The sequence below is a fragment of the Phocoena sinus genome, chromosome 12 (genome assembly GCF_008692025.1).
Source record: "Phocoena sinus isolate mPhoSin1 chromosome 12, mPhoSin1.pri, whole genome shotgun sequence".
Classification (NCBI taxonomy): Eukaryota; Metazoa; Chordata; class Mammalia; order Artiodactyla; family Phocoenidae; genus Phocoena; species Phocoena sinus.
Window position 1 is genome coordinate 26,653,446 of NC_045774.1, and position 144,179 is coordinate 26,797,624.

Consider the following 144,179-nt stretch of genomic DNA (forward strand, 5'->3'; position numbering starts at 1 on the left):
CTTTTCAAGGACTCATCGGAGAACTGAGGTCACAGGGCAAACTGCCACCCCTAAATCTGGATAGACAGATGAATCCAGGAAGTTACAGCAGAGACCTCCTTACCTGAAGCAGAAGCCATTGGAGCTATAAACTGGTAGAAACACTTCAATGGTAAATTTTATAAATTTCTGGAGGCTGAATGTGGACTACCACGTGAGAAACTCCTGGAGGAGTCTTAGGGGAGCCACTACATTTTCATGGGTTTGACTTCTCCGAAACCTTGGCCCTCTGGCAGAGGGAGGGAAAGAGTTACCATTTTGAAATATGCCCAGAGGGTTCTTCACAACAGAGGCCTACTCTCCAGCGGCAGGGACTTACCAGACTTTCCCACCCTGGGGAAAGGGCATTTTTCCCACTGGAAGCCCCTCTGGTCTTCCTGTATCATCTAAGTGGAGAAAAAAGAAAAGGCTAAGAAACACCTGTGAAGGTCACAACCCAGGGACACAGGCCACTAACAGACTGAGATGTAATAATAAGATTGTAGAACATGTCCCCGCCCCTACACTTTACCAGCACACCGACAAGGCTCCAATCTAATAAGAGTGGATTACAGCTGTAAGAGCTGAGGTGTGTCAAACTCTATTTAAGGAGGAGTTCTTAGAGAAGCCCAAAGACAACAGTTGCAGCAAACATTAAACAAAGTCAATATTACCATGAAATCTCACACTAGAAGCATATTTACCCCAGTTTCTATGATCCCATACATCACCTAGCTTTCAATAACAACAACAAAGTTATAAGGCATGTTAAGCAACAAGGATGAAACATGTCTGAATAAGACAAAGCAAGCATCAGGACCAGACTCAGATTTGACACAGGTTCTGGAATTACCAGACAGGGAATTTAAAATAACTATAATTAATATGCTAATGGATCTAATGGAATAAGTAGACAACATGCTAGAGCAGATGGGCAATGTAAGCAGGGAGATGGAAACTCTAAGAAAGAATTCAAAGGAAATGCTAGAAGTTTTTTAAAAAAACCAAAACACTGACAGAAATGAAGAATGACCTTCATGGGCTCATCAACAGACTGGGCATGGCCAAAACAGAATCAGTGAGCTTGAAGATAGGTCAATAGAAACTTCTCAAACTAAAAGGCAAAAAAAAAAAAAAAAAAAAAAATCTTCAGTCAGGTAAGGACTTGTGAGTTTCACCCAGCTTTGTCTTGGTGAACTATTGCTATTAATCATACAGACTAGTAGGCCCTCTGACACCACTTTTCAGGATGGCTAGTCTCATAGAAGTGTAGGTCACTGCTTCAGCTCTGTTCAGCAACCCGCAGTAGCATGTACACACCCTCTCACCTGCACAGTTCTGGGAAATCTTTTACCCCAGAGCTTCTGATTGATCTATGATTCAATTAACAATAGAGGGCTAGACAGAATCTGGGTGGGGGTCCAGCTCAGGACCCTGGGGTCCTTCTCAGCATTGAGAATGCCTGACATCATGCTGTGTTCCACAGACAGATTCCAGCTGAGAAGTGAGTGTGAGGCAGGGCCTCCATCCTGAAGAACTGATAGAGGAACAGACTGTCAGTTGGGACCAGACACCAAAAGGCGTACAAGGTGGGGGCATATTCTCAGAAAAAGGGAGAATCCAAGTTGTCAGAAATGGGCACAAAGACTGGGTCACTCACGCGACAGTTGTGACTTCCAGCTGAGTCCCTCCCATGGTGATACTCTGGAGAATGTCAGAAGCCTCCTTCGTGCCTGACTCAATGCCTTGACAGAGCCCAAAGGTCAGGGTGGACCTGAGTCTGTGGATGGACTCAAGTGCTACAGACCGTGGAGGAAGGATTTGCAAACCAGGCCATGGCTGCCACCTAATCGTGCCCTCCTGTGGCTGAGCTCCAGCACTAACTCCTATTCTGCCCTGCCCTGTGACTTGCTTGCTCCACGGAGAGACTCCCAAGCTTTGCCCAAACCAATACATGTGACGCTTTTGATCTTCCTGGGTGTTTTCTATCCTATCATACCCCCCCTCCTACCATAGGTGTCTGTGATGGTTACTTTTCTATGACAACTGTCTAGGCTGTGGTGCCCAGTTGTTTGGTCCAATAGTAGTCTAAATGTTGCTGTGGAGACACTTTAAAGATATAGCTGGTATTTATACTCAGTAAACTTTGAGTAAAGGAGATTACCCTCCATAATGTGGGTGGGCCTCATCCAATCAGTTGAATGCCTTAAGAGCAAAGACTGAGGTTTGCAGAAGAAGGAATTTTGCCTCAAGACTGCAACATAAAAGCCCCACCTGAGTTTCCCACTTGCTGGCCTGTCTTACAGATTTTAGATTTGCCAACTCCCACAGTGGCCAATTCCTTAAAGTAGACAGATAGATAGATCTTCTAGGTTCAGTATGCACACACATACACACACACACACACACACCTTCTTGGTTCTGTTTCTCTGGAGAATTCTAACTGATACAGTGTCTCCAAAAGTTTATTGACAGCAAAGAGTTAATCTTTTTGTAATAAATGCAAACCAACAGTTTTAACCAAAAGGAATTCTTTTTTCAGTGAAAAACAATCATTTTATCTATTTGCCTGAGAGTGGACTTAACAAAAATATATATACTTCATTCAACTTCGCTGCTTTTCACTAATCCTCAGCTTCACAGAGTTGCAGCAGGAGGTTGGCTTCTGGCATGCCGGCATTACAACTAAGGCTTATTTTGAAAGAAGCCAGTATAACTCTAGCCAACCATTCCTAACTGCAGCCAAGTGAGAGCTCCTACATCTTAAATGGCTTGTAGACGTACCTATGGAAACAATCAACTGCCGTGAGAACAAGTCAACCAGACCCAGTCACAAACCATTACAAACCATTACAATGTCACTTAACCAGCTTGTGGAGACAAACCGACGCCTCTGCTTTTTGCTCTGTTTTGATTTTTGGAAAAATAAAGAAAAATAAAGGAGGCCACCATCTGAGACTCTCAGAAATATGCTGGCAAATAATGAGTGTCTTCACCCTCCAAGTACCTCTCCAGGAGAGGGCTGCCCGCTACTATTATGTCTCAAACTCTATGTTAACTGAAGTCGGCTGTGGATGGCTTTCATACTACAGCATGAGGCAGGACTTATTTTTACTTTACTTTTCCTTGACTGGAAAATGAGAGTGTTTTGATGCTGTTGTTGTTTGAAACCAAACTGCCATGCTAATTTAGGAAGTTCCTGATGGGATGGGCCCTGCATCCCAGATACTAAAACACCACCATGGAAGGCAAACACGCGCCACACAACAGCAAGAGGACACAGATGTGTCTAGAACAAATTTCTAACATTATCCCTTTTAGCAGAGAGACTCATACTTTATTTTGACAAATTTAAGATAGAAAAATATCATAAAGTGAATATAGCAGTTGCTCTTTTTGTAACACGGTTTGGATGTGCAGAGCAACTTGAAAGGCCTAGCTTAACAGAACGGTCTCATTTCTGTTTGGGTTCCAGTTAATAGTGAATTATACGTCAGCCGTTGCATTTACTTGAGAGAATACTGGACACGGTAAAACTGTTTTTTAAAAAGGTTATGGCATTCAGTAATAAATATTATAAAGCAATGAACCAAAACAACCTCTCCAATTGTTTTTACAATTACTAAAAGCCAACTTTAAACTTCATGATTAAAGCTAAGGATTCATAGTTTCAAAATAGCTTTAACATTTTCTACCAATGTATAATAGAATAGTAGAGCACTTATATATTTTTTAAAAGTGAGGAAATATTAGAGGAAACATATTTCAGATGACTATAAACAGTAAACATCAGTGTATTTAAAAATGTCATTTCAATAATATACTCTTCCCAGCTGGCCGTAAAAACCATAGATCTAACTATCTCCAAAAAGGTGCCCCTGCATGTAACCTTTGAGTTTACTAAGCGCTGCTATCATTTCTACACTCCGTCTTTGTAGGGGGTGGTTGAAGGACTCTCGGTACATGCAGATATGTGGTTATGGTCATAATGACAAAAAATGTGCCGGGAGTCTGCAGCCGGAAACCCTGCCTTAATTTTAGTCACCGTCACATTCTTTCCTCTCTGTGGTGCCTCGGCTAAACTCCCGCTAAATTATTCACACGCCGTTGTTAATTTTGTTGCTGTCAGGCGTTTCAGCTTCTTTCTTTGCTTCCCTTCCCCACTCCTCAAAGCAAAATATTGGGCGGCTCCTCATTAAAATATGTCATCTCTAACATAGAAAATAAGTGTATGTACATATATACATACATGCATTTCCTTTTCAAGGACTGGGTAACTCTTCATTTTCTATCAAATAATCCTTCTTCACGTACTTGGTTCCCCTAACTAACCTCCACACTTCCAGGTAAGTATCCTTTAATGACCTCTTGCTCACTTCTTCAGGGCTGTCTGAGAGCTGCGAGCTCCCAGCCACCAGCGGGACTCCTCTGGGGCTGCCCCTCGCCTCTTGCCCACCCTGCTGAGTGGCGCCACCTGCTGCCTTCCCACCTTCTGACCCGCCACTTCCACCCTCCGCGGGCAGCTCCTCCAAGCCGAACGGCAGCTGGCCTCCACTTGGCTGCTCCTCCTGTCCCCCGGGCTGCGTCTCCAAGTCCTCGTAATTGCTTTGCTTTCTGGTTTCCAAAAATTTGGCCACGCAGTAAATGACGGAGCCCAGGGTGTTCACCACGACTCCGGCAATGAATAGAGAGGTGGGCTCCACATCGCTGAAGGCCACCATACCCACCGTGATGGTAGCGATGCTCTTCACCACCCCCACGAAGCTGGTGGTCACCGCTGAGTTGATGTAGGTGCAGTGCAGCGTAGTGAAGTTCATGGCACAGCCGATCAGGATGCAGGCCACGAAGATGCACACCATGGCCGGGTCCTTCCAGCCGGGGAAGGTCCAGGCGTGGATAGAGTCGCTGCTGGCGAAGGAGAAGATGACCAGCAGCGGGGTGGCGGAGACAGCGATGACGTACTGCGCGGTGAGCGGCCCGTGCTCCGTGTCGGCGCTCGCCTTCTGGATGAGCACCAGGTAGGCGGCGTGCACCAGCACCGCCAGCACGCCCGTCACGTACCCGAGGGGGTCGCCGGTCAGGTCGCCGGCTCCTGGAGCGCATCAAGAGGCCGGAGGAGCCAGGGCAGGAAGGAAAAAGAGGAGACACCGGGTTGGCAAGGGTGGGTACCCACTGGGGCAACGGCGTCTGTTGGAAAGTAGACAGGGTTCGCGCCCCAGCTCTACCCACGCTTATCAAAAGGAAGAGCCAAGTTCAGTCAACGCCCAGTTCGAGGCAGGAGAGGCGCGCCTTCCCTTCCTTATCCCCGGGGGTATCTCGTCTACCTCTATCCAAGACAGAGGCCCAGGACAGCGCAGATGCCCTCGGGGTAGGCGCTGTGGCTTCCCGAGCTGGCACGGATGTCACCCAGGCGCGTGGTACGCCTGTCGCCTCCGTGGGGCACCGGAGGAGCGAGCGGGCCCCGGCTAGTGGCTTCTAACCGCCGGCGGGCTGGGAACCGGGCGAAGAACGCCCTCCCCTCGACCCTCGAATGAAGGCATCCCGCTTCGCCAGCTCCCATCTCGCTCAGTCCTCCAAGCCCGGCCCGCACGGGTCTCAATCCAGTTGCCTCTGCCTCGCGCCCGCAGCCCCCCGCGCGGCGCCGGAGATCCCAAACTAGCCCCGGGGCTCCAGCTTGGCTCCCGTCGTCCCTCCCTACTCCGGCCCCGCGTGACCCAGGGAAGTTCACGGCCCCCTCCATCCGTCTTGGTCTGGGGACTCTAGCTCCCAGGCTCAGGAGGCTCTCCCACCCCTCCCGGAGGAAGGAACGAATAAAGGGGGAAGACGGAAGGGGGAGGGCGAGAACGGAAGGGCGATACGGAGTGAGACGGGCGGGGGTCGGAAGCCAGGACGGGGGGCGGGGGAGGGGTCTCTGAAAGGGGGAGGCCGGAACCCTGGGGAAGGCTCTGCTGGGTCTCAGAAGTACCGTTTTCGAGCCGAGCGACCACGTTCAAAGCTTTCCGCCTCTCTCTGCCTCAGTCTCCCCATCTGGAAGTGAGGGCTTTGCCCTAAGTGATCTCCGCGGTCTCTGACTGGTGGGGTGGGGTGTACCGGGGGTCCGCGCGGGTCCCGCTCACCTGCCAGCGCCGCGCCGCAAGTGGTGATGAGCACGGCCGCGAGCACCCCCGGCGAGGGCGCGCCGTTCTTGAGCACCAGGACGCCGATGAGCATGGTGACCAGGGGCAGGCAGCGCTTGAAGACCACGTACATAGGCAGGCTGAGGCCGCGCAGCGACCAGAGCGTGAGGCTGGACTGCAGCGTGGAGAGCACGGTGACCCCCGCGAAGGAGCGAGCCAGGCTCAGGCCAAACGGGGGCACAGCGATGAACCCGAGGCGCCGCAGCAGCTCCAGGCTCAGCGCCGCCGTGGAGCTGGTCAGGCACTGCACCAGGGTCAGGAAGGTGAACTGGTAGCGGCTGATGAGGAACTTGAGCAGGATGTTGAGGGAGCCCGAGAAGACCCCGTGCGCGATGGCCACCGAGATGCCCAGCACGCGGCCCCGGCACAGCTGCCGCATCGCGCCTGCCCCGCCGCACCCGGCGGTGGTGGAGCTACGAGACCTGCGGAAGGAGAGCGGGGAAGAGAGCCGGGAGGAGCGGAGCGAGGGCGGCAGGGGAGCCCGCCCAACACCACGGCGAAGGGCAGGGGGCGCCGGCTCGGCTGCAAAGGGCAGCTCCAGCCGGGCGTCCTCGCGGCTCTGCGGCTCCGCGTCCGACTGCCCCGCAGCTCCGGGGAGGCAGTGACGGGGGCGGGGGACTCCGAAAAGTGGCAGGGGTGGGGGGCTGGTCTGAGAGGAGTGGCGGGAATCCTAGCGACAGCGATTTGTAAGTAGGTGACGAGCTGCGTTGGGTTGTGTCCCGTGCGGTTTCCCCGTCAGGGAGGACGCTCTGCGGTCGGAAGCCCCGGCAGCGGCCGCAAGCGGGACCGGACCTGCGCCCCTCGGGCACCTAGCACCCAGCCAGGCGGGCTCTCGGGGCGCGGTCCTCTCTTCTCCCGCATGGCCAGCTGCTCCCGCTTGCCCTTGCTTCCCGGCTCCGAGCTGAGGGGCGCAGGCTGGGGGATCGCGGGCACAGCTAAAGATTTTAGAAACAGTTGCGGTCCACGGTCGGGCACCGTTCATTAGCCGCAACAAGTGACAGCTCCCTCAGCCCCCTTCCCGCTGAGCTGCAGCGGCTTTTCCACCCACGGTTCCTCCCGGCGCAGCCGCGGGACCCTGTTCAGCTGCCGGCCAGGGAAGGGGAAAAAGTCGGTGCCAGGGAGCTGCGGGGCTCCCGGATTCTCGGGCGCCAACGCCCCAACATCGAAGGAGCCCAGGGCCCCGGGCCGCCGCCGGGACGTGCTTTATTTAGAGCGGGAAGCTGGTCCCTCCCAGTCCCGGGCGACGCGCTTTTCTGCCTGTGCGCCTTCCGAGGAGGGACCTGGAATTACGCTCGCGGCTAGGGGCGGGGGGAGGTTCCCGGGGGCGCCGTGGCCTCGCTGGGCAGCTGAGCCTGGGGCCGGGGGCAGGGACACCTATTCCAAGTGAGTCAAAGATGTGAAATAGGCAAAAGAGCAGAAACTAAGTCCAAGTGGCCTCTACTAGTTCCGGAGGATCGCCGGGGCAACGGTTCCCAGGGGTGAGCGGGGAGAAACTGGCCGCTCTGGGGAATGGGGTGTGGGTGGAAGCAGGGGAGGGAGGGCGTGGTCCCAGGGGCGGAACGCGGACGTAGAGCCGAGACTGGGTGCAGCTTTCTCTGGATGCCCTGGAACCGACCGCCACCTGCGGAACCGTCACGGGCCGCTTTGGGAAGGACAACCCCTACCTCCTACCTCCCCGGCCCAGGGCATGTCTGTCTCCCACAGGACTTGTGAACTGTTTACTTCTTACTTGGCTAAGAGTAAAAAGAATGAAATTCTTATTTTCTGCAGGTGCAAGACTTCTGTGTCCCTACGATCTGAATTTCGTTCCCTGGAAAGTAATGTCCGGACCGTAAACTCGGTAGCAACAGCGGGTTCGCTCAGCAGAGGTCACCACTAAGAGTCAGCACAGTTTAGTTTTCGCGCTGCTTAAAAATTACCGGCTTGGCCAGGGTTCCGGAGCGAGGAAGAGCGCGCGAGATCGCGGCGCCCTACCTCTCTTTTACTTCACTTCTATTACCCACCCACCCGCACTGGGATCCCAGCCTTCTAACCACCACATTGCCCTAATACACACGGCACATTTCCCTACTAATTCTTTTGTTTTCTCCTCCATATTTCCACTTCTGTGCTAAACGCAACGCTTCCAGCCCAGATGTTGAAGCCGCGATTATCATTGCCGCAGCAGCAGAACAACAGTTTACATCAGGGACTGGTAGCATCACTGCAGTCCTTCATCTGCGTCAGCTTTGTGTGTGCTGGGAGCTCCCTTTGGTGGGAGAGAGCTTGGTCTCGACCAGTCCTCCTGCTGGTATGCCCAGGGCCTAGTAGGCCCCCAGAAGTGGGCACTCAAGAAAATGCTTGCGGAATGGCCCCCTGTGGCAACCGGAAAGCATTATACTGAAAACTGTGCTTCCGGTTCCCTGGCGAATTCTTGGGTTTTGTAGCTACAAGCTATGGTTACACACTATTGGCTATTTCAGAGACTCTGTTTTTCAAGTGTTGATGTTCTTCCTTTAGAAAATAATGAGGTTTGAAGCAACAGTTGAAATTTATGTTTATATGTGTGGTGGTATAAGCATATATTCATAGTACACTCAGATAAAAACTTTGAAAATTAATTTTTTAAAGACAGCATCAGCAAATAACACATTTCTACTTCTGGGGACTATTCCAATTAAAGGATGGTTGTTTTAAGCCATATTAAGTGAATATAAAGAATTGTCTGCACAGACCTAGTTTTGGAATGATTCATTTCTGCCAGCAATTATAATTGCTTCCATTTGTGATACTAACATTAGGTAAAAGATTTGGGGCTGATTCAGCTCTCTTACCCTTCTCATTTAGGCAAGAATATTTAGCGTAATGTTTGAAACCTACATTGGCATGAAACAGTACATTTTCTCCATTTTACTGCATATAATTTTTTCCATTAGGGCTTTCATTTTAAAAAAAATTTAATACCATCTCCCACACCAGTTACTAATCTCCTAAAGGAAAAATGGGAACTCTTCTAAGGAAAAATGGGAAAAGTAAGAATACTATGTGTGTAAAAAAAAAAAAAAAACCAACTCTAAATGGCTTAAAAATATTAAAAAAAAAAGTATTCATTGTCCACTACAAGCTTGTATTTGGGAGAAAATGAGGAGAGGGTTCCATTCAGTAACTATTTTCTTTAATTTCATGGGACTATGACAGTTTTTCAGGGCTTCAAAATATATAAGCATATATAAATAGATATCAGATTACATTAACCAAACAATTGATAACAAATCTGATATAGAGAACCAAATATAACAAAAAGAAAAAAGAAAGGATATTATGTTTAGCAAGGTTAATTGAACATGAATGTAGATCTGAAGGTCAAAAAGCTATTTGACCTACTGGTATCAAGGGTCAAGACTCAACCTCCCATTACCTTTGGAGCTACACAATAAATTCTGATGGCATTAAATAAATCCTTTAGCTCATTCATTCAACAAACATATACAGAGCTAGTATTTTGTACCAGGCAGTCTGTTAGCCACAGAGGATTCAAAGATGAGCACTCATCTTAGTCCATAGGGATACACAGAGGGAGGTGAGGCGACACAATGACACTCATGCAACAGTTGGGGGCCTGTGGCAGAAACAGGAGAGTGCTGAGGAGGTCAATAGCATCACCTCGAGAAGTGTGTCCTAGAAGGCTTCCTGGAGAAGGAAATACGGTCTTACTTCATTATTTTAATTGTAAAAGTAATACATGCTCATTATAGTACATAAAAGGAAAACAAACTTTGTAAGTAATAAGTGAACATGCTGTCTTCAATATTCCCCACCCCCAGCCCCACTACACGGGGCTGGCTACTGTTGAGAGTTTGGCGTGAACCTTTCAGTTTTTCTTGTGCATATATGTATACATACATAATTCTCCCTTTAAAAAAAAATAAAATTAGGATATCATACACATTTGTCTATAAAAGCATATTGTGGTAACCAGCCTCCAAGAGAGGCCCCAGAGATGGCTGGCTTCCTCATATTTACACTCCTGTTAACCCCGCCCACGTTGTACAACAGTCGGTCTGAGTGACCAGTAGAATGCAGCAGAGGTGATGGCGTTACTCCTGAGATTAGTGTGCAGAAGACCGAGGCTTCCATCTTGAATTTTCTCTTTCTCTTGTATCATTCAGTCTGGAGGAAAGCCAGATGCCATGTCGTAGGGACACTCAGCCAGCCAGTGCAGGGTTCTACGGTGAGCATCTGAGGCCAGCTAACAATCACGTAAGTGACTTTGGAAGCTGACCCTTCAGCCCCAGTCGAGCTTCAGATGTCTGCAGACCTAGGTGACGGCTTAACTGCAATGTCATGAGAAAACCTAAGCCTAAGCCAAAACAATGCAGCTAAACTACTCCTGGATTCCAAACCTCTAGAAACCGTCAGATAAATAAATTTTGTTGCTCTAAGCTGCTAAGTTTTGGGGTGATTTGTTACACAGAAATAGATAATACACATATCAATAACAATCTGTTTTTCCATGTCAGCACACACAGTTCTACCTTATTCTTTTAAATGACTGTTCTATCATATAATCTTTCTTCTCCAGACAGGCGTCTAGGTTTTACCAAACACTGATGGAATGATTACCCTTGGAAATTTGTTCTTAGACACTTCTGTAAGGATTTGGTGGGTACAGGCAGGGAATCCTAGGCCTGAAACTGCTGGGTCAATGGCTAATTTAAAACCTTTGTTGCCAAACTGCCTTCCAAAAAGGTGTATAATGGTACTTTTGCTTTAACCAATATTGGATATTGTCAATATTTTAAATATCTGCCAAACTAATAAGCAAAAAAAGTCTTTGTCATCAATGAGACCAAGTTCAACTAAGTATCCTTTTGCAGTATATTAAACATTTGTTTTCCTATTGATATCCTTTGTTGCTTTTATGTTTGGTTGTCTTCTTAGTGATTTTTAAGAGCTCTTTATAAATTCTGGATATTACATCATTTGTTACATATGTCGCAAATATATCCTTCCAATATGTCTTCTTTTAGCTTTGCTAAGAGTGTGTTTTGCTATTTTAATTTTTGTGTGTTGTCAAACTTTTTCTTTAGTCATTTCACATGACTTTCAAATAAATGATGGGTAAGAATTTGCCAAGCCAAGAGCAGGGTAATCCACGCACCCGGACTACCTTAAGCTAAGATAGAAATGAAAACCTGCATTATTTACACAGGGAGTTAGTGAGCACACTGGTGCTGCTGGAGCACAAAGTTCGCGACAATGTGGAGAGAAGCCATGCTGCAGAGAGTGGCAAGGGCTAGCCCCAGAGGACTTTGGCTGCCTGGTTAGTAAGCTTGAACTTTTTCCCGTAGACAGTCCTATGAGCAGAGGAAAGGTTTACACTGAAATTGATGTAGTCAGATTGCATTTCAGATCAGCCTCCGGCAGCTGTGTTGAAGAGGATGACTCCAAGGGTACAGAACTTGAAACACACACCATTTAGGAAGCTGTTGTGATCATCCAGAGAAAAGCTAATGACGGCTTGAACTAGGGCAGTGGTGTTTGGATTGAGGGGAAGAGACAGAATGGAGAAGTATTTAGGGTGTGAGAGGGATAGGACTTAGTGACCTATTTGATGTGCCTTGGACTGGAGAGGTGGGAATAAGGAAAGGAACAAGGATGGCACTTAGGTCTTTAGCTTGAGAGCCTGGGTGGACAGTATTGACAACAAATGAAAAAAGCATGTGCAGGAGGAGCCCATTTGGTGAGCAAGATGAATTTGGTTGAAAGAAAGTGAGTGCAAAGGCTGAGGGAGACCCAAGTGGGGAAGGCAGGAGATTTGGTAGTAGTCAGTATGGAAGTCAAAAACAAGTAAGTGGATTATCTCTTTCAAGAAGAGGCCAGTTAAATAAGAAATTAATGAGTTCATTGCTGGAAGAGTCAAATTATAGCTAAGATATGCAGAGAACGCTCACTGCCAAAGGCCGAAGGGATGGGTGGCTCTCATCCTGTGTATTACATCATATCACCCCCAGGGAGCCTGGGTCTCCCTGGGGGTGATATACTTTAGGGTCACCCCAGACCCAGGGTCAGCTTCTTAGCGCTTTAGACTTGGAAACACAATTTTGCCAGTTTTCTCAGGAACGATCAGGATCTAGTCACCAGAGTGTCCCACAGCTTTACTATTTCTCAGTGGGCCAATTTCTGTTATTCCTAGGAAAAGGTGGCCACACGGCAGGACCAGATCCAGTCATAGCAGATTTCAAATTCCAGCTCCACATTTCCTGGCTGCTGTGACTCCCGAGAGCCTTCGTTTCCTTGTCTGGAAAATGGGAGGGCTTTCTTGCAGGGACGTTATAAAGATTAAAGGGGATTAGATACAGAAAGCATCTCATGTAATGCCCAGATCACAGAAGATGCTCAGTGACCTGAGTTCCCCTTTCCTGCATCCACTCCTCAGTGCTGTGCTGTCACTGCAGGTGCAGGAGGAACTTGGGGAGGCAGGCAGGATGAAACCCAAGAACTCAGTTGCCAGGAGACAAATTCTAATTTTCCCAACTAGAAGTATGACTGGTTGTCCTCTAAAATCCAGAGGCTGCTCGGCCTGTGAGTTACCAAGAATTCAAAAATCATGTGCATTCCCTTTCAGGACACAATCCAGCTCCTTTTCCTCTAGTTTGCCAATCCTAGCTCAGGGAACTCGCTGAAGAAATGTTGACCCACCCTCCTTCAGATTGAGAGACTCCAAGCACCTGAGTTAAGTATTATGAAGTTAGGGTTCTAAACATCTCTAACATCCCTGAAATAGAGGGGAAATAAATCAAGAGAGATATTAGTTTTTAAATCACAAGTATTTGTTTCAAATGATACATGGTAGATTATTTTAATAAAATCTCTTGCATTCTAAAAGAAAAATAAGTAATTTCATTTCACTGTAAATATGATCTGGGTTAGGTATTTAAAAAGGTCTATTATAAATTCTGCCCATACAGAGAACATTCACTGTGAACCCACTTTTATTGAACTGCATGCAACACAGAGCAGCTCTATGCACCAACCTAATCATCGTGACCCATCGAAGGATGTGTTTGAGCACCTTGTACCTTACAAGACATTCATGTGAAGCAGTGTCCTCTCTATGGGGGCCTCTCAAAAACAATTAGCACTGATTGGTCTAAGAACTGAAAAGAGTTATACTTTCTGTGAGACCATTCATTCATTTGACAAATACGCATTGAGCACTTTCTATGTGCCAGGCACGGTGCTAGGGCCAAGCCAGGGACTAGGACGAAGTCCTTGCCCTCAGGCCTTGGACAGCATTGTGTACTTGACCAGACTTCCCATTGATGCTGCCAGTAGCAACTTTCTAGGACTTTAAGGCATATATTTTCAAGCCCACTCCTGGCTCCACTTTATGTCTCCTTTTGTTCCTGTGGGCTTGTTTTTGTGTTTTGTAAGCTGTCTTAATTTTTTTTCTGTAACAAGTAAACAGGGAAATATGTAAATTAGACAATATACATACATTTACATTTATTTTTGTTCCGATTACTACAAGTATATTTTGCTCTTTAAAAAAATCTCAAAAACTTGTTAAAAATTTAATGACAATTTTTGCCATTTATAACGTTTTATTTTAACATTATATAAAAACATAAGTGTTATGCAAAGTTGTCTATTCTACTAATTTTTCCCTTTTAACCTAATTTTTTATAGGTCATCACACCTAAAGGTTTTTCAAGACTTAGGGAGGTAGTAAGGAGGGTTTACAGCATTACTTAGGGCTTTCATTACTTAGTTTCAAGGGTAATTGCTTGCAACCTTGGTGGGACCTAACACTTTTTGCCCAGTGAGCAGATTTTTAAAAATTTGATTGTAGAGAAATAGGAAGAGAGACATAGGGTCATGGGTATAATATCTAAAAATATTTTAATAAATGTAAAATACATGTAAGCTCTTAACTCTCTGCATCCATGTTCTTAAAGCATGACAGACAACCAGTCCTTGAAAGAATCTCATTCATTCCGTGTATCAAGCACACAGTAGATGCTCAATAAATAACTGCTGAATAAATCAGTGATTATTAGAGCCCTGTTACTGAACCATAGGTATATCTATATTATATAGTGTTATATACTATATTAGAAAAAGTAACCTTGTTGGGGGTGTCATAAAATCATAAATGATCAAGGGATGCAGTTTATTGTGATTTTTATCAACGGCAGTGATATTTTCATCAAAAATGGCAAATTAAAAATGAAATATATCACTATCAATATAATCTATAGATCTCTCATATTTTAATCCATTCTATACTAGAAAGGTTATATTTTAATAGATACTATAAGATATATCATAACTTCAATATTCCTTAGGATTTTAAGAAATATGGCTCATGTACCAGAGGCTTAAATAGTGAGCCAAAGTCTTTATCAGCTTCCTCAAAACTGATTCCAGAATACATTTTTCAATTTTGAAATCTGAATAGTATATAAAAACATAAACTCTATGTTATCAATCATTTATCTCCTGCTAAGCAGTTCTTCAGTCATATCCTTTGTTTCTGAGTAGTTTATCTCAAGCAGGCATGGTAAGACAAATAGGATCATATATCTTTATTGTTTCATCCCAAGCACAGTCAGCCACCTGAAAACAAAAAGGAAACATAATCTACAAATGTTCAAAACTGGCAGAAAAGCCTAAGTCTTTTAGAGTGTAAGTAGATCATCCACCAGGGAACATCTCTTTAAATAGGAAGTACACAGGGACACGTTTTTGAAAAAAGGTCTATTTTCCCTTTTTAAGATACACTTTGGGGACTGGTTCCAAATGACTGAAGTTGCCTGTAAGGATTTCCTGCCAGAGCTACATAATTCCCTATAGGTCCTGAGATAAATGTTGAAAAGATACATTCCTAAACTGTGAACCACGGCATCATACTAGCTATTGTGGGGATAAAAAAGGAGGTAAAGTATAGCTCTTGCCTTCAAAGAATGGCTCATTCAAAACCAAAAGTGGAAAGTGCTCTAATAGAGAGTCTCAGGGGAGGAACTCTTTGAATCCAACTGGGGCAGTGTCAGAAGATTTCACAAATGCCGTGGCATTCACACTGGCCCTCTTTAGGGGCAGACATGGGAGATATGGACATTCGAGTCCAAAAAGTCACATAAAAACATGAAGGGAAGATAGTTCATGGTGCTCAGGAACTGTGTGTTAAAAATTTGGTAAGTGTAGCAATGTCTCAGGGTATAAGATTACTATATAAAATCAATCATATTTCTGTATACTAGCAAGAAAAAAATTTTAAATTACAATCAAAAAATTAATTTACAATAGCATCAAATAACAAAATACTTAGCAACACATTTAACAACAGATATGCAAAATGTCCACACTAAAACACAGCTGAGAGAAATTAAAGAAGGCCCAAATAAATGGAAAATATACCATGTTCATGGGTTCAGTATTTAAGAAGTTAATTCTCCCCCCAACTAATTTATAAATAATTCATAATCCCAGTAGGCTTTTTAATAGAAATGGAGAAAGTGACTTTTAAAGTTGAAGTAGAAAGGCAGAGGACCTAAAATAACCACAAAAATCTTGACAAAGAACAACAAAGTTATACTACTTACACTGTCTGACTCAAGACTTATCATAAAACTACAGTAATCAAGACAATGCAATACTGGAATAAGGATATACAAATAGGTCAAAGGAACAGAACATACTCAGGAATAGACCCCACACTTGGACAGCTGCTTTTCAACAATTGTACCAAAACAATCCAACAGGGAAATAAAAGTCTTTTCAACAAATGATGCTAGAACTGGATGTCCATATGGAAAAAAATGAATTCAACCACAACTTCACACCATAAACAAAAGTTCATTTGAGATGGATGGCCCACAGACTGAAATATAAAAGCTAATGGTATTAAGCTTTTAGAAGAAAACACAGGAGAATATAGTCTCAATCTGAAGGTAAGTTAAGATTTCTTAAACAGGAAGCAATAACCATAAAAATTAGATAACTTAGACTCAATCAAAAATAAAACTTTTGCTCATCAAAAGACACTGCTAAGAAACCGAATAAGCAAAACACAGAGTGGGAGAAAATGTTCACAAAACATATATCTGGCAAAGAACTTGTATCCACAATATATAAAGAACAACTATAACTCAATAATAAAAAGACAAATAAAAAAAAATTTTATTAACAGATAAAAAAAGATATATGAATGACCAATAAGCACATAAAAATATTCACCATCATTAGGCATCAAGGAAATGCAAATAAAAACCACCATGAGATACCACTACTTACTCATGAGAATGGCTAAAATTTTAATTTTAGATAGACAATATCATACGTTAGCAGGGATGTAGAGCAGCTCTAACTCTCATACCTTGCCGGTATAACCACTCTTTGGAAAACTGCCCATTCCTTATAAAGTTAAACATATACCTAGTGATTCCATTCCTAGAGGGGTTTCCAACAGAAATGAAAACATCTTCACAAAGCAATGTATGCAAGGACGTACACAGCAACTCCATTCACAATACCACATAACTGGAAACAACCAAAAGACAGACAAAAGAATGGGTAACAAATTGTAGTAAATTCGTGCAACAGAATGTTGCTAAGCAACACAATGGAGAGAACGTGGATGAATCCCACGGATAATAAGTGGAGTGAAAGAAGCCAGAAACAAAAGAGTACATTCAGGAGATTCCGTCATATAAGTTCTAAAACAGGTAAAACTAATCTAAGATGAAAAAAAAAATTAGGGCTTTGGTTTGTTTTGTCTTTTCAGCTGGAGGGAGGGATGGGGCTAGGGAAAGTCTGGAAAGGGGTACAAGGGAAATTTGGAGGAAGATGCAAATGTTTTGTATTGAGATGGGATGTAGATTACACAGTGTATCTGTCAAAAACCTATATCTAAGATTTGTACATTTCACTGTATGTAGATGATACCTAAAAATAGTAAGAATAATAATGACAACAACAATAATAGCAATAATAATAATAATGAATGAGGCGTGGGACATGAGTAGAGGAATAAACAAAACAAGAATGTTGATAATTGTTGAAGCTGGATAATGGAAGTGCATTATCCTATCGTTTGCTTTTTATACATTTGAAATTTTCCACAATAAAATAAGAAGAAGAAATGAAAAAATGTAGATAGTAACATGAAGGATGAAGTAGCAGGAGAGGGAATTGACCAAAGTTATTTGCACTGTATTTCCCGTCCTTTAATGGTTGCAAAGGCTGAAAGTTATATAAGGGAACTCACAGTCCTGGTCAATCTAATTACCTGGCTGTCACTATAGAATACAGGAACTGCTCAGATTAATCAGAACATATTAACTCCTTATCATTCATTAACAATATCTCAGATCAGAATCCAAGCTAGAGAAAGCATTAGAGACCTTTCAGTCACACTTTTTTAATTTAAGCATTAAAAACCAGACTCTTCAAGATTTGGTTGCTACCCACTTCTTTTATTCCCACTGCACCAGGCTCACACACTCAAATCCTGGCATCTTGTTCATGCCTCTGTGCTCTTATCCTCTCACTGATCCCCTCCCCTGAATAACCTCTTTCTCCTTCCCTTTCCCTCTGCCCCTCACCTTGTTTTGCCTGGAGATGACACCTCTTTGGGGAAGAATCCGTTTAAGCATTACCTCCTCTGTGAAGTCATTTGCTGTACCTATAATAGTCAGCTGTGCTTATTTATTGACACATGAGTCTTCAGCTCTTTTGAGGGCATGGACCATGTCATGTTCCATGTCATAACAATGACACAATGAAGATTAGCTCAAAGAATGTACTTTATAGATTAAGATCGCAGAGATTAATTTTTTCTCATAACCACACTAGAGCAGCAGAGTTGGAACCAGAACCTAAATCTGTTGAGTCTGTCCACTGAAAATAGTGCCTCACAGAAGGCCAACTGACACTCATCATCTGCCTAATCCTGCAACTGTAAATTTTTATACCACGGGATACAAAGATCATTATACAAATTTATCCGTCTCACCTATGTACATTTTTTTCCAAGTGCTGGGCCTTTCTGTATGTTAAGTGTCAACTATTATGGAGAAAAGAATCAGAGAAATGAGACTTAAGCTTCTAATATAAGGTATCAGTAAATTACCTTTCTGAATCCCTATTTAGCACCCTTCAATCCAGCTTCTTAATTACTCAGAACTTATAACTAACAGATGTCAAGGCCACTGAATCAGCAAATGTTCGTAATTCTGTACTACGTTAATTGGTAATATGAGAAAGACCTAAAACTGCAATGATACAGAATTATGAACAGATTGACTCAAATTAATGCAAACACTATTTCTCCATTAACTAATTAATTAAACCCCATCTAGTGCTATAAGTTTTAAAAAGCTAACAATTAAAAAAATAATAAGGTAAGAAGCACTTTAGTAAACTAACAATGCAGCTCCAGATTCTCTAAGGAAGGCACTGTAGAGACTTCCTGGTAAAGAAAGGTGACGGTGTGGTCGCTGTGGGTCTCGGGTTAGGGGGCACTCATTAATTACCATCACCACCCCAATGGCCTTAAAGGCATTCTATAACTTAGGGTAAACATGGGGCTTTTTCTTTTTAAATTTTATTTATTTATTTTTGGCTGTGTTGGGTCTTCGTTTCTGTGCGTGGGCTTTCTCTAGTTGTGGCGAGCAGGGGCCACTCTTCATCGCGGTGAACAGGCCTCTCACTGTCGCGGCCTCTCTTGTTGCAGAGCACAAGCTCCAGACACGCAGGCTCAGTAGCTGTGCCTCACGGGCCCAGCCGCTCCGCGGCATGTGGGATCTTCCCGGACCAGGGCTCGAACCCGTGTCCCCTGCATTGGCAGGCAGATTCTCAACCACTGCGCCACCAGGGAAGCCCCTGGGGCTTTTTCTTAATTTCCCATACTACCTATCTGAGGCCAGCCTAAAAGACATTAAAAAAAAAAAAAAGACTGCTAAAAATAAGAGTTAACAAAAAGACCAAAAAATAAACAAACAGATGACATGATAATAAAAAATCTGCTTTACTGGATGAGATCCACTCATTGCTTTAGCTTGTCAAACACAGCAAGGAATCTTTCCCAGGTCTCATCCTGCTTCTCCACAACAAGCCGTCTTTCCCTCCCATCCCCGGGAATGCACTCCTGCCATGAAGACTCCTTCAAGGCCAGAGTCAGCATAGAGAATGAGAAGACGATAACAGGATATCTCCTTCCTCATCTACCGAAGATCCTCTTTCTCCGTTTCAGTCTCCTATATGAGGACTCATTTCTTTGCTCCTTACCTTGCTGTCAGGAAAAACTGTGAAAGATTGCAATCAGCAAAAAGATTGCTAGGTGTTCTTTCAGCAGAATGCTGGCATTGTCCTAGAGCCCCACAGGGTTACCTGATTCTATAGGGGTCTATGCCTTCCAATGTCTTTGACTGGATTATTTTACATCTCTAAAGTTATAGAAAACTGATAGTAATCAAATGATTCTCAGCCATTAAAATTGCAAATGAAGGTTGCCCTGTGGAGATGCAACTGATGCCTCATCCTGTCTCCCAAGAGATGATTCTAATCATTAAATGTTACTGCCTTATAGATACTGACTGGTTCTGCACCTATTAGTAAATTCATTTTCACATTCAGCAATTGCCTATATGTGTTTTTTCTTCGGCTCCTTTGAGCTAGTTGTAAAATCCTTCACAAGTTACATAAGGTCTTTGACACATGTTCATGCTATATTTGTATGAGAGCCATGACTGCCATTTTGAAAATTATCCTTTAACATGGCCACAGAAAAGCCATTTCATTAAAAGAACACACATGAAATGGGGATAAGGGGCCGATAATTATACTAGGAAAAAGAGGCTAAGAATAACTGCTAAAATGGGGTATGAAATTGAGCTCTATCTCCACCTTCTGACAGCAGAGCTGACAAATGCAAACAGTAATGTAAGATAAGCAAACAGCATAATAAATTTACCAGTTTATCAGGGGAGATGAAGTTTTTTCTAGAACTTGACTATAAGAGAAATATATAATAATATACCTCCACTACAAAAAGCATTCAATACCAAAAGAGTGGATTTACAAGAGATACAAGTCATTCTTCACATGGCTGTTTTTAAAATAAACATCTCAACCCTCAATTGAGACAAAAGCATACTATTAAACTGTAGTTTCCTAGAGGCATTTCTATTGGGCAGTAGTTCTCAAGCTTTGGCATGCATTAGAATCACCTGGAGGGCTTGGTAAGACAGATGACTGCCATCCTCATAGCACTGGTCCTCAAGGTGTGGTCCTGGGAGCAGCTTCATTGGTATCATCTAGGGCTGATCTACAGCTGAGGGTCTTTTTTTTTTTTTTTTTTTTTTTTTGCGGTACGTGGGCCTCTCACTGTTGTGGCCTCTCCCGTTGCAGAGCACAGGCTCCGGACGCGCAGGCTTAGTGGCCATGGCTCACGGGCCCAGCCGCTCCGCGGCATGTGGGATCTTCCCGGACCGGGGCACGAACCCGTGTCCCCTGCATCGGCAGGCGGACTCTCAACCACTGCGCCACCAGGGAAGCCCCAGCTGGGGGTCTTTAAACCAAGGTCCACAGATGGGCTTCAGAAAGTCCACAATGCAATATTTTGTGGGTATATACATTTTGAGGGGAGGGGAGAGAAAATCAATCATTTCCTTCAGAGTCTCAACCCCTGGCCCCCCAAAAGTTAATCCAGAGCATTCACCAGCTGAGTATTATAAATACATAGGGAAGAGTCTAATATGCAGCCAGAAATGAGAACCTCTAATATAGAACCCCTGATATACAATCCTCCCTTAGTATCTGTAGGGGACTGGTTCCAGGACCCCAACACACACCAAAATCCATGGATGCTATAGCCCCTTATATAAAATGCTGTAGTATTTGCATGTAACCCATATACATTCTTCCATATACTTTTAAATCACCTCTAGACTACTTATAATGTCTAATACAATGTAAATGCCATGTATATAGTTGTAAATACAATGTAAATGCTACAGAAATAGTCGACAGTGTGTGGCAAATCAAGTTTTGTTCTTTGGAACTTTCTGGAATTTGTTTCCCCTAATATTCAATCCGCAGTTGGTTAAATGTGTGGATGGGGAACCCGTGGGTACAGAAGGCTGACTGTATATCAATTAACAGGACTTCTGTCCTGTGCACTAACCTGGACTTCTTTGGGAGTACTTTATGTGCAGGAATTTTTTGTTGTTGACTAAAAAGAAATTTAGCATTATTCAAGTAATCTTCTAAAGGAAAATTTCTCTTCCTTTCTTGAGGAGAAAGAAGAGGTTAATTTGCCACTAATACAATGGAAAACACCTTGTGCCGTATTTTCACATTTTTATTTAGAATCTAAGCTTCAAATCTGGTAGGTTGATATGTGGTAGGAAGACCGTGAATTGGGAGGAGGACTAAGAAAGAAGAAACATGACTGAACTATCTTTAAAGAAAAACACTAGTCCTACCTGAAGCGTTCTTAACCAAAAGTTTACATAGCTTCCCGATCTTATTCTATTGATACGTAAGCAAGTATCCAGAATTTCTACTCAAACGCAGTAGAAAATTTTATTACCCATTTAAACTATGGTTAATAACAACATTTTTATTTTACTCATTTTATTTGAGATTTGTACCCTAGTGAGTTCTAAATGGGCTAAAACCCACAGGGCCAAATTAAGGAAATACAGATTTTTTAAAAATCTGTTCTAAAGGGAACAAATGGAGCAAAATCTTTCAGGCATCAGAGCTGAGCACATTACCACACTTGCACAATAAATTAGGCTCTATGCTTTATGACAACTAAGAAGAAAGTGACAGTACTCTGGGCAATATAGCTTCTGTTTTCTAACAACATTCACATATGGATGTAAACACTTTTGTACAACTAAACCTAAACAGGATCTTTTTAGAGTCAGTGATTACATGTCTTGAGCAAATCTGTATTCCTTGTGTTTTGTATATAATAAACCTTTAATAAATGCTTGTTGAATAAATGAATGAATGAATCCATGTATGCGCAGTGATTTTCCTCCTCCAAAGATTTTCTTGAGTAGAGCCTCAAACGTGGTAACGAGCACCTAATCAGGTGTGAGGTCAGAGATCTGGGTAAAGGCAAAAAGTTTTATAGGATTTGGGGGATAAATGGAATTTCTGAGCACCATGAATACAGGTATACCTGGTCTTATCGTGATTTGCTTTATTGTACTTTGAAGATACTGTGTTTTTTTATAAATTGAAGGTGGCAACCCTGCATCAAGCAAGTCTACTGACACCATTTTTCTAACATTTGCTCACTTTGTGTCTGTGTCACATTTTGGTAATTCTTGCAATATTTCAAGTGTTTTCATTATTACTATATTTGTCATGGTCATCTGTGATCAGTGATCTTTCACATTCCTATTGTAATTGTTTTGGGGTGCCACGGCTGTGCCTATACGAGAAAACAAACTTCATCAATAAACGTTGTTTGTGCTCTGACTGCTCCACCAACTGGCCATCTGCCCCATCTCGCTCCCTTCTCCTCAGGCCTCTCTACTCCCCAGGACAGGTCAATTAACAACCCTACAATGGCCTCTAAGTGTCCAAGTGAAAGGAAAAGTCGCATGTCTCTAACTTTAAACCAAAAGCTAGAAATGATTAAGCTTAGTGAGGAAGACGTGTCAAAAGCCAAGACAGGGCTTCCCTGGTGGTGCAGTGGTTGAGAGTCCGCCTGCCGATGCAGGGGACACGGGTTCGTGCCCCGGTCCGGGAAGATCCCACATGCCGCGGAGCAGCTGGGCCCGTGAGCCATGGCCGCTGAGCCTGCGCGTTCGGAGCCTGTGCTCCGCAATGGGAGAGGCCACAGCAGTGAGAGGCCCACGTACCACAAAAAAAAACCAAAACAAACAAACAAAAAAACCAAGACAGGCCCAAAACCAGGCCTCTTTCACCGTTAGCCAAGCTTTGAATGCAAAAAAAAGAGTTCTTGAAGGAAATTAAAAGTGCTACTCCAGTCAGCACACGAATGATAAGGAAGTGAAACAGCTTTATTGCTGACATGGAGAAAGTTTTAGTGGTCTGGATAGAAGATCAAACCAGTCACAACATTCCCTTAAGCCAAAGCCTAATCCAGAGCAAGGCCCTAACTCTCTTCAGTTCTATGAAGAAATGAAAGAGGTGAGGAAGTTGCAGAAGAAAAATTTGGAGGAGCAAAGCTCGGTTTATGAGGTTTAGGGAAAGAAGCCCTCTCCATAACATAAAAGTTGAAGCAGAGGGTGCTGATACAGAAGCTACAGCAAGTTAATCCAGAAGATCAAACTAAGATAATGAGCTGGCTACACTAAACAACAGACTCCCAATGTTTAGACTACTAAACAGGCTACTTTTGGAAGAAGACGCCATCTTGGACTTTTATAGCTCAAGAAGAGAAGTCAATACCTGGCTTCAAAGCTTCAAAGGACAGACTGACTCTCTCATCAGGGGCTAATGTAGCTGGTGACTCTAAGTTGAAGCCAATGTTCACTTACCATACTGAAAATCCTAGGGCCCTTAAGAATTATGTTAAATTGACTCTGCCTGTTCTCCAGAAATGGAACAACGAAGCCTGGATGACAGCACCTCTGCTTACAAAATGGTTTGCTGAATATTTTAAGCCCACTGTTGAAAACTACTACTCAGAAAAAAGATTCCTTTCAAAATATTACTGCTCATTGGCAATGCACTTTGGCCACCCAAGAGCTTTGATGGAGATGTACAATTAGATTAATGTTGTTTTCATGCCTACTAACACAACATCCATTCTGCAGCTCATGGACCAAAGAGTAATTTCGACTTCTAAGTCTTATTATTTAAGAAAAACATTTCATAAGGTTACCATAGATAGTGACTCTTCTGATAGATCTGGGCAAAGTCAACTGAAAACATTCTGGAAAGGATTCACCATTCCAGATGCCATTAAGAACATCCATGACTCGTGGGGAAAGGTCAAACTATCAACAAGAACAGGAATGTGGAAGAAGCTGATTCCAGCCTTCATGGATGACTTTGAGGAGTTGAAGACTTCAGTGGAGGAAGTAACTGCAGATGCTGTGGAAACAGCAAGAGAGCTGGAATTAGAAGTGGAGCCTGATTGAATTGTGATTCAATTGAATGAACTGCTGCAATTTCATGATAAAACTTTAACAGATGAGGAGTTGCTTCTTATGGATAAGCAAAGAAAGTGATTTCTTGAGATGTAATCTATTCCTGGTTGAAGATGCTGTGAAGACTGTTGAAATGACAACAAAGGATTTAGAATATTATATAAACTTAGTTGACAAAGCAGCAGCAAGGTTTAAAAGGACTGACTCCAATTTTGAAAGAAGTTCTACTGTGGGTAAAAATGCTATCCAACAGCATTACATAGTATAAGAAGTTGTTTGTAAAAGGAAGTCAATCAATACGGCAAATTTCACTGCTATCTTATTTACGAAATTGTCACGGCCACCCCAGCCTTCAGCAGCCGTCACCATTGAGATAAGACTGTCCACCAGCAAAAAGATTACAACTCACTGAAGGCACAGATGATGGTTAGCGTGTTTTAGCAATACAGTATTTTTAAAATTAACGTATGTACTTTTTTTTAGACCTAATGCTATTGCACACTTAACAGACTACAATAGAGGGTAAACATAACTTTTATATGCACCAGGAAACCAAAAAATTTGTGTGATTCACTTTATTGAGATATTCGCTTTATTGTGGTGGTCTGGAACCGTACCTGCAATATCTCCGAGGTCTGCCTGTATTAATTAGAGGTTTCATAGGGAGCTTTCTTTTATGTCCCAGGAGCTGTTAGTAAAATACTCCTCTGCACTACGAAGCTATCTAAAATATAATACACATATACATATATACTTATATTCATCCATTTATTCAACAAATATTTGCTGAGCACCTCTTCTGTGTCAGAAGTATGCTGGAGATATTACAGTAAACAAGATGGTCCTCGTCTCCGTCTCCACAGATCTGGAGTCCAGCAGAGAGATTAATAAGTAAATAGATACCTACAGCGCAGAGTGATGTGAACCATGATAGAGGAATGACAGGGTCTAGTAGAAATAGGAAAAGGGTCACTATAACCAAATGTGAGGAAAGTGGATGCTTTCAGGAGGACATATTATCTAAGCTGTGGCTTAAAGAAGTATGGCTGGGCTTCCCTGGTGGCGTGGTGTTTGAGAGTCCGCCTGCCGATGCAGGGGACACGGGTTCATGCCCCGGTTCCGGAAGATCCCACATGCCACGGAGCGGCAGGGCCCGTGAGCCATGGCCGCTGAGCCTGCGTGTCCAGAGCCTGTGCTCCGCAACGGGAGAGGCCACAGCAGTGAGAGGCCCGCATACCGCAAAAAAAAAAAAAAAAAAAAAAGAAGTATGGCTAAGCCAGAGAGCCTTTGTTTGTGGAGCAGGGATACAATGGAGAGAAGGAAAGTGTTCTAGGCAGTGGAATAAATAAGAATAAATGAAGACCAGAGAAAGAAAATACCATAGGATACCACTTACATGTGGAAACTAAAAAATACTACAAATGGGTATACATGCAAAATAGAAACAGACTCACAGATATAGAAAACAAACTTATGGTTACCAAAGGGAAGAAGGAAGAGAGGAGGGACAAATTTGGAGTATGGGATTAACAGATACAAGCTACTACGTATCAAATGGATAAACAACAAGGACATACTGTACAGCACAGGGAATTATACCCATTATCTTATAATAACCTGTAATGGAATATAATCTGCCAAACTACTGAACCACTATGCTATACACCTGAAACTAACACAATATTGTAAATCAACTATACTTCAACAACAAAAAAAGAATAAATGAAAAACGGAAAGTTCTAGCTTAAAGGTAACTAAATTGCATTATAAGTCCTCTGATGAAACTCTTAATCTTTTGAGAGAGGCTTTTTTCTGGCTCCTGTCTGACTCCCGTCTAGGGTTTCTTGAAGGCTGGCTGCCAAGGCCTATCTTGTGTGACCCTCTCCCCTTGCGGTGACTGTGCATGTGGACACCACAGGGTAGGAGCCTCCAGTCTCTACATCTTCTGCAAGGATATTCAAGTAGAAAACTTATTTCTTAACCTGCAAGCCCCCACTGCAGTACATTTCATCCCTATCTCCCCTAAGTTTCCTTTAATCTGAGATCAAAACACAAACCTTTTCAATAAAACTCAAAATGAAAATTACAGGAAAAATGGTTTGTCAAAAAGTTTTATACTTCTTTGTTTAGTGTAAAGTTTGAAGACAGGATCAGCCTTTTTCATTATTATTTTTAAAAGCTGCTATTTCCTAGGGTAGTGGAAAATAATGAATAGGGTAAGAGTCCATATAACTTCTATTTTTAGTTATTTCAGTTTTACTTTGAACAGCACAATAGATATTGCTAAGTTTTAAGAATAAGCGCACTAATTAGAAATATGAATTTCTTGCTATACCCTAATATGTCAATTTCTTCAACACATATAATGAAGCATTCTTGAAAAACTGAATAGAAATTTATTATCTATCACTATAGCCCATTAATTTCTGAATACAGCTATAGCGTATACATCATGACATTGTTATACGTGGAATGCTTGAGAGCAACTGTATTAAACAAATATTTTACCATTTCCTATGTGCAAAGTATTGGGCTAAGTTCTACAGTAGACCCAAGGGTATTAAAGAAACAAATCCAGTCAATAAGGAGTTTATAATAAAAATTTAATCACTGGTGGATCAAAGAAGACTTGTCATAAAACATCCTCAATAATAATGATCCTATAAATGCAAATTTTGGAAAAGGAAACATTATAATGAAAATATCAGACTTTAAATACATGTATAATTTAGAAAATGAATTTATATTCCTTAATTTATCAATTTTCTCCATTTTATTAAAATGTTTACACGTGCCACTGATAAGGTAACACTTCAAATGATTTAATATGGCTGTTAATATAACAAAGAAGCCCTACAGACCCATGAAGAGATTTACTTTATTGACAAGTTTTCCATTTCCTATTTATCATTATACTCCTTTCTCTCAATTTTGTGGACAATTGCTTTTGCCCTTGGGAAACTTGTTCAAACTACTATAATTATCTGTATGACATATGACCTCTTTAGCAAAAATGAACAAGAAAAATAAGCAGAGAGATGTAAAGAGAATGAAAGAAATCACAGTCAACTCTAAATTTTGAAAAAGCAGCCCAGACATTATGTTGCAATGTATTAAATAACAGGCTAAAGAAAATACGTCTTATTTACTCAACCAGCTTCCGGAAGGAGGTGACTACAGAGAAGAACGTGGTTTATTATGTTAATCAGTATGGAGTTTAAGTAAAAGTAAGGAAAGTGTTGACTAATATACTAAAAAAAGGTCTTTTCATTCATTCATTCATTCAACATTTATTTAGTACATACATATCAGGGAGTTTGCATAAATTCACTATGTAACTCCTGACAGATGGCTGGCACTCGAATACGTACTGAAGAAAAAAAAGAGAAAGGAGAGAAGGAATAGAAGACCTTGTCCAGGACTTGGAAAGGGAAAAATACTTTGCCCAGGCAGAAGTGGAGGACAGTGAGGGAAAAAGTGGCAAACACATGGAGATCACAAATAATGAAATATAATTGGTATGAAATAGGGAGATTACATAGGATGGTTGAGAAATAAAATTAGAAAGCAACATAGATAATATTGAGTCTTGAAAGTAAGATTAACAGTTCAGACTCTACTATGGAGGTAATAAGCTGCCTCTTGAAAGTTTTCTGAGAGGACATGATGAGGATGACAATTTATCTATGTTGATTTGTAAATTAAAACTGGTATATAACTAGTATGGCAGAAAGTTAATGGTCAGATTAGTCAAAGAGCAATCACAGGAGTGACTGACCACGCGTTCCAAAAAGACAAAGGCCTGTTAGGAGGCAAACGTAATATCTTTATAAGATGAAAAAGGCCTAAAATAATGACAGCCGTAAGAAAAAACAAACGTGTTCTGTTGCAAGAACATGATATGTCTGTTCATTTATTCTAGTCTTTTTAAAAAGTCCCTTAGTGAAGGTATATAATTTTATTTATCTAGAGTCCTGCACATTTAAAAATTTTTATTCTTCTATGTATCATACATACACACACATAGTTTTTGCCATGTAAAAGTAATTTTTGCCATTTTATTTTCTAACTGATGATTACTGGTATCCACATGGTATTCATTTTTGTATATCTTTATTGACCTTATTGAACACTTATTATTTTTAATAGGCTTAAAGTTGATGTTCTTGGATTATAACATTTGACAATAGTATGAAGTACAAATAATGATAAAATTTTCTACCTTTTAAAAATATTTATATTCCATTTTGTTTTCTCCTATTACTAATTGGCTACAATTTTTAGAACCATGTTGATTAACAGTAATAAGGGTGGCAAACCTCATCTTGTTGCTGCCTTTAATGGGGCCATTGATATATTTCAGGTCAAGGACTAACAAAATCAGACTTGCATTATGGAGAGCTCTCCCCATAAGCAGTGCTGAGAAATCAGTGGAATGATGGAAAGAGCTTAGAGACCAGTTAGGAGATTACTGCAGTCATCCATGGCAGAGATACTAATAAATGCTTATCTAAGGCAGTGGAGCTAGAATAGTATGGTCCACATTTCAGAGATATTGGTGAGGAAAAATTCATAAGCTTGATGCCCATTTGAATTTAGGGATGCAAAGAGAAACAAGAAAACTAGGATGCTTTCTCAGGTCTCTAGTCTGGCCCCATAATGCAATCAATTGACCACATTAGGAATACTGAAGGATAAGTATATAATAACATCTAGTGAGATTACACAGTAAAGGCAATTGGATAAATGGGTCAAGCATCACTAACATATAATTAAACGCCAACTGCAAGAAGAAGATGCATAAAAGTTAGAGGACTAAGACTTGTATATTGGAGAATATCTGCTTTTGGAAGGATGGTAAGGAAGAAACTGGCCTAAGAGATGGAGATATTTAGCAAACAGGCAAGGAAAACTGCTTAGCATGGTTAGCATTAAAGCAATAGGAGGGGAAGATTTTTCTTTTAAAAAAATTAACATTATATAGCTAAAAAAAGTCTGAGAAAAGGCTAACTTGGTTTTCAGGAGCTTTTACTAGTGACCTTTTGGGGCTTAATTGAATGATGAAAGGAAGACAGATGCAGGGGCTTAAAAGCGAGTGTTGACTTTGAGAAACTAAAAGCAACAGGTAAACTACTAATTCTTGATGTCTAATAATAGATGAGAAACTGAATATACTGGTAGGGAGGTAAGACAGTGGGATCAAGTGAGTTTTGAAAATAGAGAAAAGAACTGACTGATGGTCTAAAAACAAAACAAAACAAAACAAAAACCAGTGGATTATTGACCTGGACGAAGAAGCCAATGAGAAAATTAGGAACCTAATGGAAAGGGGAAAAAGAGAGATGAAACATAAATATTTTGAGGTGATAGATCTGGAAGAAGATATTCATTCTTGTCTATTTTAACAATAAGATAGGAGGTAAGGACAAATGTCCGGAGTGCTAATGATACTGCAGAAGGTTGAGGAACGATATTGTGGAGAATGGGTTACAAAATCAAAAAGGCTTCAGAGGTAGGCTGAGTAGGACCAAGAGCCCAAATGAAGTTTTTTTGAAAAGTAACTTGTTGTGTGTCAAGTCTGCTGTTTTTTAAGAAGCAATGCTCTATAGTCTAGAGAAAGAAAAATGAATAAGAGAGTAAATGACTGATTCAGGAATGGGAGCCCAGAGGCAGCAGAGGCTAAGGCGTCAAAAATTTCCGGAAGCTCTTACTGCAAGGGCAGCTCATGCAGTGCAGGGGGCAGTAGACACAGGGTTACACCAAGATCCTATGGAGCTGGGCCTGGGGAAGGTTTTATGGCTGGGGGAAAACAATCATTTGTTATACAGTTTTAAGCTAAAAATTACACAATTATGAAAGCATCAAAGAGGAAACAACAGAGACTAATGCCTGAGGACACTGGGTGCTTCTGGCACGTGTTCTTTTCAACTCTAAAGCTAGTCTGCGACAGATGCAGAAAATATCACCTCAGATTAAAGGTGAACAGGACACATATATCTTAACTACCAGTAACGCTAGCCATCTTCAAAATCTGATTTTCCAACCTCATACTGAGAATTTTAAAATATTTTATCCACTGTCAACCTGTAAACCTGATATCTAAGATTGTGGGAATAGGGATTTGAATCAAAACATAAGCTGAATTTTTAAATGATACCCTAATATTTTTTCTGTTGTTTCTTTATTATTTTATTTTAATTGAGATAGAACTGCCATATTGTATCAGTTCCAGGTATACAGCATAATGATTCTATGTGTGTGTGTGTGTATATATATACACACACACACACATATTGCTAATATTTTTTACTAAAACATCAATAAGGTCAAATATGCTTTTAAAAACACACCTACAGGGCTTCCCTGGTGGCGCAGTGGTTGAGAGTCCTCCTGCCGATGCAGGGGACACGGGTTCGTGCCCTGGTCCGGGAGGATCCCACATGCCGCGGAGCGGCTGGGCCCGTGAGCCATGGCCACTGAGCCTGCGCGTCCAGAGCCTGTGCTCCACAACGGGAGAGGCCACAACAGTGAGAGGCCCACATACCACAAAAACAAAAAACAAAAAACAAAAAACCACACCTACAGAACTAGTTTAAATCAGAACCAAATCTAAGCATCTTCCACTGAAACAAAATGAAAAGGAGAGTACTTATCTTTGGGAAGGAGAAAGGGGTATAAGATTTGGGAGGAAACATGAGTGGGCTTTTTGGGATGCTGGTAGTGTGTTCCATACTTAACCTAAATGGTAGTTACTCAGGTATAGTTACTTCTTGATAACTGAGTTGCACACTTAAAATATGTGCCTTTTCCAATACGGGTGTTACACTTCAAATAAAAATTCCTAAAAAAGGGCTGAAAAGAAACAAGTTAATATGGTATAATAGAGATTGTTTCTAGAGTGGCAAAACCATGGGTAATCTTTTTTCTTTCTTCTAAACACAATTTCCCAATTTCATCATGGGGAAAAAAGATAAATTTATTAAACACATAGATGATATGTCTTGGAATGAACTAATAATGCCTAGTTTAAAGGGGATTTAAAAGAGAAATAACTATATTCCAAAAGGAATGTGTAATGATATATAAACCTGTACCCAGCTTATAAATACTAAACTAAATATCCATGAACATTTAAAAGAGCAGAGTTGATACTGCAGAGCACAAAGTCAGGGATTCTAAAAATACATTAATACAGAAAATCCCAATTATACAAATGGACATATTACAGGTCTAGAATCATAAGCCTAAAAACAGAAAAAAAGGTTTCCAATGCAGAGATAATGATAAGAAAGAAAAGAGAAAATGCCAGGACTATACAAATCAAGATCAGAGGGAAAAAATTCAAAGAAAATTTTTCTGAAGTGAAAGATGATTTCAGCCTGGTTAACAAGAGGGCACAGAGTATTTCTCAGCAATTACCCTTAAAGAATGACCCCAGACACTTATTTGTCAAGTTTTAAACCTTTAAAGACAAGATCTTACACTCTGTCAAAAAGAAAGAAGGTTATAATACAAGAATGTCTTTGGATCTCATTTTTCAGATCTCTAAGAATAGAGAAGCTAAAAAGAAAAATATAAAATTATAAATACAAGAAAAATCTCTTTTAAGACAGGGAATATATTAAGACATGGGAGCCCAAAAGTAACATCAGCAAAGTCTCACAGCTGTTAAGATCACCACAGAGGTGACACGTTTTTGAAAGCAGATGGAAAGGTACTTTCTAAGAGAATAAACTATGAACAAAGAGTGAAATTAAATTAACATGCAACAAGTAAACTTGAATACATATTTGTGAGAATAAAGGATAAATATTATATGTCAAAAATAACTTAAACTACCAACTATACCAACAAAAGGTTAATGTGGCAGATTTTAAATGGCTACAAATTCTTTGCAGCTACTCCCAACAAGAGGTGGAGTCTCTCTGTCACTCTCTGAATCTGAGCTGGCCTTGTAACTTGCTTTGCCACAGAAGGAATGTTGTGTGACTTCAAAGTCTAGTCCTGAAGACACCTTGCAGCTTTTGCTCTCGTCCTCCTGGAAAGCTACAATGCTAGGTGAAGAAACCTGAACTTTTCTAGAGACACATGGATCAGAAGACAACCAGTGCTACACCCTACACATCTATGTGAGGCCATCTTAGACCACCCAGTCCTGGTTAAGCCACCAGATGACCAGAGCCACATGAGACACCAACAGAGGAACTGCTTGGCTGAGCTCAGCCCAAATTGTTGACTCACAGAACTGTGAGCAAAGAAAATTGTTGTTTAAGCCAATAAATTGTGGGGGAGTTTGTTATATAGCAATAGATAACTGAGATAAAATAAGTGAGAAAAAAATAGGGAGATGCACTAAGAACCTGATTCTTACTTCCCCTAGAAAGGAGTTTAATGTTACTTGGTAAAACTATACATTGATAATAAAAATAAATGTTTGGGTTAAAATGTGTTAATGTTAGATATGTTTTTTTAAAAAAACATACCGGTTGGGATCATGATCTTAGTTTGAAAGGAAAGTTTAAAGCCCAAGACACAGTATAAATAAAATGGAGAAGAACAGGATAAACTAATCACTGAAAATGTTATATAGAAAGTAACCAAATCCTAGAACTTGGAGTCAGAAAACCTCTTCTTCAAACCCCAAATCTGATAGGTCACTAAATCTTGACCTAGTCTTCTCAAAGTCCCTCACATATCTATCACTTTTAATGTCTTTTAATTTCAGTGTTTAGACCATTTACATTTAATATAATTGTTGAAATGGCTGGATTCAAAGGTTTCCACATATAAGATCATGTTATCTGAGAACAGATATAATTTTACTTCTTTCTTTCCAATTTAGACGCCTTTTATTTCTTTTCCTTGATTAATTGCTTTGGCTAGGACTTCCAATATTATGTTGAATAGAAGTGGTAGAAGTGAACATCCTTGTCTTATCCCTGATCTTAAAGAAAACGCTTTCAGTCTTTCACCAATGAGTATGATGTTGGCTAAGTGTGATTTTTCTATGTGGCTTTTATTATGGTGAAGTAATTGATTTTTAAAATAATCATCTCCACCATTGGCTTATTAATGATAGCTCTTTTAAAAAAATTTCTTAGAGGGCTTCCCCGGTGGTGCAGTGGTTCAGAGTCCACCTGCCGATGCAGGGGACATGGGTTCATGTCCCGGTCTGGGAACATCCCACATGCCGTGGAGCGGCTGGGCCCATGAGCCATGGCCCCTGAGTCTGCGCATCTGGAGCCTGTGCTCTGCAACGGGAGAGGCCACAACAGTGAGAGGCCCGCGTACCGCAAAAAAAAAAAAAAAAAAAATTTCTTAGAGGTTACCATAGGGTTTACAATATACATCTTGAATTTATCACAATCTACCTTCAAATCGTATTATAGCACTTCACATGTAGTAATGCCTTTACAACAATATACTTCTAACTCCTCCCTCTCTTCCCTTGTTCTATTATTGTCCTACATTTTACTTTTGCATATATTAAAAACCTTACAATATATTGTACACAAATGTATTGAATACAATACTACTTTTGCTTTAGGCAGTTAATTATTTTTCAGAGTGATAAAATTAACTTAAACAGTGTCTTGTATATTTACTTCATTTTTGCCATTTCCAGAGTTTTTTTTCCTCTCTCCTTCTTTCCCTCCCTTCCTTCCCTTTCTTTCTTCTTCTTCCCTTTCTCTCCTTCCTTCCCTCCCTTCCCTCCTCCCTTCCTTCCTCCCTCCCTCCCTTCCTCCTTTCCTTCCTTCCTTCCTCCCTCCCTCCCTCCCTCCTTTTCTCTCTTTCCATAGTTTCATGTTTTGGTCTGGGCTTATTTCTTTGCACAGAACTTCCTTTAACATTTCTTACAGCAGAGATGTGCTCTCAGCTTTCCTTTGTCTGAAAATTTCCTTATTTTCTCTTTATATTCAAATGGTACTTTCACTGGGTATAGCATTATGGGTTCACAGTTTTTTCATTCAGTACTTTAAAAAGACATTTCATCATCTTCTGGTCTATATGATTTATGACAAGAAGTCTGCTGTAATTCTTATCTTTAGTCTTCTGGATATGTTTCTTTTTTCCTCTGTCTGCCTTTAAAATTTTCTCCTTATCTTTGTTTTTTAGCAGTTTGAATATGGGTATGCCTTGATGTTTTGATTCTTTGTTTAAATCCTGCTTGGGTTTCTCTGGACTTCTTGGATCTGTGGTTTGACAACTTCTACTATTTTGGAAAATTTTCTTTTTTCTTTTTTTTGGCCATGCCATGCAGCTTGTGGGATCTTCCCCAACGAGGGATTGAACCCAGGTCACAGTAGTGAAATCACTGAGTCCTAACCACTGGACCACCAGGGAATTCCCTGGAAATTTTTCTTTAAATGCTTCTTCCCTATTCTCTCCTTCCTTCTGGACTCCAATCTGACATTGTCCCATAGTTCCTGGATGTTCTATTCTCTTTTACTTCCCTCATTCTTGTTTTCTCCTATTGTTTCAGCTTGGGTAGTTTCTAGTGACCTATCTCTAAATTTACTGATGAGTATACTGAAGGACTGTATCCCTTGTACTGTACTTCTAAATTTTTTCCTATTTTCATTTGACTCTTTCCTATATTTTCATCTCTCTGCTGAAATCCCTCATTTGTTCACACATGTTGTTCACTTTTTCCACTATATCCCTTTTGTATAGCAGCTGTGTCTTCTTCCTGTGCTTTGTCACAGGTAAAATAGTCCTAGTGTCCCACCTCTCCTTAGAGGAAGGGGTCTGTCTCTCTTTGGATTTCAGGCTTCTTTTCTCCCTGCCACCTCAGCTCTCTGATGGGTTCACAAAGTTCCGATTTTATAGTTTATCTGCCTTTTTTCTTATTTTTACAGTGAAAAGATTTTCATCTTTTTACATCTTAGGAAAAATCAGAACTTCTTCCATTCTATCTCTCTTTTTTTTAAACAGCTTCACCAAGGTATTGAGCTGGCCAAAAAGTTCATTCAGGTATTTTAGAAACATCTTATGGAAAAACCCAAATGAACTTTTTGGCCAACCCACTATAAATTAAATACCATAAAATTCACCCATTTTAAGTGTACAATTCAATGATTTTTAGTATCATTACACAGCTGTATAACTATTACCACAATCCAGTTTTAGAACATTTCCATCACGCCCTAAAGACCCTTTGTGTTCATCTGCAGATAATTCCCATTCTCAGCTCCTTCCCCAAGTAACCACTAATCTCCTTTCTATCTTTATAGATTTGCATTTTCTGGACATTTTATATAAACAAAATTATACAATACGTAGTCTTTTGTATCTGGCTTCTTTCACTTAGCATAATACTTTGGAGATTCATCCATGTTGTAGCATTGGTATACCACGTTTCGGTTATTCATTCACCAAGCTGATGGACATTTGGATTACTTCTACTTTCTGGCTACGAACATTCACATACAAGTCTTTATGTGGACATATATTTTCATTTCTTTTGAGTATATATCTAAGAGTGTAATTGCTGAGGTGTATGGTACATTTACATTTAACTTTTTAAGAAACTGTCAAACTTTTCCAAAGTGATGGCAACGTTTTATATTCCCACCAGCAGCATGTGTGATTTTCTCCTCCTTGAACTACTATTTTCTTTGAACTTCAAAGATACCATACTTTTATAGTTTTTCTTCTACCTCACTAGTCATTCCTTCTCAATCCCCTTTGCTGGAATTCTCTTCTTTCAGGCTTCTAGTTTTTTCTGAGCCTTCTCTTCCACATATTCTCTCCAGATAATTTCACTCTGCCCCCAAACTTTTGAAGCCATTTATATGCTAAAAATTCCCATATTTGTGTCTCTAGCCCTAAACTCTTCCCTGAGGTGGACAGCCTCTATCAAACTGACTATCTCCATTTGAATGTCTAACAGAAGACATCTGAAACACAACTCTTGATTGTTCCTATTTGAATTTCCTTCCTCCTCCCCTATCTCACCTTGTTTTCCAGATCCAAATCCAAATTGGTTCTTCTGCTTTGCTCATAGCCTACTTCCAATCAAGCAGCAAATCCTACAATCACTATCTCCAAACTATTAAGTTGAACCATACGAAACATCCAGCAGTTTATTCTGAATCTTTCCATCTCTACATCTCTTAGATTTTAAGTCACCATTGCCTTTTCCCTGATTACTCCAAGATACTCCAATATGACCCCGCTTCCAATCATACGTATGGTCTATTTTCCCACAACAGCCAGAATGATCTTTAAAAACACAAATCACTGGACAGCCACGTGCAAAAGAATGAAACTGGACCACTATCTTACACCATACACAAAACTTAACTCTAGGACTTCCCTGGTGGCACAGTGGTTAAGAATCCGCCTGCCAATGCAGGGTACTCGGGTTCGATTCGATCCCTGGTCAGGGAAGATTCCACATGCCACGGAGCAACTAAGCCCACGCGCCACAACTATTGAGCTTGTACTCTAGAGCCCACGGGTCACAACTATTGAGCCCATGTGGCACAACTACTGAAGCCTGCATGCTCTAGGGCCTGCGTGCCGCAATACTGAAGGCTGTGTGCCTAGAGCCCATGCTCCGCAACAAGAGAAGCCACTGCAAAAAGAAGCCCATGCACCACAACAAAGTGTAGCCCCCATTCACCCCAACTGGAGAAAGCCCGGCCACAGCAACGAAGACCCAATGCAGCCAAATAATAATTATAAGCGTTGGTGAGGATGTGGAGAAAAGGGAACCTTTATACACTGTTGGTGGGAATGCAAATTGATGTAGCCACTATGGAAAAAAATATTGGAGATTCCTCAGAAAATTAAAAATAGAACTACTATGTGATCCAGGAATTACACTTCGACGTACTTAACTGAAGAAAGTGAAAACACTAATTCGACATTTGGCTCTCTCCAAGACCTGGGTGAGGAACTGCCATGTGTCACAGAGGCACATGTGCTGCCTCAGGCCACAGTCTGGGGATCATAGAGATGGGTTAACAGAAATATACAAGAAGGAAGATATCTATTTAGGGTCATTTTTTGGGTATTACTGTATTTCAATAGGTACGTTACAACTTTTTTAAACTGGGCTAGCAAACAGGTATAATTATTTTATTAAAAAGTCATCTATAATAAATGTTTTTTTTCAGAAAAAGAACTAGTACATTTAAAGCACATTGTATACACATTAAAGATAATGCCATTTCACCCCTCACTATTTCAATTTGTTCTCTTCTTAGATGCTGTTAAGTCATTTTCAAACAATTATTCTAATGTTAATGAGAATATTCTAATGTCTAATGAAAACATTTTAAACTCAGAATTGTCTTGAACTCCTAAAACAAAAAGAAACCCATGGGCTTCCCTGGTGGTGCAGTGGTTGAGAATCTGCCTGCCAATGCAGGGGACACGGGTTCGAGCCCTGGTCTGGGAAGATCCCACATGCCGCGGAGCAACTAGCCCCATGAGCCACAATTACTGAGCCTGCACGTCTGGAGCCTGTGCTCCGCAACAAGAGAGGCCACGATAGTGAGAGGCCCGCGCACCGCGATGAGGAGTGGCCCCCACTTGCCACAACTAGAGAAAGCCCACACACAGAAACGAAGACCCAACACAGCAAAAATAAATAAATTAATTAAAAAAAAAAAAAGAAACCCATGTATTCACTTAAACTTAAGAATACAGTATTGAGAAATGTAATTTGCTTTTTGTCTAACTTCTAAAATTTATCATAAATGCATAACTTCTTAGTCATATTGTAGAATTTTCACGTATTACTTTGTTCCATTGATATGTTGTTTTCACATAGTCTGTATTATAAAGCATCTTATCACTCAACACAGTCCAGTGTTTCTGACCTGAGTTTACAATTTTCAAAACGGAAACTGCTTTTTTAAAATACCTGAAGAATATTTAAAATCTAAAATATTGACTCTGAAGTTCTCAAGAGAAAAAAAGGGGGGAAATATGAACTTTAGTAATTAAAACAGCTGCCACGGGGCTTCCCTGGTGGCGCAGTGGTTGAGAGTCCGCCTGCCGATGCAGGGGACGCGGGTTCGTGCCCCGGTCTGGGAGGATCCCACATGCCGCGGAGCGGCTGGGCCCGTGAGCCGTGGCCGCTGAGCCTGCGCATCCGGAGCCTGTGCTTCGCAGCGGAAGAGGCCACAACGGTGAGAGGCCCGCGTACCCAAAAAAAAAAAAAAAAAAAAAACAAACAAAAAAAAAAAAAAACAGCTGCCACTCTCCTCTACTTTGTTCTTCATGTAAAGCCTCTCTTCCAACGTGGGGTGTGGAGATAAGGGTGACAGTCCTGACAGGGAAATGACCTGCCCATCATCTCAAATGCTTAGCAGGACAGCTGAATCCAGGACCACACACTCTTGACTCCCACCAACCTCTGGGGACAATCCTTCCTCATTCTATTCTCTTGTTACCCATTGGAAGAGGTCTACAATGTTAAGCACAATACTTTTGGGGAAGTTTCCTTTTCCTCTCAGACAAGTCAATCTCTCAAAAGGAGAGAGGTATGCCAAGTTTCTGGATACCTCTTCTTCCCTAGTATTTCAAATGCTCAAGTTTATACAGCAAAAAAGATCAGGTTTATTAAGTAAATGTACTTTGCCCTGCCCTAAAGGCAAGACTCTTGTTCATAAAAGCAACACATGCCACACGTAGAGCTATTTGTAAACTGTATGGGTAGAAAAAACATGCGGAGATTGATCCATTACCTGAGTAGGACTCTGAAGACTTAAATCTAAACCGCAAGTAAATTCTGTATGATGTTCCACTGTTTCAAGAAGAGGGTCAGGTTTTGAAAAGTTCCAGAATCTGTGACCATAAAGAAAAAGAAATAATTTAAATATTAAAACTACAAAAAATTTTATCTAAGAAAAAATAGATATTTAACATAGCAGATTTCATCAAAACAGGTTCAACCAATACATAAATGCAGAGCCCCACTACTAATGTACATTTAAAAATCTAATAAGGAAAAAAATGTGCTCTTTTCTACTGTATATAAAAAGACAAAAACCAAATGGAATTATTACTCAATCTACCCTTGCAAAAGTTTATTATATTCCCATTAACATACTCTGTAGGATGGAAGCTTAACACATTTTGTTTGTTTTTTTAAATAGTACGAGGACATTTGAGATGAGAGACACTAGAGTTTTTTAGCAATTTCTAAAAGCATTCATGGCTATAAAATAAGGATATTGGATTACATGAACTCTAACATTTTGTGTTTTTAAATACTACTTCATTTCTCAACAACTGACATGAAAAGATTGCAGGTTTAATTTACATTTCAACAGCAATTCAAAGTCTTTAAAAAGAATCTGTTCTCTTATGAAAATCTCTGCAATTTTGAAACTACCTTTTTTCTGAGGCACGACCTTTCTTATAGAGTCCACGTCAATGTAATTTCTAGCATAAAGAAAAACTGAAATATGTTTTCCTGGGCCAATATTAAGTATTCTATTTATCCTCTATAGACTGGGAGTGGTAATAGTTATCATAATATATCTCTGATTTCTACTGTACAGAGAAGAATTTGGCCCTATTTTCAATGCACAAAATAGTACTTTATGTCTAAAGCTTTATTTGCTCATCATCTTTATTATTTGACTCTAAACACACCACAAAAATGGCATATTCAGAATCATAGAGTCATATCCAATTCAGCTTCCCTAATGATCTACGACATGGAACACACTGAAGGTTTAGCAGATCTCTTTGAAAGAGAGTAAATACACAGAACCAACAGTCAGTTTGTTTAACCTGGTGGTAGTATTTCCCTAATAAATACAGAGTCGGTCTCATTAAGTTTGAAAAGGATTGTTGCTATGGATAATCCACTGTTGGGTACCAGAGAGACAATGAATAAATAGCTCATTTATCAGATTACTGAAATCTACACAATATTTAAAGAGAGTGATTTTACTTTTGAAAATTTTCCTGTCCAAACAAATGAGGGAACAGGCTGCAGTCTCTCTCAGAAATCATAATAGTGGTATCCACTGTCTATGCATATTTGTTCCTTTGGGTCTAGAGACAGAAATTGTACTGAAATCTAATGTTCCAGATTTTGAATAACCAAAAGTAAATATGTAATTGTGTAATTTCATTCCTGAAACATGGTTATTCACTGATTTGCATTATTTGAAACAATAATCAAATGATTTTGTATATACCCACTTTGTTCCAAAAAATATTCAGAATGGTTTTAAAATATGCATCTAATATGGCAAAAATATATAAGTTAAATGAAAAGTAAGGATAGTAAAGTAAATTCAAACCTGCAATGAGACTGGTAAACAAAAATATATTCATGAAGTTGTATATACTTGACAGGGAGGACCTTGAGACGCTAAGCTTTCCATCAGCCAAAGAAGAAAGGGAGACATGATCAGGCCCTGAATTCATAGTGTCTACATCCAAATTGCTCTTGGAAATCTCAGAAGGGAATTCATCCTTGGGAGTTCACAGAGAAGAAACCCTATGCTTAGGTAATGAAGAGCATCCTCAACATCTCTTAAGGAAACACAGAGATGTTGTTTCATGGGCTGTTACTCATGAGTCAATGGCATCACCCCAAAGGGTAGTTTAGCAGTCCCTTCTATGGGAAAGTCAATTTAATCCAGGTATCAGCTCTCTGACTTCATTTGGGATTTAGATTTTATTTCAGTAGAATGGGTTACTCTTTAGACAAACCATAAAGATTGGTTTCTTTTAGAATTTTTTAGGGATAATAAAAAGCAACAAGGATTCATTTATACCCTCCTGACAAGTTCCTAGAAAACAGTTTTTATTGGTATTTTAAGCCAGTTAAAGGATAAGGCTGCACTGAGGACAGGAGAGGTGGGCCTTATGAAAATTAGGTTACCTAATAAGGACATGTGTGAAACCATCCAACTTTAGCTTGAATAAGTGTGACAGGGAAAGTCACACACGCAGGAGGGCTGAAATTCTACTCAAAAAGTCAATTTGAATTTGTGCTAATATATAACTTGATGGGCAGTCACAGCCCCACCCAGTTCCACACCACAGATTCATACCACCCTAATTTTAACATAGGAAAAACTATCAAGTATTTATCTGCATTTTGCAAAAAGAATTCATCAAACAAAACGCATGCTAAAACTCTAAGGTTAGTATTTGGTGAAGGGAGGGCTAGTCTAGTGAATGCCATAAAGGCGCCATTGGTTATGATACCACTTCATAGCTCTGATAGAAACTATGTAATATACAAAGTGTACATTATGCTGCAAAAATGACGGGAGGTTCAGTCCCAGCAGAATAGCTGGCTAGGTGCCTAGACCAGCACTCTTACTGAAAAACACCAAAATCCTACATAATACAGAAAAGCAAACACCACAAAAACTTCACAAAAGCATCAGTGAGGAACACTCAGGTAAAAACTATGGAAACACTGAAACCCAGAGGAGGACGTGGAACTGGAACCCAGCTTTTGCCTTAGAGGGTGTGTGAAATAGGGAGAACCTGAGCTTCAATTTTCTTAACCTCAAAGGGAGGAGCCAGGAAAACCAGAAAAAGCAATATTAATATGAATAATTTTCAGTAAATTAAAATGTCTTATCAAAAAATATCAAGTTGGGCTTCCCTGGTGGCGCAGTGGTTGAGAGTCTGCCTGCCGATGCAGGGGACACGGGTTCGTGCCCCGGTCTGGGAGGATCCCACATGCCGCGGAGCGGCTGGGCCCGTGAGCCATGGCCGCTGGGCCTGCGCGTCCGGAGCCTGTCCTCCGCAACGGGAGGGGCCACAGCAGTGAGAGGCCCGCGTAACGCATAAAAAAAAAAAAAAAAAAAAAAAAAAAAACAAAAAAAAAAAAAAAAAAAATATCAAGTTGAATACAGTAAATTGCATAAGCTAAACAAGCTGAGAAAACCAAAAGCTGAGCACTATGACTATAAACTGTAACTTGTTTTTTCATCATAAATGGCCTTTTCAATAAATAACAGAAGAAATGTATGTCTTTCCTTCCTCATTCCCACCCTCCAAGGGCAACCACTGTTAACAGTTTGACATGTACACTGCCAGAATTTTTCTATCTATCTCCGTTCAAGTGCCAACAGGAAGGGGTGAACTGTAAGGAGGAGGCGAGCTTTTCTCCAGGTTTTCTCACAACTGCAATTAAGGGAGTGGGCAAGGTCTCTCCGTGCAATCTTCCCCTGGACTCCAGGGCCCCAAAAGTTCTATATATCCGAGAGCCTTCATGCACCTATCACAAGTAAAATGGGCTCCTTTTAATATGGGAGAAGTCAGGCTACATATATCATTAAGTGGTCAAATAAGGCACATTATTTTTAAGTGAAATGTTTGTTTTGGTCCAGCACATATACTACTTGGTGCCTTTTTGTCTCTTTGCTGATGAAATCACTGACTATTTAAGCTCTCTCATGGGAAGTAAATATACTGGACAGGCCTCCAATGATTAAAAATATTACAGAACTGTAGGGACATTTTTCATTTAAATTGGAGATGGAAAGAGAGAAAAATTCATCACAGTACAATGTCTTGGTTGAGTTCCTTTTTGCCTTCTGAATGCACAATTCTTGAACAAAGCAAGCATGTAGCACTGCGTCAAATAAAACACCAAAATTATTTCAAAAATTAAGCTGAAATTACTTTTTACTTGATTAAAATGTAATTTGAAATCTCTATACCAATGCTTTTGAAATTAAGCCTACAGGTGAATTCAGCAGAGGGTTTAAAATATTTTTCAGGGGGGACCTTGAAGATGGCGGAAGAGTAAGACGCGGAGATCGCCTTCCTCCCCACGGATATACCAGAAATACATCCACACGTGGAACAACTCCTACAGAACTCCTACTGAAGGCTGGCAGAAGACCTCAGACCTCCCAAAAGGCAAGAAACTCCCCACGTAACTGGGTAGGGCAAAAGAAAAAACAGAGACAAAAGAATAAGGACGGCACCTGCACCACTGGGAGGGAGCTGTGAAGGAGGAAAAGTTTCCACACACTAGGAAGCCCCTCCGCGGGCGGAGACTGCGGGAGGCAGAGGGGGTTGTTTCGGGACCGCGGAGTAGTGCACAGCGACGGGTGCGGAGGGCAAAGCGGGGAGATTCCTGCACAGACGATCGGTGCCGACCGGCACTCACCAGCCCGAGTGGCTTGTCTGCTCACCCGCCGGGGCGGGCGGGGCTGCGAGCTGAGGCTCGGGTTTTGGTTTTGGACGGAGCTCAGGGAGAGTACTGGGGTTGGCGGCTTGAACATAGCCTGAAGGGGTTAGTGCACCACGACTAGCCGGGAGGGAGTTCGGGGAAAAGCCTGCACCGGCCGAAGAGGCAAGAGACTTTTTCTTCCCTCTTTGTTTCCTGGTGCGCGAGGAGAGGGGTTTAAGAGCGCTGCTTAAAGGAACTCCAGAGACGGGCGCGAGCCGCGGCTAAAAGCGCGAACCCCAGAGACGGGCGCGAGCCGCGGCTGAGGGCGCGAGCCCCCGAGACGGGCGCGAGCCGCGGCTGAAAGCGCAAACCCCAGAGACGGGCGCGAGCCGCGGCTAAAACCGCGGACCCCAGAGACGGGCGGGAGACGCTAAGGCTGCTGCTGCCGCCACCAAGGGGCCTGTGTGCGAGCACAGGTCACTCTCCACACCCCTCTTCCGCGGAGCCTGTGCAGCCCGCCACTGCCAGGTTCCCGGGATCCAGGGACAACTTCCCCGGGAGTACGCACGGCGGGTCTCAGGCTGGTGCAACATCACGCCGGCCTCTGCCGCAACGTCACGCCGCCTCTGCCGCCGCAGGCCCGCCCCGCACGCAGTGCCCCTCCTTCCCCCATCCCCCAACCCCCGGCCTGAGTGAGCCGGAGACCCCGAATCAGCGGCTCCTTTAACCCCGTCCTGTCTGAGCGAAAAAACAGACGCCCTCCAGCGACCTACACGCAGAGGCAGGGCCAAATCCAAAGCTGAGCTCCTGTGAGCTGTGAGAACAAAGAAGAGAAAGGGAAATCTCTCCCAGCAGCCACAGAAGCAGCGGATTAAAGCTCCACAATCAACTTGATATACCCTGCATCTGTGGAATACCTGAATAGACAAGGAATGATCCCAAATTGAAGAGGTGGAATTTAGGAGCGAGATCTATGATTTTTTTCCCTTTTCCTCTTTTTGTGAATGTGTACGTGTATGCTTCTGTGTGAGATCCTGTCTGTATACTCTTGCTTCCACCATTTGTCCTAGGGCTCTATCCGTCCATGACTTTTTTTTTAAAAATTCTTTTTCTTAATAATTAAGTTTAATTGTAATAACTTTATTGTACTTTACCTTCGTTCTTTCTTTCTTTCCTTCCTTCCTTCCCTCCTTTAGACAACGAATCACCCCAAATTGAGGAGGTGGTCTCAGGGAGCAGGATTTATGATTTTTCCCTTTACCTCTTTTTGTGATGGTGTATGTGTATGCTTCTGTGTAAGATTTTCTCTGTATAGCTTTGCTTCCAACATTTGTCCTAAGGTTCTATCCGTCCCTTTTTTTTTTTTTTCTAAATATTTTTTAATTCAATAACTATATTATACTTTATTTTATTTTTACTGTATCATCTTTCTTTCTGTCTTTTTTCCTTCTTTCCCTCCTTCCTTCCTTCCTCCCTCCCTCCCTCCCTCCCTCCTTTCTTTCCTTCTTTGCTTCTTTCTTCCTTCCTTCCTTTCCTCCTTTCCTTCTTTCTTTACTCATACTTCTACTAATTCTCCCTACTTTTTCTCCCTTTTATTCTGAGCTGTGTGGATGAAAGGCTCTTGGTGCTCCAGCCAGGAGTCAGGGCTCTGCCTCTGAGGTAGGAGAGCCAACTTCAGGACACTGGTCAACAAGAGACCTCCCAGCTCCACATAATATTAAACGGTGGAAATATCCCAGAGACCTCCATCTTAACACCAGCACCCAGCTTCACTCAACGACCAGCAAGCCACAGTGCTGGACAACCTATGCCAAACAACTAGCAAAACAGGAACACAACCCCACCCATTAGCAGAGAGGCTGCCTAAAATCATAATAAGGCCACAGACACCCCAAAACACACCACCAGACGTGAACCTGCCCACTAGAGAGACAAGATCCAGCCTCATCCAGCACAACACAGGCACTAGTCCCCTCCACCAGGAAGCCTACACAACCCACTGAAACAACCTTAGCCACTGGAGACAGACATCAAAAACAACGGGAACTACGAACCTGCAGCCTGCAAAAAGGAGACCCCAAACACAGTAAGATAAGCAAAATGAGAAGACAGAAAAACACACAGCAGATGAAGGAGCAAGATAAAAACCCACCAGACCTAACAAATGAAGAGGAAATAGGCAATCTACCTGAAAAAGAATTCAGAATAATGATAGTAAGGATGATCCGAAATCTTGGAAGTAGAATGGACAAAATGCAAGAAACAGTTAACAAGGACCTACAAGAACTAAAGATGAAACAAGCAACGATGAACAATGCAATAAATGAAATTAAAATCACTCTAGATAGGATCAATAGCAGAATAACTGAGGCAGAAGAACGGATAAGTGACCTGGAAGATAAAGTAGTGGAAATAACTACTGCAGAGCAGAATAAAGAAAAAAGAATGAAAAGAACTGAGGACAGTCTCAGAGACCTCTGGGACAACATGAAACGCACCAACATTCGAATTATAGGGGTTCCAGAAGAAGAAGAAAGAAAGAAAGGGACTGAGAAAATATTTGAAGAGATTATAGTTGAAAACTTCCCTAATATGGGAAAGGAAATAGTTAATCAAGTCCAGGAAGCACAGAGGGTCCCATACAGGATAAATACAAGGAGAAACACGCCAAGACACATATTAATCAAACTGTCAAAAATTAAATACAAAGAAAGCATATTAAAAGCAGCAAGGGAAAAACAACAAATAACACACAAGGGAATCCCCATAAGGTTAACAGCTGATCTCTCAGCAGAAACCCTACAAGCCAGAAGGGAGTGGCAGGACATACTGAAAGTGATGAAGGAGAATAGCCTGCAACCAAGACTACTCTACCCAGCAAGGATCTCATTCACATTTGATGGAGAAATTAAAACCTTTACAGACAAGCAAAAGCTGAGAGAGTTCAGCACCACCAAACCAGCTTTACAACAAATGCTAAAGGAACTTCTCTAGACACGAAACACAAGAGAAGGAAATGACCTATAGTAGCGAACCCAAAACAATATATAAAATGGAAATAGGAACATACATATCGATAATTACCTTAAATGTAAATGGACTAAATGCTCCCACCAAAAGACACAGATTGGCTGAATGGATACAAAAACAAGACCCTTATATATGCTGTCTACAAGAGACCCACTTCAGAACTAGAGACACATACAGACTGAAAGTAAGGGGATGGAAAAAGATATTCCATGCAAATGGAAACCAAAAGAAAGCTGGAGTAGCAATTCTCATATCAGACAAAATAGACTTTAAAATAAGGACTATTAAAAGGGACAAAGAAGGACACTACATAATGATCAAGGGATCGATCCAAGAAGAAGATATAACAATTGTAAATATTTATGCACCCAACATAGGAGCACCTCAATACATAAGGCAAATACTAACAACCATAAAAGGGGAGATCAACAGTAACACATTCATAGTAGGGGACTTTAACACCCCACTTTCACCCATGGACAGATCATCCAAAATGAAAATAAATAAGGAAACACAAGCTTTAAATGATACATTAAACAAGATGGACTTAATTGATATTTATAGGACACTCCATCCAAAAACAACAGAATACACATTTTTCTCAAGTGCTCATGGAACATTCTCCAGGATAGATCATATCTTGGGTCACAAATCAAGCCTTGGTAAATTTAAGAAAACTGAAATTGTATCAAGTATCTTTTCCGACCACAACGCCATGAGACTAGATATCAATTACAGGAAAAGATCTTTAAAAAATACAAACACATGGAGGCTAAACAATACACTACTTAATAATGAAGTGATCACTGAAGAAATCAAAGAGGAAATAAAAAAATACCTAGAAACAAATGACAATGGAGACACAACGACCCAAAACCTATGGGATGCAGCAAAAGTAGTTCTAAGGGGGAAGTTTATAGCAATACAAGCCCACCTTAAGAAGCAGGAAACATCTCGAATAAACAACCTAACCTTGCACCTCAAGCAATTAGAGAAAGAAGAACAAAAAAACCCCAAAGCTAGCAGAAGGAAAGAAATCATAAAAATCAGATCAGAAATAAATGAAAAAGAAATGAAGGAAACAATAGCAAAGATCAATAAAACTAAAAGCTGGTTCTTTGAGAAGATAAACAAAATAGATAAACCACTAGCCAGACTCATCAAGAAAAAAAGGGAGAAGACTCAAATCAATAGAATTAGAAATGAAAAAGGAGAAGTAACAACTGACACTGCAGAAATAAAAAAAATCATGAGAGATTACTACAAGCAACTCTATGCCAATAAAATGGACAATCTGGAAGAAATGGACAAATTCTTAGAAATGCACAACCTGCCAAGACTGAATCAGGAAGAAATAGAAAATATGAACAGACCAATCACAAGCACTGAAATTGAAACTGTGATTAAAAACCTTCCAACAAACAAAAGCCCAGGACCAGATGGCTTCACAGGTGAATTCTATCAAACGTTTAGAGAAGAGCTAACACCTATCCTTCTCAAACTCTTCCAAAATATAGCAGAGGGAGGAACACTCCCAAATTCCTTCTACGAAGCCACCATCACCTTGATACCAAAACCAGACAAGGATGTCACAAAGAAAGAAAACTACAGGCCAATATCACTGATGAACATAGATGCAAAAATCCTCAACAAAATACTAGCAAACAGAATCCAACAGCACATTAAAAGGATCATACACCATGATCAAGTGGGGTTTATTCCAGGAATGCAAGGATTCTTCAATATACGCAAATCTATCAATGTGATAAACCATATTAACAAATTGAAGGAGAAAAACCATATGATCATCTCAATAGATGCAGAGAAAGCTTTCGACAAAATTCAACACCCATTTATGATAAAAACCCTCCAGAAAGTAGGCATAGAGGGAACTTTCCTAAACATAATAAAAGCCATATATGACAAGCCCACAGCAAACATCATCCTCAATGGTGAAAAACTGAAAGCATTTCCACTAAGATCAGGAACAAGACAAGGTTGCCCACTCTCACCACTCTTATTCAACATAGTTTTGGAAGTTTTAGCCACAGCAATCAGAGAAGAAAAGGAAATAAAAGGAATCCAAATCGGAAAAGAAGAAGTAAAGCTGTCACTGTTTGCAGATGACATGATACTATACATAGAGAATCCTAAAGATGCTACCAGAAAACTACTAGAGCTAATCAATGAATTTGGTAAAGTAGCAGGATACAAAATTAATGCACAGAAATCTCTGGCATTCCTATATACTAATGATGAAAAATCTGAAAGTGAAATCAAGAAAACACTCCCATTTACCATTGCAACAAAAAGAATAAAATATCTAGGAATAAACCTACCTAAGGATACGAAAGACCTGTATGCAGAAAATTATAAGACACTGATGAAAGAAATTAAAGATGATACAAATAGATGGAGAGATATACCATGTTCTTGGATGGGAAGAATCAACATTGTGAAAATGACTCTACTACCCAAAGCAATCTACAGATTCAATGCAATCCCTATCAAACTACCACTGGCATTTTTCACAGAACTAGAACAAAAAATTTCGCAATTTGTATGGAAACACAAAAGACCCCGAATAGCCAAAGCAATCTTGAGAACGAAAAAAGGAGCTGGAGGAATAAGGCTCCCTGACTTCAGACTATATTACAAAGCAACAGTAATCAAGACAGTATGGTACTGGCACAAAAACAGAAAGATAGATCAGTGGAACAGGATAGAAAGCCCAGAGATAAACCCACGCACATATGGACACCTTATCTTTGATAAAGGAGGCAGGAATGTACAGTGGAGAAAGGACAGCCTCTTCAATAAATGGTGCTGGGAAAACTGGACAGGTACATGTAAAAGTATGAGATTAGATCACTCCCTAACACCATACACAAAAATAAGCTCAAAATGGATTAAAGACCTAAATGTAAGGCCAGAAACTATCAAACTCTTAGAGGGAAACATAGGAAGAACACTCTATGACATAAATCACAGCAAGATCCTTTCTGACCCACCTCCTAGAGTAATGGAAATAAAAACAAAAATAAACAAATGGGACCTAATGAAACTTCAAAGCTTTTGCACAGCAAAGGAAACCATAACCAAGACCAAAAGACAACCCTCAGAATGGGAGAAAACATTTGCAAATGAATCAACTGACAAAGGATTAATCTCCAAAATTTACAAGCAGCTCATGCAGCTCAATAACAAAAGAACAAACAACCCCATCCAAAAATGGGCAGAAGACCTAAATAGACATTTCTCCAAAGAAGATATACAGAATGCCAACAAACACATGAAAGAATGCTCAACATCATTAATCATTAGAGAAATGCAAATCAAAACTACAATGAGATATCATCTCACACCAGTCAGAATGGCCATCATCAAAAAATCTAGAAACAATAAATGCTGGAGAGGGTGTGGAGAAAAGGGGACACTCTTGCACTGCTGGTGGGAATGTGAATTGGTTCAGCCACTGTGGAGAACAGTATGGAGGTTCCTTAAAAAACTACAAATAGAATTACCATATGACTCAGCAATCCCACTACTTGGCATATACCCTGAGAAAACCAAAATTCAAAAAGAGTCATGTACCAAAATGTTCATTGCAGCTCTATTTACAATAGCCAGGACATGGAAACAACCTAAGCGCCCATCATCGGATGAATGGATAAAGAAGATGTGGCACATATACACAATGGAATATTACTCAGCCTTAAAAAGAAATGAAATTGAGCTATTTGTAATGAGATGGATAGACCTAGAGTCTGTCATACAGAGTGAAGTAAGTCAGAAAGAAAAAGACAAATACCGTATGCTAACACATATATATGGAATTTAAGGGAAAAAAATGTCATGAAGAACCTAGGGGTAAGATAGGAATAAAGACGCAGACCTACTGGAGAACGGACTTGAGGGTATGGGGAGGGGGAGGGGTGAGTTTTGACAGGGCGAGAGAGAGTCATGGACATATACACACTAACAAACGTAGTAAGGTAGATAGCTGGGGGGAAGCAGCCGCAAGGCACAGGGATATTAGCTCGGTGCTTTGTGACAGCCTGGAAGGGTGGGATGGGGAGAGTGGGAGGGAGGGAGACGCAAGAGGGAAGACATATGGGAACATATGTATATGTATAGCTGATTCACTTTGTTATAAAGCAGAAACTAACACACCATTGTAAAGCAATTATACCCCAATAAAGATGTTTAAAAAAATATATATATATATATTTTTCAAAGTTCTTCCTTTTTCTTTCCTGTTTTCAACTTGAGTTAGTTATTAACTCTTTGTGAGTCTTTCCTAACTACAAGAAATTGATGGGGAAATGTTTTGGCAACTTTTCAATGCCTTGCATGTACATTAATTTAAATTAGTTATTAATTAGTAATCAGATAGTAATTGTGAGGTTTTTGTTTTCACACTGCTCATAATTTAATTTTTCAGGGACCAGAAGGCATTTTAGGTCCTTTATTAGTAACTCATAGTCATCTAGGGCTTTTGAAATTTTAAGCAAATTGCACCATTGTAATTCCCTCTGTTTGTACTATTTGGGTCCAGCACTCTCTAGAGTGATGAGCAAAAATGTAACAATTTCTTTTCTCATTATTTAATTACTTATTCATTCAACAATTTATAAGCCCTAGGATGTGTGAGGTATAAGCACCAAAAGCAAGAGAGACCTGGCCTCAGCCCTTCCACAGCTCACAGTCCAGTGGAGTAGACTGACACTTTTTTTTTAATCACAAAAACACAAATGTAATTGCAATTGACAAATGCCCCAAAAGACAATGCAGAGGGATGTAAGAATGAACTCCCAAGGAAGTGACACTGAGCTGAAATCTGAAGGTTGAGGAGTTAGCCAGGTGGAAAGCAGAGAAAGCAGCTTGGATTTAAGGCGGTAACAGTGAAGATTAAGAAAGGTTCATGGACTGGAGATAAATTTAGGCAGAAGAATTAATAGGACAGAAGAAATCAAGAATGATTCCCATGTTTCTGTCTTCTATCATAATACTTACAATGCTTCCATGCATTTATTTATTTATAGATCTATTTTCCTCTAATAGGCACCAAGCTCCTTGAATTCAAGGACAGTATCCTATTTGTATCTCTTACATGTATAAAAGTATCTGTCTGACACATGGACACCCAAAGAATATTTCATGAAAGGATGAATAAAAAAATTAAGTGAGGATATTAAGGACAAGATAGATAACTAAGGCCAACCTCACAATAAGGTAACTTTTAAATCACCTTTTGATGTGGTTCCCAAATGATGGACCAAAAACTCCTTATACCAGACATTCAGAAAATACACATTCCCCAGCCTTGCTGAGGAATTTTTTCCTGAAAATTCCAGTTGACTGGGTCTGAAAGGAATCCAGAAAGCTTTTCACAGGAAATGTTGATGCTCAACCAGCTAGGTTTGGGAATCACCATCCAAAGCAGTACTTCTCAAACTTAAATTATTTCAAGATGCAGATCTGATAAATTCCCATCAGAAACAGTAGTGATTTCAGGCAGAAGGTGAGGCCAATAGGGCAGTGGTTCTCAACCTTGACTATACTGGAATCAACCGAGAAACTTTAAAAAAATACTGACCTTGAGCACTATTCCTAGAAATCCTGATTTAATTGGCCTGGGGTACTCTGGGAGGTGCAAACATTCTCCAGGTGATCGTAATGTGCAGCCCAGGTTGAGAGTCTGACCCCCGTGGGGCTGGGGCGCATTACCCATTAATTGGGAATCACTGATCTCAAACTTAAGTTTGGCTCTCAAACTTAAGTTTGCATTAGAGTCACCTGGAGGGCTTGTTAAAACCAGATTCAGAAGTTCTGGAGTGTGGCTTGAGAATTTGCTTCAGAAACAAGTTCCCAGGTGAAGCTGATATTGCTGGTCTTAAGCCCACACTTTGAGAATCACTGATTACTGGTGGTAACAAATTACTGGGAAGAATTTATTAATAACCTGTCAGTGTATTAACAGCTGTTAGTTCCAGCTTACCAATAATAAAGAACAAAGACGATCCAAAACTGACTCCTTCACTTTACCCAATCCATCCTCAGCAACAGACTGACAGTTTACACAGTGCTTTCTCATTCTCTTGTACTGCTTTTGATCAGCACAAAAACTTATCAAGGTAGATATACAGGGTATAATTATTCTCACTTCAGACATGAGGAGAATATGGTCAAAGAAATTAAGCAATTCATGGTGACACAGCTAATTAACGACAGCCCCAAGGCACGAGACACTACTGGCTTCAAGTCCAGTACATTCTACTGAAAGATGCTCCCATTCCCTTTTTCTCTAGGCCTGGGCCATGCCAGGGAATCTGGAATACAGCTGGGAAGGATCTGGGACTCTTCAGGTGGTTTTGATTAACATCCTGAAAATTCAAATGAACTGGACCAAGTCAGGCTTCCCCCAAACTCCTCAAACTCCATAGAAAATTTCATAAACCAAAGCCCACACCAAAACTCCATTAGCCTGCCAATTTACATTCAAAACCAATACCCCAAGGAATTCATGAATTAGAATAAACCTGCATTCCCATGGCAAGAAGCATAGGAATTTTCCTTTCTCTCTTCTAATATTTTTGTATGTGCACTTACTGCATCCTCTCGTCTACCTTGCTGTCTCTTCCTAACCTGGGTATCACTCAGCTGATCAGCTCTTTTTGTAACCTCAGAGATTCCCGTCCTTTTGAAGTCACAAGCCCCTGAGTAGAACACATGAAATCATGGCCTTATTATTTTATCATCTGTATCACTTTTGGAGGGGATTAAAAAAATAGAAATTGTAGACTATCGAAACAATTTTTTAAAGAGGTAAACTTTCATTAATTAATTCAAAAATGCTTATTGAGTGCTAATGCTCATTTAAATGATTAGACTGGAGAGTTATTTGTGGGTTTTTTTGTTTTTGGAACTGGTAATAACAAAAATAAAGTTTAAAACAGAAAAATATTAATTGCCTGCTAAATGAAGAATATATGATTACTTTTGAAGAATTACTTAACAATTTTCACAGATGACTTTTAGAACACTGAATTACAGATATCCGGAAACCATACCATATTTACAAACTTTCAGGGTTAAATATGATAAAATTCTAGACTTAAGCTTCTTTCTCTAAATGAATTAATAATAATATTTCAATTAAAATTTTAATTAGATCAGTATTTCAGATGGGCTGACTCTACTTCATCACAATAAACATTAAGCCCAGGAACCATACGCCACAAGGCCTAGAGTACTTTGACAAATTAAAGAAAACCATTAAAGGAAGGCTTGTTCTGAAAGTATTTATGGCTGCAATCCATAGGGATGCAGATGACTTTCTGAAGAATGCCACACCTCAACAAGAGGAGATAAAGGAAAAAAGAAAAACTCACACTGGGTTTGTTTACTGCTTACTGGTACAAATTGAAGAACCATGAAATAATTTCGCAGTAAAGTTCCAAACAAATATCTGACTAAAAAAGAAACTAAAACAGAAATGGTAACAACGCTATCTACTCATGAAGTAGTTATCAGTATCTCAGGGATAAGAATAGTCTATGTACATCTCAACTGTAACTGGTGCCAACATGTGAGCACCTGGAGCAGAAGAGCAGTTCACAGAAGTACAGACGATACCGTGATTAACACGATCAGATGAGGCTGCAGTGGAACCTCACTCCACACCTCAGTGCTGAAGAACATTAAACTCACAGCAGCCGCCTGCCTGTGCTCTGGTCATTGATTAGCTCTATAACCATGAAATACTTAATGTCTTCACCTCAGCAGCTAAGCATTTGTGAATAAACCCACTCGGGTTTATCAGGCCGTGAAATGTCTGCACAGATTACAAGGATCTCCTTTGTCGAACAAATCTCTCCTCAGAGGGGGATGGATACAGTGAAGGGGGTGAGGGGAAGAAGACAGACATGAATAAGGGTGGGACAGAGAAAAACAGAGACAGAGCAGACCAAGTAATTCTGTTTCTTTTCCGGTGATTGGACATGAAAGCTTAAGGGAAAAAAAGAGGAATGATGAAGCAGGCATTTGGAGTAAAGCAGTTTCAGTAGTTTCCTTAGGTTCTGCTACACTCCTAGCCTTGGACTCTGAGGGATCCCATATGTTGAGAAATATTCCCCTTTTCTATTGAAGCTAGTTCAAGATGGTTACTGTTTTACACACACATGCACGCACACACACACACACACACACACGATCTAATAGTGAAGAAAGAAAAGGGACGATGCTGAATTTTGTTTAAGATGAAAACAGATTAATAATTGTTTTTTATTCTCCGTATAGTTCATTCTATTAGGTCAAATCTCTAAGAATTCAGTTTTAGAACGTTTAGTATTCCCACATTCTACACTGGGGTTTCAGGACAGCCCTCAAGGATGAATTATTTATCCCTGAGTTCTCAGGGGACAGAGTAAACGACTAAGAGCTGACAGGTAGTACCCCACTGATCTAAATAAAGAGACTGACTATGCATGCAAGTCACTAGGAGAGGAAAACAGTGAGGTTCCCTGCTCTATAACTTTTTTCTTAAAAACCATAATTGCACAGATTAGAGTCCATTACTTCTACAAGGTTCATGACAAAGAGCAGTTCACCTCAAAGGCAATCACTTTCAATTCGTTCAGCTGTTTCTTCTGATATTTTAGTCCATATTTTCTAAATAATACACACACAGAATTCACTGATTATTTTCATTTTCAGATTTTATCTTCTGACTTCCTACTATGGAAGATGAGGCAAAGCAACACTTACATTAGATGTTGTACAAATATATACAACAAAATCTACTCAGTTGCCTTTTGAAACTGCACAACACACTTTTAAAATTATAATGCAAATTAACTGACAAAATCCATAAAATTTCTGTTGGAACTAATCAGCACAATTCAGAGTTCAAAGCGGTGACTCCTACTGCATTAAGCTAAGGCTTAACATTCCTCACTCCTTTATTTATTTACTTATTTATTTTTTTATTTATACAGTATCCCAGAGTGGCCTTTTTTTTTTTTAAACATCTTTATTGGAGTATAATTGCTTTACAATGTTGTGTTAGTTTCTGCTGTATAACAAAGTGAATCTGCTATATGTATACATATATCCCCATATACCCTCCCCCTTGCATCTCCCTCCCACCCTCCCTATCCCACCCCTCTAAATGGTCACACAGCACCGAGCTGATCTCCCTGTGCTATGCGGCTGCTTCCCACTGTCTATCTATTTTACATTTGGTAGTGTATATATGTCGGTGCTACTCTCTCCCTTCGTCCCAGCTTACCCTTCCCCCTCCCCGTGTCCTCAAGTCCATTCTCTACAACTGCATCTTTATTCCTGTCCTGCCCCTAGGTTCTTCAGAACCATTTTTTTTTTTTTAGATTCCATATATGTGTGTTAGCATACGGTATTTGTTTTTCTCTTTTTGGCTTACTTCACTCTGTATGACAGACTCTAGGTCCATCCACCTCACTACAAATAACTCAAATTCATTTCTTTTTATGGCTGAGTACTATTCCATTGTATATATGTGCCACATCTTCTTTATCCATTCATCTGTCGATGGACACTTAGGTTGCTTCCATGTCCTGACTATTGTAAATAGTGCTGCAATAAACATTGTGGTACATGACTCTTTTTGAATCATGGTTTTCTCAGGGTATATGCCCAGTAGTGGGACTCCTGGGTCATATGGTAGTTCTGTTTTCAATTTTTTAAGGAACCTCCATACTGTTCTCCATAGTGGCTATATCAATTTACATTCCCACTAACAGTGCAAGAGGGTTCCCTTTTCTCCACACCCTCTCCAGCATTTATTGTTTGTAGATTCTTTGATGATGGCCATTCTGACCAGCGTCCTCACTCCTTTTAGATCTATTTCTTCATGTGCTTGCATTAGGTTTTGAATTAGACATGGATTTGATGTGATTCTTAAAGAAAAATGTTAGTACTAAATAATTCTGAAAAACATTCTGCAGTTATCAATCAAAGTATTTAAAATCCAAAGTCTTACACATTTTTTCTAATTAATGTGTATTGTTTCATTTTATAGGAAATTATTTTCATTTTTCACCTGGCATTTAACTAGCAAAGTTAAGTTTCACTTCATCAAAAGATATTTCCAGTATGAGAATAATTACCTTAAGAATTTTCTAATTTAAACAAGTCAAATGGAAAAAATCTTTGGGGACATATCAACGGACTTGGGAGTTACTGGTTCATACCTACAAATATCTTAAGCATTACGAATATAAAGCTTAAAGAGATTTAACAGTAAAGTACATATTACAATTGACTGTAGAAAAAAATAAAACATCTTTCTGTAACTTTAGTTAACAATCAGGATACCAATAAAAGATTCCAAGTTTTGTTCAACAGTAAAATTTTGCAATCTAGCCATTACTGAGTTAAATACAAGAGAACAGCAAGTTTTCTCCTTGAAAAATATCATTTTCTTATCTCAATAGGACTTTCTGTTTTAAATTTGGTTTTATTACTTACTACTTCAAACATAAAGTGAAAACCTCATTTAAATACAATCTTTTGCAGGCTTTTAAGATCAGAGTGACCAAAGGATATCATATATTTTCATATAATTTAAATTCACTTATATTTATAAACAATTATTTAGTGCATCCATGCCCCGGATGCCAGGGACAAAACAAGGAAACAGATAAGTCCTACCCTGTAATCAGGCAACATGCTTTATTAACATAAAATATATTTGGTACTAAAATATCCTTGCAAGAATTAAACAAAGGTGTGAATGCAAATATTCACACTATTAAAAAGGAAACCAAAGACAACTACATTAAGATGCTTTCTTAATATCAGTGATGAAGTTTAGTGAACCTTTGCTACAAAGCAAAAAATGTGATAGAGTTACAAAGACATTTGTATCTAAGATGTCTGAAAGGTATGGAACATTAAACAACTCTTGGATCATTTTAAGAATACAGTCGTAGTTCCTACAAATATTAACAGTTAGTATCATATCATTAGCCACACAATTTCTTGTGGTTTGAAGAACAAATGTAGAGGAATTAAAAGCAACTATCTTAAAAGATGAAGTAAAATGATCATTTGAAGCCTGCACAGGAGCTCACATTCAGCCACATTTCTTAACTATTTACTTTAACTGACCTTTTTTTGTGAGTAAGGGGGACTAGGTAAAGTTGAAATGAAAGGTTTGTGAGACAGAGTACATATTCAGCTATACTATCTGTTTACTTTGGCTGACCTTTTTTTATGGATAAGGGGAAGAAAAAGAAGTATCTGCTAGTGGAAATCTCTGTGCTAATAATCATAAGGATCAAAAAAAGCCCATCATGCACACCAAAGTAAAGACACTTACTGTATAAAGGCAAATCCCACGAGAGTAAATGTGACAAAGATAAAAGGTATTTCTTTGTCTGCTGCTTTGTTAGGCTTCTAAATTTACCACAATCCACCTAAAGGCCATTTTCACACTTATGCAACATAATAAAGCTATTTATCTTATTTTACAATTAAAGATTATAATTAAATATCACATTTAATAATTAACTTAAAGGTATTGATAGTAAGAAACATTTTCAGCATCTTATTTTACATGAGCAAATACAGCTTATTTTTCTCTCAAATGTTTTTATTTTGAATTACCAACACACAGAAAAATTCAAAGAGTAATATACTGAACATCCATATACCCTTCATCTAGATTTACCAGTTGTTAAAATTTTGCCACATTTGCTTTATCTTTCTCTCTCTACACATACGTATATAAAATACTATCTGCTGAGCTATCTAAAAATAAACTACAGACAACATGACTTGAGTCTTTTAGTGATTCTGCTTGTTTTCAGCAATTTCGATCAGAAATATGAGCCCTAGGCTTACAAGATGTTTTCAGGTATCAAGTAACATAAAAAGACTGGAAATAGAAGATCTAGGTTCAAGTTGACTCTATGTGACATCAGCCAGTCTTTCTCTCTCTCTGAGTCAACTGTCCTCTGGATAAAACGAGCACACGCCCCACAGCAGTGTTGTGTGAAAATATAAGTTAGACCCAGATAACCAAAACTAAGAAGTTAAATGTAAGAACAGATATTGATGTGGAAGGATTTTCAGCATAATAAAGACTCATCTTCTCTTGGCCCTATCCCACTCAGTGTTCCGACTGCCTGAAATCCAATCCAATCGGGGCACTTCTGACACTGGAGGAAGGGGAGCCAATTCCTAACTGTAGGGACTATCATTGCCATTGCAGGACCTTATGCCTGGTCCCTGCCCACCAAATACCAGTATTGTCTTCCACCATTGCCACAAAATCAAATATGTCCCCACTAAGAATTACTGAAGGTGTAACTTAAAGTGTAAGTGTAACTAGGAAAACATACACGTTAAGCCGTAAGCCCTTTTACCTCCATATAAATAAATGGGTAAGAATGTTCTTCTAGAAGCCCATGGAGACAATGTGAAAGTTCTAGAAATCTAAGATGCCCTGAAGAGAAAAAACATTCTGCCAAGGGGGCAGAAAGCCCCTGAAAGGAGAGGAGATAGAGAATGCTTAAGTAAAGTTTACGTGGTGTATACCTTTCCTTTCTAGACATTTTTCAATGAAAATGTAGATATATGCACATATAATTACAGAAGTTTTAAAAAAATCAATAATTATTAAGATAGCAATGGGCTTCCCTGGTGGCGCAGTGGTTGAGAGTCTGCCTGCCGATGCAGGGGACACATGTTCATGCCCTGGTCTGGGAAGATCCCACATGCCGCGGAGCAGCTGGGCCCGTAAGCCATGGCCACTAAGCCTGTGCATCCGGAGCCTGTGCTCCGCAACGGGAGGGGCCACAAGAGTGAGAGGCCTGCGTACTGCAAAAAAAAAAAAAAAAAAAAAAGATAGCAAGCATCTAGGTCTAGGGCCAGTCCCAGCAGAGTGCTGGAGCCAGCTCATACTGGCTTGTGAGAGCTGGATGCACACATCTCTTCCCGACCCCATGCTTACTGACATCATATCACACAGGTAGCTTGATACTGCCCTGGTGGGGGTACTGACACCACTGAACTCCTATCTCAAACACTACACATCAGGCTCCCCCCACCCACCTAAAGAGCTGGTTGTTAAATATCTATCAGCACACCACTGGTCAGCCCTCACTGTGTTTTATGTTGATTAATAAACAACATAATAAATTGTTAGTAAATTGTTAGTAAACTCAAAAGGTGTCATTATCAGGTCTACACACAAGAGAAGCATTGATAAAATACTCTTACCTTGTATTTATATTTTTAGAACTCAGAGCTAGAACTATGAATGTAAAAGTTATGTATTGGAGAACATGTTGACAAAAAGTTTCACACTGTCACTAAGAAACTGAACTCCAAGGAGGCAGGGGCCAACAAAAGGCCAGGTTGAGGCTGCCTGTTTTGTTGTCGTAAAATAAAAATTATCTTACCCTTGAAGACTAGAGCTGAAATGGGCCTCAACCCCAGAGATGCTCTTCTGTCACCATCCATTCTGGCGATAATAATAATGACTATAGTAGCAAACACTTGTATAGCATTTACAATGTGCCAGAATTTGTGTATATTAACTCACCTAATCCTCACAGTAATCTTAATGCAGTAGGTACTATTGCTATCTCCATTTTGCAGATGAGGACATTGAGCCACACAGTTTTAAAATAACTTGTTCAAGCTTATACAGAGAGTTAAAGGCAGTCTGGCTTCATAGTCTGTGGCCCTAACTCCTGTTACCCGGGAATGTGCCAACCCAGAGTTAGTCCCTTCAACATGTATCTCTCATTACCCCACATCTATTTTTGTGACTACATATCTCCCACTACGTCAACACAACTGACATGCTCGGGGTTCCTTTGTGTGCTTCTATTTCTCTTTAAGCCTTTGCTTTTATCATTTCCTCAGCAAGATATTCCAAACTGTCTACCACAATGGCTGACAGATAACAGCCATTCTGTAAAATATGCCTGAATTTTAAAGCAGAGTACAGCTGTATCATTTTAGATCCAAAAAAGGAGCTTAACAGTTGAGTTGGAAACATTAAAATTGCTGGTATGGGCAAAGAGTTTCAAATCATACAAACTGTAGATGAGTACAGTTTGAAAACACTGGAATTAAAATTCACTTCATATTTTTCTTGCCAAAAAAAATCTGTAAGTCTAAAAAAAAAAGCCTGCTATTTGGTTTATTATTACCAAAGACCACTGATTTTAAAATGTTTTAAAGGTTAGAATATTTATAAAAGTATCATGAAACAGAAGAGTGTTACTCTGTTTGAGGCTAAACTAATCGTTTTAGCTTTAGCAATTTATGAAAGCTATATCTTTATCTGAGAAATATTTGCTACAACACGGAAGAGACAAAATGTTCTTCCTAATGAAGAAACATAATTATAGCTTTTATTTTTGTTTGGCTGTCATATATACCTGGTTTGTTGATTTCTGCCTGTGTTTATGAAATGATCTACTCGGTACAAAATCAAACACTAGCATTTAGAACTCAAACCATACTTAGGTGTGGCTGGTACAGCAAACACGGCTTGATAGAAGAAGCAGTAACCTAATGGAAAGTACATCGGAAGAAAGATAATGTGCTAAAATCTATGATGATAACATTCATAAAAGAATGGAAATAATCCACTCTGAAATATTTTAAATTTAGTACTATCTTCAGTGAAGTTTAGAAAGAACCAATGTGTATTTTTACAGAATATATTGCCCATCAACTGAAGAGAGTTCTGGTATTTTTTTCCAAAAGGTTGGAATTTTTATTGAACCTAAACCATACAAAATAATTTCAAATATGTTGTATACATTACTTTCTAGATCTTTATTACTTACTTGATGAAGCAGAATGAACTACTATACAGCTAAAGGACTTAAAGATTTTCCCTATTAGATATGATAATAGATCCATGTAAAAAAATATGGAACTTGCAATTTATAAAACTAAAATATCCATCATAGTGTCGGTTTTGATATAATGCCCACCATATAAACTATTTTAAAAGCTTAAAAAAATAAACAAAATATAAATTAGCAAGTAAATGAAAACTTATATTTGAAGAGTTTACGTTACAAAAACTAGCCATACAGAATCTAGAGTGATAGCTGTATAATTATCAGTGCTAAAAATTAAACAGGTTACTGTTGGTCTTATGTCTCAAATCATTTTTGTTTTAAAATAATTTTTCTGCCACTAAAAATATCATCAATCCACTGAGATTTAAAATTCTTCAGAGGATAAATTTAACTCATATCACATGGTGTAAAAATCTACCCAAAATGCACCTTTTCTGACCTTTCTAATGAGTGGTCACCACACAAAAGTAATGAGAGACTAAACTCACACAAGGCATTAGTACAATTAAAAGTCATATTTTCAACATGTGATGAGAGGTACAAATATGCATACATACACACATACATTCAAAAATTAAAGTTTTTCAAATCATTTTGCTTTCTTTTCTCTATTCATTTCCCTTTGCATAAGAAAGTCTTTGATAATACTACATTGGAATATATGATTAGTAGCCCCAGTTACATTTAGTATGAAGGTGGAACAGTAATAGTAGCTATAAAGTATGTTAAAATTAAAATCCTATTTCTGGAAGTAAAATGATGTCGCTTCTATATACTGCCAGTGAAGCAATTTGGTTTAAGTTTTCTTACTCCACTTCATATTGGGAAAATGTTTACCAATTTTGTAGGAGAAAAGGAGAACAGGTTTCAGACTTGACTAGAGATACTGTTCTCATTAACTGAGACAAATAACGTAGATAAATAAGCAAGCCTTGCAGAGGGAAGGAAGGGAAGAAATAAAGAGCTCAGAGTGAGATGCTTGTTTGGACACTAGGTACCTGAATCCAGCATAGAGCTGAATAACTGCACCTGAAGCTCTCAGCAGAGGCCAGAGCTGGAAAAGAGGGGTGGGCATTATCACTTAGAATGGACAAGTAAAAAAGTACTAAGCCAGAGTCTGCCAAGTTTAAGGGGGAGAGAAAGATTCCATGATGAAGTACAAAAAGGAAGGGTCAGGGAGGATGAGAAAAAAGAAGAAGAACATGGAATCCCTGGGATAAGGAGTTTCAAGAAGGAAGGTGTGATCAACAATTTGAAATACAGCAGCGAGGTCCAGTATGACAGGTCCTGACAAGTGGACTGGATGTGGTATTACTGAGGTCAATGATGGCTTTTGCCAGAACAATTTCAGTAAAGAAGTGTGGCCAAAGCCAGCTGTGGGCTTAGGAGTAAATGGACATATGGCCATAAGTGCCTAGGACTATATGCTTTCAAGGGTCCACAAAAATGTCTAAGAGCTGAAAATTAAAATCAATTTTTAATTAAGTGTATATAAATTAATATTATTAACTGCTAAGTTTTATATTAAACATTTCATTCCATTTGAAGACAATTTTTAAGTTAGAGTTTTTCACTTCACAAAAATTCCTAAGTAAGCATAATAATTGCCAAGAAATCATAATCAATCATAAGTGAGCCACTCACTGCCAAATGACTTCAAAAGCCAAAGTCTAAAAATCTTTTCAAGATAATTAGCCCTGTTTAATCAGTGATGTGGATCCGTTTTACAGATTCAAATGATATAGGGTAAGACCTCCAAGCAGAGCACCCTAGGACTGCAGAGCTTTTATGGCCTTGGTGAATGGAGCTTAAGGCGACACTAAAAGCTTGGCTAAGAAGGAAAGAAAACTTAAAGGAAAATACAGGATAAAGGAAGAAGTTACAGGCTGAGGAGAAAGTCAGTAGAGAGTTGGAGACTGAGGATATAACAGAGAGAATAGGTAATTTAATGGAACAAAGTGCTGAAGGACACAGAAGTGTATGGGGTTAAGAGCACTCGTGCAAGACTTCTAAATAGCAGAGGAGGAACGGATAGGTAGAGATTTAAATAAGTTTACAGGCTTGCAGTGAAAATAGATAATCTGTGCTTGCATCCTACAGTAATTTTTTTAAAGAGAGATATGGTTGTTTGTTGAAAGTGCAGGGAATAGGGTTGGTGGGGGGTGGCCTGAGAAGAGAAGCAAAGGTTGGAAACCGAGATAAAGAATTAGCACAGTATTTTCAAGTATGTTCTCTTATGCAGTTCTTATAATCACCTTGCAAGCTTATGAGGATATTACTAATTCCATTTTACATAGTAAAGAAACCTGAACTCTAAGTTATATAGAAAAATTGCCTATTTGAAGTCTTTTTCAACTATGTTTAAGATCTCATATTACCTAATTATCATCTCAATTTTTCCAAATGCTTACAAATCTAGCTGTAATGGTTTTGATCTTGTAGTATGTCACAGAACCATGACCTAAGCCATCTCTCTCTCCCCAGAAGCACTAAACATCTATCCCCCAATCTCCAGTCTTGCTCAGAATTCAGGAAAGAATCAAAGCCTAATTTTTAAAAGTGGAGAGAAAAAAAATCTATAAAAATACTGAATCACTATGTTGTACACCTGAAACTAATATAATATTATAAATCAACTATACTTCAATAAAAAGTGGAGGGAATATTAAGACGCTGAGCCAAAAACTGTAATGATTTCTGAGCATAGTTAGGTACCTACAAGATTTTAGAGTACTGCAGTTTGCATTCAAAAGCCCAGTTTTAACATATTCCCGAGTTAAACCTACATCAACAAAGGTAAGGCATTTCCCAGCTGGGTGTTTTAGGATACTTAAGTATATAGATAAAACAGGGAGTGGTCAGTAGGATTAAGATCATAATGACAATCCTGAAAAGAAAGAATAAGTAGTCACTAGGTTTTCCCCTTTAATTAGAAACAGAACAGTGAAATGGATTTAAAATGTCAAAAGGTTAATGCTCCCACCTCAGTTGTCAAGACTTTTGCAATCAGCTTTAAACACCAGAAAAGACTTTGAAATCCGAGAACTACATTCTATACTCGGAAATCCCTTTTGAGCCCACAGGTGACACTATGTAAGAGAGAAGATTACAAGTTCACTCTTGGGGCTTCCCTGGTGGCACAGTGGTTGAGAGTCCTCCTGCCGATGCAGGGGACAAGGGTTCGTAGCTCCGGTCCGGGAAGATCCCACGTGCCGCAGAGCGGCTGGGCCCGTGAACCATGGCCGCTGAGCCTGCGCGACCGGAGCCACAACAGTGAGAGGCCCGCGTACAGAAAAAAAAAAAAAAAAAAAGTTACAAGTTCACTCTTCATCTTGCTCAGCCTACCTGGAGGGTCTCACATTACTGGCCATCCACATCTGGTTGATATCCTCGCCAGCAGTTTCTCTGACATACTGCATGTTCTGGGATCTCCTCCTGTTTTGGGTGGGCTGTTCCCTTCTTCCTTCCAACATTAATTCCCTCCTGAAGACAGTTTTTTTGTATTGTTTTGTTTTTGTTTTTTTGCTTTTCTTTCTCTAAACTTATCGCTCTTTGATTGATGCATTCCTATGGACCAAACCACCAGTAAGTTAATGGTCTTCAAAGCCATATTTACAGCCCTAACCTCCAGCCAATGATCTAGCTCCAGAGATGCACTTTGGAAAAGATTGGGGTGGGTGGTGAACAACTGATAAGTTTTCTTCCTGTCTGCCAGGTTGCCATTTTTTGGCTCCCATGCTAAAAATTCTATAACCACTCCATACTATTTTATACAGACTATTAAAGAATAAAACTTGTTATGGTACCCTTTTAATTGAGAGCTGGAAGACAGTGTGATTATACTTCCCAGTTTGTCTGCCTGCTTGTATTGGATCAGTCAAAAAAACCAAGTTAGAGCATGTAATTTCTCCCAAGGCATTGTTGTAATTTATTGTTATTCTACACTAACAAAGTTACATAGCTTCTGCCATATCAAATACTGACTCAGAAGTAAAGGGGAGAGGAATTCTGGGTACTTCGAAGCAATGAGGTCATGTACATCCAAACCTCTTAGTGTATCCTCACAAAAACCAATGCAGAACAGCAAAAAGAACAAATAAAACTACATAAAACTCAGGCTTCAACATATCCAAACTTGTAATTACACGTAAAAAAACAAAACAAAACAAAAAAATCCCCCAGAATCCCAATGTGCATTCTCCCATGTTCCAGATCCAAGCTTTATTGGACAGCAAGGGCAATTTAGGAAAAACTGAATAGAACAGAGAAGAGCTAGGATAAGGTTTAAAACTGATTTAGAGCCACCACCATCCTATGAGTGAAAATAGTGAAAAAAGCCTAGCATAGAGTAGAGTACAGATTTTAAAGTATATAGGACACAAGGAGTTATTTTAGGAAGTTAATAGTTTAAAGGGAAAAGAGGATTAAAAGGAAGGAAACGTACCAATCCCAAACCATCAATCCTGTACATGGATATGCAGAAACACATAAAGTCTTAATCTATTTTTAAAAAAACATAAAAATAAAATGGATACCATAAACTCAAACATTTCACCTGACAAAAGACCACCTCAAAAAAATAAATAGCAAAGTGTAAGAAAAACTGTAATATAACATTCTAAACGGAATTAATATCTCTAAACAAGCATCTGGGGACAGGAAGGAAAAATAATTGACCTAGATCAGTATGGTATAATAAGAAATATATTTGATCTTGGTCCGCAGTTCCTGGCACAGAGCTCCTAAAACCCCTGGAAGTTCCTGAATGATAGGAATGTCTTCTGTTATTCATAAGGAGTCCCTCTGGAACACACCTGAGTTTATGCTAATGAGGTGACTTAGGATGGAGTCCTTACATAGTCTCATGTGTTTAGAGGGCTGGAATTTTCAGCTCCATCCACTGAACTCCCAGAGAAGAGGGAGGGCTGGAAATTGAGCTCTATAAAAACTCTTGAACAAGGTTTGATGAGCTTCAAGGTTGGTGAACTTACCCATGTGCTGGCAGGGTGGGGCACTCCAATTCCATACAGACAGAAGCTCCTGCACTCAGGGCTCTTCCAGACCTCACCCTCTGTACCTCTTCATCTGGCTGTTCACTTTTATCCTTTACAATATCTTTTACAATAAACTAGTACACATAGTGAACGTTTCCCTGAGCTTTGTGAGCTATTCTAGCAAATTACAAAACCTGAGGAGGGGGTCTTGGGAATCCCAATTTACAGCTAGTCAGTCAGAAGTACAGGTGACAATCTAGGCTTGCAATTTGCATCTGAAGTAAGGGCAGTCTAGTGGAACTGAGTTCTGAATCTGTGGGATCTGATGTTATCTCCAGGTAGATAGAATTAGAATTGAGTTAACTTTGTAGGACACACCATTGGTGTCTGCTGAGAATTAGAGAATTTCTTGGTGTGGGAAAACTCCACATACATCTGGTGTCGGAAGTATAGAGCTTTCCCCTTACAATCAAGAATTCAAAAACAAAGAAAAGAAGTGGACAAAAAGAGGAAAAAGTGAAATAGAGCTAACTGGACACAAGAAAGAAATAGAAGAAAAAAGGCAAATTCATATCAGAAATGAAGACAAAATTACATGGTGCTCAAAGAATAAATTTACACAAAAATATAAGGACATCAAAGACAGGAGAAAAATAACTAAGGAATGAAAATGAGACTAAAAACGTATCAGAGAGAAAGCATCTGATATAGAAGACAAGTAAGAGAGATTCAATTTATGTTTAATTGGAGTCCCTATAGGAAAGAAATGTAAATCAAGGAGTTCATGTTCAGCTAAGCTATCCTTCAAGCATCGAGACTACAGAGAAATAATTTTAAATATGCGAGAGCTCCTGAGAAGTCTGTACACACGAGCCCTTCTTGAGGAATTTACTAGAATATAAACTTCATCAAACTAAAACATGATGAGGAAATTTTAGCAAAAAGATTGATGATGAGCATTTAATATATTTAGTTATGTACCTAAGATGAAAACAAAATTGGAAACAAGAGTGGAAGAATAATATATAACATGGTAGGTATTACATGTTATATGTGGTATGTTCTAACAAAATATAAATAAAACAACTCAAAATTTGATGCAAAAGGGAGGGTAAAAAAAAGGAAGGTAAAATAAGTTCATCGGTTATTGTACATGCAGTAAGTAGGAGTTAAAATAAATACCATTAAAAACTCACAAACCAGATAATAAATGGTTAAATTTTTTGAAAAACAAGGGACTAATGATAAGGATAGCATTAAATCTGTATATTGCTTTGGGTTGTATGGACAATTTAACAATAGTAATTCTTCCAATCCATGAGCACAGAATATCTCTCCATTTCTTTGTGTCTTCTTTAAATTCTTTCATTAATTTCTTGTAGTTTTCAATAAACAGGTACTTTACCTCCTATATTAAATTTACTCCTAAGTATTTAATTCTTTTTGATGTAATTGTAAGTGGGGTTATTTTCTTAATTTCTCTTTCTGATAGTTCATTATTAGTATATGGAAGTACAACAGATTTTTGTGTACTGATTTTGTATCCTGCAACTTTACTGAATTTATTAGTTCTAACATTCTTTATGGAGTCTTTAGGGTTTTCTGGATACAATATCATGTCATCTGCAAATAATGACAATTTTACTTCTTCCTTTCCAATCTGGGTGCCTTTTTATTTCTTTTTCTTGTTTAATAGCTCTGACTAGGACTTCCAATATTATGTTGAATAAAAGTGGCAAGAGTGGGCACCTTTGTCTTGTTCCTGATTTTAGAGGAAAAACTTTTAGCTTTTTTACTATTGAGTTTGATGGCCATTCCAATGGCATTTTTCACAGAATAAAACAAACAATCCTAAAATTTGTATGGAACCACAAAAGACCCTGAATAGCCAAAGTAATCTTGAGAAAGAACAAAACTGGAGGCATCATGCTCCCTGATTTCAAACTATATTACAAAGCTATGGTAATTAAAACAGTATGGTACTGGTATTGTAAAAAGAAACAGGTAGGACTACACCAAACTGAAAAGCTTCGGCACAGTAAAGGAAACCATCAACAAAATGAAAAGGTGACCTACTGAATGGGAGGAAATATTTAAAAATCATATATCTGATGAAGGGCTAATATTCAAAATATATAAAGAATTCACACAACTCAATAGCAAAAAACCAAACTATCCAATTTTAATAATGGACAGAAGATCAGAACAGACATTTTTCCAAAGGAGACATAGAGACGGCCAACAGGTACATGAAAAGTTGCTCAACATCATTAATCTAGGGAAATGCAAATCAAAACTACAATGGCTGTTATCAAAATGATAAAAAAAAATGACAAGAAATAGTAAGTGTTGGAGAAGATGTGGAGAAAAAGGGAACCCTTGTGCACTGTTGGTGGGAATGCAAATTGGTGAGGCCACTATGAAAAACAGTACAGAAGTTCCTCAAAAATCTTAAAATAGAATACCATATGACCCAACAATTCCACTTCTGGGTATTTATCTGAAGAAAACATTAACACAAAAAGATATATGTATCCCCATGTTCCTTGCAGCACTATTTACAATGGTCAAAATATGGAAACAAAGTGTCCATCAACAGACGAATGGATAAAGAAATTGTGGCATATGTATACAATGGAATATTATTCAGTCATAACGAAAGAATGAAATTGTGTCATTTGCAACAACATGGATGGAAAAAAACAAAAACAAAACAAAACAGAAAACAAGTTCACAGATAGAACAGAAGATTGGTGGTTGCCAGAGGCAGCAGATGGGGAGAAGGAGAAGTGAGTGAACTGTTTGGGGTGGTTTTTTTTTAAGTTTAAATAAAACAAAGGGAATAAAAGCATTACAAAATTTATAAGACCAAAGGAAACCACTGAAACAAAGAAAAAAACTTACCTAAATATAAATTTTTTGATAAAAGATCAAAAAAAACCCCCAAAGCACAACAAAAAAATACACCACACAAACAATGAACAGAACATAATACACATAATAATAACATAAAATAATATGACAGACTTGCTATCAAACATATTTTTATCAAGAAATATGAATAGGTTAAACTTGCATATTATAATAAAAAGATTTTTTGATTTAGCTTGCCAAGCAAAACGCAAATATATGCTCCGTATGAAAGACATACCAGAAACAACATGGTTCAAAAAAACTAAAAGTATGGAAAAAGGTATACCTGGAAGATGGGAATAGTATGAAAGCAGAGGCAATGATACTAATAAGAGATAAAGCATAATTAAAACTAAAAAGCAATTAGCTGTGTCAAAGAAAGAGTCTCTTTGATGCTAAAAGTCTCAGTTCACTAATGTATGTTGAAAATATCTATGCACCAAATAATACAGCATATGGCTTTATGAACTCAAAACTAGAAGAGATTCAGGGAGACATAGATAGAAACCCACTGATAATAGGAGATTTTAACATTCCATTCTCAGTACAAAATGGATTAAGTGGACCAAAAATAAGAAAGGATACAGAAGATCCAAATAACATAATCAATTAGTAGGGCTTATGGTTATATATTTAACTTTACAATGTGATAATAGACAATATACTTTCTTCTCAATTGCATATGTAACATTCACAAAAATTGATCATTTATTAGGTTCTCCTCCACAAAAAAATCAACATATTCCATAAAACAGAATGACTAATAACAGTGTTCTCTGATCACAATAAAAGTAGAAATTATCAACAAATTTTCAAAAATTAAAAGGCACTTTCATATGGAAATTAAATAACTTCCTACTAAACAACTTTTGGGAGAAAGATGAAATACAAATAGAAGTTACACATTTTTTTAATGATAATGAAAAAAATTATATATCAGAATTTAAGAGTTACAATTGAAATGAAAACTAGAAGAAAATTCATAGCCTTAAACACTTTATTAACAAAATGAAACAATAAAAATAAGTAAATTCCCAGATCAAAAGTTGGAAAAAGAAAGTAAGCCAAAAGAAAGTATCAAGAAGGAAATAAAGATAAAAGCAGTAATTAATGAGGTACTGAATAGAAAAACAGTGGTTCTCATTCATAAATCAAAATCTTGTATGCTGAAGAAAAAATAACAAAATAAACATGCCATTAGATAACTTAAAGTAGGAATCACATATATACAAAATCAGAAATGACAATAGTGAAATTACCATTGAATCAGAAGAAATTAAAAAGTCATGACTCTACAGACATCCGTATAAATAAATGTGAAAACCTATAAGCAAAGGATAATTTCCTAAACTCCCGTTAGAGACAGAAAGTTTAAACAGACAAATTTCCATAGAAGAAATAAAGAAAGTTATCAAGAAGTACTCCACAAAAAGAGCCATGCCCGGATGGTTTCACGGGGAAAATCTACCAATGCTTCAAAAACCCAATACCCTCCGTGTTGCACAAACTGTTCCAGAGCTTAGAAAATGTAGAAAAACTTCTTAATTCTTTTTTATGAAGCAATTAAAACATTGATACACAAACCAAAAATTTAAAAAAAGAAACAGAAAAAAACCCCTATATGAACCCTGTGTGGTGTGGGATCAGAATGAGGGGTATGATTAGAGGTACACATACACATATAGGTCAATATCACCTTCAAATATTGATGTAAAAGCTCTAAATAAAATATTAGCAGACAAAATCCAACACCACAGTAAGATAACGATACACAAAGAACAAGAGGGATTTAGTCTAAGAATGCAAGGTTTGTTCAATCCATTAATATAATACATTATATTAATAGCTCAAAAAAAAAATCATGATCATCTCCATAGATGCTGAAAAAGCCTTCAACAAAACTTAAGATCAATTCCTGACTCCAAAAAAAAAAAAAAAACTCAAGAAAACTGGAGTTGATGCATACTTTCTTAGCATGATAAATAAATATATACACTTTGTCTTAAAGTCAGTATCTTACTTTTAACAAGGAAACACTAGAGGCATTTTTACTAATACAAGAATTAAGACATCCTCTATAACACTATTTAACACTGTAATATAGGTATCTGTCAATGCAATTAGATAAATCAATTAGGGGCATCAGAATTGGAATTGAAGATGTAAAACTATATTTATAGATGATATGATCACAAACTTGGAAACCCCTAAAGAATCAATGATCTTGGGGCTTCTCTGGTGGCACAATGGTTAAGAATCTGCCTGACAATGCAGGGGTCACGGCTTTGAGCCCTGCTTTGGGAAGATCCCACATGCCGCAGAGCAACTAAGCCCGTGCGCCACAACTACTGAGCCTGAGCTCTAGAGCCCACATGCCACAACTACTGAAGTCTGCGTGGCAAAAGCCCGTGCTCCGCAACAAGAGAAGCCACCACAATGAGAAGCCCATGCACCACAACGAAGAGTAGCCCCCGCTTGCCACAACTAAAAGAAAGCCCACGCGCAGCAACGAAGACCCAACACAGCCAAACATAAAATTAATTAATTAATTAATTAATTAAAAAAAAAGAATCAACGATCTTTAGATGGTAGAGAAACAGGGAGTCTCAAACACTGCTGCTTGGAATGGAAACTGGTATATTCCTTATGGACGGGAATTTGGTAATATCTAACAAAACTATATATATGTATATGTTTAGCTTTTAATCCAGCAATCGCACATCTGGGAATATATTCTGAAGCTAATTTTCTAGTGATGTGAATGTATGTACTTACAAGGTTATTATTCATTGTGGCACTGTTTATTTATAAAATATTTGTAACGACCTAAATGCCCATATGTAGGAGACTAGTTGAATAAACTATAGTACGTCTACATAATGAAGTATTACACAGAGTGAAAAAGATCTCTATGAACTGATATACAGTGATTTCTAAACTACTTTCTGAGAATTCTAGGGTAGCAAATAGGTAAATAAATTGTGAATAATAAGAATCAGGAGTTTTAAATCTGGAAAAGGAGAAAAAGTAGAATGAACCCTGTGTGGTGTGGGATCAGAACTGGGGGTATGATTAGAGATACACATACACATATTAATACATAGATACACATGTGCATACACATACATACACAGTCATATATATATATTCACAAACATACATACACTCATGCTGATTTTTTTCATATATAACAATCTTAGCCTTAAGATTCACATAATTAGACTGAAGAAATAAAACTTCGTAATTTTTAAAATTTTAATTTAAAAGATACTGGCTAGGGCTTCCCTGGTGGCGCAGTGGTTGAGAGTCCGCCTGCCAATGCAGGGGACGCGGGTTCGTGCCCCGGTCCGGGAAGATCCCACATGCCGCGGAGCGGCTGGGCCCGTGAGCCATGGCCGCTGGGCCTGCGCGTCCGGAGCCTGTGCTCCGCGGCGGGAGAGGCCACAGCATTGAGAGGCCCGCGTAACGCAAAAAAAAAAAAAAAAAAAAAAAAAAAGATACTGGCTATTCAATTTATAGCATAGGAAGATATTACGAGGAACAACTGTCAGGAAAAAAGGCTTTTAAACAGAGCAATCAAGCTAACCTTTAATTACTAAAGAATTTACTCATATATGTGGCCAGACCATAAAAACAGAAAAAAATAATATTAATCTCAGTGGCAAATATTCTTATGTGCTCAGCTCAGATTATTTTTATATTAGTAAGATAACTTATTACCCTTCAGAAAAGCTGCAATGAGGCAAATGGTACTTCGTATTTCACAATGAAACATATCAAAAGCCACTGTACCTTACAGTAAAATCATAGGAGCAAGAGGCCAACACGGAAGCATGAAATGGTGAAAACTACAAAAAAAACACAAAAAACCCTTTTTGAGGTTAACTGTAATTATAACATGCTACTTCATAAGGTCATTCCCATGAAATTTATAATAAAGTTCATCTAACTTAACCAATTTTGTGAATATATATTATGATTGCTATTAGCACAAGTATCAAATAAACATTTAAATGTTAAAAGTTTTAAAATAATTTTTATGTTCTTTGTATATCACATCTAATGAAAATGATATCAAGGTCAAAAACTGCAAATTTAAAGACAAGTAGTATTTAGTAATAAACATGTTTTACCAGGCTGCCCATTGCAATTTTATTTCTTCCATGTTTTTCTTACCAGTACTTTAATAGTTATATACACATAATATAATTACATTTGAATGTTCTTCATAGTTTGCAAAATACTTTCACTACATTACCCTATTTCATTCTCAGAAGCACTGTGAAATATATATAGAAAATGTTTTTTAACTACTAAAACCTGTGTGCCATAAAAAAAATCAGGGCACTGTGTCTCATATGTTGAGTTGTAACCAGTAAAATTTAAAATATTAACTACAATTTAGAATTTTTAAAATAGGAATAACATAATTATCTTAATGAAAAGATCAAAAAGGTACCTTTTTATCCTTAATGTAAAAAAACAAAGAATGAAATTGGGAAATGTCCTTTAATAAGATGTTTTCCACAGTGACTTAGCAAAATTTACCTAAATAAAAGCTGGGAAACTAACTTAAGTCACCTTATACCTGACAAATTTGAGGGGATCAGCAGAAAAAAGTTACCTCATCCTCTGCTGTTTAGAAAGTGGAAAACTGTATCTACCCTAAACTTCTGAGAACATTCATATATACAATCGTGTTAGGGAAAATAAAGAATTAACTCTCTCTGTGTGCAAGTTTCAACAAAATAAAGAAATCTTCCCACTGAATGAAAAATTGTAAAGAATATAATACTAAAAGTAAATTACTATAGTTAAAAAATATTAAAAGGAATAGTAGAACGGGAATGACAGAATGAGAAAAACATTTTTATTTAATCCTAAGTACTGCTTGACTACATTATTACAATTCATTCAATAATTATTCCAGTATTTTACCCAATTTTAGTTTTCAATATTCATTATCATTCATTGGATAACAAAAACATGCATAAAAAAAGAATCAATAACCCAGCCCCTAAACACCTTTTGTATATACTTCATTAAATATATTTATATTTTTGTTCTATGTATAAAAAGAAAAGATAAAAACTTACTTTCACTCTCCTAATAGCATAGGTGTGACCAAGAAGTTCAAATACTGGCTGTCGTACATTCCTCAAGTCCCAGCCTCTCAAACTACAATCAACTGCCCCTGTCACCAGCAAATTCTGAAAACAATTCAGAGAAAAGTAAAGTGTGACATCTTTGCAATTAAGCAGTACCCAAGCTTTCCTACTAGAAACAGTGTCTATTTTCTGGTATTTATTTAATCTGATCCCAGGAGTCATTCTTGAAAAGTTATATAACATTATAGAAAGGAGTCAAAATATACATCAAAAAGCAAAAATTAGTAGGACTTGAGAGAAAAGGAACTCAATATGCTTTAGGCATATGATGGAACACTATACACAACAGAAAAAGGCATAGTCTCAAACAGCATTGTAGATTTCCCAATCTACTTTTAGGAATATTAATAAGAACATAAGATTTTTAAAATTATACCTGACAAACGAGCCCACCCTTCTTTTCAGCATCCTCTGAGGTTTCTACCAAGCATTAAAAGGCAAGAGGCCTGCTAATTTACAAATATTTGAAAGTGCAAAGTATAAATTAAATTTTTATGTTTTTCTAATTCTAAATCAATCACTGCTCTCAACTCTCATGGGCCATGTCTTAATATAATATGTAACACTATCTGAGAATTTATGCAGAAAGTGGTAAGTCTCCTATCTAGTCAGGTTTTATAAATTCTGCTACCTAGAACCCTAGGTGAACCCAGAGTTCATGGCTCAAGAGGCCAAGAGCTGCGTCCACACTCAGCCCCATTCCACATCAACCAGGGCAGTAATCCATTGTCTGAACATTTTCGGCTTCAATATAAGCTCATCTGAAAAAAAGCTGCAATGATTTAAAAAAAAATTTTTTAACTACTCTCAAGTATATATCAGCAACTTTTTTAGAATTCCTAAAAGTATAACACACAGTCCACAATTTCATTTTCCTATTTGGAAAATTCACAAGAGAGATTTGAACTGTAGTCATCAGCACTGAAAATTTTATTAAAATCAAGTATTATTTTGAATATGTTCTATATTTTTTAAATCTATTTTATTTCTTTCTATTTAAAGAACTCAGCTGATACAATGTTCTCTTAACCTTCACTGATTACTTTAAAAGTGGGAAAAATAAGGCATATGTTATACTTATTTGTCATAGTCAACAGACTACTTCAGGTACATAAACATATTTAAACAGCATATCAACACATATTTAATCCATTTCTATTTCTAATTCATATGCTCATATAGTTAGCTGAAGCTCTGCAAAAAGTTACAAATGGACACTGCTATCTTACAGAAACATGAAGCTTGGTTAGGCTTATAAGGGAAGAGAAAACAGAAAATTCTAAAAACTGATGGACTGTCAAATTAAAAATCAAGTTACAAGTAGTTCAGCAGCCTCACTAGCAAAATGAACAAGAAATGAAAGCAAAAGATGATACAAACTGGCAGGGTTAAGAGCAATAAAGTAAAAAATTACGTAAGTTGTAAAGCAGTTTCCCAAATAAACAAGTAAGGCTGCACTATTGAACTTTTGAGAATTTCTGTTTCTTATTCAGCCTGTTTTATGTGCACTTAAATCCAATTAATGCTAATGCAGGTCACTCACAATCATCAATTAGAAACGAAAGGGACTGAATTTAACTTAATGGTCCATAAACACTATCAAAGTCCACATAAACAAAGATAAAATAAAATCTAAAACATTTCAACATTAGGAAGGGCTCAGCAGCTCAGGATAGAACCAGACAAAGGTACCTCATTGTATTTACACCAGTCACAACTCAGAATTTCTGCCTGATGTGCTGGAACCACAGTTCTGACTCCTGTTGTCTTCACATCCCAAATTCTCAAAGTCTGATCACCTGGTGAAAGAGGAAGACTTGATCACTTTCCATCACACCACTTGGATACTCGGTAGCCATGACAACATGTCAGGGGAAAACACACCACTTTCACTATCAGGATACTGCCACCTATATATCATATACACATATACATTGTTTTTGTTCTATAATAATGCATAAGACCTACTAAAAGTGATGAACTACAAAAAAAAAAGGCACCATGATAATGTTTTTAGATCTACTCAAAGCAGGAAAATCTAAATCTCACACTAAGACAAACATAGCAGTGACTAAACACACACCCAATGCATTTTTCTTCAGGATAGGAAAAGGCCCTGAAAATCTTTGTTTCTTGTAAATAAAGTTAGCACCCTATACCAGCATATTCTCTAAGAAACAAAATGGTAATAGTTTTACTGTTAAACGTGTGCAAAATCTACCAAGTTGAAATGGATAATTTTCAAATCTTAGCTTTTACATTTGTTATATTTTAAAGGGCCATCCAAAGGTATATTTTTCACCTTGGAAAAAACAAGTTGAGAAAATTTGTCATTATACTCTGAATTACTACAAAAATGATTATACTTTGAATTATTATACTCTGAATTACTCTGATTACTACAGATAATACTCTGAATTACTACAAAAATGATTTATATCACATAGCTGAACAAAGTCAACCCTGATTAAATGTTTTACATGCTGTTTGCCTTCAATTTTGTAAACTATGAGGAAATAACAATGACCAGATGAAAAACCTTGAATATACGTATATCTACATCAAAATTAAATTACAAACAATAACTGATCATGTGAGAAAGCTAGTTCAGCTTAATAAAAAAAAAAAAACACAATGTGACGGCAGGCATAGTCTTGATTCCATTTAGTAGTTGTTTGACCCTGCAGAAGTTATATAATATCTCTGAGACTGATTCCTCATTTCTAAAAAAGAAACAGAATGACTACATGCAGAATGGTATAAGAATTTAGTGTAACAAAGTTTCTGTAAATCGTTAGCATGGTCTCTAGAATATAGTAGATACGCTAATATGTGGTATATAAAAATGCTAAATTTTAAAAATTTCCTTTGGTTACCTACATACAATTTCCTATCATCCCAATTCTAAATCATTTACCTAAGTTCAAGAGTTTTAGACCATTTTTTCTGATTTCTTTGCAAGTTGTTTAAGAAAGATAAGAATGAAATTGCTGGTGGTAATGAAATGTAGAAGTTAAGCATGGGGGCTTTGGAGCTCCAGAGCTTGGTTCTAATCCAGCTCAATCATTTGGTAGCTGTTGACGTTTAGTCAAGTTACTTAACATCCTGGATTCTTACCTTCCTCACCTATGATAAAATATCTGTCTTATACAGACCCACAGATGTGAAGGACAAATGAGTGGTTACCAGTGGGGTGAGAGAAGGGCAGAGGGGCAATATAGGGGTAGGGGATTAAGAGGTACAAGCTATTAGGCATAAAATAAGCTACAAGGATATACTATACAACACAGGGAATATAGCCAATATTTTATAATAATTATAAATGGTGTATAACCTTTAAAAATCGTGAATCACTATATTGTACACCTGCAACTTATATAACATTGTACCTCAACTATACTTCACAAAAACCCAACAAAAACAAATCTTATAAAGTTGAAATGAGATGAAGTTTTAAAAATAAAATAACAAAACATAACCATGATTAGAAGTCATTCCTGTCCCTATTAATAACATGAATAAATAATAACTAATATTTATTGAGTGCTTACTATATGCCAAATGCTGGTCAGCATTTTACATGTACAGTCAGTCCTCCATACTCGTGGGTTCCAAATCTGTGAATTCAACCAACCATGGGCCAAAACTATTCAGGAAAAAAAAATTCCAGAAAGTTCCAAAAAGCAAAACTTGAATTTGCTGTGCTGGCAACTATTTACACAGCATTTACATTGTATTAGGTATTTTAAATAATTTGGGGATGATTTAAAGTATACAGGAGGATATGCATAGATTATATGCAAATATGATGACAATTTATACAAGGGACTTGAGCATCTAGGGATTTTGATATCCTGGGAGGGTCCTGGAGCCAATCGCCAACAGATACCAAGAGATGAACATATTAACTTTAAAAACATCACAGCAAGTGAGGTAAAAATTTTGATAACATAAAAAGTAATTTTTGTAGTAATTTACAAATGAGGAAACTGAAGCACATGGAGCTGAAGTAAGTCAGCAGACAGGAAACAATGGAATCAGGGCCTAGAATGCCTGGCTTCCTAACCTGTGTGAACTATAACTACACAACGTTGCCCCCTAATGTTGTCGGAGGAGAAGTGCCACGTGATCAATGTTGGCGAAACCTGGAGCAATTATTCTTTTAATTTATACGTTAATTATTTTATAAATTGGGGAAAATTTTAATAGACACACACACACATAACATTCTATCATATTTGCCCCACAATTATTTTAGAAGTAAAAGTAACAAAACACAACAGACAGTGTTGAAACCTCTACTGTATTTCCAACCCCATTCCCCATCCTCCTTGCCCAAGCCTACCACAATCCTGAATTCGGTGTGCATCCCTGTAGTTTGTGTTTTGGTAATACTTCTACATTTTTATGTATTCATAAATATGTACTATTGTTTGTGTGTGAGATTAAATTTTTTTTTTATATTTAAAAAGCATCATCCTCCTACTTTACAAAAGGTTGAAAACCACTCTGATAGAAGAGAGTGACTTGGGCTTCCCTGGTGGCGCAGTGGTTGGGAGTCCGCCTGCCGATGCAGGGGACGTGGGTTCGTGCCCCGGTCCGGGAGGATCCCACATGCCGCGGAGCGGCTGGGCCCGTGGGCCATGGCCGCTGAGCCTGCGCGTCCGGAGCCTGTGCTCCGCAGCGGGAGGGGCCACAGCAGTGAGAGGCCCGCGTACAGCATAAAAAGGAAAAAAAAAAAAAAGAGAAGAGAGTGACTAACGTTTTTGAATCTAGCTAACTTAGACAGTGGGGATGAGACGGAACGATGAGTTTGAAAGTACCAAACGGAAATGGTTCAGAATTGGTATAGACTAGAGCTCCCAAAATTTCAGGGGTCCTAATTATAATCACTGTCTGTGGTCTAGCCACCAGTCAGTAGAATTTCTTTCAGAAGTCTAAGTAGCTTTGATTAAATGATCTTTCATGACTTTCCCTAACCTTCAGAGTTTACAGCAGGGTGGTGTAGATGTCCAGATTTGGTCTGCCCAGCAACACCCTTCCAGGAACAGCACCCTCTTTTCACCATGTGATTCTAGGAAGACCTATGGCTCAACACAATCGACTGGCCAAGGACAGGTCTAAGCAAGACCAGTCATACTATCTCATTTTCTGCCCCTGCCACAGCTGACAGGTCAAAAGTATCTACTTGGGATTTTTCTGAAGTATAACTGAAAAAATAATGTCAGTCCCTCTCTCACAGTAGAATTTACAGGTTATAAAATTGAGAAGCCGCTGGTGGCCCTGTGTTTCACTGTATGGAGAAATCTGGCCTTCAGAGTCAAGTCAACAAGCAGAGAAAAGTCCAGGTTAGAGACAGAGAATGTGTCCGGGGGTCATTTAAGCATCCCTTCCCCTTTTGGAGTTGCTTTTCAATAAATTCTACAAAGACCTAAGATTGCTCAAGTTCTATCACCTATAGGCAAGGCGAGTCCTTATCATCATGGAAGCAGTGAATGGAATTCACCTGAAGCTTCAAACTGTATAAAGCCTAGCCCCAGAGAAAAAGATTCAATTTGGCACAAGCCTTCCACTAAAACATAGGAAATGCCTACATGATGTATACTAGCTTTCAAAAATTTCTATGCAATATCAGGTCTGACTAAGCTTTGTTTAAAGTTCAATGAGCTTGTGTTCATCCTAATAATTACATTCCTAATAATTATATTTTATGGGTATATGTGAATGCTTTAAAGTACCAAAATATTACAATAAACGTGGACTAGGAAATTAAGAAACAACTAGTAATTCTAGCAACAATATGGATGAATCTCACAAAACATGATGTTGAGCAAAAGAAACTAGACATGAAAACATAAAAACAGGTAACATTAATCTATGCTATTACAAGGCAGTTCAGTAGTCACCCTCGAGTCGGGGGGGTCGGGTAATGACTGGAAGGATGTGAGGGAGGCCTCTGGGATGCTCTGTTTCTTGATCTGGGTGCTGGTACACAGATGTGTTCATTGTGAAAATTCATCACATGCTTAAGATTATGCACTGTTCTGTATGTGTGTTACACAATGTCTTGTTATATTATGTATATTATATACATTATATATGTGTATTTCAAATTACTCTGGGACAATATTTTGGTTCTTCACCATCATATTCAAGCAATGCTTTTTAAAAACGCCATGGCTTAGGTTGTCCCCTCTTGCCCTTAATTTAAAGGGCACCAAAAAGTGAGAACTGCTCTGAATGAGCTGAGAATTCCACTTCTGCTGCACACATTCGTCACTTCCTCCTCACCACTCTGCTTTCCAGGTAGGAGAGGGACCTTCTGGCCCACTGGTACCAGGACTCATTCAACTCTTTTAGCCACCAGGACATCTATATTTACATATTTTTCAAATTACATTTTCCAGACAACTGGCTTTTCATTGTCAGCCAGATGTGATAGTGCCATAGAACCACCTGAATTACCAGCTTCTCTTGTCAGTTGCAGACTTGCCACTGGCAGCAGAACCAGTGAATTTCAGTGCAGAATATGGTATAGGATGGGCTGGCCACTATTATGTCTAATTCAAGTTGCAGCGTTAAAGAAATTGGGTAAGGAGAATAAGTGTAAACAGTGAATCTGAAACTGTGAAGTGAAATGAGTAGAAAAAGGATGCATATTGGGCCCAAATAATTTATTTGAAATGCCAGATGCCTATCAGATGTAATATGACTTTTTTCTTAGAGTAGAATGATTTTTTTTTTTAACTACTGGACTCCACATATTCAGGCATGGCTATGATTTATGCAATTATATGGAGTCTGTAATAGCAGTAATTTAGTTTTCATTGTTCAAAAGAAAGTTTACTTCATATTAATCCTCTTTATGTAAAGAGCTCAAATATTCTTCCCTTTCATCTCATATAATTTAGAAATATGAATTCTGTACTAATACAACTTTCATGAACTAAACAAAACCAATGTCCTTAGAGAACTCTGCTAAGGAAGATCTAAATCTCTACATACTCCTCCCTTTTGGTCTCTCTTAACTTAGCTAATGATATATTTAGGTCTAGATTTGCAAATACCATACAACTTTGAAGGTGACCAGATTCTTGGAAAAACTCAAATGCTATATTCGCATATACTACCTTAAACTATAAACTGTTATAAGCAGTTGAAAGACATAATTAGCTATACATGTGCCACAGGATTCAACATAAAACTATGTCTCGACTGCCTATCATATAAGCTTCTACCATTTGTAATATTTGTGAAGACAAATATTTTACAATACTGGGTTTCTCAACCATGAATTCTGCAGTTGAAACTATTTTTATGCAAAGATTACAGTATGTTTTATAGCAAGCTCTTGTCTGTAAGCAAGAAGACAAAGTAAGAGAATTAATTGATAAAGACCATAATATAACTCAAACTATAACTGACAAAACTGAGGAAAAAAACTAAAGAGTTCTCAATCTAAGGAAACCACTTCCTCTCTGAATTCAGCACTGAAACCATTCCGTCGAGTTTTTTTTTAAAGAGATGAGTATATTTCTATTAAAACAAACATGCAATTTCCATCACATCAACAGAAATAAGCTATTTATTTAGGGATCTTAACAGTGACACCACAGACTAGTACAGTGCTTTCCAAATTAGGCTGATCACTAGACTCAGCTGGGGTGATTAAAAAATATACTTCTGGGGCTTCCCTGGTGGTGCAGTGGTTAAGAATCCACCTGCCAATGCAGGGGACACGGGTTCGAGCCCCGGTCCGGGAAGAGCCCACATGCTGTGGAGCAACTAAGCCCGTGCGCCACAACTACTGAGTCTGCGAGCCACAACTACTGAAGCCCACGCACCTAGAGCCCGTGCTCTGCAACAAGAGAAGCCACCGCAATGAGAAGCCTGCGCACCACAATGAAGAGCAGCCCCTGCTCGCTGCAACTGAAGAAAGCCCGCGCACAGCGAGGAAGACCCAACGCAGCCAAAAATAAATAAATACATACATACATACACTTCTCAGAGGTATCTGATTCAGTAGGACTAAGATGAAGGCTAGAATTCTGTTGTTTTTTCAAGCTTCCCAATGACTCTGTTGGTGGGCCAGGTTTCAGGATCACTGGACTAGTATGTTATTACACAAGCATGCATTCCAGATTCCACCTGGAGCAAGTTACTCTAAAACTCCGTTCTCAGAGTTTTAGTTTCTAGGTAAGCAGACTCTTAATCCTTACAGCACATACGTATACAAAGGCCATTCAGATCTTCCTCAAATATGCCCTGCTCTCTCCACATCCCCTCCCTCTGCTTCCCGCTTCTCATCTCCTAACTCTTACTTGTTCATAAGGTAGCAGTTTAAACACTATTTCCTCAGAGAAGCTTCTCTGACCAGCCAACTTTGACAAGCTCAAGAATCCTTTGTTACGTTTCCACTGAATTCTGAGCACACAGGTTAATCACAGGAGTCACCACTCAGAGAGCCCTTACTCTGTGCCAGGCACTGTCCTAAGCCTTTTGCTCATACGAATTCACTTAATCCTCATCAAAACTCCATGACATGGGTATTATTATCACCCTTATTTTTTAAATGAGGACTGAAGAGACAGAAGTAGCATGACCAAAGTCACGTAACAGTGGTGAAAGCGGAATCTGACCACAGGGAGGCTGGCTGCAGAGTCCATGTCCCTAACCAATGTGCGGTACCCTCGTCCTCAAAGAGTTTCATGCTCCTTACCGTTATTGTTGCTAGGCTTTTTCTTAGCATCTCTCTTTCCCACTGGACTATACACTCACTGTATCTTCAGTGCCCAGACACAGGTGGACATTCACTAAATATCTGACTGACTCACTGACAATGTCCCTGTCAACAATCAAATTTAACCTTAAGTATGTTTTAAAAATTCTGGTAAGATGGTTATTCCCATATATTATATAATAATAATCAAAAATCTTTAGTGTTTGCTTGTGTAAGGTGCTCAGCTATGTCAAAGAATATACATGCCCTATAGGAAATATACAAACACAAGTCAAGCAAAGAAAACATGCAAAGAAGTGCACTGCACACAGCTTGGTAAGCAAATTTTCTTCTCTCTCTTGAAATGGCAAAGGCACAATGAGAGCTTTAGAGCTTACCCCAACTTTTACTATGCCACAAACCCTCCTTTTGTAGAGTGGTAGAAAAACTTTAAGTCTTTTCAACTTTATTGAGTAGGCAAATATTGGAAAAATCATCATGAAGAAATATTTCAGGGAAATGTCAAATGGTTGATAAATAAACCTTCCAATGAGTTTCCAAAATCATAAAATCTGGCAGAAAAACGGCTTTACTGTATTCAGTTTTTTTTAAGGAACATAGGTTACAGCTCACAGGTCCAGTGCTAGGTTTTTGTCAAATCCCTTCTGATTTATTCCAAGCCTTGGATGTGCAGACAATTTAGTTCATATTGACCCCTTATCCATCTTCTTCACCTAACCAGGATTCACTCTTGCCATTCTCAGTGTATGTAGCTCGGTACCACCTCTCTCCCATTTCCCATTCTCAACTGCAGGAGCTGAGCCAGGCCCAAGCCAATCAACACATTACAGCCTCCTCTCCCAGGCACAGTGATTAGTTTAGGAACATCCACACGGGCTCAGAGCCCATGAGAGAAAATGAAACATTTTTAGATGTCTGAAAAGGAATCTCCCACTTTCTCCTACTGGACAGAAACAAGAAAGGATGCAGGGGTTAGAGCTACTGCCATCTTGCTATCATGTGGTACCAGATACTGAAACCAACTTAACAGAACACAGAACAAAAGAGATAGCAAGAACAGTCTTTGAGCCCTACATCCAGCTGTGTGTACACAGCCAGGTGTAATTCTGGACATTTCAACTATGTGAGCAAACAAATTACCTTCTACTTTAAGGCGGTTTGGGTCAGAATTTCTTTCACTTTCAACCAAAGACGTGCTGGCTGGTATGACCACAATTTACATTCATTTCTAATATAACACATGAAGGTAATGTCATTAAACTGTCTCTTTTTTCTGTTAAAGCGAATGGACATTCTGTTGATAAAAGACTCTTTTTATATACTATTTACAAAGTAGAGATACTTAAGTTTTGTAATTATACTGCTAACACTCTACACACAGTCTTTTTCTGCTACTCAGTCTCACACACTGAATACTCTCTATATAACATCCAGAGTCAATATTATGTATAACATGCTACACAAAAGGCCAATGTAATACAAAGAAGTGTGTGTGACTCAGCCTGAATAAAGGGCTAATATATACAATTCTGCCTGACTTATTTATTTTTAACGTCTTTATTGGGGTATAATTGCTTTACAACGTTGTGTTACTTTCTGCTGTGTAACAAAGTGAATCAGCTATATGTATATATATATATCGCCATATCCTCTCCCTCTTGTGTCTCCCCCCCACCCTACCTAGCCCACCCCTCTAGCTAGTAACACAGCACCGAGCTGATCTCCCTGTGTGATGCAGCTGCTTCCCATTAGCTATTTTACATTTGGTAGTGTATACATGTCAGTGCCACTCTCTCACTTCATCCCAGCTTACCCATCCCCCTCCCCATGTCCATAAGTCCATTCTCTATGTCTTTACTCCTGTCCTGCCCCTAGGTTCATCAGAACCTTTTTTTTTTTTTTTTAGATTCCATATATATGTGTTAGCATACAGTATTTTTCTTTCTGACTTACTTCACTCTGTATGACAGACTCTAGGTCCATCCATCTCACTACAAATAACTCAATTTCGTTTCTTTTTATGGCTGAGTGATATTCCATTGTATATATGTGCCACAGCTTCTTTATCCATTCATCTGTCGATGGACACTTCGGTTGCTTCCATGTCCTGGCTATTGTAAATAGTGCGGCAATGAACATTGCGGTACATGACTCTTTTTGAATTATGGTTTTCTCAGGGTATATGCCCAGTAGTGGGACTGCTGGGTCTTATGGTAGTTCCGTTTTCAATTTTTTAAGGAACCTCCATACTGTTCTAAATAGTGGCTGTATCACTTTACATTCCCACCAACAGTACAAGAGGGTTCCCTTTTCTCCACACCCTCTCCAGCATTTATTGCTTGTAGATTTTTTGATGATGGCCATTCTGCCTGGTGTGAGGTGATACCTCATTGTAGTTTTGAGTTGCATTTCTCTAATAATTAGTGATGCTGCGCATCCTTTCATGTGTTTGCTGGCAATCTGTATATCTCCTTTGGACAAATGTCTATTTAGGTATTCTGCCCATTTTTGGATTGGGTTGTTTGTTTTTGTGATATTAAGCTGCATGAGCTGCTTGTATGTTTTGCAGATTAATCCTTTGTCAGTTGCTTCATTTGCAAATATTTTCTCCCATTCTGAGGGCTGTCTTTTTGCCTTATTTATGGTTTCCTTTGCTGTGCAAAAGCTTTTAAGTTTCATTAAGTCCCATTTTTTTACTTTTGTTTTTATTTCCATTTCTCTAGGAGATGGGTCAAAAAGGATCTTGCTGTGATTTATGTCATAGTGTTCTGCCTATGTTCTCCTCTAAGTTTTACAGTGTCTGGCCTTACATTTAGGTCTTTAATCCATTTTGAGTTTATTTTTGTATATGGTGCTAGGGAGTGTACTAATTTTATTCTTTGACATGTGGCTGTTCAGTTTTCCCAGCACCTCTTATTGAAGAGGCTGTCTTTTCCCTACTGTATATTTGTGCCTCCTTTAACAAAGATACGGTGACCATATGTGTGTGGGTTTATCTCTGGTATTTCTATCCTGTTCCATTGATCTATATTTCTGTTTTTGTGCCAGTACCATACTGTCTTGATTACTGTAGCTTTGTAGTATAGTCTGAAGTCAGGGAGCCTGATTCCTCTAGCTCTGTTTTTCTTTCTCAAGACGACTTTGGCTGTTCGCGGTCTTTTGTGTTTCCATACAAACTGTGAAATTTTTTGTTCTAGTTCTGTGAAAAATGCCATTAGTAGTTTGATAGGGATTGCATTGAAACTGTAGATTGCTTTGGGTAGTATAGTCATTTTCACGATGTTGATTCTTCCAATCCAAGAACATGATATATCTCTCCATCCGTTTGTATCACCTTTAGTTTCCTTCATCAGTGTCTTATAGTTTTATGCATACAGATATTTTGTCTCCTTAGGAAGGTTTATTGCTAGGTGTTTTATTCTTTTTGTTGCAATGGTAAATGGGAGTGTTTCCTTAATTTCTCTTTCAGATTTTGCATCATCAGTGTATAGGAATGCAAGAGATTTCTGTGCATTAATTTTGTATCCTGCTACTTTACCAAATTCATTGATTAGCTCTAGTAGTTTTCTGGTAGCATCTTCAGGATTCTCTATGTATAGTATCATGTCATCTGCAGTGAGAGTTTTACTTCTTTTCCAATTCGGTTCTTTTTATTTCTATTTCTTCTCTGATTGCTGTGGCTAAAACTTCCAAAACTGTGTTGAATAATAGTGGTGACAGTGGGCAACTTTGTCTTGTTCCTGATCTTAGAGGAAATGGTTTCAGTTTTTCACCATTGAGAATGATGTTGGCTGTGGGTCTGTCATATATGGGCTCTATTATGTTGAGGTAGGTTCCCTCTATGCCTACTTTCCGGAGAGTTTTTATCATAAATTGGTGTTGAATTTTGTCAAAAGTTTCTTCTGCATCTATTGAGATGATCACATGGTTTTTATCTTTCAATTTGTTAATATGGTGTATCAAATTGATTGATTTGCGTATATTGAAGAATCCTTGCATTCCTGGGATAAACCCCACTTGATCATGGTGTATGATCCTTTTAATGTGCTGTTGGATTCTGTTTGCTAGTATTTTGTTGAGGATTTTTGCATCTACGTTCATCAGTGATACTGGCCTGTGGTTTTCTTTTTTTGTGACATCTTTGTCTGGATTTGGCATCAGTGTGATGGTGGCCTTGTAGAATGAGTTTGGGAGTGTTCCTCCCTCTGCTATATTTTGGAAAAGTTTGAGAAGGATAGGTGTCAGCACTTCTCTAAATGTTTGATAGAATTCACCTCTGAAGCCATCTGTTCCTGGGCTTTTGTTTGTTGGAAGATTTTTAATCACAGTTTCAATTTCAGTGTTTGTGATTGGTCTGTTTATATTTTCTAGTTCTTCCTTTTTCAGCCTCGGAAGGTTGTGCTTTTCTAAGAATTTGTCCATTTCTTCCAGGTTGTCCACTTTATTAGCATATAGTTGCTTATAGTAATGTCTCAAGACCCTTTGTATTTCTGCAGTGTCAGTTGTTACTTCTCCTTTTACATTTCTAATTCTGTTGATCTGAGTCTTCTCCCTTTTTTTCTGGATGAGTCTGGCTAATGGTTTATCAATTTTGTTTATCTTCTCAAAGAATCAGCTTTTAGTTTTATTGATCTTCGCAACTGTTCCCTTCATTCCTTTTTCATTTATTTCTACTCTGATCTTTATGATTTCTTTCGTTCTGCTAATTTTGGGGTTTTTTTGCTCTCCTTTCTCTAATTGCTTTTGGTGTAACGTTAGGTTGTTTATTTGAGATTTTTCTTGTTTCTTGAGGTAGGATTGCATTGCTATAAACTTCCCTCTTAGAACAGCTTTTGCTGCATCCCATAGGTTTGGGTCATTGTGTTTTCATTGTCATTTGTTTCTAGGTATTTTTTGATTTCCTCTGTTTTCTTCAGTGATCTCTTGGTTATTTAGTAGCATATTGTTTCACCTCCATGTGTTTGTATTTTTTACAGTTTCTTTCTGTAATTGGTATCTAGTCTTATAGTGTTGTGGTTGGAAAATATACTTGATACGATTTCAATTTTCTTAAATTTTCCAAGGCTTGATTTGTAACCCAAGATACGATCTATCCTGGAGAATGTTCCATGAGCACTTGAGAAAAATGTGTATTCTGTTGTTTCCTGATAAATAAATATCAATTAAGTCCATCTTATTTAATGTTTGTGTTTCCTTATTTATTTTCATTTTGGATGATCTGTCCATTGGTGAAAGTGGGGTGTTAAACTCCCCTACTTTTATTGTGTTACTGTCAGTTTCCCCTTTTATGGATGTTAGTATTTGCCTTATGTGTTGAGGTGCTCCTATGCTGGGTGCATAAATATTTACAATTGTTATCTCTTCTTCTTGGATTGATCCCTTGATCACTATGTAGTGTCTTTCTTTGTCTCTTGTAACAGTCTTTATTTTAAAGTCTATTTTGTCTGATATGAGAATTGCTATTCCAGCTTTCTTTTGATTTCCATTTGCATGGAATATCTTTTTCCATCCCCTCACTTTCAGTCTGTCTGTGTCCCTAGGTCTGAAGTGGATCTCTTGTAGACAGCATATATATGGTTCTTGTTTGTGTATCCATTCAGCCAGCCTATGTCTTTTAGTTGGAGCATTTAATCCATTTACATTTAAGGTAATTATCAATATATATGTCCCTATGACAATTTTCTTAATTGTTTTGGGTTTGTTTTTGTAGATCTTTCCTTCTCATGTGTTTCCTGCCTAGAGAAGTTCCTTTAGCATTTGTTGTAAAGCTTGTTTGGTGGTGCTGAATTCTCTTAGCTTTTGCTTGTCTGTAAAGGTTTTAATTTCTCCGTTGAATCTGAATGAGATCCTCGCTGGGTAGAATAATCTTGATTGTAGGTTTTTCCCTTTCACCACTTTAAATATGTCCTGCCACTCCCTTCTGGCTTGCAGAGTTTCTGCTGAAAGATCAGCTGTTAAGCTTATGGGGATTCCCTTGTATGTTATTTGTTGCTTTTCCTTTGCTGCTTTTAATATTTTTTCTTTGTATTTATTTTTTGATACTTTGGTTAATATGTGTCATGGCATGTTTCTCCTTGGATTTATCCTGTATGGGACTCTCTGTGCTTGCTGGACTTGATTGAATATTTCCTTTCTCATATTAGGGAAGTTTTCAACTATAATCTCTTCTAATATTTTCTCAGTTCCTTTCTTTTTCTCTTATTCTTCTGGGACCCCTATAATTCAAATGTTGATGCACTTAATGTTGTCCCAGAAGTCTCTGACACTGTCGTCAATTCTTTTCATTCCTTTTTCTTTATTCTGCTCTACAGTAGTTATTTCCACTATTTTACCTTCCAGGTCACTTATCCGTTCTTGTGCCTCAGTTATTCTGCTATTGATTCCTTCTAGAGAATATTTAATTTTGTTTTTTGTGTTGTTCATCATTGTTTGTTTGCTCTTTTGTTCTTCTAGGTCCTTGTTAAAAGTTTCCTGTATTTTCTCCATTCTATTTCTAAGATTTTGGATCATCTTTACTCTCATTACTCTGAATTCTTTTTCAGGTAGACTGCCTATTTCCTCTTCATTTGTTTGGTCTGGTGGGTTTTTACCTTGCTCCTTCATCTGCTGCATATTTCTCTGTCTTCTCATTTTGTTTAACTTACTGTGTCTGTGGTCTCCTTTTCGCAGGTTGCAGGTTCACACAATGAGAAGTTCATGCACTGCAACGAACAGTAGCCCCTGCTCACCTCAACTAGAGAAGGCCTGCGTGCAGCAACGAAGACTCAATAATGAAGACCCAATGCAGCCAAAAATAAATAAATATTTTTTAAAAAGAAGAAAAGGGAGAAAAAAGAAAGAAAGAAATAAAAAAATAATAAATTAAAAAATAATTATTAAAATAAAAATAATGAAAAAAAAGAGAGCAACCAAACCAATAAACAAATCCACCAATGATAACAAGTGCTAAAAACTACACTAAGATAAACATAAAAATCAAAAACAAATCAGTCACAGACAGCAAACCCCAAGTCTACAGTTGCTCCCAAAATCCACTGCCTCGATTTTGGGATGATTTGTTGTCTATTCAGGCATTCCACAGATGCTGGGTACATCAAGTTGATTGTGGGGATTTAACTCGCTGCTCCTGTGGTTGCCCGGAGAAATTTCCCTTTCTCTTCTTTGTTTGCACAGCTCCTGGGGTTCAACTTTGGTTTTGGCCCCGCCTCTGCATGTAGGTTGCCCTCAGGCATCTTTTGGGGAGTCTGAGGTCTTCTGCCAGCATTCAGTAGGTATTCTGTAGGAGCTGTTCCACATGTAGATGTATTTTTGATGTATTTGTGGGGAGGAAGGTGATCTCCACATCTTACTCCTCCGCCATCTTGTAGGTTCCCCCTGCCTGACTTTGTCACTATCAGATTTTACCTTTGGTCATGGTCAGTAAAAGAACAATTAAAAACAAAGAAAGATAATTTGGGGGCCTTAAATAATAATACAAATTAATAAAATTACATGCAATAGTAAGGTGAAGGAATTTTTTAAAATGTATCAGTAATTTACGGTTTTATTTATTAATACTTTTCTAAATTATACTCATTATTAATTCTAGTTTATTACAAATGCTACCAATTAGAGCTCCTAGCAGACATGCCTTCTCTGCTTCACTAGAAGAGAAGTATATTTCAGTTCATTCTGAAGATGGATCTATTCTATACCACTAATTCCTTCCAGAGTTTGAGGCGAATACTTTGAAACTGTAGAATATAAGACCAAAGGGCATCCCTACACTAAGAAAATGATGTTAATGTCAAACTAATTCACATCCTTACAAGAATTTTAATTGAACTTGTACTAACAGTCTCTGTATTAGGGCTTTTCACCAATAGTAAAATTATAAAATGGTCAAATTATAACCATTATGCTTAACTGCAGTCATCTTGCAGATCTGATTCACTATCAACATGAAACTCATTAGCATTTCCATTAAAAGCATAAAACTGACTAACTCACGTTATATATGCAGGCTAAAGGGTTAGTTAATTCAAACAAGTGTGTTAATATTGCTATCATTTACTTAATACACACCCAGGCTTATGGCTAGTTGTGCCACAGAAAGATTGAAAAAAATCAAAGAAGAAATTTAGGCTTGGAAAAGGAAATGTGACAAGGAAAAATATATTACTGGTCCCATCCCCAAAGATTTGATATTTCAGAAAAGATTTGGTTCAAATTATGGACTGAGAAACTACAACTTAGAAATTTTAAAAATAGTAGGAATAATTTTATCAGTGTACCTTTCTTCATTCTAGAAAATACTATTAATTTTAATCAGCAAACAAAACATTTTCTGAGTTAACTGAACCTCTACACACAGAAGTTATTATAATTCTCTATTATCTTAGGATCTAAAAAAATTGCTTAATCTAAATGGGACGTATTTGTCTGTTCACAATTTACCTGGAGGTTTCCACTTCTGAGGTTCTCCAACTTAGTCATACCTCAGAATTCAGGGACATTTGGTCATTTTTAAGTTTTAGAATTAAAAAACATAACAAATAGAAAGGATTTCTGTGATATTATATTTCCTGTGGAACCCACTCAACATGATTCAACATCTCAGGGCATTGATTTAGCTTATTAGCAAGAAAGGAGCAATTATCCTACCAACTGCCTATCTTCAGATGCTAGATAATGAAATGAGGAGACAATACAGGAAGCACTCTTCCCCTCCCCTGCTACTGTGCCTTCTCTCCTCCCCTAAATAACCACACTGTGCAAAAGACCTTCCATCCCTTTATCTGCCCTCAAATAAGACTTATACCTGGGGTCAGCAAACATTTTCTGTAACGAGCCCAACTGTAAGTATTTTTGGCTTTGAGGGTCATTCAGTCTCTGTCATAACTACTCAACTCTGCCACTATAGCATGAAAACAGACATAGACAGACAATATATAAATGAATGGGCATGACTGTGTTCCAATAAAACTTTATTTACCTAAACTGTCAGTGGGTCATTTGATTTGAGGGCAATAGTTTGCCAACTTGTGCTCTATTCTAAGCTTTCTTCTATTTAGTCTTTCCTGGGTGCTCTGATGTACTGCAATGGCTTTAGATCCCATTTATGAGCCAACGACACAATTTTTATTCATAAGGCCTGATTTCTCAGCTCCAAACTCCACCTGCTATTGACAACCCCACTTGTGTATCCCACAGGCTCAACGTGCTCTAAAACTAACTCAAGATCTTTGTTTGCAAATGTATTTCTTATCTCAGTTATGACATTACCATCCATGAATTTGTCCTTGCCAAGAATCTAGGACTTATTCTTTATTCATCCCTCTCCCACCTCTTCCACATCTTATAAAATCATCTCGAAATACCACTCAAATCAGCCTACTTTATTCCATCCCTTCTGCCACTATCCTTATCCATGTCTTCATCTCTCTCTTAATTCTTTCTCTGCAACCACTCTGGCTCACCTCCAAACTATTCTCTACACAACAGCCAAAATGGGTTTATAAAAATGCAAGCCTAATCATATCACTCCCAGGCTTAAACCTCTTCAATGTCTTCCCACTGTCCATAGGATAAAATCCAGAGTCTTGAATCCAGCCCACAAGGCATGATCTGGGCCCCTGCCTGTGATCCTGACCTCATTTTTACTACCCTTTTCCTCTTAGGCAACAGTCCCTCTGGCCCTCTTTCAGTTTCTCAAATGCATCAAGTTCTTAATTTTGAATATACTACTCTGCTTGGAATGTTCTCTCTTGCTATGCCATCTAAGGCCTCCCACTTTTCACTGAGCCAACTCCTTATTCATCCTAAATGAAAGTCAGAAACCTATCAAGCAAAAAATTGATAGTTTTGACTACCAAATAGTTTCAATGCTTATACAGTAAAAATTAAAATAAATAGGTTAAAGGACAGAAAAAAATTGGGAAAATATTTGTAACAGACGTAAGATACAGAGAACTAATTCCTAAATATAAAAAGAGCTCAGGGCTTCCCTGGTGGTGCAGTTGTTGAGAGTCCACCTGCCGATGCAGGGGACATGGGTTCATGCCGCAGTCCAGGAAGATCCCACATGCCACGAAGCGGCTGGGCCCGTGAGCCATGGCTGCTGAGCCTGCGTGTCCGGAGCCTGTGCTCCGCGACAGGAGAGGCCACAACAGTGAGAGGCCCGCGTATTGCAAAAATAAAAAGAGCTCATACATCAATACAGAAAAACAACAACAAACAGCTCTCAGTAGCAAAACAGGCCAAAGACATGAACAGGTGACTCACAAAAGAACAACTACGGCAGCCAGTTGACATACTGAATGTGTTCACTAGTCCTAGTAATCAAATACACAAATCAAAACAACAATTAGTTGTAATTTTTCATTCATGGAACTGGCAAACCTCTAACAGATGGAGGAGACACATCCATTCACCATTTCAAGGTCCAAACCTTAAAATAACTGTTACCTTCACACTATCAGCATTCTCATTATCAGAATAAACTGACATCATCTAGACCGGGAAAGTTGTTATTGTTTTGTCTAATCTATAAGGTGTTGCTGCCCTGAAATAAACACATTGGAAAATAACAAGTGTCATATAGATTATATTTATGCATACATTTTCCCAAATGGTCTAACTGAATCATTCCTTACACTGGAATACCCTGAGCAGATACCAGTTTCCCCTTCCCAGTATGTGTCTTCTGAGGCAGATGAAAGTGACTCAAAAAGGCAGCCTTAGAAAAGAAACTCTGCCCTTGCTTACGCCAATTAAATTGCTCACCTTTGTTTTATTTCTACGCTTTTTACAGCTTTAATGGCACTCAATACATTATACAAATTATCTAAAAGAAAAGTGAAGCAATATATTTTAAGGTATCAGAGCTTTTAGGAAGGAAATAGTATCAGAAATCTTTCTTTAGACAAATGTTTATTGGTGGTATATCAAATAAAAGAAACCTGTTGTACCTCTTTTTCTACTTTAGATTTGTTTTAATTTTATAAACTTAAATATATAATATAAATGCATATGTATAATTCATAATATATAATTGGGAGATGTTCTCTTCCATCAAGTGTATTCAAGCCTATAGTCTAAGAACTCTTTCTGAATGGTGGTATGATTCACTCAATTCAGCTGTAATACTGGACTACAGCTACTAAGAAATCTCCACAATCAAAAATTGTTTTATAATAACAATGTTTTCAGTGGGGAAAATGAATTTGGGGCAGGAGATTTTCTGACTCAAAATTGCAAAATTATTTTCCTGTACAATTTCAACAACAACAAAATTTTACACCTATAAGCATGTAAAACCTAACATCACTAAGCAAATTCAGCCTTTAAAGATATCTGACTTTTTCCTGAAGAATATTCCCCATTAATACTTTTAATTTTTTGAACATATATTCTGGAATGAGCATAAGAATTTTTATGGAGGAATACAAGTAAATGTTAACAGTGGTTCTATAGGAGGAGGGGATTGAGCACTTACTTTTATTTGGCATGTTTCTGTTTTGTTTAAATTTCTTTACTACGCATATGCTCAAACAGGAATTATCGAGATACCATTTCTGTTTTCTCTTCATAAATTTATTTTTTGAAAGTTATAAAAGAAGCAAGAAATAAAGAGCTGATATTATCTTGTCAATCACCACAAATATTTATGATTAATTAACACATTCTTATAACGGTTACTCAACCTTTGTTCTATAAACCAACCAAAAATAAAGCCATCTAAGCAAAGCAGCTCAGTAGCTAATAAAACGAGCTAGACTGGTTCCCAACTTTGAAAGATTTATAACTGGTTATGATCTGCCTAAGACAGACCACTAATCATTAATTAATCATTAATTAACCATACTTATTCATTAATAGTTGTGCTTATAAAATTCACAGTATGATAAGTCATACTGTGGCAGATATTATCACAGATATAATATCACTGAGAATTAATATTCTATATCCTTAACCACATGAATATAACCTCTAAATGCCTTCCAACATACTGTTTCCCCACTGGGAATGATTCTACCTTCTAACCATGGGAAGAAGGGAGTGTTATTCTTCTTATCTCAGCTTCTACTCCCCATCACCTTATGGAAGGACCCTTCCACTGAACTTGTTCATGTAAAGTCAGGACAACAGAAGGGTGACAGGATAGACTGGCAGAAAGAAAAGGTAAGAGGAGAAAAGTACAAGAGCTGTGACGGCAGGGTTACAGGGTGTGAGAAGAAGGTAAATGGCCAGGGGAGACCCACTCCAGAGCAGCCAGGGGCGAGTGAAGATGAGGACAGCTATTTAAATGACCATTTGGCAGGTGGACCAAGCTGTTTTAAATGGCACTGCAGAGAAACTGTGTAATGTTTCTCTTCAAATTATATATAAAGTAGATTGTTCAGATTATACACGATTTAGGAATCGGCCAACAAACCAAATTTGTAAATCCTTATGCAAACAGTACAAAGTGTAATTTTAAATTTCTATAAAATGACTTTTCTCTACAAAAAACATAGAGACATATAAATGTAAGTATCCGCTTTATCTTAGAATTGCTGACATGAATCAAAAGTAAACAGTTAGGAAAAAAGATTATACCAAACATATTCTTGCTATGGCTTAGTGGCAATGAATTAAAGAGACTATCCCTAAAAAGAGGGTAAATATCAAGCAAAGGCGGTTGACTGTGTGCTAGACATTTTACATGTTTCCTTATTTCATGCTGACAACAACCCCGTAAGTTAGACATTCTTAGCCCCATATTACTGATGTGAAAACCCATCACATCACCCTGACGCCCCACAATCGGCCACTGAAGAGAGTTTCCAAATTCAATCAAGTCTGATGGCAAAGCCCTCACTTTGTCCCTTACCTCTCACCTCACCAAAAAGGCACACGTTAAGTCAAAGGTTTAGAAGCAGGCTGGGCTAATTCTTACCTAGAGACTGAGAAAGAATGAAAGAGTCTCGAGTTCAAATAGGAATGTAGTCTCTTTTCTTCTCCAAATCTAAGGTACACAGTGCCACCTACCGGGGAAAGTGAGGCCACCATTCCCTACAAATAACACTTGGTAAATGAATTCTTTACCTGAGGCTGAAGCAAAGCAACCAGGGATGTGGGGTGACCAGATTGTGCTATAAATGACACTTTCATGGCCTCTAAAGGTGCACAGAGACTTTCCAACAGTTGGATCCCACTACAAATAAATGAATAGATCAATTACTTAACAGAGGCAAATTCATTATGCTTTATATTACCATATATATGTATCTATATACACACAAAATATACATATATATCTCAAGGATTTCTTTAAAGTCTTTTTTTTTTTTTTTTTGCGGTACGCGGGCCTCTCACTGTTGTGGCCTCTCCTGTTGCGGAGCGCAGGCTCCAGACGCGCAGGCTCAGCGGCCATGGCTCACGGGCCCAGCCGCTTCGCAGCATGTGGGATCCTCCCGGACCAAGGCACGAACCAGTGTCCCCTGCATTGGCAGGCGGACTCTCAACCACTGCGCCACCAGGGAAGCCCAAAAGTCTATTTTTATATAAAGCAAGATGGTATTTAAGGGGCCAAAATAATCAACACTGAGCTAATTATTAGTTTACAGCTAGAAGATTAGAAAATTTTTAATTCTAATAAATGCTTTAGTATGTTTTTTGAAAAGAAAATTAACTGCCTAACTGAAAAGCAACAGAAGTATGTTCCAGAAAAGAAAAAACTTCAGTGGAAGCTTTGAGGAAGGGAATATTTGGTTTTAAATACAGTAATGTGGACATACCAGTTTGATAGTTTGATCCCACGAGCCAGACACCACAAGCTGTTCACATCTGGTTTGACTCCAATCAACACTGTACACCTAAAAACATTTTAAAGTGTCATTTAGAATGCAAAAGAGCATCAAGTTCAATATTACAGTTATCTGTTTGTAACAGTGACAGTCAGTTAGAACAACTAATTCACTTCGCTGAAACATCAAATAAAGTCCTGCAAATCTCAATATGGTGTCTGAGAAAGGGAAAGGTCATCTTGTCCGTTCCTCCAGCCTTACCCTTAACAGATAAGACTCCATTCTATTTTAGCAGGATCCTACAGAATATTTCCAAAACCTTCTTCACTAAAACAAATTATACATATTTTTAAACCTACCAACAAATCACTGTTTGCAGCACCCTGAAGAAATGTCAGAGCAGATTAGAAAGTTAGTCATCTAAAAAAGCTTGCCAGGTCAATGTTTATCAGAAAGCATTAAAATTCAATTAATATCCCTTTCTGGCCTTTCTTTGAAAAAGCTTATTGGAATGACGTGATACTTTCAGATCTCTTGGTAAACAGCTTTAGTTATCCAATGCTGCTCTCAGTAAACCACTTCAAATGAATTATATGAAAACTTATGGAAATACTTTTAATTCTGTTATTTGATACAACGGATTATATACAGATCACTACTGGAAGCTAAGTTCAACCAAATATGTGTATAATTAAACTTTACAAAAGTAGTCCTGCCATGGACCTGAGTATGCCATTAAATGTGACCAGCCAGCAGGTTATTTTGAATCTAAAAACTCTACCATATTTATGCAGAAAGCATGACTGTCTGGGGTTTGTTGTGGCTTAAGTATGGATTCCCTGTTCTCTGCTGCCTAGTGCTATGTCTAGCCATGTTGGAACCTGAGTTTAAAACAAAAAATAATTAGTAATACCGATTATGTTCTTACTTAAAACTTTGCTATTTTGTTCATTGTAGATTTTTCTTACATTAATTTTGATTTTTTAAATACTGCATTAAGAGATTATTTATCTTGACTACTGAGCTTTTGGGGCCCCCTTAAATTATGTACTTAAATTATGTACTAAGGTGAGTGTTTCACCACCCAGTTCTGGCCCTGTTGCGGCCCATATTCTTGCACAAGAGAGAAAAGCAGCTGGAACACTAAAGAAATCATGATCCAGCAACAGAGAGTAGCTCATAAAGTATACAGAAAGGTCAGCAAAATCCAAAGTGCTGCTGCAGCCATCTGTCAGTTATGGATGGAAAAAGGCAGGCTCGGAAGCAATCAGGGAAGAGCTTGAGACCTAAAGAGGTTGATTTTACCCTCTAGGCCAGGGCTCAGCAAGTTCCTTCTGTAAAGGGCCATATAAATATTTTAGGCCTTAAATATTTATATAATAACCATATTAATATATTTATTATATTCATAATAAATATATTATGGACCATTTGGTCTCTGTCACAACTACTAAACTCAGGCCTGTAGAGCACAAAGTAGCCATAGATGATACTTAATAAATGGGCATGGCTATGTTCCAATAAAGCTTTACAAATCAGAGTGGGCTGGATTTGGCTTTGGCCCACGAGTACTAACTGACCAACCCCTGCTCCAAGCTGATGTGAACAGTCAAAAATAACCACAATAGGAAATCTTTATTGAGCACCTACTGTTTGCCAGATGTTGTCGTAAGCACTTTACGTATTTTATCTCATTTCATCTTCACTTCTGTGCAGTAGATACTGTGCCAAGGCCCAAAGAGGTTAAGTAACTTGTCCAAATTCCCACAGCTGGTAAGCTGCAGAGCTGAAGTCTGAACCTGGGCAGCCTAATCGCAGAGTCCACCTTTAATCATGATGCTAGGCTGTCCCTACAATATGTTGCATGACGGCGCTTTAAAATGGAACTTTTCAGTGACCTTGGACTGTGATATTAAGGAAATAAAACCCTGCCCTTGTTGGTATCACCCTTCACTGGAGCTCCATTTGGGCCCAGACTGATTGCAATTTGTTTTCATGAATTATCCATACCCATATTAAAGCCCCTACCTATCTATCTACTTGGTGAACCCCCGCTCATCTGTCAAGACCCAGCCCCTTTAAATCTTCTGTGAAGTAAGCCTCCCCTGATGAACCCCTCAGGCATCGAGGAGTCAGATGCTTCCTTCTGTGCACTCCGACAGCATCTTACACCTACTCCTAGTTCAGTATTCACCATGCTTTACTAAATTTAGTGTTAAATAACTGCCACACCTGCTATATTTTGGAAGAACCATCATAAACAAAACCATCTTGTTCATGCTCATTGCAATATAACAGGCACTCAAGAAACTGAGTTAAAATGATTTAACCAACCAAATTTATCTCCACAACCTGTGCTGTTGCTAAGTAGTTATAAAGAGCTACTGTTTTCATTTTAGAGGATAACTGAACAAATACAATTAAAAGATAACATCATTAGCTCAGACTCCTCTACCTCTACACATTTCCAACATGACAGAGGACTTGAAACCTGACAACTTCTCACCTTTTAAAACTGCAAGAGCCTCCGCGGGCTCAGAGAGAACCCAGCCCCAGTGAGAACAAAAGACACGACTTAAGAAAACTATGCTGATACCAGGGCTGCTGCCAGCTCTTCTATGTGACTCATAACAAAGTGGCAAGCATTAATCAGGGTCTAGGACAAAATCAAGCACAGGGCATACATGGTGAGGTTAAAAATGGGATAAAAAAGAAGGAAATAAAGGTGACTCAATCAACATATACTTTTTGTTCGTTTGTTTTACTGTGTTTAATATACTAGGATATGGGAAAGAAACTAACAGTATAAGCCAGGATATTGTGCTTAAAACACAAAAACGAAAACTGTAGACCATAAATACAAAAGCTGGAGGGATGGAAAATTCAGCTTGATGAAGAGAGGTATCCTAGCAGGGCCCTGAGGGCTGGTTAAAATGTCAATAGCAGAAAGCAGAGGTGAAAATAGTGACCAGAAACTCCCCCAAAGACATAAATGGGGACATAAAGCACCCTAGGGATTATAGGACTAGTGAACAACTGCAAGATAACACCAAGGTTTTGTGCCTCAGAACTGTCAGTGACAGTGGCATTAACAAAACTGGACGACTGGAGGAAGGGAGATAATGTGTAATTTTAGACACAGTGAGTTTGTGGTGACAGCCTGACAGTCAAGTGGAAATGTCTAGGAAGAACAGGGTTTGGGCATTAACCTCAAGCCCTGAAAAAAGTTTACAACCAGAGAGATGTTTGGGAGACAGCTGAAAAGGGATGACTAGATTCCATTATCCCAACCTCAAGTCACATAACTATTCAATACATATTTATTAAGCACTTACTATGAACAAGGCATGTGGGAGGGAGAGTATAGTGTTAGACAAGGCAGATAAAGCCCCAGCCTTCATGGGTCTTATACTTTAGCAAGGGAAGATAGGCTGTAAGTATAAATACACAATTTCAGGTTGTGATTTTTTAAAAACTACTAAGAAAAATAATGTAAAGTAAGAAGACTAGAAAATAATAACAAGGGCGGGAGACTAGAAAGCACATCTCACATTAGTCTACTCTTACATTTTTTCCCTATTCCCAATTCCCCCCTCCACTCGCACTCAAATAGTGGACACGGGAAATATAAAAAGAAGAGAGATATGCAGCTATGCTTTAAAAGCAGGGTCCTCTAAAGGCCTATCTTAATGAAATTACTCTTGGTAGAAAGAAAATTGAAGAAAATTAACTGGGAAACTACACAAAGAAAAAAGAAAAAAACACTGAAGACTATTTTGTGCTGCTTTATGAAATCTGAACTTCATCAGAACCACAGTTTGAGGAGGACAAATTTTATTACTGAATCCAATTCCCAAAGAGCTCATTTTTAATCTACTGTACAGTGTTGCCCTTTTTAAGTTGGTCTATTTAATTAAAAATCATCAAATAAAAAACTGTGTCCAGAATGTTCCTACTTATCTGTATCAATACAAAGGAAAGGGACACTGACTTTTAATTACTGAGCGGTTAGAAAGGGCTACAGGGCTTCCCTGGTGGCGCAGTGGTTGGGAGTCCGCCTGCCGATGCAGGGGATGCAGGTTCGTGCCCCAGTCTGGGAAGATCCCACATGCCGCGGAGCGGCTGGGACCGTGGGCCATGGCCACTGGGCCTGTGCATCTGGAGCCTGTGCTCTGCAACGGGAGAGGCCGCAACAGTGAGAGGCCCACGTACCACAAAAAAAAAAAAAAAAAAAAAAAAGAAAAACAAAAAAAAGTTAAAAAAAAAAGCGCTACATATTTCTTTTAATGTGAAACTTAATTTTTTTTTCATTATAGATATATTAAAATGCACATAAGAGTAGAGAGAATAGCATAATAAATCCCCAGGTATCCATCACATACCTTCCATAATTGTCAATATTTTACCCATCCTGTCTCATCTGTTCCATTACTTACTGGAGTATTTTAACATCAGACCATTTCACTCACAAATACTTCAGGAGAAAGAATGTCTTCACCTTTTACATGAGCACAAGGCCATTTTCACATCTTAGATTAACAACAGTTCCTAACATCATCTAATACTCAGCCCATATTCATATTTCCCTGATTGTCTCAGAAACGTCCTTTTATAGTTGGTTTATCTGAATAGGATCCAAACAAAATCCATATTTTATACTTAGCTGTTATGTCTCTTAAGTTATTTCTAATCTAGGAAAGTTCCCTTTCCCACCTTGGTTCAGGTCCCCCTACCCCACCAATGACATTTACTTGTTGAAGAAACAAAGTTACTGGTCCTATGGAATGTTCTAAATACATTCTGGATTTGGCTAATTGTTTCCTCATGGTGGTGTGCAACTTTTTCCTCTACCCTTCCTATTTTCTTAAAATTGGAAGTTAGATCTAGAGGCTTGATTTGATTCAGTTCAATCTTTTTTTTAGCTTTCTATTGTATTAGGAGGTGTGTAATTTCCGGTTGATCCACTTTTAGTGATCCTAAGATTGTTCATAAGATGGATCACTTTTAAATTAATGGTTTTAGCATCCACAGATAACCCCTGCCTAGGGTCATTATTTCATTAGGGGCTACTAAATGGTGATTTTCTAATTCTATTATCCCTTCTACATTTACTAGGTAGAATTCTATGACAAGAAAATTTCTGCACCAACGATTTGATTACCCCACAGTGAAATTCATACAGGAAAAGCAGGATAAATGCCTTGATTCTTTACCTTTATTTATAAATTCATGATCAAAAACTTTAAATGGATCAAATATCTTTTAAAATTTTTCAGCAAACTGATAAGCCTCACTATTTGACAATGAAGACAAATTTTAACTATTTTTTAAAAACTGTAATAACAACACTGAGAATTAGATGCTGAAATGAATATTAAACTGAGTCTGTCATCTTTAAAGTCACTTTTAACTCACTCTCAATAGCACAGTGCTATAAGCCATGAAGTCAGAAACAAAATTCTCAATTACTCTCTTTTTTCTCCTTCTTGCTGAACTTTTTAAAATCTTCTTATTCTTCCATTCTTATTATATATTCAGCAGCAGGCTAAGCTGAAGGCATTTTATGGGGCTCAAAAGACATAATGGCCTCTGCAGTTAAATAATACAGAGAAGAATCCGATTCCTGCTTTGATGCTAAGTTTAGAAGCCATGCAAAGGGAAACTTTCCATGTTTTTCTTTCTTTCATTTCACCAGGACCTTTATTCCTTAAGGCCTAAAATATATCTAGGTCTTGGAATTTTCCTTTTTGCTTCAGTAAGTACTTGTCTGACTATCTGAAAACTGACTGTTGGACTTTATTCAACACTATTTGTTGAATATTCAACAAATATTTATTTGCTCCTCAAAACTCTATTTGACCTTAAATCAAACACCTTAAAAGTGTTTCTGCATATTTGGTATAAGAGACAAACTTTAAATAAATGCTGTATTTCTCTTTAATGAAAAATGCCAAATATTTGGTATTATAACACTGAGCTTTAGATTGATCACCAGAAATTCTTTAACAATCTCACGGAGGACAACCTTTCTGAGGGTCCTACAGTTCTCTACTCGTCATCCGCCTTGGTGTGGTTCGACTTTTACTAACAATCGTGAGAAAGACAAGAAGTAATATTGTGGCACACAGTGATGGGGACTCCCCAACCACCAATCTCCCTTTCTCCTTCCTCACAGAACCCCAGTTTTGCCCTTCAGGAAAAGCTCTGTCCTTTCCTCATCCCAGGGGTGAATCTTACTTAGATGAAAGTACGAGTGGTGACTTGTTTCCCTCACAAGTGACAGAGTTACGACTGGGCATGTGATGAGATGATAACTGGAATTCTATGGAGCGTTAGAAGAAAGAAACCCACCGAGGACAGCAGAGCGGAAAGGCAGGAGAAACCCGGGTATCTGATGACATTGCCAAGACTAAATTAAACAAACTTGGACCCATTCCCAGCTCCATATCCTTGGTTATGTGAAATAAAAAACTCAGATCGTTGAAAGCACTTTTAGTTTGGTTTTCTCTTATGGTAACAGCCAAGGCATCTAACTGACACAAAATGCTTATCAAAAATTGCATTTGAGGGCTTCCCTGGTGGCGCAGTGGTTGAGAGCCCGCCTGCTGATGCAGGGGACACGGGTTCGTGTCCCGGTCCGGGAAGATCCCACATGCCGCAGAGCGGCTGGGCCCGTGAGCCATGGCCGTTGAGCCTGCGCGTCCGGAGCCTGTGCTCCGCAACGGGAGAGGCCACAACAGTGAGAGGCCCACATACCGCAAAAAAAAAAAAATTGCATTTGACAAGAAAATGAGGAAGGACAACCTAGAACAACAGTCTGAAAAAACAAACAATAAAATAAGTCTTCAGTTCAAAAAAACCAGTTACATAATTATAGAATGATGTAAACCACTGGCTTAACAATAGTACAAAGATCTTTACAAGTGGACTGAAAGTAACCCAGCACTACAACGTGGCTGAGGAAAATGCACAGCCATGTTAGGTAATATTATTAGAAACAGAGGCTCAAGATCATGGTGGCGAAGTCATATAAAGCTCAGCACTAATAAACACATTTCTGGAATAAATTAGGTTTTACAACATTAAAGGCAACAGTGTAAAACAAGAGATCACCCAAAGGAGTTTACCAGGACGGAGAAAGATATAGAGACCGTGTAACCTGAGGACAGGTCGAAGGAATTACAAGTGTACAGTCTGGAAGAGGGAAGACTTACAGGGGGCATGACAGCTATTTTCAAGGATTCTCCTGGAAAAGAGGGACTGCACTTGGTCTCACCATGTCAGAGAAAGGAATCTGAAGCAACAGTTCGTTGATATTGAAGGTAGATTTAGGCCTAAGAGAGCAATTATCTAACCAATAGAGCAATCAAAAAGTCAAATAAGTTATCACATGAGACAGTGAAATTCACTTTCAATGAGCAGAAGCAAAGACCGCGTGACCATCACACGGAACATTGTCAAACAGTATTTTCCAGAGTAGTAGCAGTACAAACACCATTGGTTGTACGAGAGATGATTTTAACTGGTACATACATTTTATTTTACTCGTTATATATTTATTTTACCATACATGAAATAAATGTACATACTAAGCTATCAATTCCATGGTTTCATGAATATGCGCTGTTTTAGAATAAGTGAAATAACTATGTAAAGTTCATTTAAAGAAACACGTTAAATCAGTATCTACCATTTAATAAAACTGGATATATTATTTTACGATTTGTTAGCTACAGCCCTAGAATTTATATAGATAAGCAATACAAGGCCCAAAGATTTAAGAAAAAGAAAGAAAACTTTTGAGAGGAAAAATATTTTTAAAAAAGAAAGAAAAACATTAAGTTAATCATAATCTAAGTGGTATAAGAAAATGGCAAAAATCATGAAGGTACCACGAAAATGTCTGAATTTTGGACATGCTGCTTCGTGGGGATTTTTGCATTGACCATGCTGAAACTAAAGTTCCTCCTTTACCAAAGTTGTCTTGGTATTCAGTGGTTCTATGAAAACACGATCATTTATAACTACATTTATTCAAAGAGTCTCCTTTACAATAATATGGAGGAACTAAAATTTTCTATTATTTTCAGTCAGATCTTAGAGATATTCATTTTTAATAGCTAGAACTATAAAAATGATGTCTAGAATCCTCACATAACCAGTCTATTATTACAAAAGACTAACATTCTTGCACCTAATAAGCATTTACTGAGGTCTTTCCATGAGCCAGGCACAAATTTGAAAGTAAATTTGCAAGTTTTCATTTGAAGCATCTATTGCTACCTTGAGAAAATTCTTAAAACATTTAAGGTAAAACACCAAAAGAGAATGTCTTTACCATCATGTTCATGAAAAGTATATACGTATTTTAATATGACTGAAGGCCAAACTATTCTCTTTGCTACCCATACACACACACAATATCTAGCACGTGTAAGAGATTTAGTTTTTAAACTTCTTTGGTAAGCTCTGCCTTATAGTCAGTATTTCAAGCTCTTGCTTCCATATATTCTGAAAATCCTTAGGAATCATAGTGAAGTCCTAAAGGCAATCTTATGATGTCTCTGTGAAAAAGTCCACCTACCTCTATCTTAAGGCAGCGTACGGAGGCATATCCTTCCTTACAGCGTAAAGAAAGCCATGCGCCTCTGGAGGAACCGGTGCCACGGTATATTTCCTACCGGAGGCGTTTTTACTGACTAATGAGAAGCCTGACCTTTTCTTCTTTCCCAGCTCCTTAGGCTAAAAGGTACTTTATGTTTGAAGAATCAAATAACAAGTGACATCTAACATGTACACATGTACAAGAAACACTAAAGCTTAAACTTCTTGTCCCCTGAAGACATCCCCCCATGTTTCCACCCCCAAATGGATTTCAACCAAAGAAAAACAATCAGCCCAGAAAGATTCCCTTCCTACCTCCTGAGTGTGTTCCTTGTAGACCTGCAGTGGCCCTGTGGCTCTGGCGGTGTCCCAGAGCTGTAACGAGCCATCACCACTACAGGTGACCAGGATATGCTCATTATTCTCACTCCAGGTCACGTCAAACAAACCATCGTTCCAGTCAAAGCTACACCAGGAAAATTAAAACAAAAAAATCTAGTTACATAGGCAGCTGAACATAAAATAACAATCATTGCTTTTTTTTTTTTTTTTTACAGTTTATCACCTATTTTAACACACATTATCTCACGTGGTCTTCACAAATATGGGAGATTCGTAGAGCAGGCACTTGCCAGATTCAGAAACAACTTCAGAGAGCTTAAAAGAACAGCCTAGTCACACAGCCAGAAAACTGCACAGCTAGGTTAAAATCAGGGCTCCCAACTAGAAATACCATTTACATGAGGACATGCTGCCACACCTGGGTGCTCACTGCTTTCTGTGTTTCATAGGAGGGAAGAACAAGCACTTGAAAGTACTAATTTAGATCAATAATTTCAGTGTTTCCCATAAATCTTTCACCTGAGCTATCAGCAGGCAGTTATTTCTGATGAAATTTCCTTTCCTTTCTCTACCCTTGACTAACTCTGATGGAGACGTTAATGAGTCTAACAGTCACACAGACAAGACAGGCATGGAAAGAAGAAAGGGAAAGAAGCGATAATCCACAAAATGGATAATTAGTTCCTGAATGAGTAAAGCTAAAGTACATTAAGAAGAAAGCAAAGATAGGAATGTCAAACAGTATACCAACGAGCTCACAGTTTTTTATGTTTAAGTTTTACAATGTATAAGTGAATGCTAAGAGACAAGAGCTTTAGAAGAAAAGTGACATAATCACAAGTTCATGGCAAAAATAAGCTCTATACTATGCAAATCCTGAAGGTTCTTTTATACGGCAAATTAAAACATCTTATTGATCACAAAGATTCAAAACTAATTCTATTAAGGTCTTAAAAGCAACAGAGAACACGTATAAGTTTAATAGTTAGAGTCATCTTACCTTCTAAAAAGCCTAAGCCCAGATTCATTTTGATCCAGTATTAGCAGGGTTCCACAGCCTAAGGAGAAAATTGCTGAGGTCATGCTGTTGAACCCGCTGGGGGACCATGTCAAGGCAAAGAGGTATCAAGTACTGAGTACCTAATTTTACAGTCACAAATTTCAAGTTACTTGAGGCCATGTATACAAAATGATCAGGACCGTGCTCTCCATTTCTGTCTCTCTCTCTACATTGTGCTTAATTAAATATTAAGCTTACCATCTCACCTATGCTTGGAATCCAGACACAGCTCTAACAGGGGAGAGATATTTAAGTGCATACTCTATGGCCAGGCAGGTTGACAGGCACACAAACCTCCCAAACAGGTGTTATCATCCCTATTTACAGGTGAGAAACCTCAGGCTAACAGACCCCAAGGATTGTGTACCTTCTACATCACACTGCCTTCACAATAAATCTACAATACCTTCTGGGACTTCCCTGGTGGCACACTGGTTAAGAATCTCCCTGCCAATGCAGGGGACATTGGTTCAATCCCTGGTCCAGGAAGATCCCACATGCCACGGAACAACTAAGCCCGTGCACCACAACTACTGAGCCTGTGCTCTAGAGCCGGCAAGCCACAACTACCCAGCCCGTGCACCTAGAGCCCACGCTCCACAAGAGAAGCCACCGCAATGAGAAGCCTGTGCACCGCAACAAAGAGTAGCCCCCTCTTGGTGCAACTAAAGAAAGCCCGCGCACAGCAAAGAAGACCCAACGCAGCCAAAAATAAATAAATAAATAAATTTATTTTAAAAAAAATAAATAAAATAAATAAAGAGTACTGGTTTCATACTTTAAAAAATAAAATAAAATAAATTCAGCATGGAATTTTAAAACAAAATGCCTACTGGAACTCACCACGTACTTGGTGGTAAAATGCTGAACACAACATATCATTAACTACCAAAGAGGAATTATTTTACTAAAGGATCAGCATATTTTAAAAGTTATATTTGTTATTGGGTTGAAGGAAAGAAAACTATTAAATATGACTGACTTAAAAAAATATCAATTCCTCTTAAGACTTTTTTTTAAGGATCTAATTTAAAATATCATTACAAACTCACGAGTCTTCAACCTAAATGGTAGGCAAGTATTGTAAACCTGAATTTGCAACCACTAAAAGCTAATGGTGAAAATATTAAGGCAAATATTTCTCTCCCTCTCAGTTTTAGAAATCACTAAATCACTGTAGGACCCAACAAAAAATACTGTTGAGAGCTGACATTATGCAATGAATTTTTTCATAGACCTTCAGCGCGTTATACAACAGCTACGAGATGAATTAAAAGAAAGCCCGTAAGTCAAGAATAGAACCCCGCCTTTCAACCTAGTCCAGGACCAGAGACCATTAACCTGAACCTCTTAACTGCCTGCAAATGTTTGTATTCCTCCGGAGACAAGAAAAAGCGAGAAAAGAACGTGAACAATTTCGTGTTGGCACTTGCGGGGAAACTCCTGGCGTCTGCTCAGGAGCATCCTTAAGACGCACAGCCGGAATGCAGCCTGTGGGGAATGTGGTCCAATTAGTGGGTACTGGGGTGGCCCTGCAGACCGTCTTCCAAGAGCTGTTGGTCCCGTCGGACCGGTAGAAGGGGCCCCACAGGTTCAGCCCGCTCTCCGCATGGCCACGTGTACCTGGAGGGGTGTGTGTCACTAGGGGCGATGGTGTCGGTGCGCTCTAAGGCATAAGAACTAGGGGCACTAGGCATCTTCCACACGCTACTTCCGCACTGTAACTGGAAAAGATGATGGACTCGACTCTAAACCAACTCCCCACACTGGACAAAGGCGGTCAGGGAGCCAGGCGTTCCTCCTCTGCTTCCCCTGGTGTTCTTTTCTGACGCCGTCTACTGTCGGAAGTGCTTTTGGACCACCAGAGGGAGCTGGAGCTCAGCTGGAACCCGCCCCCGCCCCGGCGGCTCAGCGCGGCCCGGCCTCACCCGCGATGCCGTAGTGCTGCGCGGTGGCGCAGGCCAGGCGGCCCGGCAAGTACGGGGAAAACTCGGCTGCATAGCCGTGGCGGCCTGGCACCCGCAGCGTCCGCACCGCTCCGCCACGCGCCGCGCTCATCCCGCCCGCCGCCTGCGTGCCTGGCCGCCCCAACCGCCGAAGCCCTTCCGAGTTGGAGGCGACCGGTCCGGACTCGCTAAGAGAATTAGAGATCCTGGCAGCTGAGACGGAAGTGAGGACACTGGGTGCCCTGAATGCTAGGTTTCGATTGGTCCGCAAAGGAAAGGGAATTGACTCTGACGGAGGCCATTTTTGTCTTGGGCAAAACAGATGCTTGGCGCCCGCTGTGACGAAGTAGACGTGAAGGCAGTATTTCTGAGAGTTAGGTGGTGATTCTGACACCTTTTGTTTTTACATATCAGCCTCCACTGCGGGCTATCTGGTTTTTATTAATTTATTGACCTTTTGAAAGACTGGCATCAGGAAATCTGGCTGATGATTACAAAATGAGACAAGTTACAGCAAAGTCTGAAACCATGCTGCGAGTCCAGGAGGCAATTGAGCGCGGTGTTGCCCGAGGTAAATTAAAGCAAAGTTAAATCAGCGGTAGTCAAGCTAAGGCAAAAAACATCGTAAGAAACTAACTTAAAATTTTTTTTAAATTCTTCCTATATTTATTGTATAGTAGTAAGTGCTCAGATGCTCTGAAAACGAAGGCTCCTTCATCCATTCAAATATTTACCAGGCGTATACCATGTGGAGGGTGGCCATATATTGCTTATCTGCCAAACAAGACCCTTCTGAGAATAAAAGAGAGTGCAGTTAATAATTAAGCCAGGTCAACAGGTACAAACCTAGTCATATGGCCACTTTATACACAAAGTACCGTGCTAGGCACTGGGGATTCAAATGCAATAAGATATAGTTTGTGTCATCAGTTAAGTGTAATCAAAAAACTGTAGATGCTATGAAAAATATATAGGGGCTATTTTTAAAGGAATTGTCAGTGCTGGAAGATGGGGGATGGGAGAAAAACCTTCAGAAAACAAGTAATGTTTGTGTAAATGATGATAAGGTTTTCTTTAAATAGACAAGGAGGTGGAGGTCATTATAGGAGCAGGAATAACAGGAGACCTAAAACAGCAGGACCCATAGGAGATTGTGGCTACCAGGTATCAGCCTGCCCAGATGAAAGGGGTATGGTGAAGAGTATTGGACGGAGAGACTAGAATATTGTATTGCTTCATGAAGAGTCTTGTGTGCAATACCAAGGGAATTTGACTTCTACTGTAACGTAAACAATGGGGAACCATCAAAGTTTTCTAATGTGAGAAATTAGATGACCAAGTTTTCCTTTTAAAAGATCTTCTGGCAACACAAACTGGAAAACAGATTGGAAATGGGGAGGCCAGTTAAGACTTTAGCAATAGTTCAAGCAAAAGATAAGAATTTAAACAAAGATTATGGTAATGGGGGTGAAAAGAGTCATGCTCTACAGTATTGTGAGATTTACGCCTAGGAGGCCAGCCAGTTTCTCACAGTAAATATCGGGAAAAAACCACTTTGTGCTTCCTGCAGAGGGAAGAGAAAAGGAACCATTTTGAAATAAGCCAGCGCATTCGGTTCTTCTTAACAAGGCCTGGTCTCAGGGAAAACAAGTTAACCAGAGCCTAACCTAGTAGTATATTTTCAGAGCCTAATTAACCTGAAAGTTCCCGTGTGCCCATTTTCAATCAAACCCACGCCTACCTCCTGATCCACCAGTGACCTGTTTTTTCCTGAAATTCCAGTACTAGAAATGTATTCCCCGTGAGTTGTTTTTATTTATTTATTTATTTGTTTGTTTGTTTAATTTTGGCTGTGTTGGGTCTTCGCTGCTGCGTGTGGGCTTTCTCCAGTTGCGGCGAGCGGGGGCCACTCCTCGCCGCGGTGCACGGGCCGCTCACCGCAGCAGCCCCTCCCGTTGCAGGGCACAGGCTCCAGGCGCATGGGCCTCAGCAGTTGCGTCACTCAGGCTCAGCAGCTGTGGCACGCTGGCTCCAGAGCGCAGGCTCAGCAGCTGTGGCGCATGGGACTCAGTTGCTCTGCAGCATGCGGGATCTTCCCAGACCAGGTATTGAACCCATGTCCCCTGCATTGGCAGGCGGACCCCCAACCACTGTGCCACCAGGGAAGCCCTTCCCGTGAGTTTTTTGATTGATTACTTGAAGACTCCTCTTTTAAAGGCAAGTAGGCTATAGGACAAAGAATACTGAGGTGCAATCTCAATTTGCCCTTTACTTTTCAGTAATACACTTTCCCTAGATTCTTGTTTCTTCCTATGTAAAAGGGAAAGGTTTCAACTGAATCAATCATTTCTAGCCAGGAGATCTTTAAAGCTATAACAGGATTAGATAAACTAATCTAAATATTTCAAAAGCCAAACAGGAGTTGCACATTTATAATTCTGCATCAAAGGCCAGCCTGAAATCTAATTTTCTTTGTTTTTAGGCTGAGATTATGTGAATGCAGTGTGGTTACACTCATTCTCTAATGTTGATATTAACTTCTGATTGATTGCTTATGAAATCGTAATGTTTCTGGAGCTCACGAAGGAAAAAACTTTGAAAAGGTTTATAGATATTGAACAGGTTGATCTCTAAGGTTCTGTGCAGCCAAGAGGATTCAGGAATGTAGTTGCTGGCTGTCATGCACACCTTATTGGGATAATTGAAAACTATGAATGGTAGTTAGATAAAAACTATTGTATCCATTTGTGTCCCAAATTTGATGACTGTACTGTAGCTACATAAGAGAATGCCCTTATTCTTAGGAAATACTTAGGAAGTAATACGAGGTAAAGGGAGTTATAAAAGGATAACTCTTCAAATGGTGCAGAAAAAATAAATAATATAAACAGGCACAGTAGAGAGAAAGATAAAAACAAGTGTGGTTTAAAATGTTAAAAATTTGGTAATCTGGGTAAAACATATATGGCCACTTCAAGTATTATTCTTATAAATTTTCTGTAAGTTTGAAATTATTACAATTAAAAGGTTTTCTTAAGTATATGATTAAAGATTTTACTAATTCAGACTTTTCTTTGTCCAATTAGTTTGAATTAGTAAGAAATGGCTCTAATTTGTTAAGTAACACCTGGAGGCCCTGTACTGATGCCCACATAGTCCCTATGGGTGAATCACATACCAGAAATGTCTGTTGTGTGATTCCGCTAGGACTTCTGACTTCTATAGATTTGAGAGCATATGTCTGAGAAGAAAAACAGAAGTTTCCTCCTACTTAAGTCTAGAATGAAACACAGCTAATCAAGTGGAAATGTCAATGGGGAAATCCAGGTCAACTATAATTCCCATCATGACTAAGTGGCATAAAGACTCAGAATATGGTATCCTAGAGCTGACCTCAGGGAGAAATCACAGTCAGATCAGGATCACTCATTTCCAGGATTCTTTGTAAGGTTGACTCGACAATTCATAAATCTTACCATTTACAATGAACACAAACCTAGGTCACTATATATATTTCATTCTCTCAGACAAATATGCACAATAGTACGAAGGTATTTCTCAGGACTGTGTATGGGTTCATATATTCTTAAGAAAGATAAGTTCAGATAGAGAAACAACTTACCAAGTACAAAAGGAATATACATGGTCATCTTAAAAGTGAGTATCAGACATTAAAAACCTAGTATGTTCATTACCTGCCTTGGACTTCTTAGCTCTGGAAAATAGCATATTCTTCAAAAGCTATCATTTTCATTAACTAAGAAGTAGAAACAGCACTGATTTCCTTCAAACCTGTGCAAGAAGGTAGGCATGCTTTCATGTGAAAGAGAAATCTTAGAAGTTGTCTGGCATTCTTCTCATAGTCCCCAGACTGCGTGATGATTTACGGTACAGCATTATTCACAGTAAAAAAAAAGAAAAAAGAAAAAAGTGGCTGCACTGTGAGTCAATTCATTGCAAATAATGATGAATACAAATTTTAGCTCAGATGTGGTTGACGGTATGATTCTGAGCAAATAATTTATCTCTTCGAGCCTCAGTTTTCCATAAAATAGAGCTTCTGAGAAGGGCAAGCAGAGCAGTGAGGGATCTGGAAGCCATATGACTTAGAGAATTGTTAAGAGTACTGGGATACCACTACACACCTATAAGAATGACCAAAATCCAGAACACTGACAACATCAAATGTTGGTGAGGACGTGGAGCAGCAGGAACTCTCATCCATTGCTGGTGGAGTGCAAAATGGTACAGATACTTTGGAAGACAGTTTGGTGGTTTCTTACAAAACTAAACATACTCTTATAATACAACCCAGCAGTTGTGCTCCTTGGTATTTATCCACAGGAGCTGAAAACTTATGTCTACAGAAAAGCATGCACATGGTTGTTTATAGCAGCTTTATTTATAATTGCTAAAACTTGGAAGCAACCAAGATATCTTTCAATAGGTGAATGGATAAATAAGCTGTGGTGTATCCAGACAATGGAATATTATTCAGCACTAAAAATAAATGAGCTATCAAGTCATGAAAAGATATGGAGGGACTATACATACATAATACTTAGTGAAAGAAGCCAATCTTACTGTATGATTCCAACTATGGCATTCTGGAGAAAGCAAAATTATGGAGACAGTAAAAAGATCAGTGGATGCCATGGGGTGGAGATTGAGGGGGTTGGAAAAGATGAATAGGCAGAGTACAGAGGATTTTTAGGGCAGTGAAAATGTTCTGTATGATTCCATAATGATGGATACCTGTCATTATACATTTGTCCAAACCCACAGAATGTACAACACCAAGACTGAACCGTGATGTAAACTATGGACTTTGAGTGATTATGATGTGTCAATGTAGGTTCATCAGTTTTAACAAATGTACCAGTCTGGTGGGACATGTTCATAGTAGGAGAGGCAACACATGTGTGGAGTCAGGGAATGTATAGGAAATCTCTGTACCTTCCCCTCAGTTTTGCTGTGAACCTAAAACTGCTCTAAAGAAGTCTAATTTTACAGAAAGTCTGGTGCATTAAAAACAAACTTTAATGTTCTTAAGTAAATTGAAAATTTTTATAATTTAATTTTATTCTCCACCACTCTTCAGAGAGAAAACTTTCAAAAAGCTAAAAAAGAAAATAAAATCTCCCCTCCCCCACCTCACTAACACGGATTGCCTACAGATTTCTTCTGAAAGATTCTTTTGTTCCCTACACCCACTAACTTTTCTGGGTGTTCTTTAATGCTACCCCCTACGCAGGAAAAGTCTTTGCTTTGTTATCCCACAAGCTCTCTGTCCTCTTTCATATTCTCCCTCAAGTTTGAATACTTCCAGAAGTTCTAACTCATCTCTAGAACTTAACTTCTGAATATGAAAAGAACATTCATCTAATATCATTTTTAAGAATTGTAATTGCTTTTCTTATTTTCTCTTTTTTTTGGGGGGGGATTGTGCAGGTCATATCCTTTTTGTGACAAGTTTAATGAATAAAATATTTATAAGGATAATGATTATTAAGGTTTTTTTTTTTTAATGGAAACAGCAGTGGACTGAATGTCAGGAATCTTTGTTTTATGTTTTGGGACACATTGCTTTACATTTTGGTACTCTTTCTTAGGTGTAAAATAAGTGTGATAGATTCTGACTCTTTTTATCTCTTAATATCATGACTCCAAGATTTGTCTTAAAGAAAAGTGATTGTAAATGAAGCTTTTTTAAATTCAAAGTAAGACCACCAGGCTGTAGCCATACTTTATTCCAAAACTTGGATTCTATATTTCATAGACAGCAGAGTAACATTTCCTGTTAGAGGTGAGTTGACTTTAGGTAGCATCACAACCCAAAGCTTAATTCAGAAAGTAAATATTGCTGAAAATCATGCTCCTCAAGAGGAAGAAATTGTGCCACAAAATTAAAAGAGACATAAAATGGCCTTGAGTTAGTTTTCTTTAAAATCTTCCTATTTATTTTTAAGATCTTTGTCCAAATATTAAAAATATGCAGACATTTTCTTGTATGTACATTTTACAACTGAGAAAAATAATACATGCACATGGTTAAAAAAATTATTCAAGAGTATATAGTGAGAAGCAGTGTCCTTCTCACTCTAACTTTTCAGTGCCCCTGGTCAGAGAGCAATATAGTGTTTACTAAAAAAAATAAAGTGCAGAACAGGGCTTTAATATGCCACCATTTGTGTTTTCAAAATGTGTGTATGTGTGTAGATGTCCTGTTATTCAATTGATAGAATATCTCAAAAGAAACACAAGGAAACTGGTAATAGTGGTTGCCACTGGGAAGCAGTAATGGAGACACTAGGAGATAAGATGGAATCAAGACTTACTAGTCACTGGATATATTTTTTTAATCTTTTAATTCTAAACCATATGCAACTATCAGTTAAAAATTCCCACAATATATCTTGAAGACCATGCCATAACCACACACAGTCTTAATCCCATGCTTTTTAACAACATAGAAGTATCTTAATCTACTTGAAATTATGTATATTCAGTTTTACCCCAAATAATATTGCTGAGAACAGGCTTTGGAACTAAGCAGATCTGGTTTAAAATCCGGGTTCCGCCCTCTCAGTTCAACTGTGGGCAGTTCTTCTCTGTAAATGGATATAATAATAGCCTCTAGGGCTGTTGTAAGGATGTAGTGGTCAGTTTATGCAAAGGGCCTAGTATTATGCCAGGTACATAGTAAGTGCTCAGTGAAGTTTAGATTTCTTTCTCTCTTGGCTTTTTAGTCATTTGAAAAAGTTAGTTAAATGCCTGAAATAGAAAGACAAAAGTATGTTGTTATTAACTATTTCTGTCTTTGTGTTCGTAGTAGACTCCTGCTCTGAAGAAATAAATTCTGAAGAGTAAGTGTTAAATTAAATGGGATCTAAGACCATGTACCCTTTGAAAGGAAGCTTGTTTTTTTTATTTTTCAGGTAGTTAAATCAGGGAAATGAGAGTGCATGGAGCAATTATCCAGTCTTATAGTCAGTTAAGCTATCCAATTTGAATAATTTAGGCCCAAAATGAAGAAGCAATTTGAGACATTAAACTAACATATAGCTTATGTATTTCATCTACTGCATTGCCACAGTTATCAAGAAATGATGGTAGAGAACGGCTCTCTGTGTTACTGTTTGTGGTGGTCTGAACTGTGTTCCCCCTCCCCCCACCCCCAGTTTATATGTTCAAGCCCCAACCCCCAATGTGACCGAAAGGTTTAAGGACACACACTCCTTTACCTGAACCAAATATAGGACCTCTCAGAGGAGTCCTTTTTTTTTCTCTTATTTACGAAATCAGGGAGATCTTTTTGACTCAGATTATAAATACAGTAAGGAATTGGCAGATTATTTTGAGAACTAAGGATAGTGGATTTCACTCAGTGAAATGAGTGACAGCCCATACCCCACACTCCTTGAACAATAACTGTCTAGGTGGGATAATCACTGTAAAAATTTAAAGATGGATAGAAGTCTAATATTTAAAGTTAGGTTTTATATATATGATTTTTTACAAGGGTAAAAACAACCCCCAAAGTACTACATATATATGATGAGTCCCCTTTATGATGCTCTAAAATTTCTCCTTGTACATCTGTCTATCCACCTATCTACCTACCTATCATCTCTCTATTTATAGATACATACACACACATGCACACGCATTATACTGAAGATTAAGATATATGTGACAAAGGCTATTGCTTATCCAACATCCATCCTCTCCTTCTTTCCTGGTAACAAAACCTCTAAATCGTTGGCTGCGTATACTTGCCATGTTTAAAGCTACAGTTTCCAGGCTCCCTAGCAGATATCGCTTCTCTAAGTGGATATAATTGGGCGAGGCTTCTAAGAAAGCTATTTTAAAAGAGCTGATTAGCATGAAGTCACGGTCTTTTGCCTGCACTCCCCTCCTTCCTGCTGCCTGGAATATAGACATGATGACTGGACTACATCAGCCATTTTCTGAGTATGAGGTGATCCTGAGGATGAAAGCTATGAGACAAGGCTGAGAGAACGAATAGTGAAGGAGTCAAGATCCTTAGTGACAGTGGAGCCACCAGTGGAGCCTTGGACTGACTAAATCTGGACTTATTTTATATGAGAGAAAAAATTATATTTTGAGTCTTAATTATTTCAGATTTCTATTATATGTAGTAACGAGTGTATGTTCCACGCGGGCAGGAATCTTTGCCTGTTATGTTCAATGGTGTATCCCAGGGACCTGAGATAGGCATTCAGGAAATATTATTATTGAGTGATTGCAGCGTAATACAAGCCTAAACCCTCACTGTATTTTTTGTAATAGTGCAAAGAGTAAATTAGGAAATTTCTGGAGTTTTTCGCAATGCTAAAGAGAAGTTACGAAAATATTGAAGTGAGCAAACACAAAACAGCTGGAACCTTGCCCAAGAGTGGTACAGGAAAATTTCCAGTCTAAGCTAAAAATAGTGTGGTCTCTCTGGAAAGGACAAAGGCTGGTTCCAACTGGGGTAAATCGTTTATGATAATCCTGACCATGGAAAAAATTCTGAGGGACTCTGAGATATTAGCCACTCCTTCTCTAGTAATACGTGACTACAGCATTGTAGAATACTGTAGTTCATCCCACAGGCTAGGTTTTCTAGAATAAAAACAAACATATACATAAATAAACCCACTCCTATACTGGATTTTAGGCACTTGAAGTCAAGTCCAGGTCTAATTTGTTTGAATCTCCAGAATCTTAAAGAATGCTCAATGTACAGTAGGCCTTCCATAAATGTTTGACAGCTTGAGTTGAATTGGAAAATTAAGGAATAAGAGAGACATGAAATATTTTTTATCTTCTCCTATCTCTCCCTTTCCCTCTCTTCACACCTCTCCCCACACCTGTACTCTCCAGCTTTGCTAGGCATATGGATGGAAGTAGAGTCAAAGACTGCCTGAAACTCCAGTACTAGAAACATATTCCCGGGCTTCCCTGGTGGCGCAGTGGTTGAGAATCTGCCTACCAATGCAGGGGACACGGTTTTGACCCCTGGTCCGGGAAGATCCCATATGCTGCAGAGCAACTAAGCCTGTGTGCCACAACTACTGAAGCCTGCGCACCTAGAGCCTGTACTCTGCAACAAGAGAAGCCGCCACGATGAGAAGCCCGCGCACTGCAACAAAGCATAGCCCCTGCTCGCCGCAACTAGAAAAAGCCTGCGTGCAGCAACAAAGACCCAACGCAGCCAAAAATAAATAAATAAATTTATGTATTTATTTATTTTTTAAAAAAGGAATTTATTCCCTGTGACTTTTTTTTTTTTTTTTTTTTTTTTGCGGTACGCGGGCCTCTCACTGTTGTGGCCTCTCCCGTTGCGGAGCACAGGCTCCGGACGTGCAGGCTCAGCGGCCATGGCTCACAGGCTCAACTGCTCCATGGCATGTGGGATCTTCCCAGACCGGGGCACGAACCCGCGTCCCCTGCATCGGCAGGCAGACTCTCAACCACTGCGCCACCAGGGAAGCCCTCCCTGTGACTTTTTAAATTAATTAAAGATTCCTTTTTTAAATGCAAGTAAGCTATGGGACAAAGAATACTGCATTTTAATCTCAATTTGCCCTTTAATTCTCAATTCCATACTTTCCCTAGATTTTTATTTCTTCCTCTGTAAAATGGAAAAGTTTCAACTGGATCAATAATTTCTAGCTAGGAGGTCTTAAAAGACTACAACAAGATTAAACTAATCTAAATATTTCAAAAGCCAAATAGGAATTGCACGTTTATAATTCTGCAGCAAAGGCCAGACAAAATTCTAATTTTCTTTGTTTTTAGGCTGAGGTTATATGAATGCAGGGTGGTTACATTCATTCTCTGATGTTGATATTAACTTCTGATTAACCACTTATGAAACCATGACATTTCTGGAGCTCATGGAGGAAAACTTTTGAAAAGGTTTATAGGTATTAAACAGGTTGATTTCTAAGATTCTGCACAGCCAAGAAAACTAAGTCATAGACTTGCTGTCTGCCATGCACACCTTATTGATACTCTTCTTTCAGCTTTATTGAGGTGTAATTGGTAAATAGAAATTGTATATATTTATACATGTTTCGCTATCATTTTGAAATGATCTCCACAATCAAACTAGTTAACATATCCATCACCTCACATAGTCGTGTGTGTGTGTGTGTGTGTGTGTGTGTGTGTGTGTGTGTGTTGAGAATACTTAAGATCTACCCTCTTAGCAAATTTCAAATATATGATCCAGTATTGTTAACTATAGTCACCATGCTGTACATTAGATCTCCAGAACTATTCATCTTGCATAACGAAACTTTGTGTCCTTTGACCAACATCTTCTCATTTCCCCCACCCCAGCCCCTGGCGACCACCATTATACTCTGTGCTTCTATGTATTCAACTATTTTAGATTCCACATATAAGCATGATTATGTAGTATTTGTCTTTCTGAGTCTGGTTTATTTCACTTAGCATAGTGTGCCAAATCACAGGCTTTCTTTATTCTTCAAAACTGAATAGTATTCACTTAATTGTGACTTTTAACAGAAGTCTTGAAGAGGAGGTAAGATACCAGGTCATTAAAGGTCCAGCAGAGAGACCATTTCCAGCACTTAGAACACTTAGAGCATTAACAGCACTTATACAGAGCTCCCTTTATTATTATAATATGCTTGTCTACTACCTATCCTCATTATCATTTCAGGGTATTTGGTTTTTCACAACTGAGGTAGAAACTGTTTTCATCTAAACATTCATTAAACCTCAGAATTGTGTAACTTCTAAACTTGGCCAATGCTGTGGAAGACTAAAATAATGTAGGTAGACATGGCTAGATGTCAGGTTTATGTAAGGATCTACAATTATATTTAAATTGTTTTGCTTTTATAACTGCTATGGTGACCTCATAAAGACTCTAATTGCAAATATTTACCAACCCACATCTTTATTGAAACTAGTTTATCTTTCCCATGGAGATAGATGGGAAGTAAAATAATTGAAATGTATGGTCTTTCCACCCAGGTGAATCCGATTATCCAAGGTAAATGAACAGGTTGCTATGTTTAAGGCTGCATATGGTAGTTACAGGAAAGAATTCCAGAAAAGGATGGGTAATTTCTTTTTCCCTTTTAGTTCTGTGCAGCATTGTGCTGGGCACATAGGAAGCCTTTTTTTTTTTTTTTTTTTTTTTTTGTGGTACGCGGGCCTCTCACTGCTGTGGCCTCTCCTGTTGCGGAGCACAGGCTCCGGACACGCAGGCTCCGGACGCTCAGGCCCAGCGGCCGTGGCTCACGGGCCCCAGCTGCTCCGCGGCATGTGGGATCCTCCCGGACCCGGGCACGAACCCGCGTCCCCCGCATCGGCAGGCGGACCCTCAACCACTGCGCCACCAGGGAAGCCCCAGGAAGCCTTTAATCAATGTTTGCTAGAGGGTAACATAATCAGCATCCAAACGCTTTAAGCATTATCTTTGAATATGAAGGATATTTGGACTAATGTAAAGTGTCTTCAAGCTCCAAGAGTCCATAATTGTGGGCTAATTGTCTGTATTACTCATTGTTCATCACTAACCACTTGAAATCTTGTAGGAATGCAATATGATACAGTCAATGTGCAAAACAGTATAGCAGTTCCTCAAAAAATTAAACATAGAATTACCATTTAATCCAGCAATTCCAATCCTGGATATATACCCTAAAGAACTGACAAACAAGTATTCATACACCCATGTTCATAGCAGCATTATTCACGATAGCCGAAAGGTGGAAGCAACTCAAGTGTTCACAGACAGAAGAATGAATAAACAAAAGGCGGTATATACATACATACAATTCAGCCTTAAAAAGGAAGGGACTTCTTCGGACTTCCCTGGTGGCCCAGTGGTAAAGAATCCACCTTCCAATGCAGGGGACATGGGTTCGATCCCTGGTCAGGAACTAAGATCCCACATGCCTCAGGGCAACTTAGCCCGCGAGCCACAACTACTGAGTTCACGCGCCTCAACTACAGCCTGCGTGCACCACAACTACAGAGCCCACGTGCTCTGGAATCCGCGCACCACAACTACAGAGCCCACGTGCCCTGAAGCCTGCGCGCCACAGCTAGAGAAGAGAAAACCCACCCGCCACAACTAGAGAGAAGCCCGCGCACCACAAGGAAGAGCCCACTCACCCCAACGAAAGATCCCGCATGCCTCAGTGAAGATCCCACGTGCTGCAACTAAGACCCAACGCAGCCAAAAGAAATTAAAAGAAAGAAAATAAAATTTAAAAAAAGAAAGGGACTTCTGACACATGTTTCAACATAGATGAACCTTGAGAACATTACGCTAAGTGAAATAAGCCAGCCCCAAAAGAACAAATATTATATGATTTCATTTATATGAGGTACATCGAGCAGTCAAATTCATAGGGACAGAAAGTAGAATGGTGGTTGCCAGGGGTAAGAGGAGGCGGCAATAGGGAGTTATTGCTTAATGGGAATGCAGTTTCCATTTGGGAAGATGAAAAAGTTTGGGATATGGATGGCAGCGATGGTTGCCCAACGATATGAATGTACTCAATGCCACTGAACTCTACACTTAAAATGGTTACAATGGTGAGTTTCATGGTATGTATATTTTACTACAATAAAAACGTTTTAGCATCTTAACTAGAGTGTTAGTGTTTACTGAACCTTTATGTAGAGAGGCAAAAATCTGTATGATCGACATAATCTGAACACAGTAGAAAATGCATTTAATCATTTTTCATATCTTCTGGAAAGACAGAGCCGTTAAGAGCACAGGTCTTCAGAATCAGGGACTTAGGACTGAACCCAGGCCTTGTGTTTTTTTTTTTTTTTTTAGGCCTTGTGTTTTTTAACTTGTATAATGAGGAGAGTCTGACATCTTTTTATCCACTTTCAGCTCTGGGGCAGGATAACATTTTAGGTGAGCTGCACATGTAATGACAGTCCCTTGATTAGTCATAGGATAAATGGGATAAATGGGTGGATTTATCCCAAAAATGGATATTGGATCACATGGAGAAATGGCTGCATAAATGAGTGCCCCTTCTGTAGGCTCAACTCAACATAATAATTTGGGTGTGAAAGACTGGCCTCCTCAAATCTCCATAAAGATAAAATCTCCCTCAAAGCGTTGTTGTAATGATTAAGTGAGGTAAAATGTGTAACTGTTAAGTCCTCATTTGGTAGAGGTTATTATTATAGCTGTGCACCACGTAGCTTGGCTCAATTACTAATGTTACTTTCTCAATGCAGATAACTGAACTCTTTAATTCCATTTAAGATTTAATTCTCTCCCTTAACCTTTTCCACTATCACCAAGGAATGGGGTTTCCCAGTGCTGTTACGTCTTGGCTAATTTTTCACTTCTGTACTCCCTAAAAGAATTTAGAAAGATTATGAACCCCACGCAGGTTTTAAGTTGCCTTCTAAAACGTTTTCTCACAAGTTTAAATAGCTGCAAATGATATAATTTCAAGCTTATTGAAAAATGTCATTTTAAAATTCAAAATATTTTCTCATTCCTAAATGTGTCCAACAGATTCTAAGGACAATATCCATTTGATTCACAATTATTATATTAGTTACCTAGTGCTATGTAACAAATTGTGCCTAAACTAAGCAGTTTAAAGAAACCATTTATTTTCTCACAGATTCTCTGGGTCAGATCACTCAAGATCTCTCGCAGGACTGCAGTCAAGGGGTCAGCCGGGGCTCCAGTCTCATCTAAAGACTTGACTAAGGAGGATCTGCTTCCAAGTTCACTCACGTAATTGTTGGCAGGATTCAGTTCCCTGTGGGCTGTTGGACTAAGGACCTGGTTCCTTGTTGGCCAGTGGCTGGAATCCTCCCTCAGTTCCTTGCCACATGGGGCTCTCCATAAGGCAGTTCACAACATGACAACTGGCTTCCCTCAGAACAGGTGAGAGAGGGAGAGAGGGAACAAAAGAGGATGCACAAGATCCTCTTTTGGAAGAGAAATCACAGTCTTTTGGTCACCACAGTCTTTTTCTAATGTTGGAAGCTGCATCCCATCACTTTTGCTGTATATTCTCTTTGTTAGAAGTAAGTCATTAGGTCAATACATTCTCAAAGGGATGGGATTACACAAGGGTATAAATACCAGCAGGCAGGGAATTCCCTGGTGGTCCAGTGGTTAGGACTCTGTGCTCTCACTGCTGAGGGCCCAGGTTCAATCCCTGGTCGGGGAACTAACATCCCACGAGTAGTACAGCTGAAAAAAAAAAAAAAAACCCCAGCAAGCAGGGATCACTGGGGGCCACTTTATAGAGCCTGCCTATCACTATTATCAATTTTTAAAAATGCTTGAAGATTCATCTTTAATTGTTAGAAATTTTATCATTTCTTTTTCTCCTTGAACTCCTAATTCCATTCTATTATTCTCCTCTGAATCTTATTCTAATGTAATATATTTTTATACTTGGAATTATTTTATTGATTTCCTTATCATATATCACCATAAGAAAAATATGCATGTAAATTAAATTTTTAATTAAAAACGTATCCTATAACCATATGGTTTGGGGGATTGTCTCTTTCTAAGACTAGTTATCATTCATTTATTGTCAGTACTAGTATGATGACTAGTATTGTTAATCAAAGCTATATGAACTTGTAATTAAATTTGATAAATAACTATTGAATACAAAAGTAAAATGCCATTGGAAATGCATTGCTTAATACAATGGGGTTTTTTGGGGTTTTTTTTCGTTAGTCCATTTCCCCTTTCTTGAGTATGACGTATGCTTAGAATGAGTCAGGGCCACTAGTAAATGAGGAGCTAGTAATGTTCATTGATGATAGTAAGTGCCTTCTTTTTAGGGAAATTCATATCGTATTCCCATTAAACCAATCTAAATTTAAAGGTACATAGGAAGGATAATAAATGAGCAGAGAAATGATTGATGAATGATAGACAGCCCAAGTAAAATTAATAGGGATTTAGAGTATCCAACAAACTTTTGGGGACAGTTAATAAAAATGTTTCCTCTGCAAGTTTGACTAAATGTTCATGTAAAAAGAAAACACCTTCTTCCTAAAAAGGGAAAAAAAAAAAAAAAAATCTGAAACCCTTCCCTTTACACTAGCAGCACAGCAAAGATGGATTTGCAGAGGACACAGAAGAGAACATTTGTAAGAGAGGAAAACCACATTTCAGAGTTTCTCTTTTTTCCCCTAGAAATTTGTAATAACCAGAAGGACTAGAAGTGAGCAACATGATACAAAGTACGTTACTTTCAGGGCTCTTCACTGAAACTGCATGCTTTGACTCGATATGGACTCTGTTCAACAGAGCGACCCCTATACTCGGAAGTGAGGCAGTCAGCATCAGGTTCACACACACGTTTGACAAAACTATAATTTCTGCATTTGGTTATAAAGGACCATAAGTGGTGTGATAAAGATATCGCGGCTCATTTGGGAATAAATATGGAATGCTTTCATTTTCCAATTATTGCGACCAACTATCTTATCTAATCCCTTTCATGCTGGGTGGCAGGACTATTGGTAAAAAGTCTCCCTTGTGTGACTATGACACTTGAGTACTGAACAAAGTATCAGTGTTACAGAGCTCAGGTCCCAGGAAATGCTGATGGGAATAATGTGATGGAATTCACACAAAAACAGGTTAGACTGGGTAATTCCTTTCAGTCTACAGGTAGAGACTTTAAAGTCTCTGCCATGGCTATTAATCCTATCTGCTCCTTGCTCCCTCACTTGTAATAGCTGACGTCTGCTCTCTCTACCCCTCACTCCACAGGCCTGGGTTTAAAACCAAGGCCAAGCCTTTCCTAGTCCTCTGATCTAGATATAGTCTCATTCTGGAGCTACACATGACCCTAGCCACACTAGTTATTCCCTGACGCTTTTTTTCTAACAGCCTTCCAATTTGAGAAAGGCAATATCCTAGTGAATATCCTAGAAATAATGGAAATAGAATTACCAGGGTATGGGCCTTATTAAAGTGCTGTGCTCCAGTGGAGTTTGCCCCAACTACCTTAAATGGACTAAAGACATCTCCCCAGAAGAGGTCAGATGTACTGAAATTAACTTCCTCATACTCTAAAGCTTAGTATTTCAGAAACTAAAAATCAGAATAAGCCTAGACTACAAAGAGTAAAGAACTGTCCATGTTTGAAATAAAGAATCCCAGTGAAACAGAGGCAGTAAGTGAGCTGTTGATGAACTTTATTTTTTTATTTAAGAAAAAATTTTGGTTGCACCGGGTCTTAGTTGCGGCCAGTGCGCTCCTTAGTTGTGGCATGCAAACTCTTAGTCGAGGCATGCATGTGGGGTCTCTTCCCTGACCAGGGATTGAACGCACGTACCCTGCATTGGAAGGCAGATTCTTAACCACTGCGCCACCAGGGAAGTCCCCTGTTGATGAATTTTAAATATTTGTAAATGTTGACTCTGTTTTACAGTGTGGGGTAATCTGTTATACAGACAAAATTTTCTATTCTATCCAAAAAGAGCTTGGAGTGCTGTGAATCATACAAACATAGTAGAAGTCTATCGAACTGGAAATGGCATTCAGAGATCTCAGGGCTTAAGAATGATTATCTAAGACTTGTGTATTCCAAACATGATTTAATTGAAATTAGGAAGCTTTAATTGGTAAAACACATGAAATAAAATGAACTGGAGGTTGAGTATTGTACTTGAAATTGCTTTTATCCAGAAAGGGGGTAGGGCTGTGAATGTATTTGTATGAAGCTAATAGTGGTGTGAAATAAACTTTTAAAAATAATTTTTTTTTTCTGAAATCAGAGGTAAGCTCAAAAAAGTAAAAAAGAAATGTCATAGGCCACAGGAGAAGAATAGGAACTTCAAAGGGACTTCAAAGATAGGAAATAGACAAAGAACTTCAAAGAAATAAAGGAGAAAAAAAATGACAGTTTTAAATTTTATCTAGTTTTAAATAAAATCTCTGGTTTTACAAAGATAGGGATTAAACCAACCCTCCCATCCCTTTTGGTAGAAAAATGATTTATGAATTTCAGGATTTTTTTTTAACACTCCAAATTTGGGTATTTTATATTAAACATATTTTAAATACCTAAAGATACAAAATATTCTACAATGAGTCTGGAAGATTTAAATTTTTACCTTAATTTTTAAAGAAATATAGTTTTATTGGTTTTCTCAGTAATGACAAGCACAGTTACTAAAAAATACCAAATTGGGAATTGGGATATGGTATGTTTGATGGCATGCACAAATTCAGAATCATGTACTAAAATTAAATAGTTAAATTTATGTAATGAAAAACATGAGGCTTCAAATGAAATGTATTGTGCTTGAAGTATGTAAATACTTGTACGTTTTGTGAATCAGTTCTAACACAAGTTAGGAAAATTGAAAACTTCTTGAATCTACAGAAAATTTTCTGTTTTGAAATTGTGAGTGAAGTTTAAATGTTTAGCATTTGACATATTTTTTTAATATACATAGTGCAGGTTAGAAATTAGGGCAGGATTTCTATGTTTCAGTCTTGGGGCAGAATTCCAGGAAACCTCAATCTTTGCTCTAAAGGTCTTCAACTGATTGGATGAGTTACAGATGGTAATCCACTTAAAGTCAGTTGTTGTATGTTTTAACCATTCTAGCAACGTCATAGACGTCATAGCAACGTCTAGACTAGGGTTTGCTCAAACAACTGGGCACTATAGCCTAGTCAAGTTGAAACATAAAATTAATCATCACAATGATCAATTTAATTAAATGTTATTATCTAAATAAAATGTTATTTAAACAAATTCTTCTTGGTTGGCTTTTGTATGTTTTAGTTCACAAATCATTAAGACAATAAATATTTGTTTTTATTCAAAGGTCTCATAAATTGGAACTCTATACTAGAGATCTGTAATTAAGATAAACATAGTAGAAATATATATGATATTTTGGCCCATACATTGAAAGAGGATTTCAGATTATCTCAAGGGCAGCCTATATTTACATGTATCCATCTTTGCTATTCATATAGTATTCCAAGATATCAAGATAATCTTTGATCATCCTAATGGAAATGAGAGATATACGTGTATGTATGAGTTCTCCTTACGGCACTGTACAGAAAATGCCTTCTGACAGAAGTCACCTCATTCATTTCCCTTATTTCAGGGTTCCCAGTCCTGTACTGCCTGTTGTCTAATACCTGAAACTGTAAGCAGTAAGCAATTGTATATCATGTGTTACCATTTTATTAAGAAAATGAGACATATACATGTATGTATGAATTTATATTACAAAATTCAGTAGCAATATAACACATTACTTAAAAAATTATTTCTTGAATTCACCTGGGATTATCATCCTAGTGAAAATAACCAGAAAGCTAGAAAAAATGGTTATGGTAAAGATAGTCAACGTTCCTTTTTATAGCTGCATAGTACTCCATTGAGTGACTATATCATAGTTCATTAAACCAGTTCCTGACTTATGAACACTTGGGTGATTTTCAATCTTTTGCTATTGTAAATAGTACTAATATGAACAGTCTTTAAAAATGTCTTTCATAATTTCACCAGTGTAACCTCAGGATACATTTTTAGAAGTAGGATTGATTGGCCAGGGATCAGTGAGTATATACTTTTGTTAGATATTGCCAAATTTCCCTCTGCAGGTATTTTATCGTTGTTTTATTCCACCAGATATGAATGAGTGCCTACTTTCTTACAGTCTCACCAATAGAGTGTGTTGTCAAAGTTTCGGATTCTTGGCAACTTAGTAACTGAAAAATGGAATGCGAACTTGCATTTATCTCATTATGAATGAGGTTGAGCATTTTTTATATGGGTAAAGGACACCTGTTTTTCCATGTTTATGAATTGCCTGTAGCTTTCTATAGCTCATTTTTCTATAGGATTTTTAGTCTCTATTTTTAGAAACTCATTTTGTGAGCTGTGCTATCAGCTGCAGATATTTATTCCCAGTTTGCTCTTTGTCTTTCTAGTTTGTTTGTGACATCTTTTGCCATATAAAGACTTTTTATTTGTATGCTATCAGGTTTATCTATTTTTCCTTTTGTTTTTGAATTTTGAGTCATAGTCCTGAAAGTTTTTCTCGCCCCTAAGCTGAAAAGAATATACCCATATATTTATTGAGTACTCCTATTGTTTCATTTTTTATAATTAGATCTCATATCCATATGGAATTTTTCTTGGTGTATGGTGTGGGAAATGAATCCAATTTTAACTTTTCTATATGGCTTTGCAGTTATTCAAACACCACTTTTTTGAAAGTCCTTTTTTTCCAATACTCTAAAAGGTTGTTTTTATCTTATACTAAATGTTCCTATGTAACTTGATGTATTTCTGGATTTTCTATTCTGTCTGATTGATTTGTCTATTTATTCATGAAGTAGCACTATTAATTTTAGAAGTCTTATGTCTTTAACAACTGTAATTCACAGTTATTTTCTGTGACAAAGAAAAAGTCACAGATATTTTTCCTGTGGAGCGACCTCAGCTACAGCTCCTGGCCTTTGAAGGCTTTTGGTTTCTGCCTTTTCTGAGCCTGGATGCCAACCTTGCATTGATGCATGAGCCCCAATATCCTCATAAAAAATTCATTTTTTGGTTTTGGTAGTCAGAGTCGGTTTCCATTTCTTACACAGAAGCTCTTACTGTGGCTCTATCTATGTATTTGCCATGATTTGTTTATCTAAATTAAAGGGATGCCTTTAACAGTAAGAACGTTAGTCGAAGTGAGGGAGGAAGAAGGGGACACGTTGACAGTCTGGGAAATGGTGAGTATGTGTGTGGGACATAGAACAATACTAAATAGAGAGGGCCTTGGTCTTCCTTTCACAAAAAGTGAAGAGAACCATTTCTCTGCATTAAAATTGCTTTAACTTATTAGGACAGAAATAGAAATTAAAATGTTGGTAGCTATACTTTTAAAAGAAGCATATCAAAGATTACATCAGGGCTTCCCTGGTGGCGCAGTGGTTGAGAGTCCGCCTGCCGATGCACGGGACACGGGTTCATGCCCTGGTCCGGGAAGATCCCACATGCCGTGGAGCGGCTGGGCCCGTGAGCCATTGCCACTGAGCCTGCGCGTCCGGAGCCTGTGCTCCGCAATGGGAGAGGCCACAACAGCGAGAGGCCCGCGTACAGCAAAAAAAAAAAAAAAAAAAAAAAAAAAAAAAAGACATCAAAAATAATTCCAGCTTGAGGAGACCTGAGAGGCAACAAGATCACTGCTCCTTCCCGAGGCCAGGCTTGGAATCTTACAGAAGCATCTTAACTTCCTTCTGGGTTTAGCTACAGGCCTAAACTTCTACAGCAAGCCATAGTTTTCTTTCTAAAATATAGATGGGGTCATATTACTCCTCTGCTTAAAATCCTTGAATGTCTTTTTTCCTTATAGGATGAAATTAAACTTGACTTTCATGAAGATGCTTCAAAATCCGGCCTCAGCCTTGGTTTCCATACTTTCTTAACAACTACCGTATCAGACATGCATCCTAGTAATAGTAGTAGTAGCACAACAATAGAGCAGTTGTAGTAGTAGAAGTAGTTTTGTAGAAATAATTGTTACTGACCTGGGTTCTTGGACTCTTTAGAAATTGATAAGAGGCCAGGTGAGGGGAGGAGCGGTGGGTTAGGCCGAGTGGTGGCTTAGGTGGGCTGCCCACCCCCTTGTTGGTGCTGTGTGCAGGCATCACACGCAGTACACTGCTTTTGCTTCCGGCACCTCAGAAGTGTCAGCTGGGTTTTGGTCTTTTTGTATGCTGTTGTTCATAATATGCCCCAACTGCACATGCTGGACATGCATACAATTATTTTTAGACCCTTACAGTGTCTTTGTATTCTGTTGCTCAAGGAGATGTTTGTCCAGGTGCAAGCACTGCAGCAAAGGGTCTCAGGTCCCAGGTCCCAGCCTGTCTGAAAATGAGTAGCAATAGCTAGTAGTGGCGGACTGTAAGACCATAATTTCTATGAAGCTATTACTACTATGACTCTTTTACACATATTAGTACTTGAAATGCTTGCAGTTTTCTATAGTTCAACATACCAATTCGTGTCTGTACTTTTTTTTTTTTTTTTTTTTTGCGGTACGCGGGCGTCTCACTGTTGCGGCCTCTCCCGTTGCGGAGCACAAGCTCCGGACGCGCAGGCTCAGCGGCCATGGCTCACGGGCACAGCCGCTCCACGGCATGTGGGATCTTCCCGGACCGGGGCACGAACCCGTGTCCCCTGCATCGGCAGGCGGACTCTCAACCACTGCGCCACCAGGGAAGCCCGTGTCTGTACATTTTTGCATGCTTTTGCATAGGCCACAATTTCTTCCCATTCAGCTGGACTGATATAGCTCCTCCTCCCACTCTTTCTGTACCTATTCTATCGCAGCTCAATCTCTTTACACATCTGTCTCTCCAGATAGGAGTGAACTCAGTTGAGATCATACTTTATTGTTTAATACTTAAAGCTTAATGTAGTGCTAAATGAATGAGTACAAATCCTTTTAAGTATTATGGCAAATCCCTTTCTTTTTTTTTTTAACATCTTTATTGGAGTATAATTGCTTTACAATGGTGTGTTAGTTTCTGCTGTATAACATGAATCAGTTATACATATTCATATATCCCCATATCTCTTCCCTCTTACGTCTCCCTCCCTCCCACCCTCCTTATCCCACCCCTCTAGGTGGTCACAAAGCACCGAGCTGATCTCCCTGTGCTATGCGGCTGCTTCCCACTAGCTACCTGTTTTACATTTGGTAGTGTATATATGTCCATGCCACTCTCTCACTTTGTCCCAGCTTACCCTTCCCCCTCCCCGTGTCCTAGAGTCCATTCTCTAGTAGGTCTGAGTCTTTATTCCCATCTTGCCCCTAGGTTCTTCATGACCATTTTTTTTTTTTAAGATTCCATATATATGTGTTAGCATACGGTATTTGTTTTTCTCTTTCTGACTTACTTCACTCTGTGTGACAATTCTGTCCATTTTTAAGCATTTATTGAGTCACTTAAAGATGAAAAGATATAAATAAATTTTTACTGATCTAAAAAAAAAAAGATGAAAAGAATCCCAAGAGTAAGATCTCTAGATAACAAAATTGCTTTATCAAATCCTATAGGTATATTGAAAGCCTCTTGTTCTTAAACTTATTTAAATCATATCTCTGGGGTTAGGAGTTGGGGGGAGGGTCTCTATGTGTGTAAAATTCCTCAGGTGAATCTGATCTGCGCCCATGGCTAAGTACCATTGCTCCAGGAGTTTGCTGAAGCAGGTGGAGGGAGAATTAGAAGCTAATATATAAGCCAAGGAACCTGGTTCATCTTCCACGAGCACAGGTTTTTCTCGGAGAATTAAGAAATCCAAAACATGATTTTGTATTAAAACAAATTAGCATTAATTATGAAATAAATGGCAAACTTCAAGACAAAACAGAAGCATCAAACAAACACAAACCACATTCACCCTGTGGACTTTAGAAACACAGCTACTGTACCCACCTTCCAGGATAAGAAGAAAGAATTGTCATTGGACATGATATTTCAATTCCAAATTTGGCAGATAGACTCTGTCTTAACTTCTCATCACCCTTCTTTTAAACTTCATGCAGCTTTAAATGAACTGGTTGTATGTCCTCACACCACAATGAAAAAAGCAGGTTGTTTGATATTTTCAGATGCAGTGGTCTTATCCTCCCATTATAACAAGCAGCACAAGCTCGGGATTGGAACCCTGGTCTTGTTACTAACTCCTTGCCTGATATTGGGTAACCTTTTCCCCCTGGGCTCCTGGATTTCTCATTATAACGATGGGAGATGTGAGATATGCATAGAAAGCAGTTAGCATGGTGATGGGCACTTGTGTTTTTTTCAAATGGAAATGGCTCTCAGACACATTTGATCATGTTATTACTAGAAAATGAACTTAGCAATCATTTACAGTGGTAGTAACTTACTTGTGCAAAAATTAAAACGAGTCCTTTGCTTGCAGAATTTCCCACCATCTAGATTTTACTCATTGCATCTCCAGAGTATTTTAACCTGTTTTTTTGTTCTTTGTATTTCCTGGAATTAGCTGTTGAACCTCAGCTTTGGATTCCAGGGCTTTGATGAGATTCACGCCTACTGTTTTTGGTATGACCACCTCATAAGTGGTGGTCTGTTTTCCTATCAGGAGGCATATGACAGATCCGGTTGTCTCTCCTTTAGTGATGTTAGTAACTATTGATTATCCATACCTGGATCCAAATTCACTGCGATGCAAAATGGTGACATTCTAACTATCTCCGACTCTTTATATGTATTAGCTGAAATATTTCTATAAAGATAACATACCTTCATCCACTGTTTGGTTACCCAGTAGTACTTTGATTCTTTACACATTTCAATTCAGCATAAGAACAGGTATCACTACTGAATTCTTAAACGAAGCACATTAAAGCTTTAAAGGATTTTCAATTTAATTTAATTCAACACTATTTTTATGGATGAAGAAATAAATTGAAAGAGGTTAGATTAGTTTTCTAATTTCTAAAGGCTCATTGGTAGTTATTAGAGTCTCAGCAGGAAACAGGATAATGTGAGGTGGATTTATTTACAAAAAGACTAACTGCAAAGGTGTGGAGGGATTATAGGGACGTTTGAAGGTATTGCGCAGTAACTTGGAGCCAGCAGTTTCAGAGCCATCATCATTTCTAGGTGCCAAAGGACAAGGTGAGGGATGAGTATGAAAGCCTGTACTTCCTTTAGGATCTGCCACCTTGAGAAGAGGAATGACTTCCTATTGAGCAACACAGCCAGCCTGAGGTGACTCATGAGTCCCAGTATTTGTCCTTCCTCAGAACCCCTGCTGGACTCCGCATTGACCAAACCCAATTGGTAAACAGAAAGCAAGGAAACCCATTGATTTAATTCACACAGATTAGCCTCCGGAGGCAGAGTCTGTGGGGATATAAATGGAGAGTAGTTCTGGAGGGGAGAACTCAGGAACAGCAGGCCAAGGCAGGATTGGATTCGTATTCTTGTTCCTACTCTACCATTCTACCATGCACTAAAATGTTTGTCTGCATCCACGGATCTTATATTTGTGAAATAATTCATGGTCCAGGATGATTTGTCTTTCTCTGGAGTGAATTTTGTTTGTTGAATGCCTGGAGTTACCTTAATCCACTTTCAGGGTTTGAGACTTTTTTCTGGGCTACTCATATGTTCAGAAGGAAGAGTTGCTATCCACGAAAGGGTCATTTTGCGTCCAATTCACACATACGTCTAGACTAGACTATAACACCCTTACTTTTTCTTCATCCTTTGAGGTGTCAGAAATGCAGTTCAGCCTCCCAGTCGCCTAATTCCTGTGCACAAAAGTTGCCAGGCCCAAAGCAGCCCCAACTGTAGGCACACCCTCTGAATCCCATTCCTTTCTTTCAGAAGCTCACCAGATAGTTCCTCATTGTCTTATTAGTCCTTTGATGCCTTTATTTAAAATTTTGTCCAGCCTTCTTAGTCTTCTTTAGTGAGCCGGTTGATCAGTATTACCTAATCTGTTGTAATCAGAAGTGGAAATCTCTCCCTTATATTTCTCTAGCTCTTTATCAGGAAAATTCTTTGCCCTACCTGTAGGTGTTCTCAAAGGTGTCCCCCGGGCAATCTCTAAGTGGAAGTGCAATGGACTCTGAGGGAGGATATAATTTTGACTAGTGAACTTCAGTTCTGTTGCCCTGCCCTTTTAAGGTGTAAAGATGTCACAGACTATTTACAAAGTTATAATTCTATCATTCATTGACTGTGATTTAATCTTTGCCAAAAGCTTCTAGGGAAGCCTGCTTTTGTGGTAAGGATCCAAGCAATATGTTACTTCTCCATTTCCTTGAATTCTTTTTTTTCCTGCTGTGGAATGCCAACTTGTGAGCTTTCAGTGAACAATATAATCCCCTCAGTTCCTCTTTTTTATTAAGTTAATATAACCAGAAAGCATTGTATCTGAATACTATTTTAGATTCCTCTAAAATAATGCCTTCACTGAATTAATATTTAATATCAGGTTCTTGCTTTTAAAAATATTAAATCTAAATTTGAAGAACATATATAATTTTTTTACAAATCCATATTCAATTGTACTGTATTCCCCAATGTCCTCTGTATCAGATTCTATGTAATAAAGTCTTTATTTTATAGAATTCAGTGCCAGGTTAAGACTTGACTCTTCACATGAATGTCTGTACTATCATATGCTTTCTTTTTATTTGGGCAGTCAAAACACAGAGCTAAATTTAGCAATCAATTGAATTCTTAATTTATCTTAGCTGCTTGATACATCTTTTACTGGTTTCCTTACTGATTTCTGATAATTTAAAATTATATATACCTTGTTTTGTATGTAGCATTATAGAATTAGGCGTATATAATATTCCTCACTCCCTCTTGTGAGAGCACCAGAATCACAACTGACTGCTAAACAACCATCGACAGGAAGACACTGGAACTCACCACAAAAGATACCCCACATCCAAAGATAAGGGAGAAGCCGCAATGAGATGGTAGAAGGGGCACAATCACAATAAAATCAAATCCAATAACCGCTAGCTGAGTGACTCACAAACTGGAGAACACTTATACCACAGAAGTCCACCCACTGGAGTGAAGGTTCTGAGCCCCATGTCAGGCTTCCCAACCTGGTGGTCTGGCAATGGGAGGAGGAATTCCCAGAGAATCAGACTTTGAAGGCTAGCGGGATTTGACTGCAGGACTTCGACAAGACTGGGGGAAACAGAGACTCCGCTCTTGGAGGGCACACACAAAGTACTGTGTGCAACAGGACCCGGGGGGGGGAAGTAGCAGTGACCCCATAGGAGACTGAACCAGACCTGCCTGCTAGTGTTTCAGGGTCTCCTGCAGAGATGGGGGGTGGCTGTGGCTCACCACATGGACAGGGACACTGGCAGCAGAAGTTCTGGGAAGTACTCCTTGGCGAGAACCCTCCCAGAGTCACCATTAGCCCCACCAAAGAGCCTGTAGGCTCTGGTGCTGTGTTGCCTCAGGCCAAACAACCAACAGTGAGGGAATTCAGCCCCACCCATCAGCAGACAAGCAGATTAAAGTTTTACTGAGCTCTGCCCACCAGAGCAACACCCAGCTCTACCCACCACCGGTCCCTCCCATCAGAAAGCTTGCACAAGCCTCTTAGATAGCCTCATCCACCAGAGGGCACAGCAGAAGCAAGAAGAACAACAATCCTGCAGCCTGTGGAACAAAAACCACATTCACAGAAAGACAGACAAAATGAAAAGGCAGAGGACTAGGTACCAAATGAAGGAACAAGATAGAACCCCAGAAAAACAACTAAATGAAACGGAGACAGATAGGCAACCTTCCAGAAAAAGAATTCAGAATAATGATAGTGAAGATGATCCAGGACTTCAGATAAAGAATGGAGGCAAAGATCAAGCAGATGTAAGAAATGTTTAACAAAGACGTAGAAGAATGAAAGAAGAAACACCTAGAAGAATTAAAGAACAAACAAACAGAGATGAACAATACAATAACCGACATGAAAAATACACTAGAAGGAATCAGTAGCAGAATAACTGAGGCAGAAGAACAGATAAGTGACCTGGAAGACAGAATGGTAGAATTCACTGCTACAGAACAAAATAAAGAAAAAAGAATGAAAAGAAATGAAGACAGACTAAGAGACCTCTGGGACAACGTTAAATGCACCAACATTCGCATTATAGGGGTCCCAGAAGGAGAAGAGAGAAAGGACCCGAGAAAATATTTGAAGAGATTATAGTTGATAACTTCCCTAACATGGGAAAGGAAATAGCCACCCAAGTCCAGGAAATGCAGAGAGTCCCAGGCAGGATAAACCCAAGGAGAAACACACCGAGACACACAGTAATCAAACTGACAAAAAATAAAGACAAAGAAAAATTATTAAAAGCAACAAGGGAAAAATGACAAACAACATACAAGGGAACTCCCATAAGGTTAATAACTGATTTCTCAGCAGAAACTCTACAAGCCAGAAGGGAGTGGCATGCTATATTTAAAGTGATGAAAGGGAAGAAACTACAACCAAGATTACTCTACCCAGCAAGGATCTCATTCAGATTCTATTGGAGAAAACAAAAGCCTTACAGACAAGCAAAAGCTAAGAGAATTCAGCACCACCAAACCAGCTCTAAAACATATGCTAAAGGAACTTCTCTAAGTGGGAAACAAAAGAGAAGAAAGGGACCTACAAACACAACCCCAAAACAATTAAGAAAATGGTAATAGGAACATACATATCAATAATTACCTTAAATGTGAATGGATTAAATGCTCCAGCCAAAACACACAGGCTTCCTGAATGGATACAAAAACAAGAGCCATATATATGTTATCTACAAGCGACCCACTTCAGACCTAGGGACACATTCAGACTGAAAGTGAGGGGATGGAAAAAGATATTCCATGCAAGTGGAAATCAAAAGAAAGCTGGAGTAGCTATACTCATAACAGATAAAATAGACTTTAAAATGAAGAATGTTACAAGAGACAAGGAAGTACATTACATAATGATCAAGGGATCAATCCAAGAAGATATAACAATTATAAATATATATGTACCCAACATAGGAGCACCTCAGTACATAAGGCAAATGCTAACAGCTATAAAAGAGGAAATCAACAGTAACACAATAGTAGTGGGAGATTTTAACACCTCACTTACATCAATGGACAGATCATCCAGACAGGAAATTAATAAGGAAACACAAGCTTTAAATGACACAATATACCAGATAGATTTAATTAATATTTATAGGACATTATATCCAAAAACATCAGATTACACATTCTCCTCAAGTGTGCATGGAACATTCTCCAGGATAGACCACATCTTGGGTCATAAATCAAGGCTTGGTAAATTTAAGAAAATTGAAATCATATCAAGCATTTTTTCCGACCACAATGCCATGAGATTAGAAATAAATTACTGGGAAAAAGTGTAAAAAACACAAACACATGGCAGCTAAATGATATGTTACTAAATAACCAAGAATCACTGAAGAAATCAAAGAGGGAATCAAAAAATACCTAGAGACAAATGACAATGAAAACACGATGATCCAAAACCTATGGGATGCAGCAAAAGCAGTTCTAAGAGGGAAGTTTATAGCTATACAAACCTACCTCAAGAAACAAGAAAAATCTCAAACAAACAATCTAACCTTACACCTAAAGAAACTTGAGAAAGAAGAACAAACAAAACCCAAAGTTAGTAGAAGGAAAGAAATCATAAAGATCAGAGCAGAAATAAATGAAATAGAAACAAAGAAAACAATAGCAAAGATCAATAAAACTAAAAGCTGGTTCTTTGAGAGGATAAACAAAATTGATAAACCTTTAGCCAGACTCATCAAGAAAAAGAGGTAGAGGACACAAAACAATAAAATTAGGGATGAAAAAGGAGAAATTACAACAGACACCACAGAAATACAAAGCATCCTAAGAGACTACTACAAGCAACTCTATGCCAATAAAATGGACAACCTGGAAGAAATGGACAAATTCTTAGAAACGTATAATTTTCCAAGACTGAACAAGGAAGAAACAGAAAATATGAACAGACTAATCACAAGTAATGAAATTGAAACTGTGATTAAAAATCTTCCAACAAACCAAAGTCCAGGACCAGATGGCTTCACAGGTGAATTCTATCAAACATTTAAAGAAGAGCTAACACCATCCTTCTCAAACTCTTTCCAAAAATTGCAGAGGAAGGAACACTCCCAAACTCATTCTACGAGGCCTCCATCACCCGATACCAAAACCAGACAAAGATACTACAAAAAAAGAAAATTACAGACCAATATCACTGAGGAATATAGATGCAAAAATCCTCAACAAAATACTAGCAAACAGAATCCAACAACACATTAAAAGGATCATACACCATGATCAAGTGGGATTTATCCCAGGGACGCAAGGATTCTTTGATATATGCAAATCAATCAGTGTGATACACCATATTAACAAATTGAAGAATAAAAACCATATGATCAGCTCAATAGATTCAGAAAAACCTTTTGACAAAATTCAACACCAATTATGATACAAACTCCCCAGAAAGTGGGCACAGAGGGAACTTACCTCAATAAAATAAAGGCCATATATGACAAACCCACAGCCAAGATCTTTCTCAATGGTGAAAAACTGAAGGCATTTCATCTAAGATCAGGAACAAGACAAGGATGTCCACTGTTGCCACTATTATTCAACATAGTTTTGGAAGTCCTAGCCATGGCAATCAGAGAAGACAAAGAAATAAAAGTAATACAAATTGGAAAAGAAGTAATAAAACTGTCACTGTTTGCAGATGACATGATACTATACATAGATAATCCTAAAGATGCCACCAGAAAACTACTAGAGCTAATCAATGAATTTGGTAAAGTAGCAGGATACAAAATTAATGCACAGAAATCTCTTGCATTCCTATACACTAACAATGAAAGATCAGAAAGAGAAATTAAGGAAACAATTCCATTCACCACTGCAAAAAAAAGAATAAAATACCTAGGAATAAGCCTACTTAAGGAGGTAAAAGACCTGTACTCAGTAAAGTATATGACGGAAGAAATCAAAGATGGCACAGACGGAGAGATATACCATGTTCTTGGATTGGAAGAATCAATATTGTAAAATTGACTATACTTCCCAAAGAAATCTACATATTCAATGCAATCCCTATCAAATTACCAATGGCATTTTTTACAGAACTAGAACAAAAAATCTTAAAATTTGTATGGAGACACAAAAGACCCTGAATAGCCAAAGCAATCTTGAGGGGAAAAAAACGGAGCCGGAGAAATCATACTCCCTGACTTTAGACTATACTACAAAGCTACAATAATCAGAACAATATGGTACTGGCACAAAAACAGAAATATAGATCAATGGAACAGGATAGAAAGCCCAGAGATAAACCCATGCACCTATGGTCAACTAAGCTGTGATAAAGGAGGCAAGGATATACAATGGAGAAAAGACAGTCTCTTCAATAAGTGGTGCTGGGAAAACAGGGCAACTACCTGTAAAAGAATGAAATTAGAACACTCCCTAACACCATACACAAAAATAAACTCAAAATGGATTAAAGACCTTAATGTAAGACAGACACTGTAAAACTCTTAGAGGATAACATAGGAAGAACTCTCTTTGACATAAATCACAGCAAGATCTTTTTTGACTCACCTCCCAGAGTAATGAAAATAAAAACGAAAATAAACAAATGGGACCTAATGAAACTTCAAAGCTTTTGCACAGCAAAGGAAACTATAAACACGATGAAAAGACAACCCTCAGAATGGTAGAAATATTTGCAAACGAATCAATGGACAAAGGATTAATCTCCAAAATATGTAAACAGATCATGCAGCTCAATATCAAAAAAACAAACAACCCAATTAAAAAATGGGCAGAAGACCTAAATAGACATTTCTCCAAAGAAGACATACAGATGGCCAAGAAGCACACAAAAAGCTGCTCAACATCACTAATTATTAGAGAAATGCAAATCAAAGCTACAGAGGTATCACCTCACACCGATTAGAATGGGCATCATCGAAAAAGCTACCAACAATAAATGCTGGAGAGGGTGTGCAAAAAAGGGAACCCTCTTGCAGTGTTGTGGGAATGTAAATTGATATAGCCACTATGGAGAACAGTATGGAGGTTCCTTAAAAATCTAAAAATAGAATTACCAGATGACCCAGCAATCCCACTACTGGGCATATACCCAGAGAAAAACATAATTAAAAAAGACACATGCACCCCAATGTTCATTGCAGCACTATTTACAATAGCCAGGACATGGAAGCAACGTAAATGCCCATCAACAGACGAACGGATAAAAAAGATGTGGTACATATATACAGTGGAATATTACTCAGCCATAAAAAGGAATGAAATTGGGTCATTTGTAGAGATGTGGATGGACCTAGATTCTGTCATACAGAGGGAAGTAAGTCAGAAAGAGAAAAACAAATATTGTATATTAATGCATATATGTGGAATCTAGAAAAATGGTACAGAGGAACCAGTTTGCAAGGCAGAAATAGAGACACATGTAGAGAACAAACGTATGGACACCAAAGGGGGAAAGCGGGGGCGGGGGTGATGGTGGTGGGAATAACTGGGAGATTGGGATTGACATATGTACACTAATATATATAAAGTTGATAACTAATAAGAACCTGCTGTATTAAAAAAAAGAGTATATAATATTTCTACTTACCTGAGGATACAGAGAGAGGCAAACTTGTCACCTAAAGCAAAAGCTAGTTAGCTAGGAGACACTTGCCCATTTCAGGTTTAAAATTCACCATGTTGCATCTTCAAGAAGAAACCTGGAAGCCCAAGATAGGCAATGCTTTTTCTCCTGTCCACCATTACCATATTAGATGTGCTTTTGGCTTAGAAAAAGGTGCGCCTTCTATACAGACGAATTGCAAAAAGCACAACTGCTGGGTGATCGAATTAGAAGGCTTTCATTCCTCCAGACAGACACCTTGAGGCGGGCCTGGCAAGCTGAAGGCAGGCAGAATTTCAGCACCACGCCCATGCCCTCTGCCTGGTGCCCCAGCCTCCGCACAGGACTCAAAGTTGAGTTGTAAATGGAACCATCTGAATTTACATACTTTCAACTGTTTATCAGCTATAAAAATGGAAATTTCATTTGGTTACACATTGTGTAAGATTAATCAGCTAAACCATGCCTTTTAGGTGGGAGAGCCTTGTGACCAAGGAAAGTAGTCTTTCAGCATTGCATTGGGGTTTGGGTGCCAGTAATCAGTAACATCTTTAAAGTTATTAAATCAATTCAAAGTAAAACAAAGTGAGTAAAATAAAACAAAATTATATATGAACAGTGGCTCTGAAAAGATCTGGAAGGGAAGCAAAGGTGAAATGGTATAAAAATTATGGTTTTTAGAAAATAGCTCTACATATAATTTTGGGCCTTATTTGTGTAGTCAAGTGCTCTTTGAGAATTTGGGCATTTTAATTTTCCAGACATGGTCCCAACGACTTTCCTGCGTTTATTGTTTTGGGCCAGTATGGGGTGGAGGATTATACACTTTCACAGAAGTTTGGAGGTTTGACAAGTTGTTGGAAGTATTAAAAGATACACATCTATTAGTCGTCCATCAACGTTTTGTTTCCTTATGATCACGGATTCACTAAGTAATTACTTTCCTAATGATATCAAGTTCAAAAACAGATGTGGATCACATAGAATCCAGTTTCCTTGCTAGAAATTTACTTCTATCGTTTTACAAATCTTTAGAAAAAGCTATAACTCACTTTGCTTCATTAAGGACACAATTGTGCAGATACAATTGTTCAGCTGCTAGGTGTTTTCCCACATTACTATTTTCTTCCTTCTTTTCACTGTTTACTACTCAACTGTTTTATCCTTCCTTTTCCCCCTAGCTTGCATGTAATTTGCCATATTCTTCAGCCTTTTTCATAAAACTCATTCATCTCGGTTCCTGGAGATGGGAAGCCCAAACCTGTTACTTTATTTCACTGCAGCTTTCACTGGTTTTCCTGAAGTTATAGCATTTTGGAGTTCTCTGAGAACTTACACATCTGTTTTTGCTTCCCAAATAAGTAGATACTTTTTGATTGCTCTTAAGCAATTCAGGCATTCCCCCCCACCCCCCGCCCTCCCGTGGTGCAATTTAAAAAAAAATAGAAGTAATCACTTAATTTCCCTCTTTCATCTGGCGGATGATGAGTTGCCAAGTCCAGTATAGAACCGGTTTTCTATCTGACGTAAGTATGCGCGATGTTGGGGGAAATTTTAAGAACCCAAATGGGAACGCTATACCGTTCAGCACTTGAAGCTAATCAATTATTCATGATAGCAGAGCTATTGAAAATTTGGAAATGAAAAGTACCAGGGCAGACCCGGTAAATTTAGCCTGCCACTTGCGGAGAGCCACTGTCACCAGTAAACCACCCTCCAGTTCAGGCCGGCTGCAGGACTGTAGTTGAAGTCTTCCCGCCCCGCGCAATGCTGGCCTCCAGATGCTGCCCTAGTCCTGCCAGCGCCGCACGCTTAACCGGACCGCGCTGCAGAGCGAGGCCGGCTGGGGCCGGAGGGGGGCGCCCTGGCTAAGGGGAACGCTGCTAATGCCTCCTGCGCTGGCTCTGAAGACCCGAGTATTCGCAAGAGAGACTTTTTTTGCGCCATCGCGTGCGCGCCGGGCTTTTGCCTACTCCAGGTCTTCTTGGGTGGGGGGCCCGGTGGGTGACGGTGCAGAACCTTGGCCCCGGGCGGCGCTCGGGGCTGGGTTGAGGTCCGGGAGCCGCGACGCAGTCGGTTTGGTCCGGACTCGAGCTTCCCAGCAGCGCCCTCCCCCGGGGTGGGCCCTGACTCTCGGTGCCGCGACGAGTGGGCGGCCAAGAAGCCGGTGGCCGACTGGGCGAGCTGCTGCAAGGAGCGGTGAGACTGGAGCGGCCAGGCTGGTGCCAGGACGAAGCGGGCGCGGCAATCGGCAGAGAAACGAGGCCGGGGAAGGAGGAGGAAACAGAGTAGATGAAGGGGAGCCGCCGCCGAGGAAGAAGGCGGATCCTTTCGGCGGCCGCTGCAGCTGTTCCGGGACGCGGTCCAGGGAGTCGGCCCGCCTCTGAGGTGCTGGCCAGGTAGCTCCCCACCCAGAGGGCGCCCTCCCCGACCCCTCCCAGCGCGCCCGGCACGGAAAGAACCAGGACCGCACTCCGGGTGGCCAGGGCGCACCGCACCCCGAGAGGGGCGCCCTTGAGTCGCGCCGCGGCGCAGGTTCGCTAGCCGACTTGTCCGCCCGCCAAGAAAAGGAAGCGCTGTCTCTTCCCGCTCAACCCGGTTCCCCACCCCTTGTACTCTACACCCTGCAGCGGACGAGCGGCGCGGCCACGGAGGCGCCGAGGAGGGGCGAGCCGCCGCCGGGCAGCGGCGTCCCTTCGGGGGAGAGGGCGCCGGAGAGGAGGCGGCGGCGCGGCGCGACACGGGATGGCAGCTGCTTAGCCAGGCGCGCGCGGAGCAGCCCCGAGCTGTGGCTGGCCAGACGGTGCGGCTGGGCGGGGGACGCCGCCGCCACTGCAGCCCGGCCGGGAGAGATGAGCGTGGAGGCGGGCGAGGGCATCACTTTCTCTGTGCCACCCTTGGCCGAGGGCGGCAGCTACCGGAGGGGAGGAGCGGCGGCGGCCGCCGAGGGCGAGGAGAACCAGCTGCCGCCGCCGCCACCGGGCAGCTTCTGGAACGTGGAGAGTGCCGCCGCCCCTGGTGTTGCGTGTCCCAGTGCCACCCCCGGGAGCAGCGCCACCCGGTGCCGGGGCAACTCTGGTGGCGAAGGAGGCCGACGGACCACGGTGGCATATGTCATCAACGAAGCGAGCCAGGGGCAGCTGGTGGTGGCCGAGAGCGAGGCCCTGCAGTGCCTGCGGCAGGCGTGCGAGACGGTGGGCGCCACCCTGGAGACCCTGCATTTCGGGAAACTGGACTTTGGGGAAACTGCGGTGCTGGACCGTTTTTACAATGCAGGTGCGTGTGCAACCCCTTCCCCATCCTCCGCGGTCAGGGTTCACTTTTTCTCAGGCCGCCGCAGGGGGAAGAGTGTTTTCTTTCCTGGGCAGGAAAAAACAATTTCTGGGCAGCAATCGTGCTTCCTACTTATTTACTTCTTGCCCCATCTTAGAGGCAGCGAGCCGCGCTGCGTGACTGCTCCGGGCGGCCTCTCGCAGCTCTGGGGAGAGTGTATTTGTGCGAGAGTCTGACTGCCCAGCCACCAGGAGCTCGGGGTGCGTGTGGTCCTCTTAAAGAACTTCTGATCTCGTGCATTGCGAGATATTTGCCCCAGTCAGCCTTTCTACATTTAGTGTTTTGGTTTCTGTTCTGTTAGGTTTGGCCCACATTTTCCTTCTGTATATACCTGTGCCTGTTTTAGATGATGTCCTCATTTTTTCTGTGTACTTTTGAGAGTACAGAAATCATGACTTCTGCCACTCAGCCAGCTGCAGGCAGAGCGGATCTGTATGAATTTGCATGTTATGTCATGATCTTCCCAGCTCCCTTTACCTTAAGTTTAGTGGTTTGATTTCCCATCTCTTACCAATTTGAAGTTTCAAGTAATTACTTCCAAAAGCAACTTTGTAATTTACACTAAACTTGTATGATATCTTTGTTAGGATTTTGGTGAAAGAACCAAGGCCTGTTTTTTATTACTCCATATGCCCTGATGGGCTGGAAAGTATATAATTTTTTGTTTGTTTGTTTGGTTGGTTTT

At 39.1% G+C, this 144,179-nt stretch overlaps 3 protein-coding genes, 1 long non-coding RNA gene and 1 other non-coding gene across 7 annotated transcripts in view; 3 read left to right on the plus strand and 2 right to left on the minus strand.

Moving 5' to 3' along the window:
• Positions 1-290, plus strand: part of LOC116763673 — a 13,849-nt gene extending 13,559 nt beyond the window's left edge. Inside the window, exon 3 of the long non-coding RNA XR_004352597.1 lies at positions 278-290. This is a non-coding gene — a long non-coding RNA (uncharacterized LOC116763673). The remainder of the gene's footprint in view (positions 1-277) is intronic.
• Positions 291-3,338: 3,048 nt separating this feature from the next.
• SLC35D3 (solute carrier family 35 member D3) lies at positions 3,339-6,791 on the minus strand. Its single transcript, XM_032651452.1, has 2 exons — positions 6,135-6,791; positions 3,339-5,110 (listed from the first exon to the last, which is right to left on the minus strand). The coding sequence occupies exons 1-2, from the start codon at positions 6,571-6,573 to the stop codon at positions 4,281-4,283; spliced, it is 1,269 nt and encodes a 422-aa protein (XP_032507343.1). The 5' UTR covers positions 6,574-6,791; the 3' UTR covers positions 3,339-4,280.
• Positions 6,792-9,341: 2,550 nt separating this feature from the next.
• PEX7 (peroxisomal biogenesis factor 7) lies at positions 9,342-109,090 on the minus strand. 2 transcript variants are annotated; one of them, XR_004352582.1, is made up of 11 exons: positions 108,861-109,081; positions 106,873-106,930; positions 105,846-105,996; positions 96,918-96,995; positions 96,226-96,334; positions 76,110-76,216; positions 74,346-74,459; positions 73,042-73,097; positions 39,022-39,121; positions 24,052-24,263; positions 9,342-14,795 (listed from the first exon to the last, which is right to left on the minus strand). XR_004352582.1 is itself a non-coding variant. In XM_032651657.1 (10 exons), the coding sequence occupies exons 1-10, from the start codon at positions 108,988-108,990 to the stop codon at positions 14,727-14,729; spliced, it is 972 nt and encodes a 323-aa protein (XP_032507548.1). In that variant the 5' UTR covers positions 108,991-109,090; the 3' UTR covers positions 9,342-14,726. The 2 variants fall into 2 exon arrangements, 1 of the variants encoding a protein (XP_032507548.1); XM_032651657.1 differs by lacking the exon at positions 24,052-24,263 and having other exon boundaries at positions 108,861-109,090.
• A 13,928-nt stretch (positions 109,091-123,018) lies between these two features.
• TRNAE-CUC lies at positions 123,019-123,091 on the plus strand. The gene has a single exon. It is a non-coding gene; the product is annotated as a tRNA-Glu (tRNA).
• Positions 123,092-142,158: 19,067 nt separating this feature from the next.
• The window catches only part of MAP3K5 (mitogen-activated protein kinase kinase kinase 5), a 224,254-nt gene continuing 222,233 nt past the window's right edge, over positions 142,159-144,179 (plus strand). For both annotated transcript variants that reach the window (XM_032651201.1, XM_032651202.1), the window contains exon 1: positions 142,159-143,437. In XM_032651201.1, coding sequence (XP_032507092.1) covers positions 143,014-143,437 — 424 coding nt within the window. In that variant the 5' untranslated portion in view covers positions 142,159-143,013. The remainder of the gene's footprint in view (positions 143,438-144,179) is intronic.

What these genes read in the sequence shown, in the direction of transcription:
- SLC35D3 (XM_032651452.1), bottom strand. Translation starts at nt 6,573, where the DNA reads ATGCGGCAGCTGTGCCGGGGCCGCGTGCTGGGCATCTCGGTGGCCATC. An exon ending in TTGCGGCGCGGCGCTGGCAG is followed by an intron (nt 5,111 to 6,134) that starts GTGAGCGGGACC and finishes GATGCGCTCCAG; the next exon opens with GAGCCGGCGACCTGACCGGC.
- PEX7 (XM_032651657.1), bottom strand. Translation starts at nt 108,990, where the DNA reads ATGAGCGCGGCGCGTGGCGGAGCGGTGCGGACGCTGCGGGTGCCAGGC. An exon ending in GGGCTTAGGCTTTTTAGAAG is followed by an intron (nt 105,997 to 106,872) that starts GTAAGATGACTC and finishes TTCCTGGTGTAG; the next exon opens with CTTTGACTGGAACGATGGTT. An exon ending in ACTGGTGTAAATACAATGAG is followed by an intron (nt 74,460 to 76,109) that starts GTACCTTTGTCT and finishes AATTGTTTTCAG; the next exon opens with AATTTGCTGGTGACAGGGGC.